This window comes from Ascidiella aspersa, chromosome 4, assembly GCF_963924565.1.
Source record: "Ascidiella aspersa chromosome 4, kaAscAspe10.2, whole genome shotgun sequence".
Lineage (NCBI taxonomy): Eukaryota > Metazoa > Chordata > Ascidiacea > Phlebobranchia > Ascidiidae > Ascidiella > Ascidiella aspersa.
In genome coordinates this window covers 11087814-11214111 of record NC_139450.1, presented here as the reverse complement: position 1 = coordinate 11214111, position 126298 = coordinate 11087814, and the positions used below count along the sequence as shown (strand labels likewise).

General features: G+C 36.3%; 11 protein-coding genes and 1 non-coding gene across 13 annotated transcripts in view; 6 read left to right on the top strand and 6 right to left on the bottom strand.

Annotated features, from left to right (window-relative positions):
• Positions 1 to 1904, bottom strand: part of LOC146147811 (uncharacterized) — an 8687-nt gene extending 6783 nt beyond the window's left edge. The window contains exons 1-2 of the mRNA XM_083387941.1: positions 1874 to 1904; positions 362 to 521 (exon numbers count right to left, since the gene is read on the bottom strand). Coding sequence (XP_083244067.1) covers positions 362 to 521; positions 1874 to 1904 — 191 coding nt within the window. The remainder of the gene's footprint in view (positions 1 to 361; positions 522 to 1873) is intronic.
• A 3000-nt stretch (positions 1905 to 4904) lies between these two features.
• On the bottom strand, positions 4905 to 7034 carry LOC146147810 (threonylcarbamoyl-AMP synthase-like). Its single transcript, XM_083387563.1, has 2 exons — positions 6866 to 7034; positions 4905 to 6779 (listed from the first exon to the last, which is right to left on the bottom strand). Exons 1-2 carry the CDS (start codon positions 6975 to 6977, stop codon positions 5977 to 5979), a joined length of 915 nt encoding a protein of 304 aa, XP_083243689.1. The 5' UTR covers positions 6978 to 7034; the 3' UTR covers positions 4905 to 5976.
• Positions 7035 to 10625: 3591 nt separating this feature from the next.
• Positions 10626 to 14438, bottom strand: LOC146147809 (uncharacterized). Its single transcript, XM_083387414.1, has 11 exons — positions 14287 to 14438; positions 14066 to 14177; positions 13894 to 13987; positions 13763 to 13817; positions 13147 to 13333; positions 12650 to 12767; positions 12455 to 12583; positions 12264 to 12379; positions 12015 to 12186; positions 11412 to 11609; positions 10626 to 11065 (listed from the first exon to the last, which is right to left on the bottom strand). The coding sequence occupies exons 1-11, from the start codon at positions 14381 to 14383 to the stop codon at positions 11012 to 11014; spliced, it is 1332 nt and encodes a 443-aa protein (XP_083243540.1). The 5' UTR covers positions 14384 to 14438; the 3' UTR covers positions 10626 to 11011.
• A 4532-nt stretch (positions 14439 to 18970) lies between these two features.
• On the bottom strand, positions 18971 to 19045 carry Trnaq-uug (transfer RNA glutamine (anticodon UUG)). The gene has a single exon. It is a non-coding gene; the product is annotated as a tRNA-Gln (tRNA).
• Positions 19046 to 19289: 244 nt separating this feature from the next.
• Positions 19290 to 21506, bottom strand: LOC146147807 (NEDD8-conjugating enzyme Ubc12-like). Its single transcript, XM_083387186.1, has 4 exons — positions 21331 to 21506; positions 21094 to 21227; positions 20741 to 20908; positions 19290 to 20273 (listed from the first exon to the last, which is right to left on the bottom strand). The coding sequence occupies exons 1-4, from the start codon at positions 21428 to 21430 to the stop codon at positions 20133 to 20135; spliced, it is 543 nt and encodes a 180-aa protein (XP_083243312.1). The 5' UTR covers positions 21431 to 21506; the 3' UTR covers positions 19290 to 20132.
• Positions 21507 to 22187: 681 nt separating this feature from the next.
• Positions 22188 to 30783, bottom strand: LOC146147806 (apoptosis inhibitor 5-like). Its single transcript, XM_083386728.1, has 12 exons — positions 30608 to 30783; positions 30364 to 30525; positions 27250 to 27415; positions 26838 to 27034; positions 26287 to 26550; positions 25751 to 25867; positions 25461 to 25636; positions 24909 to 25062; positions 24586 to 24660; positions 24399 to 24421; positions 23988 to 24094; positions 22188 to 22958 (listed from the first exon to the last, which is right to left on the bottom strand). Exons 1-12 carry the CDS (start codon positions 30677 to 30679, stop codon positions 22849 to 22851), a joined length of 1623 nt encoding a protein of 540 aa, XP_083242854.1. The 5' UTR covers positions 30680 to 30783; the 3' UTR covers positions 22188 to 22848.
• Positions 30784 to 32007: 1224 nt separating this feature from the next.
• On the top strand, positions 32008 to 43928 carry LOC146147805 (tyrosine-protein kinase Src42A-like). Its single transcript, XM_083388400.1, has 10 exons — positions 32008 to 32236; positions 32310 to 32405; positions 33328 to 33463; positions 33539 to 33660; positions 34153 to 34316; positions 35479 to 35647; positions 35955 to 36113; positions 36517 to 36695; positions 37721 to 37877; positions 42494 to 43928. Exons 1-10 carry the CDS (start codon positions 32107 to 32109, stop codon positions 42703 to 42705), a joined length of 1524 nt encoding a protein of 507 aa, XP_083244526.1. The 5' UTR covers positions 32008 to 32106; the 3' UTR covers positions 42706 to 43928.
• A 7984-nt stretch (positions 43929 to 51912) lies between these two features.
• Positions 51913 to 69399, top strand: LOC146147804 (uncharacterized). Its single transcript, XM_083387940.1, has 16 exons — positions 51913 to 52214; positions 56355 to 56504; positions 57002 to 57186; positions 57767 to 58228; positions 59046 to 59213; positions 59789 to 60023; positions 60392 to 60559; positions 61366 to 61444; positions 62451 to 62599; positions 65026 to 65175; positions 66134 to 66315; positions 66527 to 66886; positions 67407 to 67574; positions 68258 to 68492; positions 68698 to 68865; positions 69392 to 69399. Exons 1-16 carry the CDS (start codon positions 52046 to 52048, stop codon positions 69397 to 69399), a joined length of 3036 nt encoding a protein of 1011 aa, XP_083244066.1. The 5' UTR covers positions 51913 to 52045.
• A 6700-nt stretch (positions 69400 to 76099) lies between these two features.
• LOC146147803 (protein unc-93 homolog A-like) lies at positions 76100 to 81888 on the top strand. Its single transcript, XM_083387939.1, has 8 exons — positions 76100 to 76241; positions 76586 to 76735; positions 77648 to 77829; positions 78564 to 78923; positions 79890 to 80057; positions 80899 to 81133; positions 81296 to 81463; positions 81803 to 81888. Exons 1-8 carry the CDS (start codon positions 76100 to 76102, stop codon positions 81886 to 81888), a joined length of 1491 nt encoding a protein of 496 aa, XP_083244065.1.
• Positions 81889 to 85381: 3493 nt separating this feature from the next.
• LOC146147802 (protein unc-93 homolog A-like) lies at positions 85382 to 93349 on the top strand. The gene is made up of 8 exons (XM_083387938.1): positions 85382 to 85538; positions 88671 to 88820; positions 89084 to 89265; positions 90472 to 90768; positions 91215 to 91382; positions 91716 to 91950; positions 92496 to 92663; positions 93261 to 93349. Exons 1-8 carry the CDS (start codon positions 85382 to 85384, stop codon positions 93347 to 93349), a joined length of 1446 nt encoding a protein of 481 aa, XP_083244064.1.
• A 6640-nt stretch (positions 93350 to 99989) lies between these two features.
• On the top strand, positions 99990 to 105531 carry LOC146147801 (protein unc-93 homolog A-like). Of its 2 annotated transcripts, XM_083388599.1 has the most exons (8): positions 99990 to 100159; positions 100444 to 100590; positions 100785 to 100966; positions 102187 to 102654; positions 103158 to 103328; positions 103982 to 104216; positions 104799 to 104966; positions 105305 to 105531. In XM_083388599.1, exons 1-8 carry the CDS (start codon positions 100048 to 100050, stop codon positions 105343 to 105345), a joined length of 1524 nt encoding a protein of 507 aa, XP_083244725.1. In that variant the 5' UTR covers positions 99990 to 100047; the 3' UTR covers positions 105346 to 105531. The 2 variants fall into 2 exon arrangements, with proteins under 2 accessions (XP_083244725.1, XP_083244726.1); XM_083388600.1 differs by lacking the exons at positions 99990 to 100159; positions 100444 to 100590 and having other exon boundaries at positions 100832 to 100907.
• Positions 105532 to 108206: 2675 nt separating this feature from the next.
• On the top strand, positions 108207 to 114439 carry LOC146147800 (protein unc-93 homolog A-like). Its single transcript, XM_083387936.1, has 9 exons — positions 108207 to 108327; positions 108972 to 109118; positions 109513 to 109691; positions 110493 to 110817; positions 111475 to 111584; positions 112116 to 112286; positions 113150 to 113384; positions 113456 to 113623; positions 114339 to 114439. Exons 1-9 carry the CDS (start codon positions 108222 to 108224, stop codon positions 114395 to 114397), a joined length of 1500 nt encoding a protein of 499 aa, XP_083244062.1. The 5' UTR covers positions 108207 to 108221; the 3' UTR covers positions 114398 to 114439.
• The last annotated feature ends 11859 nt before the right edge of the window (positions 114440 to 126298 follow it).

The window sequence follows — 126298 nt, the reverse complement described above, 5'->3', positions numbered from 1 at the left end:
CGTGGCGGTTTTAAATGGCTGATCTTCCCTGCCTCACGCAGGTAAATATTATGAAACCGCGTGATTTCCGAATAATTATTTGTATAAAGAAGGTGTCATAAACGTGTGAGAAATCATGCCAGAAACCTTAATATACCCTGGTATCGCAGCGTTTCCTTATTTCGCCTTTCTTACACTGCGCGTACCAAGAGGTTTAACGCTTTTCTTGAAAGGCTAAATTTCAAATAACCAATAATTAAACGGAAATAATGGCATAAAATTTTCGAATTACCTTGGTGAATTTTCCTTGTATAATGTTGTGTTTAAGGGAAACAACGAATATGTTTATCAAAATCAATATAAAATATTCGTAATTTCTTACTGCGGCGAATCGAGTTTGTAAAGCACGGTGTAGCTTGCAGGCAATTTCGAGCCGTCCACAGTTTCTGAAGAAGATTCTTTCGGTGGATCCCACGACAAGGTCAAACGCGCATTGGCCACCCGGAAATTTGTCACGCACGCTCCGTTGCTGGTTTTATGTGCTGTCGACGAAACAAAATTATAGGAGTTACGCAAAAGTAACAAAAGTTGATTGTATAAACAAGACTAAATACCTAAGAATTAATACAATTCAGGTGAATACCATATTTTGTTTAGATTAAAAATCATAGCCCTTAAAATATTCGCCACTGACCCTTTATTAAAAAAAAATCTGCTTCATCGAGCGATAATGTTCTGACAAGTTATATAAACTTAACTTCGAAAAAAAGGGTCTGATATAATGTTTCGTGGCAAAGTTTAGGGGCAACTCAACGAAAATTAATATCATAGTGCAGGGGTAGCCAACACGTCGATGGCGATCGACCGGTCGATCGCCACATTTCACCCGTTCGAACGCGTTGGTATGTTTTACGTCAATAAAGTAGCTGTCGCACCCAAGCGGAACATTAAAATGACCAATTGTTGTTTGGACAAGCCTAACAAAGCGTTATTTCACCTAACAAATTAACCTCCATCACTGGCTTGGAAATTTTAAATGCAATTAACGCTCAAAATGTTTAATAGGTGTTCTTGTGACTTTTTTACCGAACCAGTCGATCGAGAGTCTTTAAAAAATATGTAAGTGGATCGCAATCAAACATAAGTTGGCAACACCTTCTATAGCAGGAGTTCTTAAACTGGGGTCTATGGACCCTTGGGGTCCGTGAACTAGTTTTAGGGGGTCCATGAAAGTATAATTAAAATATTAGTGTATATTGAATAAGTAATCAGATTATTAAAGAAAATAATTCAATCAAAAATAAAACGGTTTTGAACTGAATGTTTTTATACTTCATTTCACTTTAATATTTTTGGACCAAAATCAGCAAATTTATGAAGTCTATTCATACTATGACGTCAATTTATGACGCCATTTGTTAATTTTTTTGCCTGCAGTGGTCCACGCGAGATCAAAGAAAATTTAAGGGGTCCGCGGTAAAAAAGTTTAAGAACCCCTGTTCTATAGTGGAATGCCGTGAAACAAATTTTATAGATAAAACGTTAAAATAACAAAGGGTAAAATCGTTTAGGGAGCAAATGATCCGCAAAGTATTGAATAGCCGGTTAGTTAAATGTCGCCACATTATCAGCGAGTAAAAAAATTAAAGGTTATAAAATGTAATTTATACACGAGTCGAATGCTGTGATTAAAAAATATACAAGATACGTTTGATCAAGCTTAAATCCTCCAATTACATTGTTGTACCACCTCGTGATTAATCACAAAACATTACCTTTTGTTGTGGTTGCAAAACGTTAATAGACTAAAAGACGAGACAAACAAAAAAGTCACGTTTTCTCTCGCTGTCACATCCATGTCGCCGCGTTTTCAATCAAAATCCAAATATTTTACATTCAGGTTTGTCTAGTATGCCACCATACATAATGTTTTCGGGGGAAAAGAAATGCTTCTCGAATGCGTTTGATTTTATAGACTGACAAAAATTGGCAAATCAGCAAATTTACGTGTAACAAGAATGTTGCAGAATTAATATATTGATTAAACTAAGAAACGTAAGTATTCAGATATAAGTGACAATACTATTAAAAACAGCGTTACACTGTGAAGTTACTTTTTAAGGTTTTCTTTTACGTATTGAGTAAGGAACATTAAACTAGCCGGAGCTGATTTGAGGATTCAATCACGGAATAATAATTTTTTGTCAAAAATGATTCCGATTCATTGGTCGGCTTTAAATTTTACCCACCCACGCCACGTCGGTTGCGCTTGAACGCGCGTGCGACGTGCCCCAAATTATGAATCACCCATTCGTGTCAGCAACAACGGACCCAGTTTTGATCGGAACGATAGCGAAACCGCAGATCGCTCCTCTGAAAATGCCGAAAAAACACCCACCTTGGTCGTCGACGTCGAGAGGTGTGCTTTGTGCGCCGGGGAAGGTCGATAAAAGTACAAGCGCACAGGCGAAGCACGTGTAAGCTGAAGTTAGCCCTAGCATCTGAAATCAATATTGGCCCTGGTTAAAAGCTCTGGATCAACATACAAGTTTAACAAAATGGTGTTGTGACCGAGTTGATTTTTCAAATCCGATTGACTCCACAGTACACGAACCGATCACCACATACAAAATAAAAGATAACGCTACTTGGGAAAATGTTGACTTTTTCTCTCTCGTTTAATCCCAATAACTTGTTGTCAATATTTTATTTTTACTTTTCTTTATAATATGTTAAACCGAAAGTTTGAATTTCAAATGGCCATAGTAATAGTGGGACTGCAGAGTAAGGGGTTTAAATCATAGTTTTAATAAATAAAAATTACAGGTCTATATGCTGTAGTTGTCATTCACTTAAGTATATATTATTTAGGTGGGGTTTACCGCAAAGGTTTAACTCCTTTCGTAAGAACAACTGATTTAAATAATTTAACAAGTCAAGACTTCTGAGGTCACTAGTTCTTATTACTGACCTTAAGACTTGGACTGCAGTAAAGCGTAACACGCGTCTGTCAGGTTAGAGCACTTTTCTGAAAATAATAAGGCTGCTACGCGTTTAGCGGGATTTCGGAGTCTACAACTGCGCAAGGCATCAGTAAATAGAAACTGCAACTCACTTCCGCTCAAATGCTAATGCTCTGCCTCTGTTTTTCCCGATAAATCGACACCGAATCGCACGCAATTGCATTCTGAGGTTGCCATTGCTTATAGAGCCCTACCGTTGTTGCTCATTAAGCCAGCCAATTTAACAGGGAGGCGTCGCCATACGACAATCAGCCTTTGCTACGTATCACAAATGCGTTGTTATCTGGTGCTTTGCGTTGCTTGCTTTAACTGGTATTTTCGTATCTATATAAATAAAACATGAAAGAAAAACAGTTTAAAACAATTCAAGGTACACTTTTTCATTTTTGACGAATACCGGGTAACTGCTGAGTCAACGAAACGCACTTGACAACAATGGATTTGTTTTCAGTAAGCGTTCTATTTGATCACCCTGTCGCCAAACAGTCTTACTACAATGCGACGTTTTTTTCTCCTAAGAGTACCTTTTCACGGTTGAGTTGTGCACCTAACTAAAGCACCGAGCGTGATGTTTCCCATGGATTCTTGCAATACTGTGCTAAGCGTTGTCGTGCGCTCTTTCTGTAGTTTTTCAAATGGCCTCTAAATAAAATTTATGATCGATGGTTTGTTTACGAAAAAGTTTCTTCAAGTTTTCGCAGCCAGCTTTGCGCCTTGCCTATACTCGTAACAGCATGACAAATAGTGGTCTAAGTATGACCTCGCTTACGGACGAGGTTTTTGAGCATCCGAAAGTATGACGGCGCTCATTAATTATTAATACGAGAGCCTGTGTTAGAAACCGTTAAAACAGTTTTAACACCGAAAGAGAAGGGGCTAATTGGGTAACTTAAGTTGTTAAAATCCAACGACTTCTTGATTTCCAGAGCAAAACAAATGAGGGTGCCGCGCATTTGATTTCAGATTTTTTGTCAAATATTTAATCAAACACACAGTTCACCGGCATTTTTAAACCATATATACCACAATCAAAATATATTTCTATAAAGTCGAACACAGTGGTTTTCAAACTTGGGTCCGCAGTACTCTAAGGCTTCGTGAAAAGCTTTGTAAGGGTCCCAGCAACATCCCCTATATTATATAGATTATAAATTATATTGTTCGCGATAATATTTTTCCTTATCAATTTTTTTGATTAAATCTTTTCAAAGCTTGTGAACAGTAGCCTAAGTAGTACCAAATTTGAATATTAGAGTAATTATTCTACGCACTTTCGCTGTTTTAAACATTAATGGGGTCCGCCATTATTTCAAGAAAGCATAAAGGGCAAGTTGAAAACGGTTCAGAACCACTGGTCTAATGTCGACCATGGACTCTTACCTAAAACATTTCGACATTTAACGACAGCAGTTTCCCTTTATTCTAAAACAAATCGGAAAAAACGAACTTAACCTCTAATACGTCAAATTTTCTTGTATTAATTTACTTTAATATACATCGATTAGCTGAAACCTACCAAAATGTTATAACGCGACACGTTCTACGTCATTGCGCCGCGTTAAAACCTAAGTAAGTATTGCGTGATGTCACACAGGGCTAATTAATGTAAGGGCGTGCGACGTGGAGTTGTATTCCTGGAAGCGACGACTTCGCAGCACCCGCTGCTCCTGTCTACGGGCTACTTACAGGAAATCGTGCAACTAAATTCTATTAGAAGGCCGCAGGAACTCGCCGAACACAAATCCTTGTCGCAATTCAGGAAATTCTGCTCGTGACGGGCAGAGTTTACTTTGACATTTTTGATCGGGCCACTTTAAACGCTTGATCGTTTGCAAAACGTTTCGCCAAGGGCAACAAGGAGTGATGATGTATGATGTTTGCGCAATCCTGGCAAGGCGATATAGTAAAGAGCGATGCCTTCCTTGCTGTGCACAGTTTAATTTCTCGCATTGAGAATGTGCACCACGCCATAAATCTAAGTGGCGATAATACAACTCGGGATAAAGAGCATATATGCGACGCAGTCAGCAACGATACGACCAAAGCTTCAGGAATCCAATAACAAAATACTCGTTTAACGCGGAAAACTATGTTATGCTTTCACCAATCGGTCACAATGGCACAGAAAAATTAAGTTAACTAAAATTTATGCTATACTCATTAGTAACAATTTAGGTCAGATTGTTTCGAGTTGTTTTACATAAAACAGCTCGTTAAGGCCCTCTAGCGGATTTATTATTTACTGTTTAGGTAAGAACAATACAAAAGACATGCAAGGAGTATCCAAATATTGTATGTATTAATTCTTACTGTACGTTTTGTCGCTTACCCAATAAATACATTGAGCATGAAAGACTGTTTTTTGTTGTTTGCACAAAAATGATATCCAAAATACTTTGTAAGTAACTTATGTCAACTGATAAAAAAACACAAGGTAAAACTACAACACACTCAACTACAAACATAAAGAAAATATATTACAGCGGAATGGACGGCAGAAAAATGAAAACGTCGTCTTTCTAATGGTAGTGTACATTTTTAAAAGGGAAATTAAGTTTGAAAATAATAACAAGTGAGCCAAGGCAGAACAAAATCAGAAAATATTTTTTCATGACAAGCCTGTCTCTAATTTGAGTCAAAATACTTGAGCTGCTCCAAACTAAAGCTACGATTCTGCGGCTTTGTGACGGTTATACGTGGTCTACCAGTGACACTACACAGAGTCAACAAAAACACTGGAAAGTAGTAAACAATTATTGAAGAACATATGTACAATTGCCCAATGGCACTTTGCACGTTCAAGAACATAAAAAACAGTAAAATCAAGATTTTGATTAAAGATGAAACTAAAACTGTGTTAAAATGTAGCCACATGTTGGGACAACATGTGAAATAAAGAGTTTCAGCAATATGAAAAGTGCACTACTCAAAAATGTCCAAAATCTCAAATAAATGTCATTGGATTTGTCTTAGATTACACCATGAGCTTGAGACCCCACTTCATCTGCAATGTGTTCACAGTATCCTCATAAGCACATCCAGCCCTTAAAACTTTGAAGGAAGCGCCATCTTCCATTATCCTGACAACAGTTGAGCCTTCTCTGGCATATTTTAGTTGCTTGTCCACATATTTCTTTCCAACCTCTCCGCCATCAACAACCGCGTCAAGCATGGGCCAAAGAGAACGAAAGTCTTCTGTGCAAAGTGACGTCTCTTCTCCACTGATGTTGGCAGACGTGAGAGCAAGTGGCTCTCTTAAACGGTTGGTCAAGCTCTTAACAAACTCATAGTCTGGCACTCTGACTCCAACCAAGGATGTCTTTGGATTGAGATTTGTGTTTAACCCTGGTCCTCTTTCAGTTACAATTGTCACTGGGCCGGGCAAGAGGTCATTCAGGAGTTGTTGCACAACGCTTGGAGATCTTGGTCGTGTTTCATCTTCGCCCAACTTATTGATAACTGAAGTGTACAAACCCTGAGGAAATCTGGTCCACTGGAATATGTCAAAGGATTCACCAACACAAATGGCAACTGGTTTCAGGGTGTTTCTCGCTTTCAGACTGTACAACTTCTCAACGGCTTCTGTACATTGTGCTAAGCAAGCAACTCCATAAACTGTGTCAGTTGGCAAGCCAACAATGCCACCCCGGTGAAGGATAGCAACCAGCTGCTCTATTGTGTTGGAATTGTCATGATCTGCACTCAGTTTGAAGAACTTTGTTTCCTTTGTAGATGAAATCTCCTTGTTGTTAGATGCTATTGTGGCCATCATTTTGCCTGAATAACAAAAAATAAAATTGAATAAAAGAGCAAATAAAGTTTATTAAGTATAAGTCCATATTTTATTATATTAATCCGTTTACCTGGTCTTGCAATTGTATGTGATATTGTAGTGCCTAAACCTTGTAATTTGGTCAGCAATAAGTATGTTTGCGATATCAGCAGTTTAGATTGTAATGTGGATACACCAATCATAAATCAGATAGTTGAAATGGATTTTTGCTAACCTATAAATCAGTATGCTTTTGTAGTAGTTATCTGCTTGGACACTTGCGTACACAATCACCCATTATTGATTATACATGGGAAACTGCCCTTCCGCAGAAGATCTTTGGCATGGAATAAAATTGGGTTAGGCCGCTAGCGTGGATCAAGTAATATTATTTATTATTATATTACCCCATATTTATTGGTTCTAAATTTTTGACAACTTGTTTTGTTACTTAAAAAAAAGGTAAGATTCTATACCAGTGCCCAGTGTAGCCTTATTAAGTATTACCAATGATATCCTTTTAAACCATTTAATGGCGCTGGTCTAGAATCCTACCACATTCATTTTGAACACTAACGAAATGAGTTGTCAAAGTTGAAATTGCATGGAATGCATAAATATTTTAAAAATAATATAATTATAACACTTGACCCACCCTCACGCTAACCCGCACCCTAACCCAAAGAATATGCGTTGTGGTATGCGGTATTATTTTGTTTTGTGTTTTGCATAACTTTTCACGTACATAAGTAAAAGAGCGCCCATTTTTTTAAGGTATTATTTTGACTGTTGATTTAAAAAGAATCCGGATGGCTTTTTTATGCTTGCACCAATAAGTAATTTAGCAGTGATCTGGGTATGTGATGGGGTTAGAGTTTACGTGTTGGTAGTATTAGATTTAATTTAAGAGTTTTGTATAATTTCAATGATTTTTTTTTCTGAAATCGATTTTTGCTGGGCAAATAGCATCACGAGGTGCCTATAAACTATTTAACTGGATTGCTTTTTTACGCTTGTACCTGTTTGCGATTGTTTGCAGATTTGAACTACTTTGGTGTAGGGGTTCACAATATAGCCTCTTCCCTTTAAAAATGTAATTGTATATAGATAAAAAAAAATTCGGAAAAACTTTTCACGTTAATAAAAGTTTGATACATGCAGGCTCAACACAATGCAACTTAGTAAGACGACAATTATGGAAAAGTTTGTTTCGTGCATTTCATATACATACTTCATACAAGGCTAACTTCTTGTTAAATTAAACGAGACCCTTTAAATGTGACTGAGTGTGACGAAATGAGACACGCGAAGATTTGCTGACGTAATATTACTCAGCAAACGTAATTATTATGAGGCAATAAAGGGCCATGTTTCCTTTTGCAAGTGTTACTGTTAGATGTATTTCGATAAGAAAAGTTAAGCCTGTGGTGATTTTAGCGCCAGAGTTTGTCTCTATTAGTTTACTTGATTAACGCTTTTCATCGTAGAAATGAAATTACTGTATAAAAGTAACAAAGAAGAACCTGTCTTGGAAAAAAAGAAAAATCGGGGTTTTAAAGCTCTCCCGCCAACTGTTCAAGATGTTAGAAAATCGATGCATGATGCTAATGCTAATTTATTGAATACTTTACGGAAGACGAAATCTAAAGAAACCCAGCACGAAAAATCTGATTCCAATTCTGAATCTGAAATGTTGGTCGAAAAGTATAGAACTCAACTACGAAAACACTTTCAGACCTCTGACATTTGCAGTTTCAGAGAGCTCCAACAGATACAACCCGTTGAATTTGTCACACCCGAACCCAGCAGAGGGAAGTCATATTGTGCCAATAACAGCATTATTCATGTCTACAGCAACACAAGGAACTCAAAGAGGCGTCAATTCCCAATTAAAGCACGATCATCCAAGAGCTTAAAAAACACGAAAAAGGTTTTACTTAAAAAGGGTAATACGCTAACAAACCAACCTTCAAAAGACGACGACCTTTGTCAAGAATGCAAGGGCACTTGTGGAAATAAGGTCGAAAACAAAAATGAGTTGACTTGCACAAAAAATCCACCAGTTTTCCATCATGAAGCACACCCTCAAAATCGCAAAACAATTGAAAGTTCGGGTACGATTAGCAGTTTTAAAAATGAAATATCAAACCCGAAAAATCTGTTAGAAAAACCTGCCAGCAGCGGTAAGAAAAACGTTTTCGCAGCAGTTGCAGACAAACTAGTGACGACCAAGGAAATGTTACAAGCGATAAAAAACAACGAATTGCAAACTCTCCGCGAAAAGGAACCGGTTATAACGGCGACAGGGCGAGAAAGTGAAGCACGTAGTTTCTCTTTAAAGCGGAAACTGTGTAAAGACGATAGTTTGAATTTAATCACACACTTTATGGCCGATGAACTGAAATCCTTTCACTCGTCCAGAAAAGGTAAACCCGAACAAGAAAAGCCAAAATATCCTGAAAACGAAGAAGTAGTAATTACTCTGCACAAAGAACGTCAAACAGGTGCGTGTACAAGAAAACATCTTTTTGAAGACGAAAAAGTGATTAGAAAGAAGCATAATACGCATAAACATATTTGATCGATGGTTTTAAAATTGGTAGCCTACTTACTATATATTTAAAATCAATAAATTTTGACCCATTACGTTCTTGCTGATATCCCCTAATAAATCGTCTTAGGACCTTATAATCACACATTTTTGGCAGTGTTGTAAATAAATCATTTTGAAATGACTAAGTCATATTCAAGTCACTTTTGAAACAACTTTAACCCAAGTCAAGTCATAGTTAAAGCAAGTCAATTCCTTGTAAAAACGTAAATGTTAAACTATTGAAATTGGTAAAATTGTCCGATTATGACCACTAACTCTAATAAAAATAACACAAAACTCGAAATGTAGCATGCAAATTGTGTTATGTGCAAAACTGGAGATAAATAAGCTTATTTTACAAAAAAATGCCGTATGAAAACATTTCTTTTCGACCCATGTAATTTTACGGACAGTCATTTTGCCCAAAAGTCTTAAGTCAAGCCAAGTCATTTGGAATCACTGACTCACTTAATTAAGTCATTCACTTAAGTCAATACATCACTGCCAATTGGTGTGAAACCGGCATCACGAAATATAGTGCCCGACAATGGACAAATTATTTTTAGTACGGATGAATAATGCTTTACAACCTTTAGAAATTGAAAATTATAGTGTTGTTTTAATTTTAGAAAATTCACTTAAATTTTTGGACGACTTTGGTTCAGTAAGAGAAAAAGCGGACAATCTGGCCAGCATAGAAGCTGGCGAAAACTCACAAGGCGCTCCCTTATTGACCACGGAATCCGAAGAAACCCAATCAATCGGTATTTTTATAATATAAACAAATAAACGTAATAAATCTTTAAACAGTTTCAGAGATAAATCATTTGCAATTTAACTTTGTTTTCAGGACCCACAAGAGGGCTGCCGTTAAAGACCACCCTGGCCATCGCCACCGCACTGTTTCTGGTCATCGTTGTGGTTGTTATCTATGCTGGTAAGTTGGCTTAGGCTGGTACCAAAATATTTTTTTTTAAATACTAAACATATGGATTGGTGAAACGTCAAGCTTTTTTAACCCTTCATTAAAGAGAAGGTATTAATAATTGTGTTACTTGGTTTTGCAGTGGTTCTGCATTTGCAGACCCAAGAGGCGATAGCTAGAATGCGAACAATGGCGAACATCGACAATTAGCGGAAAACCTCCGAATAACCAGTGGGGACTGAATGCCGAGAAGGACACGATACGTTGGATGATATGAATTTTGAACGACGGAAGTTTGTCTTTCTGTGCTTTAACTAGATTTCGCTTAAAAATGACACACAAGTGAATTCTGCTTCGGTAAATGTACTACGAAATCCGTTGGGAACCATAAATTACAACGGCAGTGTCGAATGCTAGAAATGAGACTATTAAATATCTACAAAATCACATTTTACTCGGCTTAACTGCTATGTCAATTTGAACAAAGAGCTTCAAACTAAAGGTTCATAAGGCTGAAAAAAACATTAGGTAACAAAACACTGGTTCAGTAGCGAGTGTAACGCAATGATAAAACATCATTTTTAAGGCGATAAAAATTTGGGTTCAACAGAGAATTATGCAACACAGTCAAAATTACCTAACAAAAAATAATAATATATAGATAGAAAAAGGAGAAATAGGTGAACTTTTGTGTCTCAACTGTACGGGTTGGTATTTGATCACAGATCATATGCTGCTACACTCTGTTGAAGATATTCTTTGTAAAGCACCTCCTGAAAAAAAAAAAAAAAAACAGTAATTATATAGTCTTTCCCTTGTATATCATATATTTATTTTACGTTATTATGGTTAATGCCTCTTAACGATAAATTTGGCAAAACAAAACAACTAAAGCAAAATTGAGAGTCAAGATTATTATACGCACAACCTGTGAGCTAAGGCAGGCACTTATGAATACAAACAGGGACTTTTCAATTCGTGTCTTCGGTAAACCCTCGTCAGCTCCTGTTATAAATTTACCGATTGCTAGAAAAATGCGACAGAAAACCATCTGGCGGTACAGGGAAGGCAAACGAGCCAATTGACGTCTTACTTAGTCAGTCGTCGGCATTAACAAACCTTGCGTTGCTTGACGTGCGTCTGGACAAACTTTCGGTCTTCCAATAGCGATCGCTTGCGCTTGCGTGACATGGTGGGCAACGAGGAGGCAACTATACGCGCGCTCACGAACAGTGTGATGGCAAGCAGCAAAAGAAACGCGACGAAGTGCCAGTAATAATCATCTGGGATCATCGACACCACCGACGACACCGGGCTCTGTTGGTAAAAATTAAATCGTGTCTGGCTTGATCAACTACAAACCTTGTCCGTTTTGCGGCTCGTTATTAACCCTTAGGCTTTTTTGTATGGCAGTGATAATCGAGGATGATCAGCAGCCGAGTAGTGGTAGACCCTGGATGGACCTACTTAACCAGGCCGATTTACAGTTAACCAGGTCGAAATACAGGCGATTCAGGTTTTCTTAAAATTGTGATATGTTTATCACACTTGAGTAATAAATCACCTTTTTAACAGTTACATGATCTGTTTGCAAATAACCTATTGTGCCTGACTTCAAAACCTTTAGATCTCGGGCCAGTTCAAATAGCGTTTGCTGAAACGGGCAACCGAACATACTTTTGTTTTTTATTTTCGTCTAACTCGACTGCTAATTCGACTTACAGTGTATTGCTTTAAAGTTTCGGTTGCAGATTCTCCAATAACTGCAATGATTTTTTTGTCTGGAATGCTGTCAACAAGAAGGTTGCTTAGAAAAGCAAGCGGCAGTGCAAGCGATGCGATGCCAAAGAAAAGCCCTTTCACTCTGGCTTTCAGATTCAAGGAACTAGCTTCGCTATAAAAACAAAATTTGCGAACAGTAACATTTTTGCTTTAATGTATATCTATAACAATAATGAAAAATATACATACTCATCTTCAACAATAATTTTGTCTATTTTGTTGGCAATTTCTGTGCAGTCCTTTTCCAGAGTATTCAAGGTGTTCTGGATAGTGGAGTTGATAGTTTTTTCGATTTCCTTACATACCTGAAGTAACAAGGTTGTATGTATGTAAGTAACACTCAATGCTTTAACATATTAATAAAATAAACTTGATATTACCTCCTCAATTTGATTTGTGCATGGGCTTTTCTTCCCTATTGTTGGCACATAAATAGTGGGCATGTCAAACCCTGTCCTATTTAAGTTTTGGCGCTTGCAGAGCTCTTGAACAATTTGCATCATTACTCTCTACAAAAAAGGAGATTTAAATGCAAATTAGTTAAGCTACAAAATATAAAGCATGAGCTTTCTTACTTGTCTGTCATTTTCCTGGCCAGCTTCATCAGCTTTGCTGAGATAAAACTTCATGATGTCAGCATTGTTTTCACTTAGATGTTCAACAATATTTAGAGTCCTTTTGCAGAGAGCTTGCCTGGAGAAACATGTGGCCATGTATAGTTCAATTGAAAGCCAGAATTTTTGCAATACAACAGGCAAGTACACTTTTAAACAAGAGCAGAAAATTTGTAGCTTACATAATACTTGACACAATACATGTACAACTGTAACTTTCAAGTGACACAAGAAATTATGTTAACTTATTTTGAATACTGGTTTAGATTAATTGTAGAAATGGAAATGTAAGATAACTTTTTAACTGTATATGGCATATATGGTGTATGATGCAAGGTAGTAAGCAGTGTAAAAGCTTTCACTGGAATAAATATTTAATATATTCATGACGGGAGTAAAAAGCGTTGCAATAGCATGAAAAATTCAATTTATTAATATAATTACAATTAAATGCTTACCCAATGGGATCGAAAAAAACAAATATTAAATCGGCAATCTGTTCACCGATCCAAAGTATTGCCTTGTTCACATCAAATGGATATTTCATGTCACCATCAACAAGACCAGGTGTGTCAATGAACATCACTAGGTTAAACTTCTTCTGTTTTGAAGTAGTGATTTCTGTTCCAATGTAATCCATGACACCTAAATGGAATGTAACAAAATTTATTAAAAAAGAATAGTATTTGGAATATAGTTGTATTAAAACAACACAAGTTTCCAATAAAGTTTTCAAAGGGTAGTATACTGACAAGAAATCCGTTTTAGTTATTGCACCCAGATTGGAAACTTTGGATTTTGCAGCTTAAAATTGCGTGGCTGTAATAACAAGTTTGCGAGGCTGCAATAATTTTATTTGTAAAATTTGCTCAGCTAAAAATGGAGTACTATACTGAAATCTGTTAGTTTTGTTCAGTTAAGCGGTTTTTCGCGGCTGGCGGCATTTTATGTTGATTTTACATAAAATGCGCGGCTACTGTGGTCAAGCGGCAAACAGGCCTTACTTTCCAACCAGGTATTGCACTAAATACTGTAAAAAGTAGTTAATAGGCCTAAATAAAACTCAAATCTTACCGCCTATTTCTTGCAAAGGCTGTAAATGAGGGTACAAATGCATTGTAGCATTACCCTAAACGAGAAAAACACATTAAAAATTATGTTTTTAATAGACTTGTTTTTGTTTAATGAATAACAACAGGACTTACAGTTAACGATTCGCGTTTCTTTCCACTCGTTACTATTGTGAAGCCTTGAGTTTCAATCGCTACACCTGTTCTTTGAACATGTTCTTCAATATACCTGTAATTGGGGAATCAAAACATAAAAAAGCTTTAAAAACAATTCTATTTACCTTAGGAGTATAATTTGAAAACATACCAGTTAATAAATGTACTTTTTCCTGCAGAATGATTGCCGATCAACAATACTGTTATTTTTTTTCTTGGAGCAAGCAGATGAATGTCAATATCTTCAGCAATTGAAATTAGACCTAAAATACATAAGTATTAATAGGGAAAGAATAAATATGACGATGACATAACTGTAGCTTTTTAATATAACTATAGCTTTTTAACAAGTTAATGTGTTAAAGCTTTTACCTTTTTTATCTTCAGTGTAAAGTTCGTGGCATTCACGTAAGATCCTTTCATTAACCGAGTACATTTTTTCATTGGCTTTGGATTTCATTGAAGCCATTTTTGCTGATAAAACTAAACTTAAATAAATATGTCAGAATTGCACTAAAATCTAAACAACTGTACAACGAAATAAAATATATAATTAACCAAGTTCTTTTAAACTTCTCCACAGTGTGTTTTGTCCTTAAGTCAGTGGTAATCTTTTAAAAGCAAATAAAACCTTGAACTATACTTGTTCCAGTTTTCCCACGTAACAAAATTTAGTTTCGGTTCCGCTGAGTTGATTTCACCAAGTTTTCAAACACCGCGTAATGTAACACGTCACGATTTATGCTAAATTTGGCCGCAAGTTACCAAATTTTAATACCTAGGTTGTAACTTCACAGAATTTTCGTAAAAAAAACAAAAAGTGTCAGTTTTAGATTTTTGCATATTGGATCATTAAATGTAGAATAGGCCTATTTTATTGAATTGGAAGTTGGAACTCGTATTAAATCTAAGTTTCGTGACGCATTGAAAATAAGCAGCTCAAAAGTAGGTACCGGTATCTAAAAAAATAAAAAGCAATGTTTTATTCAAAAAATATTCACGTTCTTCATAAAATTTCGAACATCGAATTACTTGACTATGTGAAACATGAGTTGTGACGTCATGCTGGAGTGAACCACTTTTTTGACAGGTTCGGCTTCGGTTAAGGTTCAGGTTCTTTTAAAATGTTTGCGTCAGTTTCGGTTCGGCTTAAAATGTTACAAAAAACAATTTAGGTTCGGTAACGGTTAAAAAAATGACCCCAAACCGTTTTTTTAGTTTTTGTTGCTACAAATGCAAAAAAACGTAGCAAAAGGATCAACGAAGAACCACAAAACAATATGCCACAGGCCACAGGCTGGAAAAATTAAAGCGTAGCTAGGGCTAGGCCGCATCTCGCCAGTGGGTCGAAGTTCGATGATCGTCGCTACACCATCAAGCAGTGGTAGAAGTAAGGACTGTCCAGAGTCCCGGTAAAATGCTTTATTGTTGTCGCAACGGCTTTCCCGTAAAATAATTTTTGAAGGTAGGCTAAGCAGTGACCCGTAAATAAATGCTATTTTTACAATGCCATCACGTCTTCTCCTCGAATGAATTTAAAGTACCGGTAATTAAGCCATCAGAACTTTGCATATTTGTGCACCACATCAAACAATAACCTCTGGTGTCGCAAGGTTACTTGTTTTAGACAACCTGTTACGACATAACTTTGTGACGCCATCTCTGGCAGTATTCTTGCGTTTCGATAAAAATAATTTTCGACTTTCGGCTAGAAAATTATTTTACATTCACCGCTGCCATAAAGACTTAGGAAAGAAGGCAGGGGCGTTTGGGAGTGAACCTCATATAGTTATTTCCAAACTAATAAGTAACATATATGGCTTTTTTCGAGGAATTTGCAAATAAAAAAAACACTGATTGCAACTAAACTCCAAACCTGTAGCCAGTAAAAGCAGACCAAAAAAACCTATAGTGCAATATAGGCTATTGAAAAATATCGCAACGTTTCTTACTGTTAAAAGGAGTTCAACTGAAGTGTGCGACGTTATACGAACACTATTTATCAAAAATAATAGGGCCTCCAGGACGAATAACAGAAGGCCATTTTTAGCAGCTTAAACAAAAGTCAGATTGCTAAAATTTTGCGTAATAAAGCAGCTGGAGTCGAACCGGAACCGAACCGGAACTTTATGAACCGGTTTTGGGTCATTTTTTTCCGAACCGTAACCAAACCTGCACCGTTTTTTGTAAGATTTTAAGGAGCCGAACAGAAACTGAACCGAATGATTTAAAAGACCTTGAACCTTAACCGAACCCGAACCTGTAAACAAAAGCGGTTCACTCCACCATGACGTCACAACGTGTAATTTACAGAGTTAAGTTACGCCATGTTCGAAATTTTATGTAAAAAATTTGAATATTGATTAAAGAAAAAGTTTATTTTTAGTTTTTAGATATTTCAATAATGAGTTGCTGTTTTTTTAACACGTCACGTAACTTAGCTTAAACGACACACAATTCAAAGATTATTTTCTATACATTTATTCACCCACATTTTTAGATTTAACGCAACTTATATGGTATCCGAACCGGAACATTATGAACCGGTTTTGAAATAACAATGGTCAATCCGGAACTGAACCGGAACTTTTAAATTGTTTGAAACCGAAACCGGAACTGAACCGGATTCCAAAAAAATCCTTGAACCCGAACCGAACCTGAAAAGTCAAACGGTTCGACTCCCTGTAATAAAACCAATCTTCAATTAAACAAGGAACACACGCTTAAACACAAACAAGTTTCAACTAAAGGCAGAAATTAAATTGGGCTAATTTTGATACGCCCTATAAACCGGCGTTGAAGTTTTTTAAGGGAAATATCATTTTCTGATTTAACCTGAATCAAAATCCCTGAAATTAAAAAAATTCCGATTAAGATCTTGTCCGATTTAGCTTAAATCGGAAAATAATTTTGTCAGTTAATTTGTTCGATTTAACTGTTGTCTTATTTAACTTAAGACAAAATAACACTCCGATTTTAGCTAATTATTGGACAAAAATTGTGTCCGTATGAGCATATTATTTTTTATACGAACGGTGCCCAGCAATGCTTTATGTCATGTAGGGCTATCGAAACTTCTCAAGCCAACTACGGTATATTAAAATTATGCTGGTTAAAAACTTCTAAAACCTATACAACAAAAAATAGTGGCTCCTTATAAAAATGGTAATAACTCATACCGGTACCTTTTTTGACTGCACCATTTGCCTCCGAGTTATTATTTTGTATTCTGTTTCTTTTAGTACGGTACTATCCCAGAAACTACCTAAAATATTTTTATATAATCCCAACATCTTCCCTGATAAGTATAGCCCCTGCTGATTACAAAAGTACTACACCTTCTTCACTATGTTGACATCAAATAAAGTAGTAATACTATATTAAAATCCAACTGCCGTCCCTGGATATCTTCTTGTGAACTCTCAGGTATTTGTAAACCCAATGTTAGGAAACACTGCCATAAAAACAATAAATCATTACCGGTAGCCGAGTACAGCACCTCATCACAAAAAACCAAATTGTAGATAACAAAACATAGTTTTTTAGATGGGTATGCCCTATTTTGTTCAGCACTTTGACTAATTGACTGAAAATCCCTAACCTTCGCCTGACTTAAAACACAATAGCCTACAAGCACGAACTAACACCTATCAGCTACGTTGGGGTTGAACGGTCTCCGACATTACTGTTTTGATTGTTACTATTCCTAAATGACTAACTCTGTGTAGGCCTACGCTTTGACTGCTTGAAGCAAAAATAGAGAAAGTCATAGCGTGTTAATACGCATATCCTGTAGTAATGTTAGTTTATTAACTACAGAGTGACACGTTATTGTGCTCCGCATAAAATATAAATGTTGAACGTGCGACACGTTTTAACGCAGAACTACGAAGTATAGGCAACCTACGGCCCGCCACCTCTTTAACAAACTGGGCAGGAAGCCGATTCTTACATTTTTTTGGGTTGATTTAGTTACATAAATATAACTTTTTTTGTTTCTTGCAAAATTTGATTTTAAGAAAAAGTTTTTTTAGCCTAAAGTTGACAAGCGTAGCTTAGAACTATAAACAATGAACTGGTTCGCCAAACTAAAAGTGTATACTTTTTATTACGGTCTGCAGGAATTTATTGTGTATTTAACTACGCCTCTATTCAAATTCTATCGCACACTTATCAATTAACGATTAAATTTATCGCATTTTTAAAGTATTTTCATTACACCTTTTTATTGTGACCATGGATGTTGACTCAAGTTTTAAATAAAACTATTTAAATTTTTGTTGCGCTTTGGTCGAACATTTTAAGTAATTTACCCTAATCCTAGTATATCCCCTAATTAGTAGCTGGAATAATAAAAAAACTACCAGTTTTAGAAACATAATTGTTCGGGCTGTATAATAAATCAAGATTTATTACAGCGCGCTAAGGCCCATATTAGTTTGTTATTCAACCCTAGAAAAAGGTTGCCCACCCCTTTCAGATTCTGCCATTCCACCCTAAAAATCTACAGCAGTGGTTCTCAACCGGGGTGCCGCGGCACTCCAGGATGCCTTTTATAACGCTCAAAGGTGCCAAGATATATTTCAAATTTCTTAGGATTCCAATTTTCGCTCAATTGGTAAGCTTCTTGATACAATTTTTTGTGTACGATAAAGTGACAAAAATTAAAAAGTTTTTTTCAACCCAGTTGCACAGGTAATGTGCTGTTTCAATCTCGTTTAATGTAATAACGCTACAGTTAACGACTCAGCAAAAATACGTGAAAGGGTGCCGCGAACTATTTATAATTTCTGCAGGGTGCCGCAAGCCGAAAAAGGTTGAGAAACACTCATGTACAGAGTGCGGCCTAAGCAACCTTACAAGAGTCCGAAGTACGACTCCGCAGTAAAAATTTAGGAGTATAATAAAATCGGGGTTTATTGTAACGTGATCAATACTTTTTATGCCAGTGAGGTAATATAATTAAAGCTTTGAAACAATATACCGAAAGCCATTGCAGACTCTTTACCGAATCTGTCGATCAATGATGTAAGCAGGGCAGACTAGAAAAACAAATAGCCTGCAGTGAGGTTCGAACTCACGACCTCCAGTCAAGCCGGGACCGTCGCTCTACCAACTGAGCTATGCAGGCTCAGAAGGGAACGAGTCGAGAAACAACCATAAGCCAATGCTTGCTCAATCTGTTAGTACAAGCAACTTCAATTGAGCAACTCCTTTATAAAAAAACATAAACTATAAGCTTTGAAACAAGGGTGAAATAAATAATTTTGTCTTTAAATAAATAAACCCAAGTAAATGAAATTTTCGCGTTTCGTCATGCAGATGCAACACGACAACAAAAAAACTAGGAAAAGGTTTTTAACTAAACTTTAAAATATCTTTAGTTTTGTTTTTAATTTCAACTTGAAACAAAACATACAATATGGTTAAATAGTAATATATTTTCTTGACTGCCTCCTATAAGCGTACGCTACTTTTTGGCAATGCAAAGTTTTACAAGGTCACCGTGATTAATTGTTAGATGAACTTCAATTAGAGACCGGGCAACATTGCGCGAAAAGCACTTCGCGCGAGTCATGAAACGCAAAAGTTGTACGCAATAAAACAAAAATAAAAAGCGTTAACGCAACAGTCATGCGTACGCACGAAAAAAATGCAGATTGTAACATAAAGAAATATATTTCAACTAAGCACAGAGTTGGATGGCTGCGAAAACGTATTCAGCAGCGACTGTAATGCATTCCCTAAAACCAGTGATTCTCAAACTTTGTGGTGCTGTACACCAGTGTGCCGCAAAACTTTGTAATTTTGATAAATTTTAGGCACACAAACAAACATGTGAAACCTAATGCACACTTTCCGTTATAAAACTGGTGACATTTTATAAAAAGTAATATTTTTTAATTTCTTTGTGTACCACATGCCCATAAAGTTTAAGAACTGTTGTCTTACAACCTCGTGCTAAGTAATATTAGATCGCTGAAGTAAGACAAAATTTCAAACCATTTCCGTTGCTTTCAGCAAAAACACTGCCTAATGCAAAAAAACATACAAAGAAATAACATGTAACCCTAAATACTAAGAAATGTCTATAGATTTAATATTAAATATATTCTCAGAAATGGTCAAAATGTGACCAATATTCTTGAGTCATTAAGCAAGGTCAATAAATTTTGCCGAACCATGTGTTGTGCTGTTGTCATTGTTATTGTATGGAATCATTTTAGGCACTTTTCAAAATACACACTGCCAACATATCCACCCCGCATTGACCTGTTTACATTTTGTTCAAATTGTCTCTTATTTGTGCTCAGCACTTCGGCCGCTTCTTTGTTCAAAGGATCTTCAGGGTTCGGTTCCTAAACAAAACAAACAATTTTTTGCAATTTTGCTACTCAAAACAAAAGTACTATGACAATTTATCACTTCAAGTGGTGAACGATATAAGTACAAGAGTTCATTTAATACAGATGCAAATGATTTAACATTTTTATTTTACTGCTGATTCATGAGTTGGCAGGATGACTACTCAACCAACATCTAGTTTCACTTTGTTTGTTGCTAATTAACAAAAAATAGCATTGTACTGCTTAATGTTAAAAATACTACAAGATACACTATTAGATGCGCAGACTGGTTAGCTGAAGGTTTAGGTACCGCATACTCAACTATTCACAACAGGTAGTACACTATTTTTAACGTTATATCTAATATATCAACATAAGATCTAGCTACCTTTATAAAACTTTTTTCGAAAGCCATAAACTTGAGTTGCCATAAACGTATTATAATGACACTTTAGATACAAATCTAAAAACCAACTCACTAGGAATAAGTATTGGATGCCGTAGATCACAGCGTTGATCGTAAGAACCGGTTTCCAGTCTTCTCTTAAAATATTTAGACAAACGTTTCCTTCAAGGTCAATGTTAGGATGATAAACCATGGTCTCACATTTAACCTTTGGTGCTTCATGTGGGTAGCTCAAACCAACCTTATATCAAAACAGGTTTGTCAAACAGAAAGCTTTGTTACATGTACAAATTATAGATGAGAAAAGTGAAAATGTGTAATTTGCTGAGAAGCTTCTTTTTTAACACTCACTTATAATATAACATATTATAAAATTATTATTGTTTTCAAAAAGGAACTCTAATATGGAATTTTGTGAAGACATACCTTGAAAGAAAATGTAAATTTTCCACCTCTATAATAGCCTTCATCAGGTGTAATTATTAATTTAAAATTGAGCAGGTCATTAGCATCAGGAAATTGTGTCACACATGTTTTCGGTAGTTGTAGGTCATTGAGATCTAAAGAATACTTTGTGTAATATATGTGTAATATATGGATTTTAAGTTAAATCACTGCAGTCAACAGTGGGGTATACACAAGTAACTATGTTTAAATTATAACCTTTTGTTAATCTAAGTTGAGCAGCCGTCGCTTTTCTTTTTCCACCTGGGGCAGTTCCTTCCTCTTTTTTCTGTTGCTTCAGTGAAAACAACTTAATCATTTTATTTTTGACCAGTGACACTTTAAGTTTTCAGTTCACTGACAAGTTTTCTATTGGTTAAATTTGCGACTTAGTCAAATCTAAAAGTTTTAAAATAAAACACTTATTGAAGTATAACACCAAACGTTGACATCTCTGTTTTTAACAAATCATATTATTTTTATTATGATGTGGAAATAGGAATCGATAACCCACCTAAACAAATCGGGTTTTTAAATAAAATATTGGCGCTGGTCTAGAATTCTTCCACATTTTCGTCCGGGGGTTTCTATAGCTAACAATACATTGGTTAGGGTTGGTCAAATAATATTATTATATTTATTCTTTCATATTTATACCTTCCTTGCGATTTAAACTTCGACAACTCGTTTCGTTAATGTTAGAATAAATGTGGTGGAATTCTAGACCAGAGCCAGAATGTAAAAAAAAAAAAATTAGCCTTATTATTAGAGTCCACATGACGCGAAGCACAAACTAATCTACTTTTCTTTGTACATAATTATTCCTCTAACTGAACAGGTTACAGGTAGTCCTATTCTGCATACGTCCCACCCGTGTGTTACTCCCAATTATTTATGGACGCCAGTAGTCCTATTCTGCATACGTCCCACCCGTGTGTTACTCCCAATTATTTATGGACGCCATTTTTTTTCTTGTTTTGTCTTGCTAATCGGTTCTGTCATAACTACATTACAATAATATCAAGTTTCCTTGCTATACCGGATACAAGTAGTGTTCATATTGAAAAAAAAACACGTAAAATCAGTAAACCGTTTATTATAAAAGTTGGAAACGCCAAAATATACGACAGAACTACGCGATGATGACCGCCTATTGTTCCTTTGTTGTTTTCAGCTACAGTCCTGCAAAATAAATGGTCGACAAGTTTAGTTTCCCTACCACTTACCGATGACACCAGTTTCAACGGAAAGACAATCAACATTGTGCAGCATAGACGCAGCAGCCAGATGTAGTGAAATGGGGTGTACTGTCCGACAGTTGTTCGGGTTGTTTTTCGAGTCGCAAGAAGATAAGCTTTTGATGCGCTGGGAAGGGAAATTTATGCTGCATATGAGAATACGACGATCAAATCATTGTCACCAAGGTTGTAAAGTCGGGATCCATCGATTTGTAACAAGTTTAAAACAGGCTTTTCAGGCCAGTCTGATTTTAAGAGTTACGAACGCTTCAGGGTGCAAGAATAAAGAAATTTAGTGGAAAATTTTGTGGAACAGTTTACAGGATCTTCGTGCGGTGTGAAAGTGTCGCACCATCAACGACGTACAATATAAACGGATAAACTTTCGTCTTTTTTATCTTTGGTTTTTTTCATATAACTATGAACGAGAAAGTAACACAGCGTCAACCAGAGCGAAGGCGACGAGAGACTTGTTGAGTGGAAACGTGTGTAATTTGCTCTAGTAGTTCTTGTTGCCGTTCCATCTTCTATTTACGCCACGCCCACGCCCACGGCCTCTTCCGCGACCACGCCCATAACCGCTGCTGCTGTTACCGAAATTTCCGCTTTCTAAAAAAGGGGTTAATAATAAATCAAAAAAGTAAGCAACATGTGTCCGCAGTCTGCACGACAAGGGCGATTAATTTTAGACTTGAAAAGGTTAAAATTTACACGGTAGGTCAAAATTGTTTACAAAATTCTAAAAAATCGGTACGAAATTAACAAAAACTGCTAAACGCGTTTTGAAATTATTGTTTAGTTTAAATTTTATGCACACTTAGATATAAATTACATCCAACAACATTTTTTTGAATTGATAATGAAAACTTTCACGAAGAAAGTTTCGGCCTTATAACCTGGAAAAGGGGTACGTTTTAATGTTAGCTTGGCACGTTTTTAATGTTAGCAATTTTGATTATCAAGATTATAGTAATGGTGTCAATTGGTTTCGGATCGGAAAGGCATTCTTAAAATATCGGGTATGGGAGTTGGAATCAAGTAAAGACCTCTTATTAGAAGATATATATTCTTAACGATAGATTGTTTAGCAAGCAAGGTTTCTTCAAAGGCTCATTGTAATTTGCAAATACGGCAAATATGCAATAAAATAATCCTTGTTAACTCTAAGACTAGGTAAACATTCGGGGCTTTCCGAATTGGATGGCGTATATAACAATTTGTTTAATTAATTTAGAATTTAAATTACAGCATTCCAGTTTTACGAAATTATATCAATTTAGTTTTCTCTAATTAGATAAGAATTCTTAAAGACTAAACTATAAACTAGATTTACTTTTAAATATATTCCTGTAAAAAAATATTCTCTAATAATCTAAATAGCAAATTTTTATCATAGCTTATGCATTTCAGACTGTAAAAACGGCCATTGATTACTTTTCGTATTTAGCTGTAAACGACTAAACCGAATGCTTCTGAAAACCCTGTTAAAACTAAAACACAATTGACGTTTTCTCATTCGCAAGCTTCTAACACTACTGTCGGTGAACCAAGTACACCTTTTGCAAGCTTATCAGTTAAAAGCATAAATTATATTGTAACAAAGACATGCAACCAGGCAAGGTTGTGTCCCCAACTTACGACTAATGTTGGAGCTGTATTTTCCGCCAGGAGCTTTGTAGATCGATCGGTCGGATTTCTTTTTCAAGTCGGAGTCGTCGCCGCCAATGCTGCTGCGTTTCTTCGCCCTAAAGTTCCACGTCAGTTTACACGAGACTCAACGATGATAGGCATTAGGAACGTAGCATTTTACTAATATTCAAGTCAGATAGTTTTCGCTTCGCCAGGGTTTGCTCATCGAAGCCATGACTTCGGCCTTTAAAAGTAACCTAGCAAGGTTTAGCAGCCGAATTAGTCGGTCGAGTTCGAATAAATTTGAGTAAACCTCGCAAAGTTGCTTTTGAGCAGCCTTTAGCCACGCCACAAATCAGCCGGCTCTTTATATCATCATTCTTGACAAGTACATTTTCTTAGTTCAACATTTCTACTTACTTTCCATCTTCAGTCTTCGTAGCCTGAAAAAACGTAGTATGGTGTGAAAAGATATTCATAAAAATATTTGTTGTTAGCTTTGACTAACGTAATATACGACTGATGATATTTATTTCATAAACGCACGAAAGTCAACTGAGTTACAGCTAATCAAAGCGCATTATTAAAATGAAAAACATTGACTAACCGAAGCTGCTGCAGCAGGTTTCTTCCAAGATACTTGTACAGTGGCTTTATATGCTGGTGGGTTGTGAAACAAATCCTACAATAAAAACAAAACAAAACAAGAGTTTATGTATGCATAGAAGTCACGTTTTGATTTCGGTAGGTTTCCTGGAATATTCCCTATTTTAGTTAATTTCGTGTATCCAACAAAATGTTGTTTCCCTTAACTTCCATTACGTTTGAACAGACAAACAAGGGGTCGTCAAATTACAGTCCTTCACTTAACAATGTTTCGTCATGATTCATATTCACTTTTTACAGACTTGGCCTGAGCCCGCCTATTACCTTAATAAGAACATTGATATTGTTGCAGGTTTTCAGCGCTACAATTTTGATTTGGTTTTCAGGAATTGTTCTCAGTTCATTTGGAGTCTTTCCTTCAAGAGAAGCTTTCAGTTGCTTGATATAAACTTGCAATCCACGGGCAAAGTATTGCAACCTTCAAAAAAATAGATATATATTTTCCGGTGTGGTACATTGTTTAAAAAGCAAGTGTAAAGGTTTGAGTAACCTCTATATTTTAACCAAATGCACAGCACAGAGGGTTAAATCATTAAATGTGTTGTAAAAGTGTCCACTCACAAAATGTTTTGAACTGTCTACAGTTCGACTTTTGTAAGGACTAGTTAATACTTTTTGTTTAGTCTACCAGTACATTAAAAAACATGACGTGAGTTAGTAAAAATGTGCTTTATTAATTGGACAATATTATAGTTATTTATCAGAAAACATTTAAAATAAATTCCAAATACAAGAAAATAAACATTTTTATTATTTAAATGGATGACTCTTTTATTTAAGGCATATCATTTGATACAATATAATAGCAATATTTACCGAATCCTAAAATCTTTTAGACATTCTGCAGCATCTTCAGCAGTAAAAAAATCTGCCTTGTATTTTCCAAGTTGGTGGAATGCATACATGAGGCACTCGACATACGAAAACTGAAGTTTGGGATTTGCTGTTGTTCCACTGCTTTCTATATCTTCTGGTGGTAGTGGCATATATTTCTAAAAAAGAAACCGCTTTTCAAATGTATAACTCAATTATGCATTTACTCAAGACCACAAAAAAGTTGATCATAAGGTGAGAATTCTGATCAAAATAACTGCAATCTTTCCTACCAGCAATGTTTCAAACAGTGGTTGAATGCTTTCTAAAACTTCATTTCCATTTCCAACAAAAGTAGAAAGTTCTGACAACTGCTTTAAGATTTCCAGTTTGTGATCTTTCTTGGGTGCCTGAAACAAAAAAGTAAAGTAACGAGAACAGTTTTTTCTAAATGAAAGATGACTGTACTGAAAAGTGTTAGGTGCTGAGAATTATCTGTTCAAATGGAATACTTCTAACATAAATAATTTATGTACCGAAGAATTATAAAAATGGAAAAAAAATTATCTTGCTACATTATGATATACACTTTACTTTTCATAACGTTTCTTAAATTGTATATGCTGGTAACACTTTTTACACTGAAAATATGCTATACATACATGTTTATAAAAAGGTAATTAGGTACACACAGTCAAGGAAAATCTGTGCGCAAACTACAGACAAATGCCTGACATTATAAGCCCTGTGTAAGTATGTTACTTTTGACAAACATAGTCAACAAAAATAGGTGAAAGTCTGACAGAGGAAAAAGCTGTTTGCTATATACCTGTGACCCATTCTCAGCAACATTTGCAGTATCCGAATTAGACAGCGAAGGAAGAATTTTCTGGCATAAAAAGTTGACAAATCTGGTGGCGTGGACATTGCGCGAGCAAAGGGGTAGGGCCATGCCCACACACTGACTAATCCTGTTGACAGCATCCATATTGGTGACTTGAAAATCTTGCTCTAAATTCATTTGCTCCGCTATTATGTTGACCAGCTGCTGCCTGCCCTGGATGGTTTGCAAGTGGTGCAGTGTTGATAAGCCCTGTAAGATTCACATAACGAGTTTCATACCAAGCGTGAATAAAATTTGCATTTAAGTAGTTAAAATGGGCAAAACATTACGCAAACAAATTCTAAGTACATACTGATCTTATAAGGGTCATAAATTTTTTAGAAAATCCACATGCGCCATAAGCTGCAGTTTTGGATGTTAACTCAACATCTTAAAATAAAGTTTCAACCATACTGGAATTTTTTCATACTACATCATCATAACATAAAAAAAACACTATAAAAAAAACACTATTAAACAATATAAATTTCCTAAACCTGCATTAATTGTTGAAATTCGTCGCCTGTGACATCTTCCATTATTTTCTTGGCCTCGGCTAGGACATATTCTTCAGTTTCTTTGTTCATCTGGGATTCTGTGGCTGACTTTAGACAGGAGCACAAATACTGGATTGCTTTTTCACGCACTTCTTCATCACCACTGAGAATTTGAGATATGACACCTGTAAGCGTTCCTTAAAAAATAAAAATAAATGTTTATTTAGATATACATAGACTTGCTAATATATAACATAACAATACAAAACTTGAACAACATATTTTTTAACATCAGATATTTCAGCGTTTATTGTGCTTTGGTTTAAAACAAAAATAAATACTAAAGAGTTACAGACCACATAATGTATATTAACCTATGAAGTGTACCAACATTTTGCAAAAAAAGACTTACCTTTTGCATCTATAGCAAACAATCCATTGAGAGATATGTTGACCATGCTTACTTCACCAGAGTCTTCGGAAGCAAGAAGCTGCACTAGCACATCGGCAAGCCTTGACAAGTTCTGTTTGTCAGCTTTGCACAGGTTTGGAATTTGCTTTATGGCAGCTTTGCGAATCTGCAGTAAAGTAATATTCAAATAAGGGATGTCCTTTACTGAAAATTTTATTTCGATACCAATCCAATATCATGGATATGGAAAGCCAAAGCCGCAAAAATACCACTTTATGGAATTTAATGATAAGTTTTTATTAGGTAACTGTGCATTCTAACGGTATAATGTTGATTCACATATCAAATTTTTAAATGAAATAGCAACATTGCATTTCAGTTAGCAACTTACGATTCAAATACTTGGCGATTTACTTCTCTACTTTGGGTCCGCGGGTCGGAAATCCGTAAACTAGATGTTTTACATGCTCTATTTCAGTGGTTCTTAACTTTTTGAGACACGACCCCCTTTTACAATTTTAACCAAACTCGCGCCACACCTTGTTTCAAAATAAAAAAACAGCAGCACAGCAGCAATTTATTTCCAGGTAAGTTGCATCAATGCTTAGGATGTAACTGTTTTTAACCTAGCCTAACCTAGGGTTGCCATATTTTGAAACGCGGAATTTCTGACTAATTTACCGCGGTTGCAGTGGCCAACTCCAGATCAGGGACCTTAAAAAAAACCCGGAAACCATGTTGAAAGTTATGTCAAAACATGACTTATTTTTTATATGAAAAAATGCCTTTGTATATAGTTTAAGTTGCCCAAATTTTTATTTTCGATGGTGCGATGTGACGCGCACTATGGCTGATCTGATTTCAACAAAACGGGTTAGACATAGATTTCGCGCTTTTCATTTACATAATTTTACAAAGTTATCAGAACTGATGTGCGATTTTAAATTCGCGCTACCTTTGTATGAAACTGAGATATATGTGGCTGGGTTGTAAACTAAACATTCTGCTTCCCATTCAAATTCTACCATTTCTGAAGCATGGATATTTGGATATTCTGATTGTATTTCACTTGTGGATTTAAATTTTCTCTTAGAAGTAAATTGAAGATCTTAACAAACTCAGCTCGAATTTTTAAAAGAGATCATGTTTTATAGCAATTCGGCTACTAAACAGCAGCTTGGCCAGATAAAAATTTTGTGTGTAGCTAAAATTAGACTTCAACTCTAAGAGTTTCCACAGTAGGTTTAGCGGTAGGCAAATGATGTTTACCTGCAACTCCATATTCACTCAAAAGAAAAATATAAAATCTTGTTGTTTAGGCTAGTTTGTTTTGCCAACATTTAACTTACAGTACAAACATAAAAAAACATGCTAGGTAAAAGTTTCTAACTGAGCATAATAAAACAGAACGCAATATGCAAAAACTCTTCGCAAAAAAGCGAAAAACAAAATGATTAGATAGCAATAAATTTGGTAGTGTGTGACGTAACAATGAACAGTATTTTTAAACAATGAGCAGTATAAGCACTTCTCAATTACTCTGTGAATATTTGAGCTATTTATTAAACACTACAAAAAATTAAACAAGTTTTGGTATTAACAAATATCATTTTTAATCGCATGCGTGCGTGCAGCACACACCATGTATTCCTAAATGGCCGATCAGAGCGGGTAACTTAATCACGTGATTAATGCGTTAGCATAAAGTTTTTTGTGGAATCATCTCCTCACAAAATGAAAATACTAACCTTAAAATCAACAGGAATGTTCTAAATAACAGAAAAACAACTAATGTGTGATAACTCCATGTTGTTCGTTCAAATATCACTTCACCTTAAAGTTTAGTCATAATTCATACAGATTTTGTTAATTTTTTGCGCCCCCTAGTTTAAGAACCACTGCTCTATTTATTTACAACGTAAGATATTACATTTCAAATGTTGCCATTACAATTGTGATATTATCATGCAAATGTTGCAACTAATATCGTTAGTTGGATGTTACATTCAAAATGTTGCTAAGATCCATACAATGCTGTTGAATTCGCAAAGTAGCCATTCCGTTCTAAGTATTGCCAATACAATTGTTAACTAGACATTTCATTCTACATGTTGTTAAAATCCTAAACATGCTTTGTCATTTGTCATGTTGCTGTTTGATTTGCAAAGTAGCCATTCCATTTAAAAGTTTCCATTAAATTCGTCAACTAGGCGTTAAAATCACCTGCTGTACGTTGTAAAGTTAAATTTGTTGTCTTATTAGTTGTGGTTTCAAAAGCTATTTTACTATAACATGTCTGAAAGTTGTAAATAAAATTTGTTTAGGTAATCACAAATAAGATATGTGAATTACAAAGTGGATTGCATAGTAGTCATTACAATCACAAAGTAGCTTTGTAAAATAGAAAGTAGAGAAGAAAATCGCCAGTATTTCAATCATAAGTTGCTAAATGAAATGCAATGTTTCTATTTCGTTTAAAAATTTGATATGTGAATCAACGTTATACCGTTAGAGTGCATGTTTACCTAATGAAAACTTCTCATTGAAATCCATAAAGTTGTATTTTTGTGGCTTTGGCTTTCCATACAGCTATGCCAAAATAATCTTGAAAATAAAATTATGTAATATCAAAGTGTTCAAAGGCTATTTGATAGAGCAATAAGGAGTTACATTTCCTCTAAGGGATTACCACACTATTTTTTGATGAAGTACTGTATATTGCTTTAGCAGTAAATTGGGCGCTGGTCTAGAATCCTACCACAACGTTAAAATAATTATTAAGCAATGCATAATATGTGGGTTAGGGTGTCGGTTAGTGTTTGGGTGTGGGTAGGTCAAGTAATATTGTTTAACACTATTACTGGACTCACCCAAACACTGACCGGCACCCTAACCCAAATAATGTTCAGTGTGGTAGGATTCTAGACAAGCGCCGTAAATTGTTTTATAATTTTTAAAGTACATATATAGACTGTAGTGCAAACTTCGAGGTTTGGTACATATACCATCCATGAACAATGCTAATTATAACCATATTTAACCAGCATAATTTTGAACCACTGCTGGCTTTTAAAACACACAGTCAGATAAAACTAAACATTTCAATTAGTGTACCTCAACATCTTCATCTTCACACAAGTCCAGCAATGCATTTATGGCTGCCTCTGCATGATCTGGAAAGTGCTTGAAGAAACGCGAAATAAATTGAGCTGCCAAACGTTTAGTTGACGTGTTTCCACTCGTTCCATTCATAATAGTTTGATAGGCCTCGGGATGCTGCATAATACAGACGTATTACCTTGTAATCAACCAATTTACTTACACGACGTTAATATTAAAATATAACAACTAATATTACCTTGTTCGCATTTTCCTTAGCATCTGCAAGAACCCCGAAACTTTTGTAAAGTTGCTCAACATCCACAGCCATGGCAAAATCGTTTTTAAAATAAGTAAAAGCGAAATTTAGTGTGGTATATTTCTATTTAGCCTTTCGCAAACCAGCAAAGCGAGTCTCGATTTAGCGTGCGAAGCGTTTGTTTAAACTGCATGAGCGGAATGAAAGTCGTTTAGATCTTAAACTTCTACCAAACTTTCATTGTTAAATTTATATAGTTTCTTAGATTCTAAATGTTAATTTATAACAATTTGCAGTGAAGCACTAGCATAGATTTACCACATACTTTACTTTAGCGGGAGCTCACTAAAAATTTTCATAGGTTCTATTTTTAGAAGAATTTTTATCTCATGACAGTTGCTCCAATGATACATTGGTCGCTCAGCAGAATGTTTTATTTCCAAGTAGTTTAGTGTTCACTTTACTCGGATTTTTAATCTAATTTCTTAAAAACCATATGCGTTTTATTGTTTTTTTAATTTGCCAAGAAATGTATTCTTATTAACACCAATGACATATCATTTTTAAGTTTACATTGCGTTAAGCACTTATATCTAATATCCATGGTATATTTTGTCGCCGTTAAACAGATATGATCGGATAAATAACAGTGGCGTAGCCAGTTGCAAAGCTTTGGAAAAACATTATTTAACAAACTAGCAATAGTATTTAGGTTGGTACACCGCCTATGGATACATAAAAAGATAGCATATGCTGATAGCCAACTATAATAATTAAATTACTTGACACGGAAGCCGCTCCCTCACATGGGTAAATTATTTACTTTACGAGTACAATATAAAATTTTGGAGAGCCATGGCCCCTCCGTGACCTGGCTTAGAGCTACGCCTATGCTAGAGAAGTTAGAAATTCAATTTCTATTCTAGTAGACTGGATAATACAAGTTAAATATCTTCAGATTTAACATGCTTTAAGCCTTTACCAAAACAAATCGAAATTCCAACGTAAAATGATGTGCTTTATACGTATTGTAAAGTTACTAAACTTTAAATCAAGTTGCTAAACTTAATCAAACATTTAATCCCTATTTCTTTGTTGTTTGTACACAATTCTCGGCGCTGGTCTAGAATCCTACCACAGTTATGAAATCAAGACACAAAATTTGAGTTAGGGTGCGAGTTAGCGTTTGGGTGTGGGTGGGTGAAGTATTATAATATTCTTTATTAAATACTAATACTTGACCCACCCTAACCCAAACGCTAACCCGCGCACTTACCCAAATAATGTTTGTTGTGGTAGGATTCTAGACCAGCGCCCATTTCTCCTCTACTTTTTCAATAATTTACCTTTGTTTTTGAGGTTGTTTAAATTCTTATGATATTTTTTATTTAAGTTCTCACTGTTATATTGCCATTTACTATAGGGTGACAGTGGCAGAATAGATGAGCCATGTTTGCTCTTCTGCATTGTACCAATTAAAACACTCTAGGCTGTAAAAAATGGGTGTGGTTTACTCAAGATTTCGAAAGTGTGTGGGCCTTGACAGTGACGATTCTAACTCCCGTCCTTCAAATGGCGGAAACACTAATCATGGAATGAAATTTAGTGACATCAGAGAGCAAACAGACAGTAAGTTGATATTTAATGGTCTAAGTTTTTTTCCTGTAAGTAGAATTTTAACAGTTTGGTACTTTAAATGCAGGGCCAGCTCCAGCAATTCCAATTGTTCATGAAGAGGTCTACATTGCTCTTTATGACTACGATGCACGAACAAATGATGATCTCAGTTTTAAGAAAGGTTGGCTGTCTTCTTATTTTTAATAATAAATATTTTTTGTTTGTTTTAAAAGCTTTTGTAATCGTTTCTGTCTGGGGTAGTGTTTCTTCAACCCATTGGTTGTGACCTAAAAGTGGTTGATGTTTGATTTTGTTTGTTTGACAACTACAGTAAATCACTTGGTTATTATTATTAAGATGGATTACTCCTAAATTTGAGAAAATTGCGGAAGGAATACAAATTCATGGACTCATGGCTAACTTCAGTAAAATTCAAACTTAATAATTTTATTGTCTTGTTTGTTTTTGTTCCATTTAAGCTTACAATAAGTTCAGTGTAAGTATTTTGGCTACCAAAGCTTCACTGTTGTAGGCTGTGTTTTTTTAAAGGTGTTTTGGGGGACCGAAACGGTAAAAATTTCAAATTTCTCCAGCGGTTTTCCAAAAAGCATATATGGCTATTTTTTGGTATTTAAATGAAACACTTGCAGTCTCTTAAAACTACTTAGCGGTCACCCAAACCAAACCTTAAAAAAAAACCTGGTTGTAGGTATTGCCTATTGTTAGGGTCACCACAATAAAGTTAGAAAAACACTGGTGCCAAAATTGTTATACATTGACTTTCTATGGAAAAAGATAAATAGGTTGTGGCACCGTTTCTAGCATTTCTACTCAGTGATAAATACTGTGATGTTAGTATAAAGAAGCAACACACACATACTCTGTATAAAATTACAATTTTTTTTTGGTTTATTGCATGTATCATACACAAACAAATGTATCAAAAAGCTAAATTTATAATCCCAAAGATTCTAGAATATCATTTTGGATGTAATGCTTTAAAAATTGGCACCCAACCCAAGTTTGCAACAGCACTTTGGTTGCTAACCACTGATTTAAAATACATTATTTTCTGTTTGATTTGAATACCTTTTTGCCTTAAGATGATCTGTTGGAGATCTTGGACAGGGATCAAGGTGAGTGGTGGAGAGCTAGACTTGTGAGCAGACCGACCTTTCCAAGTGAAGGCTACATTCCATCAAACTATGTTGCAGAGCACAGTTCATTAGATTCAAAGCCGTGAGTATTTTTGTCAGAAGAGCTTGTTAAGAAGAGGCCAGTTTTTAAACTTGAACTTTTTTTTTCTGTTTTTAGCTGGTACTTTGGACATACCAAGAGATCGGAGGCTGAGAGACTGCTGTTGATGCAGATAAATCCAAATGGATCTTTCCTTGTAAGGAATAGTGAGAGTGCTCCTGGAAATTATTCCTTGTCAGGTAAAGCAAAAGACTTAGGTGTTATAGTTTTTATAACAGTTTGCAATTGATTCATCATGGCCAAGACTTATACCAAAAATTTCTGTTTATGGACAATGGACATATATAATTATAGGGTATAAAAAAATAATCTTTTTTTAACCCTGTAAAATTCCATTTAATTTTTTGTTACACATGTGTAACAACTCATTTAAAGCAATTATTTTTTAGAAACATTGGACAAATGTCTAATATTACAGTAGAAAGTTGCAAAGTTTCAGCATATGCTAAAAATTGTGGTAAACAATTGCATTTTTTTAGGATTTTTTTTACATCATAGTAATCATGCCCTTCGAAAACACCCAAGTACAGTGTTTAAATCATGTTAACATTAGTATAGCTACTGCAGATGAATTAGACGCTTTCACATGACATGTTTCTTGTTACACCAATTTAAAATTTGTTACTTACTGTATTTATATACATATATCATGTTTTATAAAACTTCCACAGTTAAGGACGTATCAGAAATCAAACACTACAGAATTCGAAGGACTGATCTTGGTGGATATTTTATTGCAAGGAGGGCTGCTTTTAATGACCTACCTTTGCTAATCCATCATTATCAACAAGGTCCAGATGGTCTCTGTGTTCGATTGACCTACCCATGTAAAAAGGTAAGCTAACAAGTAAAGTTAATTTTCCTAAAATATCTTTAGTTAATACATATCATACCTACAAAGTTACTTTTAATTTTATAAGTTTTTGAATGTAATTGTCAATCTATAAATATACATATACATATTATATATATGTCAAAATATCTGTACATGTGCCATATGTTATCATGTTTTTTAACAATAAAACAACTTAACTATGTACAGTAAATATTTGTAAACTATGTATAATTTACTTTTTGTCCTTTGATATGTGTTGTAGGCTTTATGTGTTGTATTATTCATTATATGTAGGGCCCGCAAAAGTCAATAAAGTTAAAATTTTTTAAGGCCCTCGTCTGTCCACGAATCAAAGAATAAAGTTGTTTTCAGCACCTAGGCTAGGGGACTGTTACTAAAAAGTTTATAGGTTAAAATAAAGTTAAAATTTACAATAAAGTTAAAATTTGTTAATAAAGTCAAAATTTGTCAAATTATGGCTTTTGACAAAGTTTTTGTGTTTCTTGAGAGTAGTTTATGTAAATATCGTCGTGGAAGCATTGTAAATCAGGAAGTGTGACACAATTAAACCATATTAACCCATAAAAGCAGGAAATATATCAAAATGCCTACTTGGATCAGCAGTAACTTTTATCGCAAATTGTCCATTTTTTTTATTGGTTGGTACAAAACACTTTCTCTTCATAAACGTGGTCTTTTCGAAGATCAACAGTTTGAATTTTAGGAATAGCCTGCTGACATGCTGTTATACAAAAATGCCTAAGCAAGCTTAATCTATCGCCATAAAAATGATGCACTTTAAAATCCATAGGATGCACTTTTTATAATCCATAGAACTTGACTTTGCGACAAAATAACACGTTTGGGTCTGAAATCGACAAAATATTATGTTTGGGTAACTGGCGTCAATTCAAAGAGGAATTGTGGCCTCTACAAATAAGCAATTTCGTTAGGTTAAAATAAAGTTAAAATTTGATAAAAATAAAGTTAAAATTTTTTTTGTTAGGTTAAAAAAAATGGCCCTAATTATATGTGTTGTATTATTCATTAAAAACTTAGGTATATATTTGTGGTATTTCATCCTCAACATTTTTGTCAAAAAATATCTGAGAGCCACACTCCACTTCAAAGTTTTACCTATGTCACTGTTCAATTTATTCAGCTGGAAATACCCCAAACAGCGGGCTTGTCACACGATATGGCAGACAAATGGGAAATAGATCGATCTTCGCTGGAGCTTAAACGTAAACTTGGTGAAGGACAGTTCGGCGAAGTTTATGAGGGCTTGTGGAATAGAAGCACCAGGGTGGCAATAAAAACTCTTAAAGGGGGTGAGTCTATTAACATTTAGGGCTTAAAAACGGGTAGATGTTTCTGTTTTAATGCATTTTGTTATTGTCTTCAGTGGAATACAAAAGTAAAATTCATATCCTTTTTTAAAAATGTGTGAATTAATTACCAATACTTTTAGTGATTAGCGTTACCAATACTTTTGTGTGCCCACCATCTTTTTAACAACCTTTTGGAAAATAAAATGAGTGACAGCTTTATATCAGAATGTGAATATTAAACTGCATATGATTCTTAAATAAAAAAAATCTAGCAGTGGCTACTGGCTGATCATGTTTTATTCCATAGGTTCCATGGATAAGGAAGAATTTTTAAGGGAGGCACAAACTATGAAAAAACTTCGGCATCCAAAGCTTGTGCAGTTGTATGCTGTTTGCTCCGCTACGGAACCAATGTACATTGTTACTGAACTAATGATGCATGGAGCATTGAACACCTACTTGCAAGGTCTGTCATTTGTTTTGTAAATATACCTAACTGACATACTTGCTTAAAAATAATTGTATACGGTACTTTCCTAATAGGTTCTGATTTGTAAAGTGTTTATTCACTAAATATCATTTGTATTCAGTTTTGCTATACTTGTAGTTGCTTTTAATAACACATATTGTGTTTTTAACATGGTTTGGTGAACATTGAAAGGATCTTTGTTTGCTTACTGAGCTTTGTCTTGAAAGTGGTTGTATGGCTAAAAGCCATTTAAACGTTCTAAAACCGAAAATAGAAATCCCTAAACTTTGTACAAATTCAATTTATTATTTGATCATAATTTTTTTTATGGGTCGTAAATGTGGTCATTTCACTATACAATTAAGTCTACTTGATCCACTCATTCAATTTGTGCTGACAGGCAAAGGTAAAGAGCTGGATATGACAGCCTTGGTCGAAATGGGGGCTCAAGTAGCAGCAGGAATGGCCTACCTAGAGGGATCCAACTACATACACCGGGACCTGGCTGCCAGAAACATCCTTGTCGGGCCGAATAACATATGCAAGGTGGCAGACTTTGGTTTGGCAAGAGTAACACAGGTTTGTTGATATTTCTTGGCGTCCTGTATTATGTTTTAAAGAAGCCAACATGCAACCATAGAATAGAGATTTATGTATTCAATACTAATTGTTTGGTAAATTTTTTTTAATATTTTATTTTTCTTATAAATTAACTGTCATTGATTGTAGTTTTAATAAATCAGCAAATATGTTTACGGTTTTGTGTTGAATGGCCGAGTTTTTTTTAAATTTTTGCTATAAAGAGGCTTTACTGTATTCGTTTTTATGTTATTGTTATATGTTCACAAATGTTCCACTACTTACTGTTTTGCTGTTAAAATAACTCATCGGAGAAACACCCCTTTTTAATCAGGATGTGCGCAGGAAAATGCTGTTTATGCTTTGTGTTTTATAGCTGCTAATTTTGTTAAAACCAAACAAAGTGCTTTTCATTAGTATATATGGCGGATTTTTGATAGAGGACAAATTAAATACTCTTTATACTGATGTAACCCTATTGACACCATCGCCCCTTTTTACTTGAAGATCAGTGTTTTCAACTTTCCTAAATGATATTTGTTGGGTTATAATACGCATTTAATGTTATACTGTCTCTATTTTATTGGAATTTTTAGGCCAGTAATTTGAACCATTTTGTTAAGCTAACCGTCACCATACCGCTGGTGGTTCCATATTTTAGGTTATAAAGTTAAATTTTACATAAAAACACACCAAGCAGAGGAGCCAAAACAAACAACTTTGTTACTGTTGTTGGGTCAACCGTTTCACATTGACCAAAAACGCTGATTTCTCGCTTATATGTAGCTATTCGTCATTTGCTTTAAAAATTATTCCCACATTCAGAAAATACAGCAAAGACTTAACAAAATTGTATGAGATAAAGTCAGGTTGCCTTTCTGAAAATAATTTTCCATTCTATTTTTTTAGCTCTAAAAGCACGAATTCTGACATCAAACAAAAACACATACATACGAAAATCTTAATATTAACCGGACACCAATCCGCCTTTCACCTTATTAATAAGTGACACCTTTTTTGCGTAGAACGATATTTACGAGACGAGAGAGGGTGCCAAGTTCCCCATCAAATGGACAGCGCCGGAGGCCGCCTCAATGCAACGTTTCACAATCAAGTCCGACGTATGGTCGTTTGGCATCCTACTGACCGAAATCGTTGGCAAGGGGAGAATGCCGTATCCAGGTAACCTGCTGGTTAGGCGTATATGTCGATTGACTTTAACCTCGATACGTGATTTTACATAGCCGGTGTTCCCCAGAAAGTTCCCAGCAAAGCAAACAAAGAAACACTGTCAAAACCCCCCTTACCCTGTTATAGCAATATTTTTTCCCCTTTACGAACCTTGGCTGGTATGTCTACTTTAGCAATTGGTATGATGTGTTGGTAAGGGTCTAGCGTGGCGCTGGCTTTAAGGCGAGAGCTGGTGGCTGCCTAAGTCTTTTACACGTCCATGTAGGTATCTGGCTCCACAAACAGGCCGCTAAAATACCGTTCCTTAACTTCTAGAACTCATAGACAGTCCCTTCACTCAGTTAAGTATACATTCACTAATCTCAGCAGTCAGAACACACGATAAAAGAACCCTGTGATTCAAGCCGCCAGATAAAATACGTATAAGTAGAATGAATCGCGAACGCATAAAACACTCCGTTCCGATGTTGGTCACAATTAGTGGATACTAGTCATGTGCATTGTAACGGTAAGTAACGTCAAGGGCAAAGCAATTGGGTAAGATGGAAAACTACTCCCCATCGCTAAAGTCTAAAAAGTCAAACAGAATCCTAAATTAGGACAGACATCTTTGTGTATCCATGTGATTTCGACCAGTCAATTCCTTAGTTAAAAAGGATGCTTTTATCACCAAAAATACATTTTTATTTAAATAGAACAGACGCAGTGTAGATTGATAAATTCCGACTTTATTGATAAACATCAGAGGTAAAACTACAAAACCCAGTTTATACCATAGTCTGCTGTCGTGTACATTCCTTTTGTATACACGTTCGATTCGAAGTTTGCGGCTTATTTCTTGTGTGTCGTGTCAGCATAGCACCTCGCAAAGCTATCCGGTCGACATGGATAACACCTAATGCGATGCTTAATAATCGATTAACTTTTACAACACCTGTGTTAAAATTCATATTCATGTTGTAATCGAGCAAACTTAGAATCTATTGCCCCGTGCTGTTATATCATACTATTATACATCATTTTAATAACCTTTCGTATCGGGTTAGTCACATTATTTTAGCTGGACAGAGATGCAAAATGAAAACGGTAATAGATCTAAAACGTGAGCAGACCTTTTTTCGGGCAGCCGTGTAGACTATTGCATGTTATTTTTTTTGGTGCAGGCGATTAGTTATCCGTCGTACCGAACTTGACTAATGACCACGTTTCTACTGAAATCAGCCAACCAGTCAGCCAGCCAGGCAAACGCTTAGCAAGTTCGTGCAGCGTGACTAATTTCTCTTGCCGAAAGCCCTTTCGACAAGTCACGCGGTTAGGGCAAAGGCTGTCCGAGTTAAAAGTGAAAATAAACTTGCCTTTTATCATACCTTGTTTTGAAGAGTCAACTACATGTTGCAGAATTCCAGGATAGCCACGATCGTTAAAAATGGGTATGCAACGTTAAAGCCAAACAGACTTATGGATTGTTGTATGAAGTGCCAATGGTTTAGTTGTTGATTAACTACGCGCAACAAACTCAGCACATGATATGATAGCGTGGCAAACGTTATCGCCAAAAAACAATTTCAGCATCCCAATTATGTTGTATGCGAATTGACAAACAATGTAACGAGCATCGGTGGATTTAACTGGCAAAGTATAAACAGAAAACCGCCGCTAAATTTGCAGGGCGGCTTGCGTACAGGAAGATATAAACCCACAAAAACGACTAAATTTACATTAGCGGCTTGCGCGAATAGGATTTCCAGGCTTAAAGTCCAACACACGACCGGTCGTGAACCTAATTCTACGAACACCACAAGGTGCGAAAACGCCCAACCGCTCCTTAATTTGACAATTTCGACGAAAAACGGTTTTATCTTTGGCGAAATGTGATTGCTGCTTGACCATGTACGTCATCGCGAGGCAATTTTGTTTATCGTCGTTTACTAATTTGACACTGTGGCCAACGCTAATTAAAAATGCCCATCCTTTATCATGCCACCCATTTGACAGTATTTCTTACGTTGGTGTTAAAAATTGCTTAGTTTTATAGGTATTAAGTCATTCGTTCTTATGTTCAAAACACTTTTAAAGCCTATCGTTGACACGGAATCTAACATTTTCGTTTTGCCACCAATATTTACGCTTTGTTAAGTGACCTCAATTGTTTTTTCACATGCTGCCATAAAAAAACTTCCGGTAAATTAAAAATCATAATTGCAATATGAATTTTTCGTTTTTCCTACATAAAATACTCTTTCAAGAGAAAGAATGGCCCACTACTTAAAAACACTACGACAACATGGGCTGGACAAGGATTTTTATTTCTGGCGGGCCAATTAAATTATTTTATGACGTCACATAATTAATTTTCGTTTTATGACGTGAAAAATTACGTCATAAAAAAGATTACGAAATACAATGGTTGTTTTTGAGCGAACTGATGCGCTAATATGCAACCTAATCCAGTATAATTGCGCATAGCGCGACAAAGCGTTTCTTTGTCTTAATTTAGAAAAACTTGCTTTTGTTGGACAGGTGACGCACAAACAAAATATAATTTGAATATTGCTCAAAATAACGACATTTATAGTTTAATTTTACAGAAACTCACATGGCGCAACACGCTGTAACATGCATAGAGCCTTTGAGTTAAATATATTTACTAAAAACTGATAAAAGTTTATGAACCAAAAACAAATTGTTCGCCACACCAACTTTTAAAAGACAGTATATTTACGGCTTTTGCGTGGCCTACAACTACATGGCAAAACTAAAATATAATAAAAAAATCTAGCAGCTCACTAAAAAGATCCCACCTAAGGGCCGCGGCCCACAGTTTGCCGACCACTGATTTAGATCAGTTCTCTTGAACCGGTACACCAAAATATGCATGGGGTGTACCACTTCGAAAACGTATACAAGGGACCAGGGTGCATCACAAACTTTTAATGAACCATTAATATTTGACATTCGGGATATTAGAAAAATAATGTATGATTTTAACTGATGTATAAGAAGGCTGTTTTGTGACATGTAATAGTACTCGCAAGTAGCCTGTCCTGTAGCCATAATCGAACTCTTCCCGACAGTGTGTAAAACTTGCGCAACTCACGGTTCAAATGACATGTTAATATTGATATGCATAAGCATGCTGATTTACCGCCGTTTACTTTTACGTAAACAGGGTGAATGGGTTCGTCACAACAACTTTAAGGGTTGAAGAGCACTGGTTTAGATTAATGTTTCTGAAAAGCAACAAAAATCGGTAGTCCGATTGTATTTAAGCCAGTATTCGAAACCAGATCTTCGTAACGCAACGTTTATGATTCAATGGTGTTATTTGTCCAACCAACCTAGGCATTATTTCTACATGGAAACATGTATAACCTAAAATAGTTTTGAACTTTATTACTAAAGTTAAGAGTTATTCTCATGGCAAAGGAAAGGTAGATCTCCAAAACACTTTATTTGGCGTTACTCGTATACATCTAACTTTTATAAAGAAATGATTGGCGTCGGGTCGTTTATCCGTAATTGGTGCGCGGAACACCAATTTATACTAATATATAGTTGTTTATCGACCAGATTCCACTAAAAAAAAAGCTCACTGGATGGACCTACAAGCCCATTGCCCAGATTTCTCCGAGCTCGTGATATTGAGCCTGGTCGGATTTTCGCAGCCGTACTTTGTACGCGAAATCCTCATTCGGCTGACTATTTGTGTTAAAACATTTCCGAAAGCGAGGTGACGCTATTATTGGTTCTTGTCCGTCTTCCACTGAGCCTGTGCAGCTCAGTCAACAGAACTGCAGGGTGTCCATAAAGTATCTTTACAATTTAAAAAAATTATTAAAAAATGAAAGATGAGATATCGCAATGAGGTTTGTTTTATGTCAATCAGTATTTCATAAAAGTTTTTATTGACACTAAAATTTATTGTTTCAGACAAAATTTCTAAATTAACCGTTTAGATGTGCTTCGTGCAACTAATGGTGCCCATATAGAAGTGTATTAAATAAAGTAATGATATTTTCAAGTATTTTTAATTAAATGTTGATTAAATGTTTAGAAGTGGATTTAATGTGTCAATAAAAACTTTATGAAGTAGTGAACATAAAACAAACCTCATTGCGATATCTCATCATTTCACTTTTTAATAATTTTTTGGACACCCTGTACTTTCTCGGGTTGCCTTCATTGCAAAAAAAAATCCTGACCAGGCCGAGTTTTTTTAGTAAAGCGTTTTTGAAGGCTGTCACAAACTTTTAGGACTGATGTCCTAAAGCTACTTTTCTGTGATGGCAAATCTAAAACTGGCACAGCAAAAACTGCAGATGTTTACCTTAGCGTATATAGTTTAGGTAAAATATGCCACACCCTGCCACAAAGTCACCTCAAAACAACAGGTTACTTCAGGTCAACTGGTCGCACTATGACTATATAATTATATATCACAATAGGAATATTACGTCACAATGGTCAATGACAGATGGCAGAATAACGCAATGTTTGGGATTATAAAGTAGTTTTACAGGTATAAGGCAACTCGTGACAAAGGCGCTATAAACACGATTCATACCTATTTCAAACCGGGTCTCTTCTCTTTTTACCCCATTTTTTAGGTATGACGAACCGCGAGGTGCTGGAACAGGTCAGCCACGGCTACCGCATGGAGCGGCTCACCGACTGCCCGGAGCAGCTGTACGAGATTATGCTCGAGTGCTGGCACCAGGAGCCTGAGAAGCGGCCCACCTTCGAGACCCTGCAGTGGCAACTCGAGGAGTTCTTCTTCTCGGACGGCGGTATCTACCGCGAATCGGACGTGGTCAGCTAAGAAAAAAATCATCTTTTGATTTATTGCCGAGTTGAATCGGCGGGTTAAAGACTTGGGTCGAAATTTCCCGAGGCAGCGTTTCCCCTTTTGTTTTTAACAATGAGTAAAAATTCTTCGACTTTTTCTTGTGAAAAGTTTTGGACAGTGATAGATAAAAAACTCAGCCTTGCATTCCGCATTGGCCTGGCTTTCTTTTGATCGATCTTTTAGGTTGCGCAGTAATCATGTTCTAAGTTATGTCCATAGTACAAAAAGTTAAGCCATAAAGAAAAATTTGCCCATTTAGTAGCAACTTATCAGTTAATTATTGCATTGTTGAAAAAATATATTTTTTTTGTTGCTCGCATGTCCATGTCAATCGTCGTTACAAATCGACGATCGCGCTCTACGCACTTTTTATTTCCATACAGGAAATCGCGCTGGTACTCCGCAGGTTTTTTTGGTTCTTTATCTTTTTGCTTTTGGTGCTTTTGCTGCATAAGTCATGTATCTATTATATTAGCTTTGCGAGATATTTTGCCTTATTTTGTATAGCACGGCATAAATACCGAATTTAATTTGCTCATTGATGTTGTTCATATCTAAATATAATAATTCTACGTTTTAATCAGTTGAATCGCAAAAAAAGATTATTAGCATATTTCCAAGTTTAAATCAAGTGTTGTTTTGCGGTAACGCAGTTATATTTTATTTCTTGTCCACTGTCTTCTTACGATACGCTTTTCATATTTCGCGCGCTTTTGTTTTATTACTCAATTACTTGCAAGGTTTCTTATATTATTCATTGAATAGGTATCAATTTTCACGTATTTTTACAATGTTGTTTTATCTGCGAAATTGGATTATTGATTTTCGACAAGTTACAGGTACCCCATTCTTACTCTCTTTTTACTTTTTAAGCAATTGGTTTTCCGATGCAGTTCGCTTTACTGCATGCGTTGGCGCTTTTATATTCTATATTGGTACCGCTTTTAAATCCTATTTCTTTTACTCGCTTATTTCACGCAAAGTTTCAGTGCCTTTTATTCGAACTCTTTCCGTGCCTATCCTTATGCAAACTCTTTAATGTTGCTTTGTTTGTATATAGTATAGTTTTGGCGTAATATTTTTAGAATGCGTTATTGTGCCAGGTGGATAAAAGCGCATTTTACTTTTCTTTTATGAGGCAGCTATATTTCGAACTAGTTTTGTGCCTTAAGTTCTATCCTGACTTCTTTGCCCTGAAAAATTTTAAAGATTTTAGTCAACTGTTTGACGTGTTGTGCATGTACCTTGTTTTTTAAAATATTCCATTTTTTTGTTTTGAGCGTCGCTTTTAAAATGTGACTTAAACTATTGCGATCATATTGGCATATTACTGATCATTTTATTTAGACAAAACGTGATTTTGAGGTTTGATTTTTGCTGTATATATAAAATTATGCCATTAAACCATTGAAACTTCCCTTGCTGCAATGCCACGAACCAGCAGAACAAATTAAAGCGTTTTTGTCATACGGTTTCACGGGTTGTTCTTTGGAAAAGTAGCCTTTTAAAATCCCTATCAAACTTCGGTGCCTAAGCCTTTGCATTATACAGCGTCCAACATATTACCCATTGCGTTATACAGCGGCCAACATATTTATTACGAGTCATTCCTATGAATATAATCTGTTAGGTTGTAAAAAAGGGCAATGTAATGTGTCAATTTTTCATCTGCTAAGGGCGGTAATAGAAAAAAAACATGCTTTCCCAATTAAATGATTGTTTTGTGTTTATTTTCTCACAGTTGCTATTAGGAGAATTTTTTTTAGTTGTTTGTTACCTTAATCGTGTAACGCCCCGATGCCGCTTTAGGTTAACACGCAATGAGCATTGTGTTAAATAACATATCTTATTGCTAACATTTTTTTGCAGTATGATTTATCGTGAAAGGGTGTATGGCTGATTGTACGACTATTTAGTACTTTTCTGGCCAACAAAAATATCTTGGCTGGGATTATTTAAGATATCAATTTAGGGCTTAGGCCATTACCAACTGGTCAGTCAATTATTTTTCTTTAGTAAAATTTCGACTTATTCAATATTGGAAACAATACTTTATTATTCCGTGAACTGTCAATCAGTTATAGTTTTGGTGTACATTTTGCTCTTTATTTTTCTAGTAACTAGTAAATTGCCGATGCAACCAAGCTCATCTAGCCTGTAGCATTCGAATAATTGGAATAAATATACGCCAAATGAAACCTGCGCAGACTTGGGAATACGCGCAGTTTCCATGATTAGCCCAACCGAAATGTCTGCAGATTAAAATATTTTGGGAGAACTCTTTTACATGCTAGTAAGTAAAAAGTATAGCACGAACAAAAAAGCATTCAAATGTAACATAATAATTATAAAACGTGAAAAATCAGCGACTATAGATAAATCATGCAGATTTTAGTAAACATAACCTACTAAAACAGTAAACCAGTATATTTTAAAGCTAAGTGTGACAACGATTTAGTGACCCTGGTGATTTCAACCTATGGATGTAAACGCAAGTAGTGTAACGAAATTTAAACGAAAATGTGTTAATATTTGTGGTTATAATTGCATGCGCTTTTGATATTGAGATTGTTTCAATGTTGTGACAGGTGCGAAAGGCGAGTTACATCGGAAGGCCAGGCATGAGTCCTGTGCTTTATTTGACAACTATAATTTTATTGTACTACAGCTGGAGAAAATGATATAACAGGCGTGACTTTGGTAATGATTCGAAAATTATTTTCATTGCTAAAAGCGTACGTATTTTAGAAAAACAATGAAACTATACTTTTTAAGTAAGCAACCTCATTTAGATATGCCAGGATATGCGAACGAGTGTTATAGATCAGAGGTGTAAACCGAATTTCAAAACAACAATAATTTAATCACACCACTATAGCTGTCACTGCGGAATAAAAAGGTAGGCTTATTTGGTTTACAGATAAGTAAAAAGGTAACCGATTAGATTCTATGTAAAATATTTGACAAACAGCTTGTTACGGAAACACCTTTTCTTGACCTTAAACCGACAGCAGGTCGTTTCTGCAGCCTTATCGGAATTACCTCTTTCCAGGAGCTTTTTGTGGTGCGATTTCCTGGAAATTTTCCCAAAAACTGCAAATTGAAACGCGTTTCTCAACACGCCAAATTCGTTCAGGAGTACAACACTGGCTGGCGGTTAATCCGGTCATAGCGATATTAACGGCACGCTCTCAAGGCTTTTTGAAACGTCGTGGTCGTGTAAAATTTTCCCTGTTCATAAAAAACATTGTTTACACTTTTCATCTAGATTCTAGAACAAATGTAGAATGTGCTTCACATAACAACTTTGCTATACATATTCCAATATTAGTTTCAAGCTATTTTTTTATTTAATCCTCTCATCCGTCCTTAATTGTAGTAACAACCTGCCTGACCTTTTGGACTTTAATATTGTTTATGTCCGTGCCTCTTCAGTACGCGAGAACAATTTTTGTTTAAGGTGTGGGGTGGCATATAAAATGAAATGCTCTTAATTAGCTGTATCTTAAGACTGGCCGTGCAGTTCGGCCAGAAAACACAACCGCGGAAGTTGTAACAAATTTCTATTTATTGTCGCGTACAAATTGCAGAGATAAGAGAGCCGTTCAGCCCAACCAGTTAAAAATCCCGTTTGATTCACAAGATCACTAGAATATAGTGCAAAACATTTTGAGGCAGAAAGGCGGAATCGCGGCTTTTGCGATTGATACGATTCAGCCATGGGAAGCTCGAATTGTATAAGTTAACATATTACACGTGCTTCCAATGCCAAGAATATCGCAAATCATTAAAAGTACCGAGTTATTGCAAGACAAAGGTTTGGCTTTGGTGAACAATAAGAAACTCTAAGCGACGCAACTGTTCATATAAGTACTATATTCTCTAATGTAATTACAAAAGTAAAGGCTTTATTTTCGAGACCGTGAGACTGTGTCGGTCCCACAAAACGTTTCAAAAACACTCCGCAAGAATATCATCCGTCGGGCAAAATATCGCAATATGTTTTTCTCTTTTCATGTTTATGTCGTTTTCAAGTGGCCTCGGCCATGTATTGGGCTCCGCACGCCTTATCGACGGTACATATCTGCGGGAACTTTTGTCGCTCTAACTTATCGCGAAAATGTCGAAGGCCCCTGGGCGAAAAAGTCGAGCACGAAGGAAAAACAACGGCCGGTCACCAGCAGTCGGGCAAATCCGAATAATTTCTGCACGAACATTTCTCGAGCTTCTGTAGTACCGTAGCGCTCGTACCGGAATTTTGTTTATTTCGATATTTTAGGTAAAGCGTAGATTCGTTACATGGAGGCTATTCGAGGCAGCTCGAAATTTGCAGGGTTAGACGGTTATTTGGTGTTGCGCACTCTTCGCACACAAATTGCTATTTTTGTCGCCGTCACTCTTGGTTGATGTCGGAGGCACGCAGAGAGGAAAAGTCGGCGCAATATTTGCTGTTATTGGGATGCTTATTTTTGTATTCGAAGCAAATATATTTCGCAAGATGTTCGCTAAAAGTTTAGCTTGAGGTGTTTTAAATGTACTCTCTCTAATTGTCGTAAAATTGTATTCCATCGAAAAAAATACGGTAGCCTACTGAACGCTTATAAACAAACATGTTTAACTGAGGGAGCAACTAACAGAATAACATGTTCTCAAGCAAAATTTGTTAATTGGATTTTTCTACCAACTCTTAAAATTTTCTTATGTTACCAATTTTATGTTAACTTTGTTATTATTTTTTATTGTTACGTACTTTTATCTTTATTTTTTTCAAAAGAATAATTGGACTTAAATCTGACTTAAATTCAAAAGAATAATCTGACTTAAATCAGTAGTTTTTCTCTCACATTTCAGTGTCTCAGGAAACGTCTTAACCGAGGGAAGTGTTTAAGTTAAAATCTTTCTAGGAGTTAAAAGGTAGTGGGATGCTCTAAGTGTCTGTATGTTGCGCAGAGAACAAACGGCAGGCCAAAAAATTCGCGTCAGTCGGGACGTCATTTGAGCAATTCCAGGCGTGATTTATATAAATTGCTTACGAATGTTTGTCGTCATATGTGGCTCAACTGCCTGAGTGGCCCGTAGATAACATCCAGTTTTACCTGTAGGCTATATGGGATGGCGAAAGTCGCCAGCAATTTACCAGAACGACCTGCAGTTACCTATCGAGGGCTGCCGCCAGATAAAAGTGTTGCGCTGCCCTTGCTTATTGCCAGTCTTCGGACTGGAGCAATAAAGGAAATTGCCAGTTAGCGATGCAGCTCCAGATTTCGGGCGGTTTGTTTTCTTTGCGCGTCCTCCGATGTCGTGAGCAAAGCGTACGTGCGTTACCGCAGGTATGCGATGGCGTTCGGGCAGGGCAGTCCAGCTGATGGTCATCCGTGTTAACAGGTCCGCATTTTCGCCAATGTCAAGTGCAGTTGAGCGGTTTTCTATTTCGAGTGCCGTGAACTGATTTACATCCAAGTAATTATGAGTTAGTTTATTTTCTAGAACCTTACGGTCTTTCGCTGACTCCTGGGAATGTCAAATATTGCTAAACGTTTTGATTTCGACCACTTTCATTTTTTTGTTTTTGATGTTCCAAATAAATCACATATCTATCTATCTATCTATCTAGATGGAAAAAGTCCTATAGATGAGCATTATTGTTGGAGGTGTTTTATAGATACCTGATCTAGGATGTGCAGCGGCTGGTATACAATTCATTAACTCGTTCAGTACTTTCCTATAGCGCCACAGCTCAGACTATTTGCAAAGCAAGATCATTTTTACGAAGAACAGTTTAATACAATGAACATAACAAAGTATTTTTTCAGATTTTAGAAAGTTTAAGATTTTTAATACTCAAGATTTGAATAGCACTATTGTTTTAACTAATCGTTTGTATTTTTGTCAACTTACTTTACTTAACTCGGACGAAATATGCAAACTGCCGATATTCGCTCGGGTTGCAAGTGTAGGGTGTATTGGGCTTATTTCCCCAACAAACAAAATATTTTACAATTAAAAATATCCTCAAGTTTTACTGTGTTTTTTTTTGTTTTTTTGATTCATAAATATCATTTTTATAAATGTGTAAATTAATGAAAAAAATTGTTTGACATTTTAAAACACTTTTTGACACCTGATTTAAATTAGGCATGTACATACACTCAGGCAACATGGAATTAAACTTTGTTTTTAGACATTATTTAAAGTCGAAAAGATAGTTGGTATATAGCTCTGATCGCCACCTCTGTAATAATATTAAAAATCATCATATTTGAACGTGGGTCCGTATCCTTTTTACAAGAAAAATACATTGCGTCATAGGTGCGGCCATCGCCCTTTAACGTAAACTTAAACAGCCGACCAGGCAAGCAAAGGTGGACATATGCTACGTGGTTTTACACTGACCTATCATGGCGCCCAGCTAACCGACCTGAGTGCATAGCAAGGCCACTATGTTAGATTTCTTCGCCGAAAGCCGCAAGCAGCATCGCTAAACACCTCTGGCGCGCTTTGTTGATGTTTTACTGGCGTCACAGCAACAGTACGGCGTAATTAAGGCCGAAAATACGGAGCAGGCAGTCGCTTCGTTTTGCCACAAGGTCATGAGTCTTGTTTTAGAATATCGCGCTGCGAGATTTGCTTGTAAGTTCCTGAAAAGTCTCAAAGAGCTGATTTTTTTTGTCGTACATTTGCTTTAAATAATCGGACGCAGGAGATTTCTTGTGTTGTGCTTTTCACTGTTGAACAAAGCAGCGATTATTTGACTTGCATAGCAACTTATGTTGTTTGCTTCACAAGGTTTCTGGCACACAACTGTCGTTGTCGGCCATTTAACCTCTTTACAACACGCTGGAAACGAAAGTTCCCCCTGTTTTTCTTGCTTGCTTACCTTGGTAAATATGTTTAAGTATGTTATACCACCTATTGGAACTTGTGTTTGACAAAGTAAGTGTCGTAAAACAAACGGGCAAAATAAATTGAAAAAAATATGAGATCACAAATATAATGCAGATTCAACTAAAAAACAATGTCTCAAGGTAAACAGCATTATAGTTTAAATATCTAGTTTATTACTTTAATATACTACTAAAGCGAACTACCAGTTTTTAATAATAAGATCATAAATGCTATTATGTGAAAAAAAAAATGGTGCTTAGCAATATACCATAATTTCTGTAAAAAGAAAAAGTAACAAAATAAACTTCCTACCGCGGAAAACTATGTTGATAGTCACCGAAATTGTTCTTGCTTTCTCGCCCAAGACGCTATTGACGCAAAAATGGAAAGTGTATCTTTCCCCAATAGTTAAAATCGAACAAAGATATTGTTCTTTCGGTGTAAATTCAATGAATCGACTTCAACATTTGGTAATCACAGATTTTTGCGTTGTTTAGAATTGTTATGCAGAAAATGGCGTTCAAACGAAGGCATCATTTGTAAATGTCAAAAGATTGCAATAGGATTGATTCACCACAGACTAAAATTTCGCTCTACTCAAAAACAACAACATTATAACATTTAGTTACTCGAGAATTTACTTCTGTTTTGAGTTTTTGTGTCTTCCTCTTGTCTTTTAGTGTCATGGCAACAGTTAAAACTTTTAAACACGCTTTGATTCGTAAAATAGCATAAATAAAGAAACATCGTCTGTAAATACAAACAATTGCTAAAAACCTAATTTTAGCACAACGACTCATATTTCGTTAAATCGGCGGTGGCTATAGGAGCTACAAAACTGTACAGGCTTACCTTGATCAACCATCACGAAGTATTCTCGGAATTTCGAATCTTTTAATTATCTAATCATAACAAACAAGCCCGACTTTTTTGCATCGTCAAAAGACGAATAGTGTTATCTTTTTCTTATTTCGGTTATGTAACCTCAATTTTTTTTGTGATTATATAACCATAATGGCTTGTGCGTTTGCCAACATGTTACGCAACTATCTCTCGCTTATCTTTGACAAAGAAGACAGGGGTTACGTAAAAGCAATTCGGTGAATAAATGAATACGACATCAAACATGTGTTTGTCGCTATAAAATATTTACAATAAAGCGATGTGACACGTCTTTTCGCTATATTACAATGTTAAGTCCATATTAATTCCGATTGTCAATCATGACCAATGGAAAGCGAAGTAAATAATGTTTTTATCTCGTTTATGCAAAGTCACTGGGTTCACCTTCTGCGATACAACAATAAAACAGTTTTACCTTTTGCGTGACGAATTTCGCGTCTCATATGTTCGCTTCATAATTGCGCTAGTATTCCAGTATTTATTATTCCAAAAGTCATTTCAACAAAAGCCTTATGGCCAACATAGATGCAAAACACTTACAGCAGTGGTTCTCAACCGGGGGTCCGCAAAAACTCCTAAATATACCTTTAGTAAAATAATTAACGCTGGGAAACATGCTAAATCACAATTTTGGTAAGTGATAAAATCACACTGTAAAGTGTTGTAAATTGCATTGTGACGTAACAAATCGTATTGAGTGTGACGTAACACTTCCATTGTAATGTAACACAAATAGATTGTTAAATGAAAGGCAGGATTATTACAGTTTCCATGTACTGGATTTGGGAAAGATGACATGTGATTATCTATTCTAGCATTATCGAAAACACAACCACGCATTTAAAGACTGCCTTGGAGATGCAGCAGCAGAAATCACATTAAAATAAACGTGTTATAAAGTAATTTGGTGTTGTCTGTTAATCTATTCAACATAAGGTACACTACTGAATTATTAAAAAGAATTATAAACGCAGATATTCCACCAGAAAAATGTGGGGGTCCGCGACCATTTGAAAGCATCAAAAAGGGGCCACGGGTACAAAAAGGTTGAGAACCACTGACTTATAGGTTTAAAACGTGAAAATTGAATTCCTAAAAGTGACCGAAGATTGGCGTCTCGTTGCGATATTTCCACTTCGATCAAGACCCTTAGTAAGCTGAAAGCAGGTGATTCGAATCACAAAAGAAGTAATAATTGTAAAATAATTTACGCAACTATTATAACCCGTTATTCGCCAGTTTTATCGGTTTACCCAAAACGAATAGAAGAATAAAAGATTCCACCCACGCTTTGGTATTAATCGACGTCACATACAAAAATAAACACCTCATTTGACAAAAAATTCGAAATTCAATATGATTTATTATTTCACCAGGTGTTGAACTGCTAAAATTAACAACCTCTTATAAAATTGGTACATTTAGTTTCATGCGTCTTTAGAGCGACAGCGCTCGGTACAAGCATCAAGTCACATCGAACGAAAACATCTAACGGCCTATAGTAAGCCATTGCACATAACCGGACATGGACTACGACAGGCAGGATCGCTACGCCTTGGATGAGAAGACCAAGGCACAGAAGCGCACAACCGTGGTGGGCTTCATCGTCTTCGCCTCCGGAATCTTTCTCACGTTTTCCGCTTACTGCGCTTTTCTTTTCCTGCAGTCAAGCATCAACATTGAGGACGGCGTCGGTAAGTTGAGAAGCTGATTGCACTTACTCATAAGTTTGAGGTAATAAAATAAATCGCACAGCACACTGGGTTCTTTCGAAAAGTTTCAAGCGTTCATCGAATTAACATTTTTTTTAAATTTGGCAAAGCCTTTAAGTTACCCTGCGCTGTGATTCAAGAGCTCGACATCTGCTACATTGTGGCGCTTTCAGTCCTGACCTGACATAATGTCCGATCATATCGGTTGGAGCCCGATGCCTATAGCGGTATAAGTACCTGTAACGGTATTGGTCTAATGCTAGGAATTTGTCGGTGCCAATCCGATAGCGAATTATAGCCATGGTATGCTATAGCTAAAGATAGGTTTTCCAGATTTAAAGGTAAATTCATCAACAAATATAAGTTTAACAACTATAGAGGGATCTATACCGGTATTTTTGTTCACAATATCGATTATTGGTATCGAATAAAAATGGTACGTTTCAGACATTTCTAGATTACATCGATGTCGACCTCATCCTGTATAGAACAACTTTAAACGTATGCGTTCACCTTTTTTTCTTCTTTAAGTTCCACAACTCTTGATTCCTATATTGCCTGTGTTTTAATATTGCTAACCTGAGGGATTTACGTCGCTATAACAAAACAACTCAGTCTATTTACATCTTAATTGGCATTATAATATCAGAGTTATGCCTAAATTATCTCTAAGATTAACACAAGAATGTCGGCAGTCATCCAAACCCCGGTTACGTTATATGTCTTACTATATTATAGACGTGGAAAAGAAATTCAAGACGCGTCATTTTTTTTAAATTTTAACTAATACTTATATATTTGTGTTTGTTTTTAAATACTTATCAGCTATACATATTATGCGAGTTGATGCCGGTTTAAACGTTTTTGAATATCAATATGAGTTAACCCAACCCACGTGTTCGCATGTCCTATCTAACGCATTAAACAAAATGGACACCGTACATTTTTTGTACACCTGTTCTATACTTGTCGTGTGAGACTGAACTGTGACAAATATTTAAGTTTTGAATAACACCTTAAACATTAAAGATATATGTGTGCGTGCCTGTAACGTTTAACTAACTAACTAACGAGTTTATATATAACCTCTTGGGCTATGAACTTCAACGACTTTGCTGTCAGAACAAAAGCTGAAGTGAAGTTCTTTGCCCTTATACCCTGCAGGCGAACGATTGAAGTTCGACAGAATAGTCTTAAAATAGACGTCGCATTTGGGTTAAGTCGGTTCACTCTCGACGAGCGAGATTTATTCAAGAGGTTTTAGAAATTATGGTCGGGATTACTGCTGCCTTCTTGTAATTCGGTTTCTTGATTTTCTTTCGCTTGTTTTTTGTGAGGCCTTGAACGGGGAAACGCTAATTGACGAGATGGCTATCGCGCTGTGATTCCGACGTGGTGTCGCAACAAGCTTGTTATTTGACGACGCCTTATTTGAGCGTCAAGATGAAATCTACACAGCTTTGAATTATTTTCGCTGCGAAATGTATAAAGTGTTTTCCGTTACGACAATTTTCAAACACAACATTCAAGAAATGATTTGCTGTTTTGTTCGGTCAATAAAGCGATGATATACGATTTCAACCATAGTTGACGGAAATGATAAGTTGACACGAACTGGTAACTAACAGTTACCAAATCGGCATTCTTTCACCGTAGTTGTGTTTTGCCGCCAACTATAAAAAACCACCATCTTTTCTTTGTAGCGTTATAATATGTGCGATCAACAAGTCCCGTAAATATTTGTTGTTTATCTCCTTCAGCCATCTTAAAAAGTCATCAAAATCGCAGACATGGCACGTATATCACGGATTTTAATCGTGGCGGCGTCGTACGCTTTGTGTCTTCCGCAAAAGAAACAATTTAGAAATTGTGACTCAGTAATACGGAACGATCAGAGGACGGGTCGAGACAGATTATTTGCAAAGATAAAACCTGGGGTCGTTTGTTGACGCGGGAACTTCTTTCGCTACAAAAGTTCAAACACGCTTGGGTAGATCCAGGCGATGCAAGACCCCAGAGATAACGTAAATTGCGACTGTTTTCGCGGCAAAACTTCCGAATAAGGCATGGCAAGGACAGGCGACATTAAGAGGGTTACCAGAATGACCTTTTTCGTTGAAACATTACAACAATACAAGAAAACTAACTACAAAAGCAACCGACCAAGCTATTTCACTTTGTTGTCATGTTTTAAAAACTAGCCGTGACGGTAATCAGGCCAATATCTATAGCGCAGCTGTTCCGCTGTAAGAGATTGGACTTACTTTTTGTTACCCCTCGAGTGATAGACCAAAATAATCAACAATGTTAATTTCGTTCACCCGGAACGCTTTAATCCGTTGAGGGATATACTCCATCCAGCCCTCCGTATATATTCATTAATAAATGTAGATTAACATATTTTATTGTTTCTCAGACATTGTCATCCGCTGTTGTGTTTGTTTCAAAATGGTAGGCTACCTTGTTTCTCTAGGATCAAATTAGTATTTTTTGTCACAAATTTTTCAAAAACTTGGTCTGTTTATCTTAAAAGCGATCCCACGTTCCCGTTTAGCAACGATTTGTTGTGAACCACTTGGATGTTTTTCCGTTAAAGCCTGCTCCTTTGTCGGAAGAAAAACACATTACTGGCTTATCGTGGTCGCTCAGTTAAGGGCAATCAAACAGTCGCCTGTTTACAGAGGTTCGTCTCGAGTTCAGAGAATCGCCTTTTCGTTGTTGAGATAAAGCTTGAATAAACATTGCTGCGTCACAGGTGGCTCATCGTTTCGTCGCGCGGAATTGGCGACATCCTCGACCGTCTCTCCCCAAGTGCAATTTACGCACACGACATGTTAAGCAGGAAGCGGGTCGGGGAGGTGGCTGGATTAGAAAGACCGCTTTGAAATTCAAAGCTTGGGCAGTTCTATTTTTGTGTGGTGAACCTGATGCCAGGGTTTAAATTGGACGCTCGCTATAACTTCTGCTAGTGACTATCATTAAAAAACTATAGGCTAAAATTCATAGTTCTGCTCTTTAATACCAAACCAATATTGCGATTTTAGACAGATTGCAAATTTAGGTCTAAATCTCACTAAATTTGTAAAAATATAAGGAGCAAAGCTTGATCGGGGACAAGGAAGGGCAATACTAAGGAAGGGCGATTGTGATTTTAAAGTAGCTCCAGCAAATAAATTTATTTCGGACTGTTTGCGAATGAGGAATGCCAAAAAGATTCCAGCACATGGTAAAAAGGGCATCGGCTTAACGATAGGCAGGTAGGCGAAGGTTGAACCGTGCCTATCTATGAATGGATCTAACCAAAATGGTCTGTCGTTAATGCGCGACATCAGGCAATGTAGGGAACCGCATGTAATCTGATTATGGTCGGAATTGACAAATACCCTTGTACGGCATTCCTTAGACGCTGGAAATGTTTTCCTTGCATAACATGGTCTGTGTTTAGAGATGCAAGACCCCAAAATAACTAAAAAAACGAGTCGAAAGGCGAATGACTTGTATTTTTCACATCAACCTAATTCAGCTTTTTATTGTAGACCGATTTGTTTTTCGCAATTTAAGCATCATATAGGACCGGGGTTTAAGCATCATATAGGAATTTAAGCATCATATAGGATCATATAGGACCGGGTCCTTAACACCAGGCCCGGATCTATAATTTTTGTTTGGTGGACGCATGACAAGTTTTTCATAGATGACTTCACAAAGTTACGTCATACCTTGGCGTCCTAAAGTTACGTCTAAACGTGACGTCATAAAGAAGTAAACTTAAGAACACTATTCACAGTTCGTTTATTTTGTTTTAGGTTGAATAGGTGTTAATTCTGATATAAAACCAATATTGCAAAGGTGTTATATTGGTTTTATATCAGAATGATTCGAGCATAGCGAAAAGACGCCTTTATGTTGCTTAAGTTGCCAAAACTTTTATTCTTGAGGCTGCGATCAAACGCAGCACGCGGCTTCGGGCTAAAACAATTTTATCAAAATGGGGTAAGACACACTAGAGACGAAATCAAAATTTGCGCGGAGCGCGAAAAACTTGGAATATGCGTAGTGAAAATGGAAATGGAAACAAATTTCTTCGAAATGCCAACAAGACCTAAATTTGGTGTTTTTCAGGTGCGGCGTCGGTAACGGCCACTTACGCCACAGCGGCGATATCGGGGGTGGTTCTCACCCCGGTCATGATGCGAGTGTTTGGCACCAAAGTATCGCTCATCATCTGCGAGGTCAGCTACCTCATCTACGTTCTGGCCAATCTACTACCAAGTAAGTTGCAAGCAATGCTTTGCTGCCAATATTTAAGTTTTGATGAGCTCACACCACAGCTTTGTGCTAAGCAAGTTTGGAAATCATTTCCATAGTAAATAACACTTTTCTCGAAATCGCTTCAGATTTAATAATACGATACGCTTTTTAATATCCCAGTCTTGCTTGTCACGAAATACGAACGCACTATATGTTGACGTATGACTGGGAACAGGCGTATTTGGCCGGAATTTGAATTTCATTGGGAGTAGGCTTGTCGCAAGGATACCAAACGTATGATAATACACCACAATGTTAATTGGCAATATGAAAGGTTTGGAAACACTATAAAAGAATATAAAAAAACGACTAACACACCAATGTACTTGGTTCTTTATTAAGTAGTTTGTTTTGCCGCTCAACAACTGTAGCATGTCAATTTATGACAAAATTGCATTGACACAACGATAGAATAAATTAGCGTGACAGCAGCATTAAATTTAATGGGTTTTCTTCAGAAAATTACATGATGATACCTGCTGGCATCTTGGTGGGGATGGGCGAAGCGACGATGTGGCCGACTATGGTTTTGTTCAGCGTTCATTGCGCGCGATCTTACTCAAAGTACGACGACCAAAAGGACTCGGCAGCCTACGAGAGCGAGTTTATCGGATACTTCTTCTCAGTATTTCAGCTAAGTCAGGTATGCACTTGTTAAGGTGAACGCAATAATTTGCGGTTTGTGTTTATAAAAAAAAGGCCGCAAAACTTTGACACATAATTGGCCGCGTGAAAAAAAGACCTAAAACCTAAATATATGGTTAAAAACACGACAGGTTTTTTACCAATGGTTCGTCAACAGGGTCTGTGACTCGTCCTTATAATTTCTGTACGGATGTTATATTTGTTCAAGTGTCACATTTGTCGGCCTCATTAAGTTGAAAAGATATTTGACAGCTTGAGTTCAGTAAATATATAGTTTGAATAAGAACATATTGGAATGTGTGATTTTTTGTTTTCCTTGTTTTAAACGTTGGTCCTCAATCTTTTAAGGACACACAATGGGTTCAATTGCTTATCTTGAGTATCTGAAGTCATTGCAATTGCAGAGGAAAGTTGACATCACAGTTTAACTTTAACTCTAACGGTCGTTATTTGTTTTATAACGTAACTTGCAAAGAAATAAAGTATCGGCGTAAATGTAAATGCAAACGTTGGTGGCATTTCCTGGAAATGTAACATACCCGAGAGCGCTCTTTCAGGCCGTGTTCTTGCCTTGCCAGGTGTTCGGCAACCTGGTCAGCTACGCGATCCTGTACGCTGGCAAGTCGCCGATCCCCTCGTCACAAACACTCAACATCCTCCGGCAAATGAACGAGAGTTCGTTCCAGAAGAACAAGTTCCAGCCGTCCACCCTTGACCTGGCAGTGTGCGGCGCCGACGACTGTCAGGACCCGAACATCACGCGAAAGCTACTGTACAAGTACGTGCCCGCTTCGCAGACCACGCTCTACCTCATGACCGGCATCATGGGCGCCATGGTCGTGGTGGCAATCGTAATCCATGTGATCTTCATGCGCGAAATCGACGCCTCGCCAGACCCGGGTCCTGTTGCTAAGCAGCGTCACTTGGTGAACCAGAACGTCACGCCGCTGACTCCAACCGCCAGCTTTCTAGAGCTGAAGGAGAACGGCGCGTTGCCTGCCAACTGCGATACGATGCCGAAAGAAAAGAAACCGAAAGAGGTTTGAGAAATTGAAAAATTTGATAACTTGGTGTGAATCCTTGGTTTGAATACCTCATGTAAGAAACTGTCTGTAGTTCAATTTTCGTATAATATAAACATGTTTGAAAAATGTAACAAGTACAAAACATAAATCATTAAAATACTAGATAAAAAACCTAAAAAACAATGGAATGATATCGTCATATTTTCGTGTTCCGACAATAGTTCATGCTGTTTAGGCTTTAAAATAAAACAAAGAAAATGTTTTTAACACTGCATTATTTAGTTTAGAAAATGACAATGATACTCATGCAAAAAGACATGTTACAGTTGGTTAAGCTTTCTGTATTGCAATCGAAAGTGCAGAAAAGGCTTTCCTAGAAATAGATTTCTTCTACAGAAATATCGACGGATTAAAGTTCAACTATACACAACGAGATTTTAAATATCCGATAAGAGTGGGCTGTGTCGGTATAAGATGATTTGATAACAGATTACTGGAGACAACTTAAAGCCATGATTTATTACTTTATCTTGCATAGAATTTGCCAATCATCGTACTTTGGGTGGTGCAGCTGGTGCTATTTGGCTTGCCACAGTAAAACCGTTATTATTAAAAAAAATACTACAGAAAAATATTAGTGAAGTTTGAAGATAAATGTATTATGTATTTTTGTTTTGGGCTCATGTACAATATATTTACCACAAAAAGGTACTAAAAAAGTTCATTTTGCAAAGCTAACAAAAAGCATTAGTTTAAAAATAAAAAACAGGGTGGAAATTTCGCAATATCTATGCGAAAGTTTATATTTGAAAACAACATTATTTTCCGTTAGGATCTGAAGACAGTCGCTTTTTCTGCCATCTCTGCGACCCTAAACCATTTAATCGACCCGCGTCAGCTACTCATCACCCCGTTCGCGTTGTACAACGGACTCCTCATGTCCTTCGCCTTCTCTGAACTCACCAGGGCATTTGCCTCCTGTATGCTTGGCGTAGATCAGGTGAGTGTGATGTATGTAATGCATTGTTTGGGGGAGATGTTCTGGTAATGCGAAAGTACAACAAAGCTATAACCAACTTTTAGTGAGAAACAGCATGATTCTTCTTCTATTTAGTCTATAAGCACTGTTCGTTTTATGAACAGCCAAGTTAGGCACAAATTTGCCAATCTTTATAGTTTCTTGTTAAGTTGTTGATTCATACCAACAGGCCTTTCATAGTCAAGTAAATGTTTCTTGAAAACAACTATAACGTTTTCATTTAATTGTACAATTGTTCTTCTGGCAAAATTTTATTGAAGTGCGAACGTTTCGATCACCTATTCGGGCAATCTTCTTCAGGGCAGTATAATTGCAACTATAAAGGCGAATTCATAATATACCAGACCAACAATAAAAAATAAACAAAAACAACAATTGTACGATTGAAGCAATGCCTGGCAGCAACAGCATATTCATTGTTACGTTTTACTTGTTTTAAAACCTGTTCGCGTGCAAGCGCTGCCCTGGTTTCGCCTTGAACATCTACATTCGCTTGTGTGAGCATAATAGACTAGCCAGCGTTGTTTTACGTATAGGTGGGCTTGTGCATGGCCATTTTCTCTGCCGCGTCAGGCGTGGTGTCGCTCTTTATTGGGAAGATCTCTAGTCGCATCGGTCGCAATACACCCCTTATTTTCGCCTTTCTGCTCGACATCGGCAACTACATGCTCTGTCTCTTCTGGACACCCACCAGCGACACTCTCTACATTGTATATGTCATCTTTCTTCTGGTCGGAATCATTAACGGAATCTGGCAACCGCTCGTTAACGGTACAACTTATTTTTCTTATATATGTCCATGCTGTACATTTTTTTTTGTACTCTAATGATTTTATTCGACAGTGCATGCTCTCGTTTATATATATTATATATATATGTTTGTCTGTGTTTCAGTATTAGCAGGTTTCGGCTTTGTTTTTTACCCTATTTTGCGTGACAATATCAGTTTATTGACAATACCTACTTTTGAATGTTTGCCTTTTCACTTGGCGTAAGACACGCTTAGCTAATGGAGAGTGTGCAATGCATGTATGTAAGCCTAGCATACTTACCTGCATGTTTCTTTGTATCCGGGCAGCTTAAGAACTTCTCTCCACACAAACATATTTTAAAATGATGTTTTATAACTGTCTTGCCAGAAATGCACGCCGCCTATTTCTCTGCCCATCAAGACATAGCTTTCACCGTGTGGAATCTCTGGGTGCTGATCGGGATTGCGATCCAGTATGGGTGGAGCACTAGCCTTTGCGTGAACTACAAAATATACATTCAAGTCGGACTTCTCTGCTTTGCTGTGCTGTCTTACAGTAAGAACACTTTTTTATTTGCTGTAATTTTTCGCAACATATAAATTATAACTATGGATCCATATGGTCGAAAGCTGGAGCGTAAGCCGACTTAGATGTCTCGGGTTAAATGTTAGTGTTACTTGATTTGTTTTGGTTTAAACATTCTAGGCGCGAAGCTCTAAACCGGGGGTCGCGAACATTTTCATAAAAGGGCTGGAAAGTTCAGGTTAAAATTTTACTAAAATTTAATTTAGAATGGCTTTCAACAGCATTTCAGCTGTAGGCTACAACACAACATTTTTCAATATTTGTTTTCAACAATATTTTTATCTACATTACAAATATATGCCGCGGGCCGATGGACACGACTTTGCGGACCGTTTAGTTTTCGGGTTTCGTGTAGCATTAGCCTATATTTAGATATTTTGCTGTACGATGGATAAAGTCTTGAGTTTTATGATAAACTGATTTGCTTGAAGTAACAACAAAAATGTCAACTGGTATTTATTAACAGTACTTTTTCGTTATTAGGGTGGTATCGGTAACCTATACCAATCGGGCATTTGAGCTATGTTTTGCGACCCAAAGCAGCGATTTTTATCTTTGAAGGTGGATTTCTCAGACAAAGCCAACCAAGAACTAATCGCGTTTACACTACTGCGTTTTTGTTTTTAAGATTGTAAACTATATGTTATTTCCATAATATCTGATTTAGGTATCGGAATAAATAACCATATCTCTACATTTGTAGGACAAAAGTTATTTAGAAATCATTTTGCGCATTTTGAATGTACCTTTTCATTTGCTTTTCTATGTTGTCGCAGAAATGGGGGAAAACAAGCGCGTTTCGAAAAGAGAAACGAGAACGAACAAAGTGGATCGACATCTGCACACCAATGAAGGGTCAACTTTTCTATGAACGACATAAGATAGGCGCCCACAGCGCCCAAAGATATACCGTACCTATGACGAGCGTTCGACCGAAATATGAGCGACGTTCATTATCGAAATGCCCGGTGTTGTGAATTGCCCATGTATAGAAATGTGTATTTCTGTAACTGCATTTTTGTTTAAACCTTTCCACGAAATTCCGTTAATCAGGATTCAAGATCACGTTCATCCAAGTTCATGTTTTAACAATAATAGAAAAGATCCAGTCGAATTTTCATCTAAGACGTTATTTGTGTTTGGCTTATACAGTAAGCCTTTACACCTTTCGTATATTGCCATTTTTATATTTCCAGTCTATTGCTATATTTTTGTTTACCTTTTTGTTTTTGTGGATATCCTCGTAATGCTTGTTAAAATCATTTTGGAAGTATTTGTTTTTACTGCAGCCTATTCTGGATTTTACTGGCACTTGCAAATTGAAAGTTATGGTATTGTTTCCTGAAGTCAAGCTTTAGTGATAAAGGAGAACCATTTGTGTAATTTCCCTTTCTTTACTTTTGCAGCAAATGATATTTTTCAGGAATACAACTGTTTATAGAAAATAGCGTTTTTGGTTACAGTGTGGAAACCTGTATTGGTTTTGCGTCACATGTTTTCTTTCAATAAAACCCTAAACAGGAAACTATATTTTTCTAGCTGCCACATACCTAACTAACAATGCAAAATTTAGCCGGCTATAGTTGCAAAAACAGCATTAGACTGCCTTAAGCATATTTACTTATCGCTTACCAGGTGCAGCACAACGCTTTGACCATATTTACAGATGATGTCGTTAAATAACTTACTTTACGCTTTATCAATTCAGCAGCGTGTTTTTATTGCGCCCAGCTTTATTTGAAATCACGTTGCCCAATAAATTTAAGTGAGAATTAACATTAAGAAAATAGAAGCAATCTAAGAAATCGATGATTACTGCGGTGTTTTAGAAACTAAGGCTGCGACAAAGATTTAATCGCAGAATGGTTGACGAACAGGCAATTCGAAGGAAACAACGACGTCGAGCGGTGATAAAGTTCCTAGTTTTGGGGAGCGGGTTATTTCTCACGTTTGGTGCTTACGCCACAGTGCTGAATCTTCAATCCAGTATCAACATTGAGGACGGCGTAGGTACGTGAGTTTTGAATTGTTTCCAATGCTCCGCGTGTCTAGCCGTAACGTGTATTTATCAGTAATAGTTTTTTGAACAATTTGGTTGAAACCTGCTAAAAGTTTCGACCGTGTCTATACTGTATGTTGAGATAATACATTTTTATGAATCTAACTTAGTGGTTTTTAAATTTTTAGCTTTCGGCACACATAAAAGGAAATAAAATGCAAAACATTTATTAGGATTTTCGCGTAGTGGTTCGCCGAAATGTCACAATCAACTGTGCAGAATGTAGTTGTGCAGAATGTAGTTTAAGTCTTGATTTTTCGTTCCACTTCAGCTCAGTCAAAAATGTATTAGGAAATTTATTAATCAAGCATAAATTAGAAAACAAACGAATTTGAAATATCGCTATACACAAATGAGCGTTTGAAACGATACACCTTGTTTGGGCCCTATGGTCTAATTCAGTGGTTCCCAACCTGGAGTCCACGGACCCCTTGGGGGTCCGTGAGAAAGCGTTTGGGGGTCCGTGATTACCTTGATGAATTTTGGGGAAAAAAAAAACGAAAAGCGAGCGTTTTACTTTCATTTCTCTCTTTAATTGTACATGTGTCAAGCTCAAGCCAACGCATGTCGATTACAGTCAAATCAGAATTGGCTCGTCTATTACATAATAGAAAGCATGAGGTGCAACCAAAGTTTACCTCGGGGTCGGCAACCTATGGCCCGCGGGCCGGATCCGGCTGCCTCTTTGACAAACCAGACATAAGCCCATAACAAATAGGCCTACTTGATGACTATTTTAACCACGTAAGTGCGAAAACTTTTCGCGCTTCGAACAAATGATCTTTCTACGTCCAGTTCGTTTACGTTTTGAGGCTGTCATTTGAATTAGGTCAGCGCTTCTTTACCATTGCGCCGTGGAAGGCTGCCAAGTGCGTCGAGAACAAACGGAAAACGTAGCCTATTCAAAAATATTGGGCATATATTTTTAACATTTTTTGTTATTTATTTTCGGCAATGTAATAAAAACTTGAAAGAAATTTAAAAGAAATACCATTACACCATAATAAAATCGTGCTCGCTACGCTCGCCAGGTGCCCCCCGACAAAAAAAGGTTAGTAAACACTCACTAATGAAAGTTATTGTGTTTCCTCAAAGACAAAGTAGTTTTATTACACTTTTCATTAGTAGTATGGATGATGACATGTGAACTCGAATTTTAAAACAAACAAACGCTTTTTTTCGCGTTTGCGCCAACACTTTACTGCCTCCTTAAATGTAATTAAACACGCTTTTAAGTGCAAAAAAAGATTCAATGTCCAACTGGTTAAATGTTATTCTAACATTTCAATAATACCATTCTTAGATATATTTGAGTTTGGTTTTGGCCCGCGACTAGAAAAAGGTTGCCGACCCCTGGTTTACCTCATATTGGCGGGAACGACACCACTACTTGTAGCTGGAGAATACTGGTAGGTCAGTAGATATGTACCGGTAAGCATATAGGTGAGTGGTATGCATAGTCAGTCAATATTTGAATGAAAACACCAGGATGTAGTCAAATAGATATGAGGCAGAGGACGAAGATGAATACGTATTGTATTGTCAAAAACTCAACCACAGTTTAGTCGTTTAGTTCAGGAAAGGCAACAACAGCCCTCTCATTAAATTTGCTTACGTTGACAAAGTTTCGGCATGGCCCTTAGGTCACCTTTTTTAATTTATATCCCCGAGGACAATCGCTTGGTGAAGGGCGACTAAGTCCTAACAGTTCGAGGCGCAAATCCCGCTAAAAACCTCTGACCATCTTCCCCTGCTGTGCAGATTTAGCGGGTTGGTCGTCAGCCTATCTTGTCTTTATTTATCTATTTTTCAACATATTTTTCTAGTTTCTTTAATTTAGTATTATGTTAATTGTTTATTCAACTTTTGTTCGTTCGTTTTGTTGTTCTTTCTTTCTTTAACAACAACAACAATTTGACACAGTACAGTAGTTGAGTAGCAGAATTATTACAATAGTCAATACTCAATAGTATGTTAATTGAGTTTCAGGCAAAATTTAGGAAGGGGTCCGCAGATTTAATAACCTGACTAAAGGGGTCCGTGACAACAAAAAGGTTGGGAACCACTGGTCTAATTGGTCAAAATATGGTCAAAATACCTTTAAATTGTAACAAGTTAGACAAGGCTTCTTAAACATTTCTTAGGACGCTTTGTTAAAATATTTTCTCAAGTAGCGATGTCGCGTTATGACGTCATGGCCGAAAACATTTCATGTACCCAACAAACAAAAATCCTGAATCCGCCCCTGATGTCTATATTTGTAATCATATTGATTACCACAAGTTTTAACACGAAACTGAATTATTGTGTCACGCCCTTGGAAAATTTGAGGGAAATTATATAACAAACCAACATTAATAAGTATTTACTGTTACAGGCGCCGCATCTATTACTGCAACGTTCGCCACAGCGGGAATAGTGGGGATTGTAATCACGCCGGTTGTTCTCCGATTATTCGGAGCCAAAGTTTCAGCGTTGCTGTCACAATGCTGCTATCTTGTCTTCGTGGCTGCCAATTTTTACCCAGGTTAGATATGTGTGTTTGATTTGAAACTTGAGGGACTTGTGGTACAATATATATTTACACATTAGCCTATAGTAGATTACATATTAGCCTATAGTAGATGTAAATATCGACATTGTTTATAAACCGTTTGTTACCGACAATGGGGTTCTTACTGTTCTCTATTCAATGCTCTACAGCAGTGCTTCTCAACCTATTGGTTGCGACCCAAAATAGGGTCGCTGTTTGATTTGGTTGGGTCGCCGACCGCAGTAGTCACATGTTTAAACTAATTGAGATTGGTTCAAATCGAAATTTTTCACTTAAGGAAATTAAGGAAACAATACAAATAATGTCTTATAATAATAATTTTGAAATTATTCATGCTAATGCTAATGTCTATTTTTTGTTCGCCTAGAAGAAAAAAAATTGGGTCGCCAGAGCTTAGTTGTCATATACGCTTAATATTTGGGTCGCCGTGAAGAAAGGTTGAGAAGCACTGCTCTACAGTGTAGAGTCTACACACTTTTGATTTGGTGAACCTTTAAAGTTGCTTTGACGAACTCATGCACCCTGTATATCTTTATGTTAACTAACAATATATTTATGTTAATTAAACCGAGGCTCCTGAAGTTTTACACGCTGTTGGTGCGAGTTCGAATGTGGCTGAGGCTGCTTGCGAGAACTATTGTATGTCATAAATCAGCATTTTTATACATTAGTTGAAACCTAGATATTTTTTCTAATATGCTGAATGCCAAAAAGTTCGTGATGTAACCTTGTATTCCATTTTCGTACTGGTGCACACCGGTTGAAGAGCAATGTTCTAGTTAACAAAAGAAAACCTCATCGTGTGACTTTAATTATTTATTTGTGTCCACATAAAAAAATGTGACATTCTTTATTTTTAATTAACATTAAGTAGTCCCAATGCCGTTTGTCGACAAACAAAAACGTTTTACTTTTACGTTTATGGCTGTAGAAGCGTACGTTCTCATTCCGGCTGGAGTCATCACGGGTTTTGCTGAGGCGACCATGTGGCCATCTATGCTGCTGTTCAGTGTTCACTACGCACGTTGTTATGCCCGCCACGGTTCTAGGGATACTCGTAGCTACGTAACTGAGTTCATTGGCTACTTCTTCGTTATGTTTCAATTAAGTCAGGTAAAATTCGCGGTCGTCACGTTTTGTTGATACATACAACAAACGGGTAAAATGTAGCAATAAACCAAGTAAATTTGACTAAATAGATATAACTTTGTGATGATTTTCTGGTTTATGTTAACATTGCTAAATGTAGCTTAACATGTTTGCAAATAAAATTGCTTAAAATTAGTTTTAATTTGTGTTTTGTTTTTTAACCAAACATTGCTAGATGGTTGGTAACTTGATAAGTTACGGGATACTCTACGCGGGCAAAACGCCCCAATCGCCAAATGGCAGCACCACTGCGACTCCCTTTGAAAGCACCACATCATTGTGGGAAAACAACCCGGGTCGGGACCTTTCTGTGTGTGGAGCCAACGACTGCCAAGATTCAAACGTCACTCAGGCGAACCTGGATCAGTATCTTCCGGCTACGCAAGATGCACTGTTTATTTTGCTGGGAGTCAACGGTGCCATGATATTGGTTGCAATGGTCGTAATTGCTATACCAGTCCGACGTATCGACCCAAGTTTAGAAGTCAACGATGATATACTCGACGATCAATTGACGGAAGAACTATCATCTCAAGTAACGATATAATAGTAAAAACTTATTATATCCAGCTTTTTGTAAGGTAATTTAGGACAAAGTTTTAATTGCGAAAGTTTTTAGTCCACTGAAATATGACTCGTTATTGCACTAGAAATATTAATTTTTAAATACAAATGGTGTTTTATGTACACACCCATACAATAAGCAGACACCAGACATATACATGTCATTGTATGTTGGTATTTTGAAATTTGCACAGAAAATTTTTATATTTAACAACATGCCTTCTTAACTCGTAATCGTCGTGGACCACCATGTCGAATCAGACAATTCTGTGACATAATGTAAGCGCTAATTATAAAATGCGGAAGAAAAACATTTCCTTACTGCTACTTGCTCCATCAAGCAGGAATTAATAGAGTATAATATAGTAACTGTGCATAAATCATGTGAACCCCTATGATACATGGACTCATAGTTGAAAAGCATAACCCTCTAATAATTGCCATTGTATACCTACATCAAGTAGCAGAACCCAAAAATTTCTAATTTGTAGGATTCCGTCAAAAGGATTTGGACAACCGTAAAAAACACAGTTTTGCACATGATAGACGCTCGTCAACTTCTCATCACCCCGTTTGCCCTTTACACCGGTCTGGCAACGTCATTTGCCTTCGGGGAGATGACGAGAGCTTTTGCGTCATGTCTATTGGGTGTCGACCAAGTAAGACACGAAATTTCAAATGGTAGGATAGATTTTGTTGGCACCATTCCATCGTACCCAAGTAAAGGGTTGAGATCAGGGTAGCTTTTTAAAGAAATATGTAAACTGTATAAAATAACGTATATTGGTTGTTATCGATCGGAACATCCACATATTGTCTGAACTAGAGGTTTCCAACCTTTTTGGTTTATGGCATCCTCCATAAAATCTAAATAGTTTGGGTCTAGCCTGTTTGCATTTTCGACAATTATTTAACTGTCATGTCACGATAAAATAACTTGAAACTGTGCATAACTACGTAAATTGTATCAAGGAAGAAAAAACTTGTTCTTAAAAACACAATTTTAAGGGATTTTTTATTCTTTTTAGAGTTGGACAATTGTGTTCGACTGTGTGCTTGGCACGCTGGTTGTTATACATCTATAGGTTATTAACATTGAATAAATCGCTTTCTGGTTTAGTATTTTTTGTCGTTCGTTTTGTTACTTAAATTTGTAATGATATGCCACAAGAAGCCCAAGTATTTGTCCATGTATAGGGGAAAAATTATGAGAAATATCCACCAAAGGTTGTAATTTTGTAAAGATGAACATTTAAAAAAAATTTTAACCACCTATAAGTGTGTCAGCAATGGTCACAACGTAACAGAAACACGATTGAAAACCACACGCTCACCTGTCCAGGTTGGCCTTTGCATGGCGATCTACTCCGCTGTAGACGCTGTCCTGTCATATGTTATAAGTAAGCTGTCGAGTCGCTACGGTAGAACATACCCACTTCTGCTGGGACTCGTATTCGACCTGACAAACTACATGATGTGCTTGTTCTGGATTCCCACCTCCGACAATCTGTGGGTCGTATACGTTATGTTTGTGGTTGCTGGTTTTGTGGACGGCACCTGGCAACCTTTGGTCAATGGTGAGTAATTTTTTTGGAACAGGTCATTTAATTAGAACCGTTTATAAATAATTGTCATATGTAGCACTTGTAACTTGTGTGGGATTTTAATTATCGAGATGCATTAACTGTCTTTTAATTAAATAACAGATTTCTCTGAAAAAATCGCACTCGGCTTACCAGACTGGATATATATATATATTTATACATATATTTTTCTTAACAGAAATGCATGCTACCTACTTTCCGGACAATCAGGAAATCGCATTTTCTGTTTGGAACCTCTGGACATTGGTGGGGATTGCCATACAGTACGGGTGGAGCACGAGCATTTGCGTTCGCGACAAGATTTACATTCAACTCGGATTGCTGGCATTCTCTTTCGTTGCTTATTGTAAGTCAAATTTTACACGGTTCTGTGTACTCAAACGAGCTAGTTTTCGTTTTGTTAAACAGATATTAAAGCGAGTTGTATATTTTCAAATAAAATTTATTTGAATAAATAATGTTAAGTTGGACCGATAAAATCGATTGGGTATTTTTATGTTGGGGGTTCACTGTGTGCTTAGGGTTTCTCAACCCTGGCCTTCGGCCCCCCTGGGTGGCCACGGAACAGTTATTTGGGGCCACGGTCATAACTCTCAAACTATAGGTATTGCGAAACTAAAGTGTTACTATTTTCACAATTTACCAGTAAACTTAATTTTATGTTTTTTTATGGCTGTAAACCTTTCTTGTAACGTTTTGTAACACAATTTTCTGACACCTGTTTTGAACTCATTAGGGTTGTTTAAAGTACAATATTTTTTGTTATTTGTTCATCGCGAAAAGTTACGCCTAATTGAACGTTCGCGAGTGGCAAGTTTGGATTATAGGCCTGTCGCTGTGGCGAAACAATTACTGTGCTGCTTTATATGCAGCCAAATAGTGCGGCACCAGCGTTATTTTAGCACGGCCAATTTACTTGCCAATACCCTTTACCTAATCGTTGAGTGTCCGACAAATGCTGTTGGGCGAGCGTGTGCCAAGTGCAACGATTTCGCAATTTTCTTGCAAAATAAACATTCCATCGTAAAACGATAAAGTACGCTGTTACTCCAGGTCATTTTAGGCCAACATTCAGCGAGGTTATACACAGTTTATTTGTCAAGGCTAATAGTAACGCATTAATAAAGCAAAATCGGGAAATAAACTCGACGAATGCTTGGCTTAGTACAAAAAGAGTCAAATATAAAAAAACCCTTGGCGGCTACGAAGAACAAGCTTTGTAATCACTACCTAAGTTAATCTAAATGAAATTGACTTATTTGTTTTTAGAAAAGTAATTGCATTTATTTGTTGAAAAATATGTATTTGTTATTAACGTAAAGAATTAAAACAAATGAAAATGCGCTAAACACAATGCTAGGTATTTTTTAAAGCAGGGGGGAGCACGGAGGTCGAGAGTCTTTCAAAGTGGGCCACCAACCATAAAAGGTTGAGAACCATTGGTTTGCCTATTAGTAGGGAAAAATTACTTTATCATTTTAAATGTAGCATTATTTTACTATATGCTTAGCAAAATCTTTCTGTCCGCCCTATACTGCTCACAGGTAAGCTGACAACACCTAACTCTAAATTTGTTCGTAGTTTTTGGAGAATGCTATTTTCATCGTCGCAAGAAAATGACTAAGACAGAAGAAGAAAACGTTATAATCAAAAATGTATTCTCTTTGTAAAATTATTGAAAGGATTAGACCAGGGGTCGGCAACCCATGGAGATGATTTTTCATGGCACGCCAATTAATTCAGCGCTCATGTTATATCACCTTACGAAAGTACAACCATTACATCACTACCACATTATTAACATCATTATTACATCACTAACACTAGCGTTAACTAAATGGTTGATCACATTTCCAGTTCGTGTCACGAATATGTGTCTTAATTGCTGTATTAAACATTATTTTTTGTGTGCGTTAAACTTGTTGTTTACGACTAACCGTTCGTAAACGTCACAATGCCTCAAAAGTGGCGTGACATTCACTGGGTTAATGCAGGGCATTCTACATCAGTGGTTCTCAACCACCGGTCCGCGTCAACTTTCCCTGTCCGTCAAATATATTACAATTTTATATATTACTTGCAAAATGCAAGACGTTTAAGGCTGCTTCCTGCTTGTTCATTAAATTAAGGACTTCGCCAGTTCAGTAATTTACAGCATTGTGACGTAACATAGAGTTAATGGTCTACTTTGGACTTTATTGTACGTCGCAATGCTGCAAGTGTTGTGTATGGTGGCCCATGACTGCCATCCTGTTTTTTTTTTCAATTTGACAAAAAAAAATAATAATTTAAAAAAAAAAAAAAAAAAAATTAAAAAAAAAAATCAAAATAAAAAAAAAAATAAAAAAATTATTAAAAAAAAAAAAAAAAAAAAAATTTATTGAAAAAAAAAAAAAAAAAAAAAATTATTAAAAAAAAAAATAAATAAAAAAAAAAAAATCATTAAAAAAAAAAAAAAAAAAAAAAAATTAAATTTCGACGTGGCCCAGTACTGCCATTCCCATATAAAACGCATTACGGTCGGACCATCACTGCCAATCATACAATACCAAGTTGACCGCGCAAAACCAACTTAAACCTGATAACAACTTGTCAAGGTTTTGATAAAGCCTGATTGAAAGATCGGCCAGGTTGCTTAAGTGATGCAGCCTATAAACGTTTTGACAAAATTTGAAACTTTCGACTTTATGAATTTTTGAAGGAATATTACTAACTTATCCCCGAATAATTGGTGGTCGAGTCATATCTTATTTTGAAGAGTAGACTCGTAGCTATCACCCTATGTAAGTCACTTAGGGCACATTTTAATTTAAGGGCCGAATATTACTGAATATTAATATCATAAATATGATTTTTTTAAAAGTCTGATTGCTGGCTAAGTTAGGTTGCTTTGAGTAATGTGTAAAAATTTCTAATCGATATCTTGTTTACTCTGCCAACTTCCCTTTGGTGAATCCCACCAGAAGGCCTAAAAGACTAAGTGGCAAACCTCCCTGCGCTGGCTTGGAACTTAACAGCACACAATAGAAGGTATTCTATGATTGGCAGTGATGGTCCGACCGTAATGCGTTTTATATGGGAATGGCAGTCCTGGGCCACGTCGAAATTTTCAATAATTTTTTTTTTTTTTAATAATTTTTTTTTTTTTTTTTTTTTTTATAATAATTTTTTTTTTTTTTGATTTTTTTTTTTTTTCAATAATTTTATTTTTTTTTTTTTTTTTTATTTTCATTTTTTTTTTAAATTTTTTTTTTTTTTTTAAATTTTTTTTTTATTGTTAAATTAAAAAAAACAGGATGGCAGTCATGGGCCACCATAGTTGTGCCAAACTGTTTGAAATTAGGCTACAGGTCGTTTAAGTATTAAAGTTTAAGACCACTTGTACGTGAAAAACTTTAATCGAACCACGTAAAACACGTAAAACACGTATATGACATCAAAAATACTGCAGCAAATTGCTCATTACATTGGTTTCAGTTATTTGCTTTTAAGTTGCATACTTCTGTCGTTACTACATTTTGGGTTGATTTTAATTTTTGAAGGTCCACCGGTCCGCAAAATTTGTTTTGAAGTTTCGCCGGTCCGTATGCTAAAAAGGTTGAGAACCACTGTTCTACATTAAAAGCAAGCACGTGTGTTTTTGTGCGACTGAGAAACCAACAAAAAGCGAAACTTATAGCTAACATTTGTAGGTATCGGCTGAAAAACATTGAAGTATATTCCAAAAAAGATAAGTAAATTAGATGTCAGATCACAAAGCTGCAGAGTCGGACTCTGGACTTAAATCCGGCGTGTGGGCATGCGCATGACAAAATTTTGAAACTGGTAAGGGAGAAACTGTAGCCTTGGTTGCCAGTGCAAAACTAAATATAGAAAAATGCTTAGCACGCGAGTTGTTGACATTTTGACAGTATTCATAAACTGGCACACTGAGTACAAAAGGTTACGACCCCTGGATTAGACCATTGGGTAATTTCAAAACTAAAATTCCAGCACATATGGAATGCTTTGTACCCTAAGTCATGAAAAAAAAAGTAATTTTGAGTAATGCATGTTGTCTTCTACGATAGAAACTTGGCCCTTTATAAATTACAATATTTTTGTAATGGCGTTTTTTTACAATCTTTTGAGTTTCATAGTTATAACAGCTAGATGTTTAAATAGCTTTTTTATATAGCTTAAAATATTATTGTGAAAGCCTATATAGGTGCAAACTTGTATCATCATCAGTTAATGTCACAGTCATATGTACTGATGTTGATACTAGTGCGTATCCAAATGTCTTTGTTTATTACTAAACCTATTTGGCTTTGGTATTTATTTCCAAGATTTTTGAATATAGCCTTCATTTTAATGATGGCACCATTTACGATTAATACGATAAGCGCAGGTTTAAGAGGCGCCTTTTAAAGTATAATATATAAACTTTCTTGTCATCCATCATTCTGCTTGGTATCAACCAGAAAATACCTTTACCATATCAATTACTTCCTAATAGTTCTATTTTGTTCGCTTCTGTAGTTAATCTTTTCGGTTCCTGTAACGCCCGATAGTCGTGGTTGAAATATAAGACGCTTCACGTTAGTATACTTTCCATTATACCTTTTACTTAGCAGACGCTATATTTTACCCTGTACATTTACAATCGCACTATTAACGCAGTATTTCGTTTTTTTTGTGTGTTTATTCGAACGGCTTACTTGCTAAGCATCATTACAATCATGCTATCGGTATAGACATGTCATTGTCGAAATTGTCTTGTAGAATGCAGACTATATCGCCTAATCAATCTCATTGATGTCTTTCTGACGAGAGTATAGCAACAACCCATAGTAGATAAAGCAGGTCACATTAAAAATCGTATTTTAATATAACGGTCATTAGCAAACCGTGGATGACCAGGTCAAAGTAAATATAAAAATAGGGTGTTAGTGGCGGGCGGATCTACAATTTTTGTTTGGGGGCATGGAAACAGACATCGACACAAAGTTACGCCATGTGAAAATGCCATGATACAAGTAGGCTAAAACTGAAATGTGATATTATATCTTCTATAGCAGGGGTTTTTAAACTAGCGATGTCAAGGATTTGTAGGGGTACGCAAAAGACCCTCTATAAAAAAATATGTTTTCATTAATTTATTTGTAACTTTTGTTAAGAAGGATATCTGTTTTATCTCTTTTTACGAATTTTGTGCGGTGACTTTAACGCATTATTGTAGCCTACTCCAATATCTTATGTATTCTGTCTCCACAGTATTATTAATCTTGTTTGTTTCATTTCTTGTAGTTAGTTGCAAGTACGTAAATACGGCATAACACTTACTATACACAATTTACGGTGTTTCAGGAAGAACCAGTCCATTTCTCTAAACTTTACCATATATAAATAAAAAATGCGCTTTGCAAAACTTTTTTTCTTGTTTTGTTACTTTTTACATTTTGAAGAAAAGCTTTTTCAGTCCACAGGCGCCGTTCACATATCGGACATGTTGTGCTGGGTAAAATCTTATTCTGGAAAAAAACATGAATTTACACCTAACAATCTAACTCAGTTTTACTCAGCTTTTCGGGCGATGTTCTATAAGTTGCGTCAAGGGAGGCGCTGCCCCAAAAGTTGAGAAACCTCTTCTGTAGGATGGAGGACTGGAGGCGGAGCGTTCTTGCTAATCGTACGCAAATTTTCGCGTTAAGTTGGTTTAAATTGAGAAAATGTAAAAAAAGAGACAATGAAGAAATCATTAGTGAGAGCCATTGACTCCACAGCTGTACTTAAAACCACTTGAAAAGTTCACACAAAGGGAAAAAAATCATACACTGTGTTTAGTCTGTCAAACTTTCAAGCCAAGAGGTGTTTCGTACGATAAATTGTGATATTACAAAGACATTCTTGAATAAAAATTTGTGTTAACTTAGCAGAAGGGCTGTAACTACCAGCGTTGTAGAAATCCATACTTCTTTATCGGTCATCGGCTGTTTGCTGTCGACGTTTGGGCGCCTTATAGTTCGAACCGCGCTGTTGTTCGCACATCTGTGTCATGGCGTGTCCATTCCATGTCCCGGCGAAAAGTGCCATAAATACAAGCAGACAAAACACGTGAAGTTTCCTATTCTAGAAAATCAGTTGATCTCTGTAATCCAGTGGTTTCCAAAGTTTGCGGCAAATTAAAAAAAATAATAAAACGCGGCACTCATGTTTTAAAATACATCATTAAATTGATTACATAACGATCCACAACTATTAACTTACTTTTAGTATCACTTTTAACTTGCACTTATTACACAAAAAAGGCAATATGTAACAAAAAACTTTCAGTCAACTAACTGATGATGCAACTTCAAGTCTTCCATATTTGTCTGCAAGTCTACGTGTAAAGCTCGTACTCGTATAGGTTCCTTGAAAGAACACCAAAACAGTTACGCGGCACACTTAACAAACTCTTGAGGCACACAATTGGAGAACCACTGCTCGCTTTTTAGAAAATGTCAAACAGGAGTTTGTTAGTGAAAAAGCAAAACAATTTGAACTACAAAGTCGCAATTAAAGTATATACTCTCATTTTAAGGTTTAAAATAGGCCGCTTACCAATTACTTATAGGAGTTTGCTCGAACATTGTGTATTGTGGTAAAACCAGTTAATTACTTAAATGGGGGGCCTTATAGTAAGTTGGCAACAGGGCCCCAGATCCAGATCATGAAGTTACAGACCTGCTTGACAGAAACAGCAGTTTTTAGACACAGATTTATAATGCGATAATAAAAAAATATGGACGAAACTAGAATACTTTCAAAAGTTGTAGTTTGCAAAGGACCGTTTTCTATGAATATTTTGTTACGAAATTCCTTCGAAATTATACGAGCCTACCTAGTTTTCCGATATATACGATCTATGTAGTAAGTTTGCCAAAACTCTAGTTTAGTGGGGGCTACCTACAATAGATAAACACCTCATTACATCCTAGCAAACAGTCCTGCATTAAACCATATTGGTTTATGACTCGTTCAACAAACATTTTTATGTATGGTGTTGTCATATTCGGTCGGTGTTATAAGTGTGTGCTCAACAACGTTGACTGAATGTAGTCACAAAAGCGAGTCGTAAGTAGGAAATTATAGTATTTTAAACTTTAATAGTGTTGCTTGACACTACTGTTGAGGAAAAATAGAAAACCCCAAGATTCAGAACTCCTGGGCATTAGACGATTTAAAGCAGAGAATGTCTGTGAAATGTCAGAACGTCAAACATCTGCCTTTACTGGCTATGTGGAAATAGCAAAACACTTGATCAACATTGCTCAATTTACATTGCAGTCGCCTAACCCAGGAAAGCCTTATGTATATTTGCTTACCGCTTATTCGGTTCCAATTTACAAAGGTGGCCGCTTTTCGGGTAGTGCATTAAATAAATTCAGTATAGTTCAACATATTTCTGGTTCTATATGTCCTTTGCTGCTACTTACCTAATAAAACGTCCAACCTAATTATATGGAAACATAGAAACAACCATATGGATGTATATTGTATACACTTTAACTCGTTTTTGGAATCATAGGCTACGCAAGGGGATAATTAATTAGAAAATGGCTGACGAACAGACGTTCCTAACAAAACAGGAGGTAGTGATTAAATTCCTGATATTTGGAGGCGGAATATTTCTCACGTTCGGTGCCTACACAACAGTGTTGTTTCTGCAATCCAGCATCAACATTGAAGATGGAGTTGGTACGTATTTATACTTTCTTTTGACGTAAGAGGTATGAACAGAATAGCACTAAATGCATTTGGCAAATAAATCAATTAAATAGAAGTAAATATCTTATGGCTTTTTGTTAAAACAGCCTATAGTTGTCAAATTTGGATGTCATGGCAAACTGAAGCACGAAGGTGAGAACTAAGTTCAAAATAGTGTAGATCTAAAACGAAAAATAAGACAACGAACCACGTTTTTTCAAATGTGCCGGGTAATAAAGCGACATGGAAATGGCGCGACAGGGAGTTAAACGGCCTTAAGTAGTCATAGTAGGATATATCAGCGATGACTGCTTGCGTGTTTTCCGCGTTTTCAGGAGCAGCATCAGTAACCGGAACTTACGTAACAGCGGCCATAGTTGGAATTGTAATCACCCCAGTTCTTCTTCAACTCTTGGGAGCCAAGGTTTCAGCGCTACTCTCACAATGTTGCTATCTCGTTTACGTGGCGGCAAATTTCTACCCAGGCTAGTAAACATCTGTTTATGCAAGTCTTATCCGCGGTCATACCATAAAATTACTGCTTTAAGTTAAAATATGGTGAAATTGATGCAATAAAATTACTACATATACCATGATAAAATGCAATGCATTGACCAAAGCTTGTTTTTGTAGGTTTACCAAACGAAAAGCAACTATCTTATCGTAGCATCAATCTTTTTGTGCCCTATTACATTTCGCAAATAAGATAAACAAATACATAACTTGAATTAAAGCATATTGTGCATTACTGCCCAGCAGATTCGGGTCCAAGACTTTTGTTTGGGGTTAAACTATGGCAAAACTTTAGGGGTGACGTCACAAAGTAACGTCAAAATGTGGTGTAATTTTAAGTTGCACAAACTTTCATTTTGGGGCGATGGGACGCTTGGTACTTTCGAAAAATAGATTTGAACGCAAGGCGATAAGACATAGAAACATAACTTAGATCATTTTTTGCATCATGTAGTTAATAGGCAAATATTACGGTTCGGGGGAAATGCTCACGTACCCCCACCTCGGATACGTGTCTGTTGCTCCTGTACCGTGGACGCTTATTATTTTAAAGGGGATCAAATCTTAATAATCTATAACCGCGAACAAGTAAAGAACCTATACTATTGGCGAATAAATATTTTTTATATTCTGATACGTTACGGTTGAACAATATATATTTTGATAGGGGTTTATGGCTACTGTAATGGCTTTGATTAGAGTCCAAATTTTGTTTTTATTCGTGTCAGAAATTTAAAACATAAGAGGTCAACTTTTGAATTCCGCATTACTTTATTCAATCCCTGTTGAGTTAATTTTACCAAATTGCAGAAAAAAGTTGAAACTCTCGCTTATAAACTATTCACAAGAAGTAATCACGATAATTAAGCCAATTTGTAATATAGAAGCCTACATTCTCATACCGGCTGGAGTAATAGCAGGAGTTGCCGAAGCGACCATGTGGCCTTCTATGCTGCTATTCAGTGTTCACTACGCACGTTGTTATGCCCGCCACGGTTCTAGGGATACTCGTAGCTACGTCACTGAGTTCATCGGCTACTTCTTCGTTATGTTTCAATTAAGTCAGGTAAACATAATTTCAAAAAGCCCGTTGACTTAATGTAGCAAGGTAATTTATTTCAATAAAACTATGATGTTTGGCAAACCTAAATTAAATTTATAACCAAATAGTAGCGATTTAATACCTTAATGTTTTGCAAAGTGCTTGTATTTAATCTCAAGTTGGTCAACATAAAAAATACTATTAACCTGAGAACTTTATACTTTATGCACAACTAAGTCACGCAGACCGCGGACGGTGCAACGTTTTATTGCGGCCTGTATGTGGCGAGCGAACATCTTTCGACGCACTTAATAGATTTCATATTGCCTAATTTTCATATTGGGAAGCAATATGTAAATCTCTTTTAAGTGCCTAATGCGCCACGCGTATCCATTTAAATTGAAAAGTTTGAAATTTGCCAATTTTAAACAAAAAAGCATCCTTCCACGATTTAGCTTGGAATTCAGCTGCATATTTTTGAATTCGCTCGAGAACATTATATACATATATTACAATGGTTAGACCAATATCAACTTTAGTATGCGGCCCGCGATTTTTTGTTTGGCTTGTTGCGGTCCTTATTCCCTTTTGATTTGTGCTTGCTTCACACTAATACTAAACTATGTTTTTGACAATTTACACACACAGCTTAGCGACTACAATGCTAAGTATATATAGTTTATTTTTTCGGTACACCTTACAAGGAAATCTATGTGTTATGGTAAACACTTTCATGTTTATTCAATGATTTTTACCAGATGACCGGTAACTTAATAAGCTACGGAATTCTCTACGCGGGTAAAACCCCACAATCACCCAACGGCAGCACTACTGCAAATCCATTTGAAAGCACGCCATCACCGTGGGATAATACACCTGGTAGCGACCTCTCTGTGTGTGGCGCCAACGACTGTCAAGACCCCAACGTCACCCAAGCGAATCTGGATCAGTATCTTCCTGCCACGCAAAGAACCTTGTTTATTACGCTGGGAGTGAACGCTGGTATGATATTGGCCGCAATAGCAGTGACCGCAATCCTAGTTCGACGTATAGACCCGAAGTTGGAAGTCAGTGAAGAAGTGTCCGATGTTCATAAAGCAGCAGAACCGGCATCTCAAGTAATCTTGCAATGTACAAATTTAAATATCCCACTAGAACCATATTTTAGATCAGTGCTCTTCAACCCTTTTTGGTTTTGTGAACCCTTAAGAGTTTTTTTTGACAAACTCATGCACCCTGTTCACTTTAAAGGTAAACTGACGTAGAAAGCGATATGAAAAATGATTATGCTTATGCTTAACAATATCATTATGTTAATTAAACACTGTTGTAATGACTTAAGTCAATGACTTGATTTAGGTGCACTTAAGTCACTGTCTTTAAATGACTTAACTTGACTTAAGTCATTTGGGCAAAATGACTTGACCTGACTTAAGTCTTTCGGACAAATGACTTGACTTGACTTAAGTTTTTTGAACAAATGACTTGGATTGAAATAAAGCATTTCTTTAAGTATTTTATTTATAAAATTTAGCTATTTGTCTAAATTTTCGCACAAAAAACAAATTACTTGCTATATGTTTCGTTTTCCTTATTTTTTAGTTCAGTTATTGTTCATTGTTCATATTCATGCGAGTTTAAAAATTCTAATAGTTTGTTATTTATTCAAAAAGACTTGACTTGGACTTAAGTTGTTTTACAAATATCTTGACTGGGACTTTTCAAAATGACTTGTTTACACCACTGTAATTTAACCGAGCGAAGCTGCCGAAGTTTTAAACACTGTCGGTGAAAGTTTGATAAAGGCTCCAGGCTGCATTCAGTGTTAAATATTAATATTTTCATAAAAGTTTGCGATACACCCCTGTATAACTTTTCGTACTGGTGCACCACATACATGCTTTGATGCACGCTAGGGTGCACCGTGCACACCGGTTGAAGAGCACTGTTTTGATCACATGTTGGTTGATGTGTCCACAATTATAAAAGCATCGTCATATTTTTAAGTACGTCGCGTCTCCCTATTTATGTAACTCTAAACTACTATTTAACTCCGGGCCACAAACCTACATTTTTACTGGCAGAAAACCTATAAGAGGATTTGGACAACCGTGAAAAACACAGTTTTGCACATGATCGACTCTCGGCAACTTCTTATTACGCCTTTTGCGCTCTATACTGGCCTCCTGATGTCATTCGCTTTCGGAGAGATGACAAGAGCTTTCGCATCTTGCCTGTTGGGTGTCGACCAAGTAAGTGATATAGATATGATAATTTTATCACAAAAAGTATTCACTTTTTTTTTGATCTCTTTGTACTGTGTCCAATTGGAAATAATGCGTGTCCAATTTGGAAATAATGCACGGAAGTTAGACATACGGTCACTTTGCAAGCAATTATTTGCACTTTACTATAACGTCTCTAAACAAAACGTTTGAAAAAGGGATTGCCGTGTCCTAGTATTTTAAAGATATGTTTAAAAAAATGCTCATTTTCACATTAAGCAGAATGCTGGTCACATCCGATGCCAGTTAAAATCGGATAAATAGCGAGTGCTTTTTTATATGCCGACTCACCCCTACACTGTACAGTGCCCATTGTTTATAAACATACTGGACCTAGCCTTAGCTTAATTTTATTTACTTTATATATTTTAGAAATTTTAGTATGTTGTAGGCGGTAATGTATATCACAATTCTATAATTTATAAAAATTCCAGCCATTTTTCTTGATTGTTCATCAGTAAGACAATGCCTAAATGGCTAAAGATGTATTACTAAACGTACAGTCTGCTTCAGTTGTTCAAATATTTGTCTACAAATAGCTAGTAAAATCTCTGTACAAATAATTGGCAAACACCAAACACAAAACAAACACCAAGCAAACTGCTTTACGTAAAAATTAAATACAAAAACAATATAACGAAATTGGATTCTATAAATACCCTTAAGCCTAAATCAAGCCATTTGTCAAACTATAGTCAAGTTTGGGTAAAGACAAAAACAGTGCACTGAGTGCACCTCAGGCGACTCAGGTGTACTCTAACGGAGTTTAATATCGACCACAAAGTGACAAATATGTTTACTTTGTCAGGTTGGACTCTGTATGGCGATCTACTCTGCCGCTGACGGATTCCTATCTTACGTCATAAGTAAACTGTCGAGTCGCTACGGTAGAACATACCCACTTCTGCTGGGACTCGTATTCGACCTGACAAACTACATGATGTGCTTGTTCTGGATTCCTACCTCCGACAACTTGTGGGTTGTCTACGTTATGTTCGTCATGGTTGGCTTTGTTGACGGCACTTGGCAACCTTTAGTCAACGGTGGGAAATCACAGAACTAAAACACTAACATATAACAGCCATTCAGAAAGCTGATAAAATGCAGTACCTGCTGCTAGAATGATATACATGTTAAGCATGTATTATATAGTCTTACAATTTTTATTAATAGTTAATCAACGTGTTACACCCCTTTATATGCAGAAATGCACGCTAGTTATTTTCCGGACAATCAGGAAATCGCATTTTCTGTTTGGAACCTCTGGACCTTGGTTGGAATTGCCATACAGTACGGGTGGAGCACGAGCATTTGTGTTCGCGACAAGATTTACATTCAACTCGGATTGCTGGCATTTTCTTTAGTTGCTTATTGTGAGTAAAAGCTTATTGTGACTTTTCACAGGGATATTAGGCATCTCAAACGCGCAAGACTGTAGCTATTTTTATAACTACTTGCCTAGTGAGGGTACAGTTTTACCTATGCTGTAGTTTGTTTGAACGACAATCATTAAGATGAGTTGCGAGAATAATTATGGAATCTTATTTTCCTTATTCATACATAAAATGGGCCAAGTATGACTTATATATTATAATTAAAAGTAGGAATATGGTATATTTGAACATACCTTATGGATCAAAAATGTGAATTTTTTTACTTTCAGCCTGTTACAGTACTGCACAAATTTCTAACACAAAAGTTTTTCTTTGCAGTTTTCGGGGAATATCACTATCATCGTGACCAGAAAACGAACAATATAGAAGAAGATATTGTGATTAAAAATTCATCCGCTCTATAAAATCTTTAAAATGTTTTTTGACATTCTGCAAATAAAAAAGTGTTGTATATGTATTCTAAACCTTGTCCGATAGCACATGTTTACACTTTTTCTTAGCTGCTGTACGATGGATTATTATCATTTTGTGTTCAATTTAAAAATACATTCCAAATAACTATAGTTGCAAAACTACGTATTTGCACGCAAAAAATTAACGTAGCCTATATTAACTACTGTAATTGAAACAATCTCTTCATCATTGTTGCATATTATACGTTATTGTCGGGTATAGGTTTAATACAGAGGCGACAACGCATACGGCCTCCAAAAACTGTATATCGCCCTTCAACGTATATCGGTGCACTACATGGCGATACACGTTCGGTAAATAAAATTTAATATAATATCAGAGTGATTTTGCCAAAGCCACGTAATAAAAGCCAGTACGAAGCATGGAGTGACAAAAATATGAATTTTTCTTGAAAAGCCACCACTACACTTAGCATAAAAGTCTTAACTTCGCAAAGGCGATGACTTTAATTTGACTTTTACGGTTACGCAAAAGCTGCGTCCAACGTCAAAAAAAAACCGTAAACCGTGTTTACTGTTAAAACCGCTGCAAAAATCGTAAGATTTTGCACATTTTGCGAAATTTGCGTGATAAAACACGCTGCAAGAAGTTTTAAATTTGAAAGTCTTGACTTGAAACGTTGCACTACATCGCGCTACACGTTTGATAACAATAAATTTCATAACATGTGATGTGGTTTTTGCGTTTACGTGTAGCCTATTGTAAAATATCAAAGGCGCTAGTCAGTGGCCGTCTTTTTACTTATAAACATTTGTCGCCACGCAATATAAAAAAATTGCCTCGCGGATAGACCATGGCTATAAAGTGTTCTTAAGATTACTTTTTATGACGTCACGTTCAGATGCAACTTTGTGACGTCACATTGTGACATAACTTTGTGACGTCATCCCGGTAACCCGCGACCACATACGGCTATTTCGCCTTTGTGCTCTGGTTCCCGTCACTCGGAGAAATAAGCTCGTTTAGGAAACTAAATGCGAATAAGTGATGGATTTATGAGTGCCACAATGCAATGAATTAATGCGTATGCGAGACTATTGTATTCAGAATGGTGTATTCCGACGAAGTAAATGTTATTAATTATACCCCACTGATTTCCGCGGGTTTACTAAGAATGACTGTTCGCCAGATACGAGATTCTAAGTCGGTTGATAACTTTTAGATATATCTGTGTATCAATTCGACAGGTGCAGCAGTAGTTTAATTTTTAGAAAATTGACTGGCGCAAGCCAATAATAAATTCTTCCTCCCTATTTACGTATAAATTAGCTGCAGAACGTATTTTTTATTTATTTTTATTTTTAATTGTAGACAATAAAATTCATTATAGACCGCCAGAGTGTGTAACGTAAAGTTTTAATTTAAATTCAACGCAATGGCTTAATGCAAGAAGATAAACGTTTCTAGCGAAAACAGAATATTTAACTTAAAATTTAACATTTATTTGCTTTCACCGCTTGTAAAACTGGTTTGTCGATATGTGACAATAATTAAGCTAACAACAGAAAATTAAATGTTGACATAATTTCGAGAACTATGTGTAAGAACTCTGGCTTATTTATAATAGGTCACCAACCATAGGTTATTGTGAACCACGGCTAAATATCCGAGTTTTGTAAATGTTTCTCAAACCACTTTAATCCCTGCGCTTTACACATATATTTTTTTGAAGTGATTTTGCATATTGAGTTAAGAGTTGGCTGAATGTTGTAAATTTCTTCGGACGTAGAGTAATTATTAAAGCCCATACAGAAGTATATAAATATAGTATTTAGATTAGGGGAAGTGCGGGACCGAATTTGTTTTTCGGTAATATCTTTCGAAATACAACTTAGAAACACTCTCGGTTATTTTCTTTTATGGGTACCTACATGGAAAAAATAATTGAAATCTGACATATCTTTCAAATTTCTGAAATAATGTTTTTTTTATTTCTGGTAGAATTTGCAACCCGGGCTGTTTTTCTTTTTTAGGAGAACATATCTGCAAAAATAATAATAGTCAAATGTGCGATTTCGTCGAGTCCCGAGTCCAACTGTGACTTTACAGCCTATATTCCGCCAATTGACGTAACTAAATACGGTGGATATTTAGCAATCCACTCATAGGGATGTAATTCATCCACTCAAAATAAATAGTTCGAAAATATACCCACAATATGCTATTACAAACTGCAAATGGCGGCAATATAAGTTTTTGGTACTGCGCATGCGCACATCGGACTCGGGACTCGGGTAGTTTTACGTGGTCTTACTCGAGTCCCGAGTCTGACTCCACAGACCTGGTCTTCAGTGAACAACCCCTTATTAGATGTTCTGGTCTTAAAATTGGCGTACTACTATCCTTAAGTCCACTATGCACGGATCTGTAATGTAGCTTAATAATAAATTTTAAAGCCAAAAAGGTCGAGTAGATCGACAGCATCTTGATTAAGACGTTTCGATACGAACTTGTATCATCTTTAGTTAGTGTACTGAAGATGATACAAGTTCGTATCGAAACGTCTTAATCAAGATGCTGTCGATCTACTCGACCTTTTTGGCTTTGAAATTTATTATTAAGCTACTATCCTTAAAATCTAAGAATATGATCACAAAAAGATCGAGAGACCAAAGGAACAGACTGTTCCAAAGGTCCTCTAATCGCCATTTTTAATAAAAACACTCATGGCTAGCCAGTACTCTGAATACAATTAGTTAAACTTACATTCAACATGTACCTAGATATCCCCTCTCTCCACAAAAAGATATTCCCTGCTTTACAATTACCTAAAGACTATCAAAACACCTTACGAATGTCACGCTAAAAAGTACATTTTTCACCAAGAAAAGTGAAAATTTAGAATAAATCAATCATTTCCAAAAGCACGCTGTAGAACTTTTTGTACAAAATTCCGTACACAAAATCTCATTCCCACAACCAAAATTTTATTAAGATGTGCCAACAGGGGGCGCAATATGCCAGTGTTCCGTTGGTCCCCATGTTCCATGGGTCCCGCAGTTTCCCTAGACTAAAGGACTAAGTGTCGTTTGGACAATGAATACTTTTAAATTTAAAGTTAAGCTTCTAAAAACTACCAGCTTTCATTTGGACAAGAGTTTTATCGCCTATTCGCGTTCCGGTTTAACTATAGGTAGGTAGCAGGTTTGTTTAAATTTTAAATCAAACTTTTGATAATTCAAATTTCACCTTTCTTATGCCGGCCTGTAATGATCTAATTTGTAAATTTAGAAATGCAACATCGACACAAAACTCTCTGGTTTAGCATTAATGATTAAGTTTAAAGTCAACACTATTACATTGTGTTTGTTTGCATAACTTCATCTGTAGGCCTACTGCAACACGCTATGTATAGGTTAAATTTCGCTATTTAGCCTAGGTTAAGTTAAAATAAATTTCAACGTTTGGAATAAAACTGTTGATATGGATAAGGAAGTCACTGGTTCTACCACTATACCAACGCAAAGGCGAGATATTAGAATAAGGTTATTAATATGCCTCTGTTGGACGTTTTTTCCTTTTGGAGGCTACGGGTCAGTGGTTTACCTGCAAACAAGCATCAATATCGAGGCAGCGGTCGGTAAGACAAAATCATTTTACATGGAAATAAATAGCCTATACAGTTGAAAAGGCATCTACTATATACTGTTTCAAATTATTGTTCTTGCACACGTAGGATTTTTATCATGAATCCCAAGAACTTGGCGAAAATAAATTTTTGTTTGCATGGTTTACTTTTCGTGTTGACCCAAATTCTGATTAGTCAGGTTTTCATAGGCAGGGCTAAATTTAGATGTTAGGATACAGTGTTCAAAACAAAATAGTTGAATAACACGCTTTGTTACAAACTAGTCAAGTTTGGTAAAGCATGAACATAGCCATGTTTAAAGCAGGGCTGCGGAGTCGGAGTCGGACTCGGGACTCGACGGAGTCGGTTTGTTTTGCCGGAGTCGGACTAGGGACTCGGGACTCGAGCAAGACCGCGTAAAACTACCCGAGTCCCGAGTCCGACGTGCGCATGCGCATTGCGCAGTATCAATTTTTTTAACTGTTAAAATGTAAGTTGTAAAAGTGTAATAGCAAATGTGAAATATTTTTAAACCATGTAATGCGGGTGGATCAATTATGAGCCCAATGTGAGTGGATTGCAGAAATCCACCTTAATTTAGTTGCGTAAATGGGTAAAATACAGGCTGTAGAGTCGGAGCTGGACTCGGGACTCGGGAGTCGGGAGTCGGACTCGGGTGTATTTTTTTGGCCGGAGTCGGACTCGGGTTGTTTTTAACCGACTATGCAGCCCTGGTTTAAAGGCACATGAAACCATTTAGTATACAAAAGGTTTCGCAAAAATAATAAATTATCTATACAGGTACAAAATCAATTTTGATTAGGTGTAGATCTATTTGGTAGCCTATCTACCTATAATAATTCTTATATTAAATAAAATCAACAAGCTATGTTGAAGTGGAAACCTGATAAAAAGCGTTCTGATAAATAAGGATGAAAACGCCTCCTTTCAATCACAATACCTTAAACCAGGGTTTCCCAAACTTTTGCGCATCACGGACCACTATTTGTGAATCTGTTTTTTCGCGGAACACAATACAAAGCAAAAAAAGAAATAAAACCAAATTTTATATATTTACAACACTGACAACATCAATGGGGCGGATGAGATTGCTTCCCTGTGCTTAAATCATTAATTCATCATAAATTCAAAGCGCAACAAGTAAGATTTACGATACTGGATAGCAAAAGTTTTCGAAATCAACAAGTTGTGAATAACTGGGGCAATTTAATTATTTTTAAAAGAGTACACATACTGTACAACAAGGGTCGGTTAAAACCAAACTCAGAAAGGTCTCTGTGGGCCGCACAAAATGTTAATTTTGGTATACCGGCATTTCTTTCAAGTTTTTATTACATTTCAAAATAAAAAATGAAAAATGTATGTCCAATATTTTTTAACACGTTTTCCGTTGGTACGCGACGCACTTTGGCACTTGGCAGTCAGTCTTCCACAGAGCAAGAACGATAATCTAGTTCAAATGACAGTACCGTATCATAATGTAAACAAACCTTATGTATAAAGATCGTTAAAACAAAACGCGAAAAATGTTCGCACTTACATAGTTGAAATCAGGCGCGGATCTAGGATTTCAGTTTGGGGAGGGCCATGAAATTTTTTGATATGACGTCACAATTTTTTCAGATATGACGTCACAAAAGTATACCATTGCGTGACGTCATAATTCAGGTAAAAATAACATCGGCTGGCCGAATAAGCTAACTCCTGCAAAATAACGCGAAAAACAGACCTTTTGAAAGCACGAAAAAGTAATAAGGTTAGCCTCTACAGTGGGCCGGTTTCCTAGTTTGACCCGGTATGAAGAATATCGCTGAAAACGCCACCATGTCTATTGTCTACACTCTACACATCTTGCTTTTTCCCGAAAAGGCGAGAGCAACCGCACATGCTTCCGAAAAAGCGCAAGGTCACGTCGCAATAAGACCATAGCGTTGTCTGCTGTGGTCAGCTGTGGTTCTTTCATGACACTTCTCTCAATTTTTAAGTTACTGTACTTGGTTTTTGCCAAATAAGGTTGCTGAAATGAGCAAAACTCTATGCAGAGTTAATCCTAACATTGGATAGGTTATTCAAATCCTTCCACAAGGGTCGGCAACCTTTGTGTAGTAGTCGCGGGCCAAAAGCAAACTCAGAAAGGTCTCCGCGGGCCGCACAACATATGTTAAATGAGATTTTGTGTTATTACAACTTTATAACAATTGTGAATCAGGTGGGCCTCGGATTTTTTTGCACTTTAAAAACGTGTTTATAATTACTTTTAAGGAGGCAGTAAAGTCTTGGCGCAAATTCGCTAAAAAAGCGTATACTTGGTTTAAAATTCGAGTCCACACGTCGCCATCCCCCTACTACTATTAAAAAAGTGTAATAAAACTACTTTGAGAAAACGCGATAAATTTGATAGTTAATGTATTTTAGTGTTTGTTAAGCATTTGTGGCAGACCGGGCGAGCGAAGCGAGCGCGATTTTTTTGGTATACCGGTATTTCTTTTAAATTTCTTGTTTTTGTTACATTTAAAAAAAAATGGTTAAAAAATATTTGTCGATTATGTTTGAATACGTTTTTCGTTTGTCCGCGACGCACTTGGCAGCTTTCCACGGCGCAACAGTAAAGAAGCGCTGATCTAGTTCAAAAAGAGAATCAAAACGTAAACACACTGGATGTCTAAAGATCATTAGCGCGAAGCGCGAAAATTTTTTGCATTTACACACTGAAAATAGTCAAAAAGTATTTAAAATGGACTCGTGTCTAATTTGTCAAAGAGGCGGCGGGCCGGATGAAGTATATTGGCAGGCTGGTTCTGATACAGATTTGCATTAACAACCAAAAAGCTTTTAATTGTACTTGGATATAAGTTAGTTATTATATAGTCGAGGTCAGCGTACGGTCACTTAAGCCGACCTAACGTAAAAAAATCGCCCTAGTAATAATAATCATTAGTATCGACCTTGTTTTATTAAAATTTTGGCTATCCATTTGGGAATAAGACATTTTAGCATTTATAGTAAAACAGCTAACCTCAGAATGAAACTCAGAGTAAGCTCATTTATAATCAGTCCACAACATTGCGCATGGTTGCTTTTGTTTCTATAGGCTTTTCGCTTAACTACATTAAAATTTTCCAGGTGCCATCTCTTTAACGAGCTGCTATGTGTCAGCTGCCGTATTTGGAGTCGTCTTTACTCCTGTTATTATTCGAGTTTGTGGCGCAAAAATTACAGCTTTCGTTGCCCAGATTTCGTTCCTCCTTTTCGTCTTAGCCAATTTCTACCCAGGTTGGTACTTAACTGTGATGTTATAACTAAATTTTGGTAACTTTCATTTAATTTGTCAATTTTTGCACATTTAACTAAATAAAATATTCTGTCAACATCAAACGTATATACACGAATTTTCTATGACACAATACAAGGCGCTTGGCAATAGGAAGAAAAAAATGGCAAAGGATTAAAACTGAAACAATTACTTTTAAACACTGTTCGTTGCCCCTTTTCATTAATAATTTCTAAACCGGGTATTTACCTTCGTCAATTTGCAGTGGCCTATATACTGATACCTGGAGGAATAATTGCCGGTATTGGGGAAGCAACCATTGTTCCTGCTATTATGGTGATTACGGTCCACTATGCCAAGTGCTATTCCCGTTACAGCACCAACAGCTTTGATTTCTATGTTACCGAGTTCATAGGATACATTTTTGGTATTCTCCAACTGAGCCTGGTAGGTACCTGTTGCGTGTAAATACAAACAAGGCTAACATGCAATTTTTTTAATAGTTTTATATACTGTTAAAGGGCAATGCGGCAATAGGTCATCCAGAGGTAAACATGATTTAGAAAACCATGTTGCGTAAAATGTCAAAACAACTATAAGGGTGTGATCCACAACCATCCTGTAATATTGTGTTTTCTGCTGGGTAACTTATATATAGACCGATCAGTTTTTGGTTGAGTTGGATGAGGCGTATTCAAGAACTGCAAACGTGACGAAGATAATATGGAACAAAATTAGTCTTTTTCGGAAATTTTATTACAGCCTACATACTTTTGATATTCCGCGCTGGTAAAAGAACGGTTAAAAACACTTTAAAATAACGTTTTGAACAGTTTTGTAGATAAAGCGCAACAGAGTTCTGAATGTATTCAACTAAATTATTGCGCACAAAGTAGGCCTATTTATATTTAAAACTGGATAATATGACTTGTCGTTTCTTGTAGGACTTCCTGTTAAGTGTTGGTACGTTTGAAAAGTGCAAGCGTATTTTAAAATATGGTTGTAAAAGGGTTGCGACAAGGTGACGGAAAACTAATATTGAAAAGATTATAGCTTTATCTATAACTTAAACCAGTGTTTCTTAACCTTTTATGCTTGGGGGCGCACCTAGAGACGTATAAAAACGTGGCGGCGCACCTTGCGAGCGAAGCGAGCGCGAAATTTTTGAGGTGTACCGATATTTCTCTTAAATTGCCTGCATTTTTTTATTATATGGGTTTTATAGTTGCATATCTTTAAAGGGACTTCCAGCCTTTGAGACTAAGGACGATATTTTGTCCATTAAAGTCTTATTCCGATTAATTTACTTATTTCGACATGGTTTTTACTATCGCTTGCGGCGCACCTAGCAGCCTTCCATGGCGCACCAGTGCGCCGCGGCGCACCGGTTGAGAAACGCTGCCTTAAACGGTTAAAGGTTTTCTGAACACTAAACCTGATTTACTAGGAGTGTTAATACTTTGCTCTTCTGACCTTATAGTCGAACTAACTATATAATTTAAAAATAGAATCAGTTCTACAATGGAACTATTCTTAGTTATCGTATGAGACTGCTTTTGACACGAACAGTTCGACGTTTCTTGCAGCCTTCAACAGAACACATTTTCCTCGTTTATGCAAGAATTTATTTTTTCACTGCCAACCTTCTAACAGATGTGCGGAAGCCTACTATGCTACGCAATACTCACCGTCGGGAAAAGCGCCAATGAAGATAACAACGAAACAGACAAACGAGGCAATGCAACGAGGGACTTGACGGTTTGTGGCGCTAACGACTGCCAACATCCTAACGTGACCGAAGCCAACCTGGACCAATATGTTCCCGCTACTCAAACAGTTCTGTTCACCGCTTTGGGAACGTTAGGAGCCATGTCCTTAGCCGGAGCATTAATCAATATTATTTTCACTCCCAAAATCGATAAGACTCTTGAGTCAGACGACGAGAATTTGGTAAAGGAAGAAAACGTTGTTAACCGGACGTTGAGTGAACGTATAAAAGTAAGAATATTGATTTTACTAAAACAAAATTTATTTGGCGATTTTCGTGCTACCAGCTGCCGCCTATAAAAAGGGTAAACAAGATGTTATTTTCTCTAGTTTACCTAGAAAAAGTGGAGGGCCTACGAGTTTAGTTCGCCCATTTGTTTGTCCACGACAGTAGCTCTAAACCGTATTTGGGTTCCATAGATTCTTAGCAATTTTTGCCCCGCTGCGTCCGAATATACGACTTGAAATGTAACATGGGGGTCCCTGAATTTATAATGAAAATTTAACTGAACGGTATAGAAATTCTGGTCAAGGGCAAATCTTTGTAGGTGTTATCCGGCTGAGGAAAATCAATATACTACAATACACTTTCTTACATTACTTTGATTAAGTGTGTGCTTTTCCACCAGGCCACGGCAGCAATTTCAGTACAAACCACCAAGGTGACATTGGTGCATATGATTACTCCGAAGCAATTGCTAATCACGCCTTTTGCACTCTATGGCGGGCTGCTCATGTCATTTGCCTTTGGAGAAATGACGCGGGCTTTTGGCTCGTGCTTGCTTGGCGTCGACAAGGTAAGCTATACAATAGTGACTCCTGAAAACCAAATTGCCCTGAAACTGTCACATAGTAGCACATTGCAGGTCGCCGAAATCCCCGACAAATACTTTTTTTCATTTGGCGAGTTTGCCTACAAATTGACAGTTCCAACGTTAAGATAAAGTGTATAATAGATAGTAGATTTGCTATAAATTTATGGAAATTGGTAGATTTGTTAAAATTAACAACAAATCATACTTAAAGTTGCATTTAGATTTTTCAGTACGTTGGTCATAATTTCGGATATAGTGGCCCTCCTAATTCACGGAACCTTATTTCGATAAAGAATAATTTTTATCTCCAATTAGGTAGGTCTCTGCACAGCGATATTCTCACTTTCCGACGCAGTTGCATCGTACATTACCAGCAAACTATCGAGTCGTTTCGGACGAAAATTCCCAGTTCTGTTAGGACTAATATTTGACATTGGGAACTACATGATTTGCCTGTTCTGGCTTCCCACAAGCAACACGCTCTGGGTGGTTTACATAATGTTCATGTTTATTGGATTCGTAGATGGCACCTGGCAGCCACTCATCAACGGTAGGTAAAAAGTGAACGCATTGTTCGCTTTAGAAAACTATAACAGTTCACTGCCTATCAAAGGTAGGTTGTCACTAAGATCAGCAAAGCCAGCAACTATACGTTCACCAGCCTTTGCTGGTATCGCGTTTGTTTTGGCACACGTTCAGGCATTTTTATTAATTAACAATAACGACAATTTATAGAAATTACCTACTTTGTGCTGATTATAACGCAAAGCCGATCAACAGAAACTTTGAATATTGCGCCGACGAGATGCAGCTAAAAATTGCACAGCTGTATAAAAGTTACTGTTTAAATTTGTGGGGATATAACAACGTTACTTTTAAATTTTGCGTTGCTCTTGACAAGAACTACCATAAACTGTAGCTTGACAGAAATTTACGTGTTTGATTGACTTTTTACCGCTAAATAATTGCATTTTACGGTAATTTTCCAAGTAAAGCTTGGTAATGTGTAACCATTTTTCTTTTCGTATTTTTCTTTTAGATTAGGAAGTTGGCGTTATTGGATACCGCTATATTCTCAACCTGCTAAACCTTTAGATATTCATGCAACGTATTTCCCAAACAATCAAGAAACCGCCTTTACAGTTGCGAACCTCTGGACCTTGGTGGGAATTGCCATACAGTACGGGTGGGGCACGAGCGTTTGCGTTCGCGACAAGATTTACATTCAACTCGGTTTACTGGCTCTATCTATCATTGCTTATTGTAAGTAGCCGTAGTTTGATCAATCTCACTATTCTCCGTTTAAAACACACAAGAGAATCTTAAAGCAATTGTATTTAGCAATGTCCTATACTTCTTCCGTTATAACTATGCCCGACCGTCGGTTTGCAAGGACGCCCACGCGCTTTTAATTGTTTCTTTAGCTAGTTAAATGTAACAAAATGGATAAAACCAGTATTTCTCAAGTATTTCTTTCGTCAAGAAACTAGTCTTAAACAGTAATGAAATTTGTTTTTATTTCTTGTCCAAAAATCTGCTCAAGGTAAAACCATTGTGTTGGAGCGTTGACTTTTTTCAATAAACTGTAAAAAAATCGACCATTTTATATCAAATATATATACGCACATAAGTCTACATAATTAAATAAAATTTGATTGGTCTACATTAATAGATAGAAAATTATTGGATCAAAATAATGCTGTCAAGTATACATATACAGTGCTAAACAAAACTTCTGTTGCAACAAACTAACTCAGAAAATAGGTTTTGGTTTAAACCAAATGAATAAGTTAAAATTACACAACTTATGCTAAAATATTCCAGTTGTTAATTATAGAAAAGTTGCACATTACATTGCAGTTTTTGGAGAGTATTACTATCCTCGTGATAAAGAAGTAATACAAAAAGAAGAGGAAGATGTTGTGATCAGAAATGTAACCGCTCTATAAAATCACCGAAAAGACTTGGATAGTACTTAAATACAAAGATTTAAAACAGTTGACCAAAACAATCCACAACTGATATTATTGAAAAATCTGTTGATCTAATTAAACTAAGGAACTTAGAGACAAAGCAGTGTTGATGATTCAGCACCACAGACTTGTTAGAAATCTTAAACATCGCATATCTTAAAACTTTGCAAATTCTGGGAAGACTTTTCGACCAAATTCTGGGAGACTTTTCGACCGATCAATAACAAATTCTGGGAGACTTTTCGACCGATCAATAAATTAGGGCTGGTTTACCTGTCTTTGTTTTTGCAACTATTGCCAAGCAGAGCAAACAAAACCGTGGAAAAGCAAAACAGGCTGTTCCGGCAACCTGCTCGACGAATAGCTAATGTTTTCACTGAGCAACTACAATTTTCTTTAGGAAATATTTGAAATGTTGCCGAATCACGTGTTTTTTTTTCATACCGTACCTAATGCCAAACACAGGAAAAAGGGATGCGTTTGGCAATATTTGGCTGTATGGCTTTTTAATGGCGTTCTTTACAGATGTATAGGCGCCAAATATAAGTTTTAGCCTAAGCTACAATTATAAAGTCAACCCGTGTTCTGCGTCAGCAAGTAGTAATGAATATTTTACCCTTTCTTTAACTGGCCTGCACAACCCTAAAGGTACAAGGCCGCATACTAAAGTTGATTTCCGATCTTGTGCGTTAATATGCAGCTTATATCTAGTTTAATCGAGCGAAGCACAAAACATATTGCTTTTATTTGGTGTCAAAACTCAATCGAAAAGGAAACGAGGCGCAGTAGGCGCTTAAAAGAGATTCGAATTTTGCTCACATTGGTTATTCTATTTCACAGAAATACGTAGGCCTAAATAGTGCTTTTGGGCTAATATAGATTGTGTAAAAACGTACAAAAACATATTAAAAAAAGCCAGCAAAAATTGTAGCCTGGATGGGGGACATGGCCTATTTAATTGTTATTATTACAACGTGACGCCACGCTATAGCTACCTAAAATGTTGCGGTCAGCGGGCGTATATGCTGTGCAGTACAGGCCTGATGTATAACACACTTTGTTTAAAATTTACATATAATGGTTCTGATAGGAAATTGACGTTGTTATTTGAAAATAATAACATTATTTATTTTCTTTTTAGTCGATGCTCATTTTAGGTTTATTTTTAGTCGATGCTCATTTTTACATGTCGTTTGCGTCCGGTTTGTATGGTTTATGATGACGCATGGGTATTGAACATATCACCTAATACTTTAAAGACGTTAAATAGCCATGAAGTTAATTTTAATGTCAATACTACTGAAGGAAACCTTGTGCCAACAAACGTTATTATGCAACTGAAGAAAAAGGCTATACGTAGATGTAAAACATATGTCATCAAGTTTTATAAGATCGCAGCATATGTTGTCATCAAGTTTTATAAGATCGCAACGTCAGTAATTGTCAATCAAACACCAGGCTTGTCAATGTTTCTACGCGTCATAAGATCAATGGGTCCAGCTTTAGTTTAAGATTTCAATCAGTCTGTTGTTTAAACATTAAATAGTTAATAGACACAAGCGTATTAAATATAAATAATTTAAGTAGTAAAATTAAAGAGTTTTGTTTTTATAACACAGGAAAATCGGAAAACATACATCTAGAAATAGAAAAGAAACTTGTTATACATGATGGACACGGTCAACAAGCCGGAGACCAAGAACCTCAGTTTTAACAACACGTTCTGTGTGAATCAAAAACGTGATATTTTAAAGGGTAGAAATAAATTTCATCAGGTAGATCATTTTTTTTTAACACCCACATGTACCTTTGCACAGCTAGATTCATTGTAAATATAAACCAAAAAAATGGATTAAAAAGATTTAACTTGGGATAAGTAAATGAGAAAATAAAAAAGCGAGTTAGAACATAAGTGATTAAAAAGTTGTATATGTGTAATTGCGACAAATATTATTAAGCAGTTTAAGACATTTCACATTCAACCATAAACAGCCAGTGGTAAAAAGAACAACCCTCACTCTCACTTAAGTATTATTATTAATTCCAAAGTAAATTGATATACGAATGAATATACTGTTGCTGCCAGGCATTATATTAATTATAAAGAGGGTTCTTCCGACAATAATTTATACATATAAACTTGTAACAAGTTTTACAAGTTTATATGCCCTGATGAAGATTACCTGGATAGATTATTGAAACGTCGGTACAGAATAAATTATTGTCGGAAGAACCCTCTTTATAATTAAATTGATATACATTTTTTGTGTTGGATTTATTAACGTGAATGCAATACATTTTATATAGGACAAGGTGAAAGTTAAACTAATAATACCGGCAATAATTTTGGATAATCCAATCTAATCTGTTTTTTGTATTTTATATGGCATGGTTCATAGGCTACATCCGTAGCTAACGGCAAAAGCTTGACGTGTTTTTAGGATGAATGATGATTACAACGCAGTAAAGGAGACAAGCGTACGTACAAAGATGATAAATATTTCTTGGCTATTTGCAACGATACGACATTATAACTGTTATCAATTACGTTTTTTTAAGTTAAGGTTATATGATTTGCGCTAGTGGTAACCCAAAGGCCTGGAATGTAAACCACGCTTATAAAATTTACCCTTTAGAGCCACACAACTTTGATATAATAAAAGCACACCAAGTGATTGTCGAAGGTATTGATAGGCTATACAATCTCCCAGGTGAATTGTTTGGCGACTGGTGAGTACTACTTTAAGAAGAACATTGTTAAATTCAGGTATAGGTGAAAACACTTATGTAGGATCTGATAAAGTACAAGTTTTTAAATAAATAAATACCCATCTTGTATTCAAGTACATAGTTGCAACATTATACAAAAAACAATGTACTTTATCATTTTTTAGTAAAAACGTAAATATTTTGCAGTCACGCAAAACATAAAAATTGATGAATGTTGATGACGCTATCGCCACATGTAAGTTTTTCATTGATTTAGTTAAGGTACCGTAGGTTAAACCGTTCAAGTACCGACACTTATATTTCATTCAACACAAAACACGCCATGCAGCCGTTGTCGTTAAAGAAAGGCGAAATAAAGGGGAAACTGCCGTTTCGTAGTTCAGCAGGCTTCTACATTGTCTCTGGACGATTAAAGTGCTTTGTTATGGCGCACCCCTATTTAGAGTGATGCCCACATGCAGTGGCGCCGATTTCAAATAGGAGGTCTTTCATGTTAGCTTAGCGAACAGGTCGAGAACAGACAAACAAACACTTCGCAATTGGCAGCAAGGGAACCAGATCAGCTAGATTTCCATAAATTTGTTAACGTGTGATTTGTGCAGCAAGCGTTCTATAGAACCCACCTTTAGCCAATCTTAACAACCTACTATTAGTTTTGTAACATTCTTTGCTTTGCATAACTATCGGTTCATCGCTTTAATTACTAGACAGAATCTTTAATCGAATTCACCATCTGTTGCTGTAGACTAGAGCAATATAGTCTGTTGCACATTACATAGAAGCCAGTTTGCTTAGTAAACAGAAGGGACAGATGTGCGTCGGTTGGAAACGGTATAAGCCCTACAGTGTTTTAGATTCCATTTTATGTCGAGTTGTTAACAAAAAAGCACATTTCAGGATAAGACTGGAATTGTCATTACAAGCTAATATATATTTGTATTTAGAATTGTTGTTCGAAAACTGTCTATAGAGGAGAACAATATTCGAGGTGAATTAATACCGATAACGGTTTACGAGTTTACCTATACCCTACACAAGTCGAACCTTACAGATGAAGTTTATTTCTTTACTATGCTTAATGGACCTAAACGTTTTATTTTAAGTAAAACTTTTAATGCTTTGAAATGTAGACAGTTTAAAAAAATCGATTGTCTTTTGCTCATTTCGAGAGAATGTTATCTGAATAAAATTGCTCCAATATCACACAAATGCAGCGTAGCTTTGATAATTTGATGTCGAGCCTCACTTATTTAATCTGAATGAAAGTCGAGCAGTCAGAGAAATCAAGTATATGTCAATTGTAATTTTCTGCTGGGAAAACCAACAGGCTGGCCTGCCTTTGTTTGTATGTATTGACTTGAAATTAGCACGTGACCTAGTTTGGTACCGTTACTGTACTGTAATGCATTATTATCCAAGATCGGATTAAGAGCTATAATCTGTTCGTATTAACATCAATAAATTGACAATTATTGACAAGGGTTTGTATAGGAGTGGTATTTCTGTAAAAATTGACTGTTAATCAATTAAGCATTGTAAAAACATTATCTAACACTTAACAATAGAAAATAGTAGCCTTTGACGTTTTGTTATTATAATAGTAAAAGGATACCAAACCGAACGAAGTGGATGTAGGAAATAAAAGTAGGCTATACAAAGTAAATAAAATACCGTTAACATTTCTGTAATTGCAAGATTAACTGTCGTGTAGAAAAGTATTGATACCGGTATATTCAGTGATTTTCGACCTTTCTTGAGTGTGGTTTCCTTTCATGGACTTTCAACACTGGCGAAGGGTGATTGACTCGTTGAACAGATTTAACCTGGTGAAGAAGGCAACAGTAACTATATGACGATACAATACAAACTTTGGCAAGATTCTATACTTTGAAGGAAATGTTGAAATAGTTCACCTGTATGGTTCCACCTGTCCCGTTTTTATCACTTTGTCCACGCCACCCTATTATTCAACAAAGTCCCTGTTTTTTAGCCGGCTGCAATTTTTTTTAATTTGATGCGTGTCTTAGTACTGACCTTGTCGGGCTTGGTGGCCAAGAAAACACACACTGAGTTACCCGTGTCTATGTTTTAAGCGGCGAACCAATTGAAATTAAAAAAACAAACCGGATAAATACTTTTAAAGAAAGCAGTCTATTTAAGTATAAAGTGGCGATTATATAGGGCTAAATTATAAATACATTCATTATTTTAGTTTTTATTTGTATCTTACTACAGTAATTTAGTTGTCCCGCCTAAAATAAATATATAGGTTGGCTAGTTCTTCTGTAGATATTTTTGCTGTAGTAGGGTTGTATGTTCTGGGAGTGTAAGTTTTAGTCAAGGTAAACGAGATAAAAGCCATATTTTAGTGTTTATTTTAATCGGAAGACATTTAGTAATATTTTTATTTTAACACTCGAGAATTCGAATTAAAACAACCGGCTCTTTAAGATAGGCTAAACGGTTGTGACGTCGTACTACGACATATCGTCAGAAATCCATGTAAAATGAGTATAGGCTCAAATAAATTAATTAGGGGTACCTAATGTTTATGTGAATCTCACACACCTCGAGTAAATGAAGCAGTTAGTGTCAATGTTTTAACAATTTAATGGGTCGCATTTTTGAGAACACGGAATTAGACCTACAAAGCAACAATACCTAAAGAAGAAAACAATATAATACGCCTACCATAGAATTATGACCAACGACATACAGAGCCAAATGCGCAGTAATGCCCACGACAGAATGAGATCTAAATCGCCTTCAAAAATAATACATAAACCAGCTGGAATAGTTTTTTGACCTTATTTATCGGAATAAGGCCTAAATAGCCCAAAACGTTTGAAACTGTAGGGTCGAGAGGGTATTGGACGATCGGGGCTGTCAATCTTGCATCGACCGTTTTGGTGTCGACGTTCGGGCGCTGTTAGGGCGCCGCTGTTTGGGGTTACTGGTGGGTAATGGGTGGGGTGAGAAAATGGATTAGGGTTGAAATTATTAGGGTCGAGTTAGTGATAAGGTCTACTTAGGGGTGGAGTTTGGGGTTCAATAAAATATTGTATAGGCCTGATTCAGCCCATGTAGATGTTATTCCGACGGGATTTCGGACATATTACAAATCGTACGTTATTACGACACGGTATTAGTCCTTTGATTTCGTCAGGCTAAATAAGGTCTGAGGCCATTTTTTCTGACTTAGCGCAGTCCTTTTTTGTAACTTAGCACAGTCTCGCGCGACGCATTGTATCCAGACTAAGGTATTAGCGTGGGCTGTCTGTACTAATGTAATATGAACTACGATTGTGAGGCTGGCTCACGCAGACCACGTTTGTTCTTCGCGATCGTTAAACCAAATAGTTAATCAACAACTGGTACACTTTGTTTTCCTGCTTGCCAGTATATCGACCTTAATTGACAGGAAAGCGTCAATTTAACAGATTTAACAGTAATGAAATAATGATGAATCTGCGAAGAATGTTTTACCGACTATTTGACCAATGACATAGTTTTATATGTCGTTAATTTGACCAGTTTGTGTTTATATTTAATTCTTAACCTGTTTCAAGTTGCCTAACAACGTGTCACGCTTCAGTAAAACGGGGCAAATGATACTAGCATAGCAGACTACAAGCACACGTGAGAGTCGTGAGACCTCTTAAGTAGGTACTTCTTTTATGTTGTGTCTAATATTGTGTTAAGAGCAAACCTGCTATATATGCATTTGTGTACATAGGAAATGTTACCTGTGTTATCAATAGTGTGTATGTGAATCAAATATATTGGTTGTAATTTAAGAATATATATATAGCAGTTTGCAGTGCCACTTTGAATCACGTTAAATCAACATAAATATAATCTCTTTGTACTACAGGTTAAGGGTTTTTATTATGTTTTAGGTAGTATGAAACCAAACTGGTTTAAACTCTTATATAAAATCGATCATGGCCACTGATACTCCATTTCTGGCTTACTTGCTAGCCATTTTGTTCTCATTTACAGCTATTACTGGTGTGTATACCCACTTGTCAAGTTTAAATGTTGATGCAGGCCTCGGTAAGTTGCAAACCAACTCAGTATTAGTTGTTTTATGTGGATACACTTTTTTTAATAACTAATTTTTTATAAGCATAATTGCAGCCTAACACAACTGCAATATTCTGTTATTATATACAAAATTTGATATAAGAATTAAAAAATAAGATTACATATTTAGTATAGGGTTGACTTTTATGTCAAATAAATGTTACTTAATTACCATTAAATAATTGCTAATACCAAGTCTAGCAGTAACATAAAAGTTATTTTAATGTCAAAACATCATCTTATTTTATTTTCAGGTACGTTATCCCTGGCACTAGCCTATATCACTTCTTTATTTTTTGCCCCTCTTGCCCCAGTTGTGGGATATCGGTTTGGATGCAAAACTCTTTTAATTGCAGCTGAGATTGGGTACTTTCTTTTTGTTCTTGGAAATGCCTACACATGTAAGATAATTAAACCAATAACAATGTCTAGTGAGAAAAAGTAGCTGACAGTTCAATATGTGGTGTATTGCTACCTTATGCTAATCTAGATTTTGCTTTCAGTAAATGGGGCCTTTGAGGAACCTGTGTGATTCTGTCAAAATTTTTTGATTCGTAAATACTGTAACTAATTAATTTCTTGACTTATTTTTTAGCCTACTACACAGTCCTGCCTGCTGGCATGTTACTTGGTATGTCCGAGGCCTGGGCCTGGACAGCTATGCCCATCATAACAACATTCTTTGCCAAACTTCGTTCAAGAAATGACGCCAGGAACCGTGAGAAGCATACACGATATTACACTGGATATTACTATGCAGTGATACAAGCCAGCTGTGTAATAACCAATACCGATAAATGTTGACCATAAGCTTTTCTGGGTTTGAAAACTATTTACCACCCTGTAATTATGTCTCATATTTGAACACTGTCTACTAAACCAATCTAAGCATGTTTGACGTTAACACGGCACTAAGAGCGTCCTATGTGCCCAAATAATTATATTTATTTAGTAACCGACAACTAGGCATGTTTAAACTACAATATCGGATCCTTGGATTCGAATCCAAATGGGATTCCTATCTAATTTTGTTGTTTTTTTTGCCAGGTTATTGAAACCGTTATAATTTGTTTCCTTTCACCGCAGATGGTTGCGCTTAATTGTGCGTACGCGAGTGACAAGTTTGGGCCTGTCGCTATGGCGACGCATTTATACTGCATGCTTTTAATGTAGCCATGTAGTGCGGCGTCAGCGTTTTTTCGGGCGACCAAGTACTTCTCGTCTCGCATACTTAAGTGTCAGAGTAGCGTTATTGGCGAGCGACCAACGTGTAATGCCAGGTGCAAAGTTTGCAATTCCCTTGAATGCGTTAAGTTACGAAAGTAACATTCCCTCCTACAACGTGCTTGCGTTGGACAAAATGCGCTACAGGGTTACTCAAGTTACTCAAACTTTGGGCCAATATTCAGCGAGGTTATTCACATCGTAATGTTCAAGTATCGGTTATGCATTACTGGCACTAGTAATATTGTATTCATTGTAGTTCATTATTTGACTGCATAACAGATCACGTTAGTTAAAAGAGGAGAACTGAACACAACAATGTTTCAAAAAACAGGACCGAATTGCTGAGGAGTCCATTGTGTACAGTGAATTGTACACACTACATTGGCTAGATATTAGGTTTTGGCAACAACCTGGACACATACAGTTTGCAAAACTGCTTTAAATGGCAGTTGTTAAGAATGTTAAACATTAAAAAAATTAATACAATAAAGACATGTTAAAAAATTACTGGCTGCGACTGTGGGACCTGTAGGGTAAATAAAGATTAATCCCTCGTTCCTAAACAAAATCAAGATTAAATTATTTTATAATAATATACTAGGATTCGATATTCTGGAGTTCTAAAATCCCCTGGGATTCTATGTTGAATCCCGCCCACAACTTTGATCGGTTTTTGTGGACAGTATAGTTTTAGCTTTCTAATGATACTGTTGACAGCAGGTTTTCCGGGTACAGAACAATTTACGGCGTTTTTAACTTCTCAATTGCAGGTGGTCGGAAACAGCATAAGTTCACTGGTTCTGTATATCGACCATACGCTGGCCGCCAGCCAACCATTGAACGACACGTACCACAACAACACGACCGAGAGAGCAGACCTCCGTCATTGCGGCGCCAATGACTGCCAGATCGCCCAGGTGACCCAGGCCAACAAGAAGCAATACCATCCAGCCTTCATAGCCACGCGATACACGATGGTTGGGGTATATCTGCTGCTCTTGCTGTGCGCTATAGCCGTGCACTTTACTTACCTTCCCAACGACATATCGTGGCCGGTCGCTTTTGCCGAACCGAGCGCCGATAAAGCTGGCCATGGTTTAAGCTCGGCGAAGGAGTTAATGGCGGTAAATGAAAAGGAGTCGCAAAATGATCGTAAGGATATTAGCGATGCTGAAGATAATCCCATGGATACCTCAACTTCTGATAGAAAGAGCCTGGAGGCCAGGGAATCAACGCGGGTACAAAACACTGCATTAAAGTATATAAGTTTAAAGGTTTCCGCTTTTGACTTTTTGCTTGGTAGATAAGCGTGGGATGATCCTAGAAAATACTTTTTATTGGACGTTTAGCTTTGGTTTCTCTCATAACTATAGAAAATATACGAGGCCTCAACGATTTGGGGCTTTAGCAAAGTAAGCAAAATGGCGAAAACTTGGTAATCCAGAAAACCTTCTAAATCGTTATTAGCGTTATCAGTAAGGTAAGCTTTTTGAAAGGGAAGGAAGGGAGTGATCGATCACGCAAATGATTCTGAGTGTGTTGTTCGTTTAAAGTTTAATGTGTAGTGAATACGGTCGCCAACAATACATTGTAAAAAATTGGTTTAATGTTCATGCTGTATTCAAATCCGAGATTTAATGATTTTTAGCGTTTTGTTTCGGTTCCGTAAATCTTTGGCCAGTATTCCCAATCCTTCGATCTAAACATAATTCTTGTACTACTTGGCATTGGTCTTTTTTAGATCCCGCTGACCGCTATTCTGTGGCTGTCGCTGAAGTCGACTGTGTCGTTGGCCGTCACCGGCAAGCATATGCTTGTAATGCTGCTACCTATCTACAACGGAATGACTATTGGATACGTCATGGCAGAAATGACCCGGGCCTATTCTTCTTGTATCTTGGGCGTGGATAAGGTTTGTTTGTCATTAGTACGAGATTATTTCACTGACTGTGCGATGGCGTTTTACGATTAATCGCTTCAACGTCTCTTAACACCTCTTAACTTTATAATCATAGTTTGAAAAATATTAACATTTTACCTAACCCAACCCCCCATCCCAAAGTACATCACTAACCCTGATAATTTCAATCCTAACCCACTTTCTAACCCCACCCATTGCCCAAAAGCCACCACTAACCCCAAACAGGACCCTAAAATGCAGTGCCAAAACAGCTGCGCCCAAACGTCGACACCAAGACCGATGGCCCCGATTGTCCCTATACTCTTTTCCTTCAGTTTTAGGTGTTAGTTGGCCACATTTTGGTGGATTGAGGACTTATTCCCACAGGTTTACGTCTTATTAAGACAATTTTTATCTTATTCTGTCGTGGATATTACTGCGTATTCGGCTTTATTTTTTGTTGGTCTAAATACTATGGTATTTTATATTTTTCTGCTTTAGGTATTGTTGTTTTTGTGTCCTTTTGTGTGTTCCTTATAATGTTTATAGTGTTGGCAACTTCCTTTTGGAAGAACTCTTTAAAATATGGTGAACAATGGCGACAATAAACTAGTTTAACGTTCTAAAATCCGAAAACATTTAACATACATATTTTCTATGAATAGGTGGGCCTCTGTGTGGTGTTGTATGGTCTATTCAGCGGCCTTTCCTCCGTGATCACCGGAAAAGTTGCCGGAAAGTTTGGTCGAAACTTCCCTTTACTTGCTGCGCTGGGAATCGACGTTTCCATTTATTCGTTCAGTCTGTTGTGGCAGACCTCGTATCACGAAACCTGGCTCGTATATGTTCTTTTTCTTTCCTTTGGCGTGTCCGGCGCCATTTGTCAAACCCTTACAATAGGTAAATATATATTGTGTAATTTGTGTTTGATTACAATGTGATGCACACGACTTAAGGAAGACATGACTATAATTAGATAAACATTTGTGTGAAGAATAAAGTTAAATCTAACACAAGCATTAGATAGCTTTTTTAGTTTTACCAAAGGTCTAACTCTAGATGCAAGTGTGTTAATAATTTAAGTTCAATCTTTTATTAGACTTTTTTTAATTAGATATTGTTAAACATGTATGATTGTAAAGACCAAACAAAACCCTCCTTAGTTGCCCTGTTTGTCTCATATGTGGTAAATAAAACTTGCCACGTTTACATTTTTATGATAACTAAAAGCCTTGTTCCTATAGTAATTTAATTAGATCTAATTTAAGTAATTCTATGTATGGTACACCCTCTTAACTAAAAAAACTAGTTTTTAGCTAAATGGTATCGACCAATTAGGTACCTATTTTATATAATTAATTAGGATAACACAAGTACGTAAAGCACTGCTGAATCACTTGGCCCGACACCCCAGACAAGTCAACTATCACATTTCTCGAAGATTAATTACCGACATCTTTCATTTTTTTCGTTCATGTTTAGCGTTATACGGCGAGTACTTCATAGGAAAGCAAGAAATAGCCTACAACCTGTGGAACAGCATGGTTAACTGTGGCTTCCTCATTCAGTTTTCTGTCAGCACGGTGCTGTGCATTTACTCCAAGATCTACATTCAACTTGCAATTCTTTGCACCGCCATGATGCTTTATGGTAGGTTGTTCACTGAACAGAAAATATGTACTTAGGTCGGATCTGGTTCTGTAGTGGGTTTCGCAGCGGAAAAGCGAATGGTAGTACGCAGCGTCAGAGATATTCTCTACTGTGAACTAATATTCAAACTATACTTCATTTGATCCGTATTTTGTATATAGTTATCACGGTGTTTAAAACAGTTTTGTTGGTTGGAAAATGAAAAGGCATTGTTTGGTAAGACAATTGCATTTTTGGTTTAATAAAACAGTTTCAGGCGTGATTTTTAACGTTTTTTGTTTAATAACACTTTTATATTAGCCTACATTGTATCTCTCAGTTAATGTTTTTGTAATCAGGTATATCTCAACTAGTCTACTACCCGAGAAAATGTTGTTGAATGAAAAGAATATCGGAACTCCAGCCATAAGCCCGAAATAAGAACAACATAGACGTCGGAATATAACACAAGTCGGAAGAAGACCAAAATAGGACAGATGTCTAACCCCACCCCTTAAATGCCCTCAACCCCCAACAGGGGCAAACAATCCGGTGCCAAACTGCGCGTCCCAACGGAACCATTGAAACAATAGGGCGCCCAAACGTCGACACCAACAGGCCGATGCAAGACTGATGCCCCGCGTTTGTCCCATTCCCTCTCCCTACAGGGAAATATATTTGGCTTTATTACGTCGTTGGTCTTAATACTTTGGTATTATAGATTATTCTGCTTTATATATTGTTGCTTTGTAGGTTGTGTTGTGTGTTCCCCAATATTGGTCAAGGATACTTTTTCACGACAAGCGACCATTTGTACCGCAACAACGTAACAACGCACTTCGTATAAATGCAATATTTTTAGTGATTGAAAACAAGCTATTCGATGTTCATCTATAAGGCCAAGATCTTCTTCGTTCACCCATAAAATCTCCACGTTTCCGGAATATTAATAGAAAAATATTTTCCGCCTAATGTAATCAAATTACTTGTACTGTTGATGTTAAGATTATACCTCACTATTGTTTGTACTTTTTTGCTATACCCAGTAAATGATTATGGTGGTCACTCGTTAAATGCTTTGTTTTTCAGGAATATTTGGAAGTCTGTCTTTTTTACAGGCATTTACAACAAAAGAAAACTTTCTGGCTAATCAAAGCAAGGCAAAATATCAAAACAAAAAACAATGTGTCGTAAAACCAAACGCTGTTTGGATTTAGTTTCATAAAAACAAAGCCTTTGTAGGTTTATGCAAAGCTAAGGCCGCTTACAATTCAAACGCAAGATCCTTTGTGACGTGAATACAAAGAGTTTGTTTATTTCGGGGTTCGGCAACGCACAGCCAGCAGTGGCATAAATATAGGATTCTTGATATGTGTTGAGAAAGTAGGCTAGTACCTAAAAAACTAAGTAATTTCCTTCTTTGACACCAGCGTTGCAAGGTCTTCGTTCGCTGCGTGGTATTCTTATGCGACAATATCTTAAAATATAATTAGTTTTTTACTGGTCTTACTCGAGACGCGTCTGCCGCCGTGTGGAAAACTGTTGGGTTTATATCTGCGTATGACCTAGAAAAGGAGTTCCCATAAGGTAGGCCCTACTACCTTTACGACAAGAAACATGAAGACGGCCACTATAACGTTTATAAAATTTTGTAAACGAAAGATGTTCAAAGTTGATTTTTCCATATAATTTACACTATCATATTTTGAATCTACAACAACGAATCCAGAATATCGACCCTATTTCAGTAGGCCTAATTTTTTTATTGGAGGAGAGCAAGGTTATTTACCCTCTAGTGAAAAAATGCAAATAATGACAGAGAAACTTTTAGTAACAAAATAACAAATAGGCTATCGGAAAATCAATTTAAAAAAAGATATACTTTATTGAAGTGCATAAAAGTCTAAAAGAAGATTTATTCAAAGCATTTGCAGGAATGCTAATAAATCCCTACACAAAAATTAACAAAGCATAATGGAAAATTAAAGGTACTGGCCCAAAATTTAATAACTTTAGAAATGTTATCGCAATCGGTAATTATTAATTGATCCTCTCATCTGAAATTCGCTCATAAAAAGTAGCCAGATTATGTTAACAAAATATAAGCTAATATTTAAAATGCCACATTTTAACCGCTACAGCTCCGCAAGCTATGTGCCAATTTGTAGTATACAGCCGCAGGACAATAGAAAATTTTGTTGGCGTTCTTAAAGAGTGCCTCTAACTAAAAACAGTTATTAGAGTGTGCTGCAAGTAAATAATGGTTGCTGAATTACAATAGGCGAAATTTGTTACAGTGTCAGTTAGCCTCGAAAGTTATTCTCCCCGATGGAAAGTTATATAAAATTAAAATCCCCTTTATAATGTTTGCACTTAATGTTTGTCATACGATTTGAAAGCGACTGTATTTTTCACTTGTGACAACTTTATGTCTCAGTTAAATAGCCGGGTTGTGTATGCTGAACAAATAAATTATGTAAACTTGGTTTGTAACATAAGAGGTGTTTTGAGCACTGAGGTTTGCTTAATGAACTGCTGGCTGTGTTGCAGCTTGTTTGATATATAACAGACTTAAACAACTGGAACTTTACGTTACAGATTAGTGCGACATGCTGCTCATTCTAATCCAATTTGTGAATTACTTACGTATTTGCTTTTAATTTGAATCTGTTTTATGATTTTACTGAAAAGTTTTACTTTGTTTGAGACGTTTTATGTTTCTCACTCCAAAAAGCTTGCAGTTATAGAAGAATAGCACAGATTAAAAGCGTGAATCCTGGCGTTAGAAGATTTGCAATTTAGTTTTTTTATAAAAAAAAATACGTCAACTTTTTAAAGTCTTGGAAAAACCCTTAGTATTTTTGGCTCTTGTGTGTTCATAACGCTTTTGCCTGTTCAATGCTTTCAAAGAAGACCGATGCAATTTTCCTTATAAAACGGTCAAAATAATGTTTAAACTATTTTTACAAGATTTATTTTAAACTAGTGGGTTGATGTGCAAGAAAAACATAGTAGGCGATATGTTCCTTAAATGCTATTTCATAAAACATAGCCTATAACTTATAAGGCTGCTCTGCATAGGCTGTGCAATTTACTATTATATTTTTCGGTGTATGAGCATAAGTCGCTATTAATAGTTTAATGAGTTCGATACTTTAACGAACGACTAATTATTTAAACAGAGTATAATAACTGTTAGCTGAAGTAGGGCATCAGAGCACAAAACTTATTGTGTGTACCATACAAATCGAAACATTTTATGTGTTTTTGTACGAAATGGAATCTATATTTGTGGTATATTTAGTTGCTATTTTTATTGGATCCACTGCAGAAACTGCAAATTATTCATTAGTATCCAGTCTCAACGTTAGCGATGGCATTGGTAAGTAAACAATTTTAGGAGTTCCTAAGGTCGTTATATCTACCGCACGATTTATGATTGCTCTGACCTATATTTGTATACAAGTAGGACTAAACCCTGCGCAAGGAATATATCATGTTGCCAATCACTTAATTTCGCAAAGCGGGCATTACATTTAATTTACTATTCACCTAAAGGTGAAACTTCACTAGGGCAAAACCTAGCACCTATTCATGACAGCAGCTGTAACTTTTAATGCATGACAGGCATTCGTAGGATAGCCCATTGCTTTAGAAAGGTGTGCACCATTACTAATTTTACAGTGAAATAATCGTGTCCGCGTTTCTCTTTAACTTCGTAATCAAAGGGATAGAAATTAGGATTCTAAGTATACGGACAATACATTCAGGTGTGTAATATAAGTTCAATTTAAAGAGTAGAACGTCAAAAACTGGGAACAAAGATGTCAAAACGCTTTAATATTGTGAAAAAGGCACCGTCCCTTACAAAAATATAATACCCAATTAATTTGGTCCTCACCTTAATTATCGGCGTACGCAAGGTAACGCAACCTTTAGTCGAGTGTCAAATCTCCAACCTTTGTAATAATGATAGAATTGTAATCCTTTGTAACCCTTATTAATTCACCCAATACATTTTTACAGGAACAACGGCTTTTGCTGTCGGGTACGCTACATCTCTTCTTGCTGCATCAATTATACCCGTTGTTGGGTATCGCTATGGGGTAAAAACACTATTGCTTATTGCTGTGATTTCCTATTTCATATTCATCCTGGGAAACATGTACACATGTAAGAAGATAACATGACAATTAATATACTTTTGTGATTTTTTACTATCGTGCTCTCTGTTATTCGAATATACAAAAGGTGTACCGTATTAAGATTTCACTAATCATATTTTAGGGTTTACCTAAGTGTGACCATATAGTCGAACACTTAACTCCGCACAGCAGGGCAAGTCGATGATGCAGCGAATTTCGACGTGTAGAGTTTGCTGGACTTTTTTCAATTTTGTGTTGTTTTCTATTTAGTCTGTTTATATTTCTTGTTTATTAAATGGATATAAAATCCTTGTGGAAATGAATGTCAAATCCGAGCGACAGATAAGCTATGATTCTTTATTTTGCACAATCTTTCGTCTTAACAGGTTCAAGCAGTATTAAAATCATGGTGTTTTATATAGCGTATTACACAACAGTACCGTGTGGATTCTTTCTGGGTCTTGCCGAAGCTTTTGGGTGGACTGCCACGCCAATATTAACCGCCAATTTTGCCAAACGCAACTCAATTGAAAAAGGAGACCTCGAAAAGTACCATAGCTACTACAACGGATACTTCTTCACAACATACCAAGCCAGCGCAGTAAGACTATACATGTATTTTTTGTTGGGGCGCTGATCTAGATCAGGGGTTTTCTCGCACCTACAAGTATTCATAAAAATACAACAATTTGTAATTTAAACTTGGACAAGTCACACTATCGTTATCTCCATTTATGCTGCAACCTAAAAATGTAATATTATTTGTGTGGGCGCGGTTAAAAAACGACCACTTACTATATGTTAATTGTTAACTCTAACCCTTACTACATGTTAAACTCTAATTTACACTTGTCGGGTTAAAATATTGTTTGGATATTGTTTTATTTGGCAAAATGTTTTAGTTATAAAACAAAATCCCAAACAAAAGTTATGTCGGAAATATTCTTGTTTAAATAGTCCATTGCAAATATCCGTTTATTAATATGTCGAATAATCTGTTATGAAAAAATCGTTTGACCAATATAATGTCTCGCTTTTTCGTTAGTAAAACTGTTTAAATGTCAGAAATGTTACTCAGGCATTCCATCTAGCAATATTTTAAACAATGGAGAGTAGCAAAAAACGAAAAAATAGTCTTTGTCCACTGATAAAAGATTGACAAAGAATAACACTTGAAATGGAAATAAAATATGAGTAGGGCAGTTTTAATTTTATTTGGTATAATTATTTCGAATGCCCTTTTCTTTATAACCAGAGATTGAAGAACATATAGTGTTGATACATGTATATTTCGTCGTTCTTAATTTTTTATGAATATAAATGCAATTTTGGTAAATCTCAGCATAACGAATGCGGTATTGAGTATTTTTTAATGAAAATTTCTCGGCAATTTTTATTATAGGTCGCCGGAAACGTTCTTACGTATGTCATCCTACACATCGATCGCTCAATGTCGCCTGTAGATAAGAATGTCACCATTGTGTCGACAAACACATCAACCAGGTTACATTACGTCACTGCTGACGTATGCGGCGCCAATGACTGCCAGCTGGCCGAAGTGACCTTGGCTAATATGGAACAATACGAGCCAAGATTTGTCGCCACTCGCTACATAATGGTGGCCATCCTTTGCTTGCTTATGGCATGCGCCTTCGCTCTTCACTTGTGCTTTCTTCCTAACGACATTGCTTGGGAGCTAGAAGGGCTACAAAATGATGAGTCGAAAGGCAAGTTTCAATTTAAGCTTATTTCTTACAACCAAACAGATATCCTATATATCTGGCCTGTACTTTCTTTCTAGCGAGTCACAAGCATTGATTTTACGTACCTCACAGATTGAAACTCGCCTTATTAAATCACACGTAAAAAAAACCAAGACTTATGTAACATACCAAACCAAAATTGTGATAGAGTGTCTTAACATGGAAAAGTTGATCTTTTTAACTCTGTATTCTCGTGTAATTTAAAACATTTAATATTTTTAAACAATTCTTGTTGATTTTCAAATTGGTAAAATATATTGGTAACTTTTTGTTGTAACCTGGCAAACCAATCTAAGAAAAAAATGTTTTGACACATAGTGTCACATTATTATTTATTAAATCTTTAAATATTAGCGTATACTAGTGAATAGGAATAGACATTGTTATTCAAATTAACGTTTAAGTACAAATTAAGTCCTGTATACACGATTACACGTGTATAAGTTAGACATCTGTATAAATAGCAAACATGATCAAACAAAATAAATCGTCTTAGGAAGATTTTAACTGCCATAATGTTAGTCTGTTATTCATGCGTCGTATGGTGTGCAACTTGTTATAAGCTACGACATTGTGTTTTGATTTTAAACCTCTGTAAAAGCATGAAGCTTGTTTTTTTAGATTCCATTGAGTTGACAGGTTTAAAATTTTATGAAGAAAACTCCACACAGAAAATCTTTGTAAACGGTGGTATAGAGGTTTCCTACAAGAGTGAGATGGGGAAGTATCAGGTGACCGTTTATGTGTTATCATAATGTTTTTTTATTTAAAGCAAAAACTAAAATAAGCTACGAAGTGCTACACGCTTTTGGGTAACACTTGTATTTTATCTTTGTACAACATCTATTTTTGTAAATGCAATTTTTGTCGCAATTTCCGCGAACTTTTGTTAAATATTTTTCTTACATGTTAGATCAAAAATTGTATCAAGCAATGTTTGAATCTCTTTTATTGTTTCAAATGCGTTACAAAATGTCTATATTTAAAATTCACAAATATACGCGATTATTTGCACTTTGGCGATTAGGCCGACTTTTAGCTGCATAATTACGTAAGTGTTGGCTTACTTTGTCTTATGACGTAAACGCGACGTCATCCCTGAAAATTTCCATGACCTTCCCCAGCAAACTGGGCCAGGTCCTGCATATGACAGGGCTTCTAAAACGTTTTAGTCTGCGTCCTCGTAAGTTTACATGCCCGAAGAGCACACGCAATAAACCAATCTCTACAAGCGCGGCAATTACATCTGGTTGTTTCGTCAGATATCGCCGTGGTTCCTTGTTAAACATTTCCTGACATCAACATTGTCTCTCGCCTTCACACCGAAGCACCTGTTGATCATGCTTTTACCAATTTACAACGGCATGACTATCAGTTACACGATGGGAGAGATGACGAGGGCTTATTCCACATGTATTCTTGGAATAGATAAGGTGAGGCACTTAGAATGGCCTACAGTTGTGCAGGCGTACGCAAATAGTGAACCCAAAGTTAAAACGGGACAACTGCAAATATTGGGAATAAACAGGTTTCTCAAGAACTGACAAAATCAACTTTGGATCATTTAAGGAAAACTACATGAAGCGATATCAAGGTCGACGGATAAGTTTTATTAGCCCATAAGTAAATAGGCAATACTACACTACATCCTGATCATAAAACGGTGTATACCAGTTCTGCACGGTCTTTATGTGGATCAGTGGTGAAAGTATGTCGAAGCGGTCCTGAAGTCGATTGGCCGCCGTTCCGGTAAAATAGTTGTTACCCTAAAGGCGTTAGGTAGAATAACTTTAGCAGGTACCGTACGTAAAACAGGTGAAAAATGCTCTAGTTTGTTATGCCTTGTCCATTTACCTCCTTAAAAATATTTTTTTATACTAAGATTTCAGTTCCATATTTGTGCATTGCGTAGAACGATAACCTTAGGTTTCTCCAGGTTACCCGTTTAGGACGTCTAGGTATATCATGACTTTGTGACGCCATCTCTTAAAAATTTCATGCGTTTCGTCAAAACAAAACCATCATCGTTTCGACACGAAAGGTATTTTACTTTCTCGCCTGGTGTGGGTGCGTGATTTCAATTAATTACGAAGAGATTTGGTATATTGTATAGTCCTTCATTTTCAATGTCTGGTAGGCTTTATTTAACTTGTTCTGACCAATAAAACAGTGAACTTGCACCACAAGAGGGCTAAAACTAGCGTTCAAAGTTTCACATTGGATTGAAGTATTACATAAACTTAATGGATTAACAGTAGGCTATATAATTTTATAATTGCCGCAATGGTATCTATAGGTGGGGGTATCTGTCACACTGTACAGCATTACCAACGCGATGTTTTCAATGATGGCTGGAAAGATGGGCGGAAAATTCGGCCGAAACATTCCCTTTATGTTGGCCTTTGTGATAGACATGTCAAACTATACGTTCAGCTTGTTGTGGCAGATTAACGACGACAATACTTGGATCGTTTACTTGCTTTTTTGCTCGTTCGGCGCATCAGACGGAATTTGGCAGACACTAATAGCAGGTAGCCTGGATTTTAACAAATTGTTTAACACACCTAAATGGGTTTTAGTCAACAAAATGTTTTACTGACAGCGATGTATGGGGAATACTTTGGCGCCAACGAAAAGATCGCTTATAACCTGTGGAACGTGGTGGTCAACGTTGGATTGCTGATTCAGTTCTCTATTAGCACGGCAATGTGTGTTCGCGTGAAAATCTATATTCAAATCGCCCTGCTCAGCACTGCTATGCTTACATATGGTAAGAGCGGAAGTGTATGGTAGCATTGGTTTAAACAAGGGCTACAGACTTGGTCAAGACTTACTCTATAGCCGACTGCGGCCTAAAAACAAAGTCGAGTTTCGAGTTTGGCTACGACTTTACAGCCCTGAGTTCTACCCGTGACAAAAACAGGATGAATATACAGTAGTTTACTTATCGGGTTGCTTCACAACTCACTCACCCGCGATATGTGCACAAACAATTGTTCTAAACTTGACACTGCGAAAATGAAAGTCGAACTCAGCGCTCAGTAGTTTTGAGAAGGTTTAGGCTACTCAATTTCGAAACATACTCCAAACAAACCGACTCCGTCTAGTCCCGAGTCTAGCTCCGATTCCACAGCCTGGTTTAAAACTACCAGCAACCTTAAACAGCACAGGTGTAACATAAAATTCATATTATTATACTTTGCATTGTTTTAACTTGAATCTTTAAATCTTTTATCGCAAAACAAAATCGCCAAAAGTCAGAAATATTTTTGTCCATTTGTCTGTGCTGAATTTTAAATCAATTTGTTCAAAATAACCAATTTTTTCAATATGTCTTAAAAAATAGTTTGCGTTATTTCGTTTTGTCAACTTTCCAGTAATTCCACTTCCGTATTACGTTAGCTGAGTTATTTTAGCCTAGGCCATGTACTGAATATTATGTCATGGAAAAATGTTCGACGCCTCTAACAGGAATTTTTTAACAGGGATATCGCAGATTGTATACTATACCCCGAAGCTTTCCAAAACGAAAGAAGATCGATGAAAAATCATCTATAAATATCGATTGTTTCAAAGTGAATTTAGTTTATGTTTAATCAAGAGAAGTAAACAGTCACAAAAACAGTCTGCAATTAAACTTTTAGGCCTAGCCTACATTTATTTTACCATAGTTCAAATCCTTTATTGGTGTTTAAGGGTGCGTGCAAAAGTGTGTCATTTTCATTTCACAACGGTCATTTAAATATTTTAATATATATTTTTATAATGGCTTGTCAGATAATATCTACAATCGAACGTCGACGTACGTTCATAAAACCAAGGACGTTCAGCTCTAACTGACGTAAAATGAAAAATAGATCAAATTTAAATACATTGATGTTGCTTGAAAGATTTCACTGCTGACGGAAGTTAAATGATAATGACGAGTCCCTTGCCTTGGAACTTCAAGCTCCGAGTAATTAGATGGACAAAACAGTCAGCAAGAAAAGCCAAGTTACATAAATTAGTAACTTCAAGCAAAGTAGGCCAGTAGTTTAATCCTTTTCATTGAAAAACATGACCAACTCTTTACAAAGTGACCACAGCCTTTTGAATGCATTTTAAGTACTTAAAATGTTTCTGTATGTTTATTAAAAAGCTTTTTCATTAGTTTTTTTTAGACTATATCGGACGATCCAAAAAGTTGAAAAGATTCGGATCCGGTGCGAGATCCGCCATTCGGATACCACCGTCAGTCCGTCATAGACAATCCATTCGTCGTGGCGAGTTTAAAGCCAGCGCTTATGACAGTCAACGCACAAGAGCAGAGGAAAATATTATTTGTTTTATTTGCAAATGGAGTCATATTGAAAGTAGACGCAGTGCTTTCATCACACTTTGGGGGCTATTACACGGGCAAACAAAACATGGGAAATAAGAAATGTTGGCTAAAGGCTAGCAGAGTCACATATTGGCTTCGCTCCAGGTTTTAGACGTGTAGAAAGTGGTTTTGATTAATGAGTCTCAATTAAATGTTCTTTTACCCCGATCAACCACCAACTTCTACAATGGCTATTGCTGTAGTCTGATTACAAATCCACACAGTTTTTGTTGGCTGGTGTTGAGCTGGCCTGGCAGCAAGCCGGCCAACACCCGCTCAGTGTATTGACTAGACAAGACTGGTTATATTGATATAAGCTTTCGCATATATAGTTGAAAGTTTGCATAAAAAAATGCGACATGGTGCGGATGTTTTACCTGGCGATTACTCATATCGTTTGTTTACAGCAGTGGTTCTCAAACTGGGTCCGCGAGACAATTTTCGGGACCGCGAAGCACTTAACAAAAAAATCAACACGACTCTCCTAAAGAAGATAATTATTTGTGCAATAAAATTTTCAGGCAACTTACTTTTCGAAACCAAGCTCATTAGTTGTTCATTAACGTTATTGCACGCTTGAAGTTGAATTGTCCATTGTGACGTCATAGTGTTGCGTCGTGCTAGTAAGAATTACGTTTTTACAGCTTGCTGCGCTGCCACTGTGGGCACGGTTTTAAAACTGTTCGTGATTGCTAAACTAAAATAAAGTGATTCGTTAATTAGAGGTTAACATAACTGATAGCAAAGAAGCAAGTGCACCCGTCCCATTGATACAATTAAAAACAACGTGTTATTTTGAGTTTATTTGTGTATATTTTTGGACAGTGAGCAATTAAAAAATTGCTGGGGGACCGTTGCGTAATTTTTTAACAAAAGTTTGAGAACCACTGGTTTACAGTATATGTCAAAAACAGAACATCTATTATGTGAACCGTGCCAAGAGTCATTTCACAGGCGGAAAAACGGAATTAATGAGTCATAACATAATATACATTAATCATATGTGAACCAGCTGAAGCCTTGTTCGCAGCGTGACAGGAAGTTTTCAATAAAGGCATGCGCAATTTTCTATTCATTTATCATTACATTTTTGATCAATATGCAATTCAATGAAAGATACACACTAAACATTTGAAATCAATAAAAACGTCTTAAAAATGACCCCTAACGCTACAGACGAAATATTCTTTTGTAACAACACCTTGATTGGGCAACCCGAATAAGGTTGTATACACGCAAAAACAAAAAGTATCAAAGATAACTATTCACTTTGAAAACGCTTGAAATCAGGTTGTTTAACCAGGGGTATCTATGTAGCCTACCCCTTGGGGGTACAAAGCAACAAAGCCGGGGATACGACTTAATTGCAGTTTGAAATTATGCACTATGTAGGAATATCTGTGAAGAATGCGTTACAAGTACGAAAAGCAACAACAACAAAAAGCATTTAGTAAATTTCCCTATTGTTTGTGTGTTGTAAATATTGTTGAACTTACAACACTGTATTTAATGCATGCGGTCAACACGGAAGATATAAATGCATCATTACAATTTAATTTATTTATGTCGGCGTAGGTAGGTAGGGGGTACGAGAAAATTTCATGAAAGCTCAAAGGGTATGAGCGCTAAAAAGGTTAAGAAACACTGCTTGATATTAACCTAGGCTTGGATGAACGTCCTATTTAGGCATGCTAAACAGAAATGCAGTACATATCATCATTGACGTGCGGTGAGGTTCGTAGATGGTGAGGCACACATTTTTTTGAGTCACGTTTTTCTTTAACAACCACAAAAACGGTATCGTAATAATGAAAATAAAGTTTGAAGTCTTTTTTGTTTAGCTTTTGCCATTGTATGAACTGCGTATCGAACACAAATAAATATGCTAGCAAACCGTTTCAAGCAGCAACTGACTGAGTTTTAGCGCAATACTCAGAAATTATACAGAGAGCAAATACAAAATCACCAAAAAGTACAGTAGTAAAACCACATTAACATAGCAAACGTAATAATGACTACATCTTTTATGACGTAACAGTGCATGACATTTGATGGCGTGGCACGCCTGTGTGAACTGTTGTGGTACTGCTCGTAAAAGCTACAAAACAAATTATTATTAAGAGTACAATATTTATAAAAATTTTCTGGCTACGCCTCTATGACAGCCACGCATCCAATACTTTTTTTACCAATCTCTTTGAAAGTTGCGTGTTATTTTTTTGTTCAGACGTCTGATGCAAATCTTTTAAATTTGCAATAGGTCTGCCTTTATTTATGGCTTCAACTTAGTGCTTTACACTGCAAGAAGTCAATGTACACGAACTATGCCGGAATTTAAGCTGGACAAAGAAAGGTTTCATAGCGTGGACGACGGACGTCATAATTGAGGCATGCCTCAAATCATAGCTAAATCGTTCATCATGTTTTCCGAGAATTAGCGAAAGAAAAAGGCACGCATAATGCAGTGTATGACACTTTTGTGATCTGAAGGAAGCACGGTTTGGCGCTGCCTCTCACGTATTCAATGATTTTGACCGCGTGAACGCTTGATATGAATAACGGATAACACGCTTGGACACGGCGATTGTCTCCCATACGTTTAGATATGTCACGTGACAAAAAGCCCTTGCAGCTTCACGCTTGGTCGCATTACCTAGAATCGTCGGTGAATGGCGGGAAAAGGGATAAGCAAGTACGTTTTAGAGGGCAAAATTTAGGTGTTTGTTAAATTTTAGTCGCTAAGACCAAGACTTAGATGGCAAAATGTAAATGAGTTGTTTTCACATCTTCAGAACTGTTTATTACTGATGACAAAACTAATCATTTGTATTATAACAGGGAATGTTTTTTAGTCACTGACAGTCTGATACGAGGCGGAATTTTAAAATGTTTTGGTGATAAATTCTGCTGTTGACAATTTTAGGCGCTGGTCTAGAATCGTACCACAACGCACATTATTTGGGTTAGGATGCGGGTTAGCGTCTTGGATTAGGGTGGGTCGAGTATTATTATTATTATATAATAAATATAATAATACTTGCCCCAGCCGCACCCAAACGATAACTCGCACCCTAATCCAAATATTGTAGGCTTATTTAATAATTGTAGTGGAATTCCAGACTAGCGCCCAATTTGATAACTGACCCCCCCCCCCCCACCCCACTATACAAGGTTCCTGCGAAGAAATTTTGTTTCGGGGAAAAATTGCAGTGGGCTAATAACCTGGAATGTATTATTTTGGGCTTGCGTGCTGATTCCTCTATTCATGACTTATTTAAACGTAATTTAGTGAAAATTTGTGGTATACGTATGTATTACCATCTTGTGGCACAATAACAGTACTCAAACAATGTTTACCATATGTTTGAACAGCTGCTAATCAGCTTTGTTTGAGAGTTGTTGCACTGCCCGTGCCCAGTCTCAACATGCCAAAGTTAACTACACCAAAAGTTCCAACTCCTCGTATTTTCACTCAACAAGCGAAACATGCCACTTTCTCACAGTTTACTACTAGTCTTTCTCACAGTTTACTACTAGTTCAATCAATATTTTGGTTGGTCCTCATCATCTGTTGTGGTTTCTGAGTTTAGTGTTGCAAACAACACCTTTTTTTAACTGCTAAACTTTGTAAGTTCATTGGAAACTTGTATTGGTACTACCACAGAAGATGGGATAAATGTGAAGCCGCATATTGTGACCACCCTATCTGTTCCATTTCAAAAAGGTTCAATACCAAAAGTCAACCGATTGGCTCTACGGTAATAATATATATTAAATTTTAATAACATTACAATAAATTAATAGTTAACTATATTTTAGCAAAGGTCCGAAAAGTGCAGCATTGTTTCGGGAGAGCTAAAATGTGATGCATGAACAGCCTTAGATAAACAGGTTAACAGAAGGCAGGTTGAACGAGAAAGGTATCGTTCCAAAGTTAAGGACCAGCCCCTGCAGCGCTTTGGCCAATCTGTTTTCCCTGCAAGAATAAAGCAGTCAATTGTTAAAAAAAAATGAAAGGTTGTGCTAGGTTTAAATTAGTTTTTGTACAGCAAGATGTGAAATGGAAAAATAGATTAACTTATTAAATTAATTGCAGGATAAATGAACTGCAATGCTCAGTTGAAACTCTGCTTGCAGAAAAAACTAAGCTTGTTTGTTTAGAACCAAGCAAGGCAAACAACCTGGATAACTGCTTAAAAGAAGGTTGTTTAGATGCATGGCAAGCGAAATGTTAGAGTAAAATAAGTTAAACATTGTTTATAAAAAGGCAGGTCAGAAAAGGCAGGTCAGATGGATGACTTCCACAAAACCTTTTGGAGTGAGCAGTTGAAATTAAACAAGAAAGATCAGATACATAATCGATATCATCCAGATTTGATCAAGAAAATACACTACTGACATGCAATAAATCCTCTACCGCAATCAAAACAATATTTTTAGTAGAGATAGACCGATATATCAGTTCACGGATAATATCGGCCAATATTTGGCTTCTACCGATATATCGGTATTGGTAAATGTAGGTCGATACTTTGGCCGATATTTTAGTACAAAAATGTGATCTAATTTTTTCTGTACAACAAACAACTTACCCATTTTGGGTTTAAGCATCATGCCAAGTTAATATGTAAAATAGTAGTTTAATAATTAATAAAAGTATATAAACCAAAACGTTATTTACATTTTATTTTCAATTAGTTCAAGTTTTGAACATTTCCTAGGTATATAAAGAAAACGGTAGATATGGTCGAGTAGCAGTATCGGTCCAAAAAAATGATATCAGTCGATCTCTAATTTTTAGGTACTGTTTGCTGTTGTACTCCAGGGGTCCACAAGCATATCGAATGCTACAACAATCAAATGTGGTTGTTTTGCCTTCACTCAGCACTTTACGACGTTACAGGTTTGTATCTTATTTGTTACCATAATGTACATATTTATTTGTAACTTTCCTTTTGTATGTATTTGACCTTTGGGAAACTAACATTGCATTGTGGCACAAATCAAATTTGTTTACACATGACTAAATGTGGAAAATCCTAAAGAGTTCAGGGTATATTTTTGTTGTTGTCATTTGTGCTTGTACTTTGAAGAAATGCAAACAAGCCAGATGTTGGTTTTGATGTGAATCTGTTGAAGGAAATGCGGCAGGAGGGCGACATTACTCATCATCAAAATCAAGTTATGATTATTGTTGATGAAATGAAAATTCGAGATGATTTTTGTATATAGATTTTGTTTTTTAATCTCGTTAATTTTATATCATATAAAACATTTAGAGGAGTTGGCGTTTCAATCTTCAACCAATAAATTTATGGGATATGTGGATTATGGAGACACCAGTAGCAAAAAAGTCTAATTTATGTTAAAGGTACAATAGTTTTACACCAATGAAAAGTGTTATTATTTTTTTTATATCAGGGGTGGCCAAATTGGTCAGTGAGACGAGATATATTTTTTACCGCACAATAGTTTTACTGTATGTTTTGTTTAAGGTTTTGATTGACTCTGTTATTGAAAATACAAATAGCCCATTATCAGTGGTTGGGCTATTGTTCATGTTTATCATCTTGCAACCATTTTCATTTAAAAAATATTTATTACTTATGCTTTACAGGTATTACCAATTCAAAGATTTCCGCCATGATTGGCCACTTCGCAACCACAGGAGCCAATGGACCAGAACTAGTTGCACAAGTTGTTAAAGCGATTAGTATGTTGTACCATCTTGCAAACGTGTGGTGCCTTGTATTAATTGGTAATTTAAGTAATGATGTTTATTCAAAACCTTTAATCAACTGATACTAACACACAGAAACAAATTTATTTCCAGATGATGGATGTGCAATGAACAGACAGCGGTTTCAACTGCTGTCTGCTTCTCCAGAAAAAAGTGCCATTCCACACTTTGCTCCGAATCCTTTAGATGCAACAAAGTATGTGAAAAATCTCACTATTAAAATTTGTTACAGTAATATTCCAACATTTTTTTTGCTAATTATTTTTAGAAAGCTGTTTTTTTTATCAGTGACCCCAGTTACCTGATAAAAAAACACTAGAAACAATCTGTGGAGCAGCTGTCCTGGGGGGAGCAAGTATTTATGGAATGGTGAAGACATGACGTGGTCAACGATTGCCAATATCTTTCATGAATCACGTTGTAGCACCCCAATGTCTTGTCAAATTGCCAAAGCTCTCAATTTGACACATCTATCCAAATTCATATGACAAAATGAAGGTGAAGTTTGTAGCTCAAGTTTTGTCCAATTCTGTTGCTAACGAAGTGAAGCAAAGTGGTAACAAAGTTTTAGGAGAGTTCTCGTCCATGATGAATACATTTTTTGATATTTGCAATTCTTCACTTGGTCAGATTAATCCTACTAAGGCTCCCTTCCACACCACCGATGATCCAAGGTTAAGTTGGCTTAAAGAAGATTTTGTTGGTCATCTTAATAGCTGGAGTGCAACGGTCAACAACAGGCACAAGAAAAATGGTGAAATCTTTACATCCATTGAGAAGGAAAAAATGAAGTTGTCTCATGCCACTCACAATGGATTGATTTTCACAGCTCTTTCTTATAGTTAGTGTAACTAAAATTATGTTGAATTCTGGTGCAGAATATGTCATTCTAAAGCGACTTTCACAAGACGTCTTGAAGGCCTTTTTCGGACATATTCTTGAACAAGGAGGTTGCAGTAGAAACCCCAATATGCCAGAATTTAGCCAGCGCATGCACACTGTAAATGTCATGTGATCCCGAAGCGCAAGGCTACACCTACAGGAAATATCTCCCATCTTACAGAATAGTTTTTCTGTATTTTGCCTCAAGTGAACAGCAGTTTTTTCACCTAGTTTGGGTATGTTCTGTGTCCAAAGGGTTTATCTGCTTACTAAAAAAAACACCATTGTTATGAGTGGAACCGTGGTGTAGTGCAATGGCTTTAAACCAATGCCAGTCAACAGAACGAATAAACCAATATTGCGGTTTTATTGTTTTTTTTAAATACAAATAAATTAAGTTGTTGCTAAAAGTAAAACATTTTTAACTCAAATCATATACGATCTCGTGACTAAAAATCAGTAAGCAAAGAATCATACATTGTGCATTATGACCAGTGACTTTTGTGGCTATATAATTGATAAAGTCAAACAATTGATGATGTATCTCTTTCGCCGTTGTTTAAATTAGTTGAATAGACACAAATAAAATCTGTTTGGGTGCCACAGGTTTGAGACCCCTGATATAAAATCTACTCATTTATTGTCAGGAGTCATACAAGAATCTATTTTTTGAAAAGTTCCACTTTGTGAAACTTACCTTTTTTAAAAAGATGAGAATGGTAATATTTAAATATTGTTGATTTGTGTTTATTTGTCTGCCATCCTCGCACTATACAACGATTTATATTATGAATCTGCATAATTTCGATGCAAAACTTGATTTCCAACATATATAATTTATATAGTGCATATAATATTTGTCGTGTTTTCCCAAGTTAGATGATAAATCCCAAAGTAAGCAATATATAATTATAAACTTTTTCAATACAACTATACTATTTGTTATTATAATGTGTTCTGAGCGCTCTTTTGGCAGGTCTTGAAGGTCAAGTTTTAAATTTTTTAACTAAAAAAAAACGCTGGCTGATGTTTCTTTTAAAGCCAATGCACCAACGACAAGGTCTCAGCCTTTGCAGAGGAATTTATTTTAAACAGTAGAAACTCTTGTGCAGGCAGGCATTAATCACTGTACAAGGAAAATAACTGTTGGCCCTGAAAAGGACCTTTTGTAAAAAAGTGGATCCTACTAAACAGAGGAAGATGAACTTTATCGTTAGCATACCTGAAACTATAGACACATGGCCATTTCCCATATTTTTTGCCATTTTTGAACTACGTTAAGGCAAAAAAAAGTTGGGAGATGTTTTTAACATCTAATAAGAGTTAAGGGAAACTCTTTAGACTAAAGGTGTCATGTTTACTCCGCAATTATCAACAAAGATAATTTGGGCATCTTACATTTTAACGTTTGTGAAAAGCTTTTTTATTACATTTTTGTGGTGATCAAGGATGATACCGTGTAGACTTAAATGTAATCAGCATCGTGCAGACAAATATTTAAAACTTAGAAAACTGTTGTAAATCTTTGTGAACTAGCCATCTCTAGAGTTGAGTAATATATAAAAAATCTAGAACATTTAAAAAAAATAATGATTCTAGAGCTAAATACACAAAAATTAAAATATTTAAACTTAAATCAGAGAAATATTTTTTTTGGCTTAACGCGATTATGTAATAAACATTATTGTCTCTATTAATATTATAATTTTTGCTAACATAAACTGCTTAACCAGGTTATGCAGTTTTTTAAAACTTTAGCAATATAAACAAGCTATTATAAGATGCTTTGCGTGAATCTTTATTTGGTTAATGCGTTTCTATACAGCTGTAGACCACAGGCGTGATGGTAATAAAACCTGTAGCTTTGCGGAAATATATTTTTTGTGTGGTCAATTCCATCTTTTTAAATGAAATTTTTTTCTAATTAAAATTAAAATCTGGTTGCGCTTGGCACACAGAGCTAAGCTAGATAAAGCAGGGTTGTTTAACAATCTTATGTTAAGATGGTGCGTTTGGTTTACTTGTAAATCATGTCTTAACTTAAAATTTATATTGCCCCTTGAAAAATCCTTAGATCCGCGCCTTATAATGTGGAGTTTCCTAAAAGGATTGTGAGACGTCGGGCATTTTTAACGCGTCAAAAATCATTACAAAAAAATAATATTATAAAGACAACAATGGTACCTCGTTTGTCAAATGGTCTCTTGCACTGCAACCTTTACTTTGCTGGAGGCTGAAAAATTTGCCATCTTTGTCATGATTGAATAAAACTGTAATCCGCTTCAGGTTTTGTGAAATAAAATATGTACAGCGATTTGTTTTTATCCAGACTTCATTCAACAGGCAATCACTTATCTAGTGAGGTGATCAGGTAACAATAAATAAATGCTTACTCAGTAGTAAATAAATATTCTGCAAAGAAAAACAGCTACTAAATATTAAAATCTTTATGTTATTATTATTAATCCCAGCATTTTAAGCAATGTATACTTTAAAACAGCACTTGCATAGAAGTGGGTTAAATTAAGTAGCCTAATTACTTACATGAAAATTTGTAATTTTGTTATTATATTAAGAGTATTTTTAGAGAATGTATCTGCTCACTTAATAAGCTAGAACAGCTAAAGGAGCAACTGATTTTTTCAGCTGAGTTGCCGAACCTGCAAGATCTATTTAGGCCATACAATACAGATAAGACTTCTGTAAAAAAGTTCATATATGTTCAACATTGGCACAATTGTTAATATTCTAGAGACAGTAGCAAAATAAGCACTGCAATACAGTTTTGGCCCATAACTTATTTTTGTTGTTTGTTCTTTTCTGTTCCAATGGACAATACATCTGCAATGTTTTTGTAGCAGGTTATTTTTAAGTAAAATGTTTTATATAAAAATTAGTTAAGTTTCTTTATTTCCCTAGCACAGGCCCGCACGAAGTGCGTCCCACGTATCACTGCTTAAATTTTTTTAATTAAAAAAAATGCCGACCGATTGTTTTAAAGCCAATGCACCAATGCAGCCTTTGCAGAGGAATTTCTTTTAAACAGTAGAACCTCTTGTACAGGTAGGCATTAATCACTGTACAAGGAAAAGAACTGTTGGCCCTGAAAAGAGCCTTTTGCAAAAAAAGTGGATCCTACTTAACAGAGGAAGATAAACTTGATATCAAATCTTGGCGAAATGAAGCCCGTTTTTTTGTATCAATCTTTTTTTTGTCTGATACAGGTTGGTCAGTCGTTTGGCACAAGAATGACCACGTGTGCGAACATATTTTTCTAAAAGCATCGATACAAGTTTTGACATATCTTCAGATGTTTCACCAACAGCAATGGACCATGAATTCAGCAATACATGGCAATTTTGTAAAACCTTTTCAGCAATGTAACTTGGGTCCAGTTCCTCACAAGCATATAAATCTGCCTTAACCTCTTGTTCACAAGCAAGGAAAATAGATTTAGCTGTTTCATTTATAGCCCAGCAATTCTTATACTCAACTGGACTAACATCTCCTTTTAATGTTAGCACTGAATCTCCAGTTTTGTAATAAATACTGCAAAGAACTCTTTCGCCAATATAAAAACGTATATCTCTTTTATCGTGTGTAAGAGCAATTGCAGGGGAAGTGGATAACTTTAAAGATAAATAAACCTTAAAATGTTGTAAATGTGGCAACAATTCGACCAGTGCAGTTTTCATTACAATACCTGCGTTAACTGTATGCATGATTTTTAAATATTCACGCGTTACACATTATGGTTGAAAGCGTGCAACAAAATGTCAGCCAAAGAAGCAGGTATTTCAAGTTCTTTTATGGAAGTGTATGTAGCCATTGAGCAATAGCCTTGTCCCATTGAAACTTAAGGTCTATAATACTCAACTGGGATGCGACAGGCAAAGTATGCACCTTGGTAAAATGTAACTGCAATCCCCTGTAAGTGGCGTAGCTTTTCAAGCAAATGTTACACACATGCTGAAAGGCCAGAGAGGACGTACCAGTTTCAATTTCAACCAAAATCTGTTCCATGACTTCGTCCAAATCATCATCAGTCCATAATTCGACATCAGACATCGTTGAATTGCGGTTTTCAAAAAAGACACCTATCAAAAAAAAAAATTGGCCGTTTGCTTCGATCTTCCAACCTTATTTCATTACCCGCGCAAAAAATCAGCTGGTTTTAGGTAATGCAGCCATGCATGACCTTGCAAGGGCTGCTGATCGTTTAAAAACCATTGTCATTTCGGCGAAATAATTTTTTTTTTTTTTTTTAATATTTTTTCGCCGTTTACCACAAAGTAAATATAATATAAAATGAAAGATAATGCAAAATCTAAGCAAAATATTATATAAAAATGCCTGACAATTCATTAATGCTAATCATAAAGAATGAAACCCAATATACCAAAGCGTTAAGCATACCAAAAGTAGTTCTTACGAACTTTTTTTTCAAAGCTAATTATTTAAAA

Excerpts from the sequence above, each read along its gene's own strand:
- LOC146147804 (XM_083387940.1), top strand. The coding sequence starts at position 52,046 with ATGGACTACGACAGGCAGGATCGCTACGCCTTGGATGAGAAGACCAAG. Across the intron at positions 60,560-61,365 it reads CTTTGCTGTGCTGTCTTACA|AAATGGGGGAAAACAAGCGC; the intron begins GTAAGAACACTT and ends ATGTTGTCGCAG. Across the intron at positions 61,445-62,450 it reads CATCTGCACACCAATGAAGG|AATGGTTGACGAACAGGCAA; the intron begins GTCAACTTTTCT and ends ATTTAATCGCAG.
- LOC146147805 (XM_083388400.1), top strand. The coding sequence starts at position 32,107 with ATGGGTGTGGTTTACTCAAGATTTCGAAAGTGTGTGGGCCTTGACAGT. Across the intron at positions 36,114-36,516 it reads ATTGAACACCTACTTGCAAG|GCAAAGGTAAAGAGCTGGAT; the intron begins GTCTGTCATTTG and ends TTGTGCTGACAG. Across the intron at positions 37,878-42,493 it reads GGGGAGAATGCCGTATCCAG|GTATGACGAACCGCGAGGTG; the intron begins GTAACCTGCTGG and ends CCCATTTTTTAG.
- LOC146147807 (XM_083387186.1), bottom strand. The coding sequence starts at position 21,430 with ATGATTAAGTTGTTTTCACTGAAGCAACAGAAAAAAGAGGAAGGAACT. Across the intron at positions 21,228-21,330 it reads TCAACTTAGATTAACAAAAG|ATCTCAATGACCTACAACTA; the intron begins GTTATAATTTAA and ends AGTATTCTTTAG. Across the intron at positions 20,274-20,740 it reads GCATCCAATACTTATTCCTA|GAACCGAACCCTGAAGATCC; the intron begins GTGAGTTGGTTT and ends TGTTTTGTTTAG.
- LOC146147806 (XM_083386728.1), bottom strand. The coding sequence starts at position 30,679 with ATGGCTGTGGATGTTGAGCAACTTTACAAAAGTTTCGGGGTTCTTGCA. Across the intron at positions 25,868-26,286 it reads TTGCTGAGAATGGGTCACAG|GCACCCAAGAAAGATCACAA; the intron begins GTATATAGCAAA and ends TTTTTGTTTCAG. Across the intron at positions 24,095-24,398 it reads ACGAAGACTGAAGATGGAAA|GGCGAAGAAACGCAGCAGCA; the intron begins GTAAGTAGAAAT and ends GTGGAACTTTAG.
- LOC146147802 (XM_083387938.1), top strand. The coding sequence starts at position 85,382 with ATGGATAAGGAAGTCACTGGTTCTACCACTATACCAACGCAAAGGCGA. Across the intron at positions 91,383-91,715 it reads GCTTGCTTGGCGTCGACAAG|GTAGGTCTCTGCACAGCGAT; the intron begins GTAAGCTATACA and ends ATCTCCAATTAG. Across the intron at positions 92,664-93,260 it reads TCTATCTATCATTGCTTATT|TTTTTGGAGAGTATTACTAT; the intron begins GTAAGTAGCCGT and ends ATTACATTGCAG.
- LOC146147800 (XM_083387936.1), top strand. The coding sequence starts at position 108,222 with ATGGAATCTATATTTGTGGTATATTTAGTTGCTATTTTTATTGGATCC. Across the intron at positions 109,119-109,512 it reads CCTGGGAAACATGTACACAT|CGTATTACACAACAGTACCG; the intron begins GTAAGAAGATAA and ends TGTTTTATATAG. Across the intron at positions 113,624-114,338 it reads CACTGCTATGCTTACATATG|GGATATCGCAGATTGTATAC; the intron begins GTAAGAGCGGAA and ends ATTTTTTAACAG.
- LOC146147810 (XM_083387563.1), bottom strand. The coding sequence starts at position 6,977 with ATGATTGGTGTATCCACATTACAATCTAAACTGCTGATATCGCAAACA. Across the intron at positions 6,780-6,865 it reads ACATACAATTGCAAGACCAG|GCAAAATGATGGCCACAATA; the intron begins GTAAACGGATTA and ends TTTGTTATTCAG.
- LOC146147803 (XM_083387939.1), top strand. The coding sequence starts at position 76,100 with ATGGCTGACGAACAGACGTTCCTAACAAAACAGGAGGTAGTGATTAAA. Across the intron at positions 76,242-76,585 it reads CAACATTGAAGATGGAGTTG|GAGCAGCATCAGTAACCGGA; the intron begins GTACGTATTTAT and ends CCGCGTTTTCAG. Across the intron at positions 81,464-81,802 it reads ATTTTCTTTAGTTGCTTATT|TTTTCGGGGAATATCACTAT; the intron begins GTGAGTAAAAGC and ends TTTTCTTTGCAG.
- LOC146147801 (XM_083388599.1), top strand. The coding sequence starts at position 100,048 with ATGGCCACTGATACTCCATTTCTGGCTTACTTGCTAGCCATTTTGTTC. Across the intron at positions 100,160-100,443 it reads AAATGTTGATGCAGGCCTCG|GTACGTTATCCCTGGCACTA; the intron begins GTAAGTTGCAAA and ends TTTTATTTTCAG. Across the intron at positions 103,329-103,981 it reads GTATCTTGGGCGTGGATAAG|GTGGGCCTCTGTGTGGTGTT; the intron begins GTTTGTTTGTCA and ends TTCTATGAATAG.
- LOC146147809 (XM_083387414.1), bottom strand. The coding sequence starts at position 14,383 with ATGGCTTCAATGAAATCCAAAGCCAATGAAAAAATGTACTCGGTTAAT. Across the intron at positions 12,187-12,263 it reads AAAATTATTGTTGAAGATGA|CGAAGCTAGTTCCTTGAATC; the intron begins GTATGTATATTT and ends TTGTTTTTATAG. Across the intron at positions 11,066-11,411 it reads CGCACGTCAAGCAACGCAAG|GAGGTGCTTTACAAAGAATA; the intron begins GTTTGTTAATGC and ends TTTTTTTTTCAG.